The 144,179-nt window shown below is 41.2% G+C and overlaps 1 protein-coding gene across 1 annotated transcript; it reads right to left on the bottom strand.

Moving 5' to 3' along the window:
• Positions 1-24,094: 24,094 nt before the first annotated feature.
• On the bottom strand, positions 24,095-113,238 carry LOC122890345 (uncharacterized protein C3orf26 homolog). The gene is made up of 5 exons (XM_044225981.1): positions 113,225-113,238; positions 111,080-111,216; positions 104,774-105,488; positions 26,341-26,455; positions 24,095-24,250 (listed from the first exon to the last, which is right to left on the bottom strand). Exons 1-5 carry the CDS (start codon positions 113,236-113,238, stop codon positions 24,095-24,097), a joined length of 1,137 nt encoding a protein of 378 aa, XP_044081916.1.
• Positions 113,239-144,179: the final 30,941 nt, after the last annotated feature.

Below are 144,179 nucleotides of genomic sequence, written 5' to 3' on the forward strand. Positions count from 1 at the left end.
ATTTAGGACAATGAAGATGATGACCACTTCTTATAGATAGCAGAACACAGCTAGAAAGAGCCTCATCTTTGGTGACTGTGGATTTGCCATGATACCCTCTGACTCTGAAATCTTTGGATTTCTTTTAACTTAAGAAAAAATAAATCTCTATCATAGACATCACCATTTTTCTTTTTTTATTTTAAAGACAAACCACTCTTTTAAGAAAGATTTAATTTATTTGTGAGAGAGAGAATGAGACAGAGAGAGAGAGCACGAAAGGGGCAAGGTCAGAGGGAGAAGCAGACTCCTTGCTGAGCAATGTGAGACTTGATGCCGAGATTCCAGGATCATGACCGCAGCCGAAGGCAGTCACCTGAGTGACTGCGCCACTCAGGTGCCCAAGACATCACCATTTTTCAAGTCTGTGTTAGTCTATGTTGGGCCTAATTTTGAGTTCTTTTATCAAAATATTAACATCTAACCTTCAGTTTTCATAGTTATATGACTTACAGTTTTACAGTTTTAAAATTTTCTAAGTGAAAAATTGAATTGAGTATTGCATAATTAATAGATGCTTAGTGAATATAAAGCACATAACATAGTTCTTGCTATTTTCTCCCACTTAATATTTTCAGGGTGTTACAAGCTTAAGTAGCTGGGTATAAAAACCACACAACAAGAATATTTAGAGCAATCGGGATAAACTCTATAGATAGGTGGCTAAATTACAAATGCAGAATCTCAATTAAGTTTGACAAAGGTAAAGTAATCAATCAGATTCTTAGTTTCTGTTTCACTCTGAGATTTTTAGCTTCTAACCATAGTGTATGCTATAGCTGTTTTTCACAGTTGCACTGTGTACTGAGGAAATATAGGCCTGAATGTTTTATTTAGGTATTATGCTTGATTAAAAACAAAATAAAAGCCTCATTTTGCTATAATTAACTCCCTGATAATTGTATTCTTAATGTTACACCGTCTTTACTTGCTGACATTTCTCTAAATTTCCATGTTTTTTTTTTTTCTTGGCTGATCTACTTCTGCTTACTTGGATAATCCCCTAATTCCAAGCCCTTTGTAATACTTTCTAACTGATTTTCTAGTCAGAGTACCTTTTGGCAAATTTATAGTTTATTCAATTATAATTTTCCTGATTTTCAATTTCTCCACTAACGCTCCAGTCCTATTTCACTGTCTATTAAGGATATTATTCTTTTAAATCCAGACATAGCACACACACACATGTACACACATACACATGCAGTCTTATTTGGTTTTTACAATAACCTTGTTTGGAAGACAAAGTGGAGATTATTGTCCTCATCTGAGACATGAGAAGACATAGCCTAGGAAGAATTAGGGACTCATAAGATACACATGTTGTTCTCAGTAGGGCTGGGACCAGGAACTCCTATCCAGATTCTAGTACAATTTTTTGTTTCATTATGCACCACAGTTCCTTCCCCAAATTTGAAAGCCATTCATGTAGGCTGCCCATCAATCAGACTTCCCATATCTATTATGATTGCTCCTGCCTCCTCCAGACAGAAATTCATTCTGATCCACATATATTTTTGAGGATGAAGGATATGTCACATTTTGTATTTAAATAAGATTTTTATACTTTTCCAAGTGCTTTCTTGTACATTATCATATTTTATATTCATTGTATGTCTGTAAGGTAAGTAAAGCAGACATTTCCTCCCACCCCCCATTCTCCATATGAGGAAATGAGTGTCTGAGTAATCTAAGTGATGGAGTCAAGATCACAGAGAAAATCAGTGACAGAATTGGGGCTGCATCCTCTGATTGATAAATTGTATTTTTAAGGGATGGGTAGGGAGAGTAACCCCTTTTGAATACTTGGATCTAGTTCTATGGTGAATGCCAGGTCAGAAACTATGTAAGTGAGTCAGTGGTTCTCATACTCGTTTTAGAAGCCATGTGAGAGAAGATAGTTCCTCCATCTCCTTGTCCCCTTTCCTCTTTTTAGGTCAATCAATCAGCAACCTATTGAAACACTAGCACTCTTTGGTGTGATATAGGGACATGAATCAGTTGGGAAGGCCAAATGATTGTCAATAAAAATCTGTCGCTGTCCAATGCTAAGACTTCAGATAATTAGTACTGCAGATAATTAAAGGCTTTAGAGAATTAGTACCACAGATTCTCAGGGGAGTGAGTATCAGTAAGACTCCACTAGTCTTCAGGGAAGGCTTCCTGGAGGGTTCAGGCTGGTCTGGTTGTCTGTCCCTGGGAGTCAATGCAGGGTCACAGAGTGAGTCCTGGAGTGTGCATCAGTACACACGGGTTTGAGTCTCAGCCCAATACTAACCTCTTCAATGGCCTTGAGTAAGTCAATTGACCTCCTTAGACCTCAGTTTTTCATCTTTACCTGACAAAGGTTAGGCTAGTTTTGAAGCACTTGTATTACTTTATTAGGGCTGCCATAATAAGGTACCACAGACTGGGTGGCTTAAACAACAGACTTATTTTCTCACAGTTCTGGAGCCTGGATGTCCAAGATCAAGGGTCAGCAGACTAGTTTCTTCTGAGGCCTGCCTACTTGTCTTGTAGAGGGCTATTTCTTTTTCCTCTGCCTTCACATGATCTTCCCTCTTGAGTTTTTCTGTGTCCTAATCTCCTCTTCTTATAAGAATCAGTCATATTGGGTTAGGGCCTACCAATATGACATTATTTTAAATGTAATTAAAAATAAGTGTAATTATCTCCTTAAAGACACTATCTCTAAATATAGTCACATTCTGAGGTCTTGGTTGTTAAGACTTCAACATATGAATTTTAAAGGGACACAGTTTACCCATAACAATATCCAAATTGGGTAGTTTGGGAGAATTAGCCAGGAAGCTTTAAAAAATTAAAATTTCTGAACCCCAACCTTCTCTCTAAGAACCATGAGAGATAGAGCCCAAGGATTTGCCTATTTTTAAGAGCCCTTAGGTGATGGGCATGACCATGTGTAGAACCCTCTGGAGTAGAGAACCTCCAGAAGACCTTTATCTCAAATGCTCTTTGTACTTAAGAATCAGGAAGCCAGGAGGGGGAAAGCATTCTGGTATTATAGTTGTCTTGAAGAGGCATGAGGATATAGGTTGGGAAGGGATGTTTAAGGGGTTCCAACTACTTTTGGTGTGCAGAGAAACTGAGGCAGGGAATGTGGGTTGTCAGATGGGAGAGAGAGGCATTCCTCTCTGACAGTTACTCCATGGTCACTGTGGCCTACATTTGGTATCTTTCTTCATGATGTAGTTGACGCCCTTAAATATGATGTTGGTAAGAAATTTTGAGGTTGAGACTCAAACAAGGAATCCCAGAAAGGGCAGGAAGAGACACTAGAGTGAAATAACCAGAGATTCTTATTCACACCATTCAGATTTGCTGATGGAAGCAAAGGCATGGTGGGTGAAGTGTCATGTACTGAAAAGAGCATGGCTGCTTTGACAAACTGATTTGGGCCAGATCTCATTTTTTGTCACTCACCAGCTGTGTGATGCAGGACGGTTCGCTTGGTGTTTCCGAGGCTTGGTTTCTTCTCCAGTACATTGGGGAAAATAATCTCAGGGGAGCCGAGTACTAGCTCAATTAGATCATGCTTGTAAGACTCTCTCCAGTGTCTAGTAGTTTGTGGGCCTGGATAATCAATCACTGTGTGCTGTTCCAAAACCAGGTTTCCTCTTCTTTTTCTAGTCTGTATTTTTCAGTTGATCACACACTAAAGGGTGGTGGCAGAGGGCTGGTGGAGAAAGGAGGAGAGAGGGAGAAGAAGGAGGGGAAGGAGCTAAGGAAAGTGCACATTACAGCCTTACATTTCCAGGCCTGTGAAAGCCAATGCTGTTTAAGAGAGAGGAATAAGTCTGGTCTGCTGGGGGTCCACAGTCATTTTCTGGTTGTTAAGCCAAAAGATTCTCCCCCAAAGAGTAAACTTAACGCAATATTAAGCACAAATACCAGAATTGCCCAGTAGTCCAATTTCTACTTTACTTTTAACATCACCTTTGATCCATCCATGATAATGGCTAATATTTACATTTTCTAAATCACTTTTTAAAACAAATGAATGAATTATTTATAGTGTTAACTTGCAAAGTTAAGAGCTAGGTTTATTTGTCATTTCCATCTTTTACATCAATCCTGATTTCCCATGGGAAACCTCAGGATTTGCCACAGGCCCCGCAAATGGGGGGATCTCAGTGAGAATCCAAGGAAGTTGGCAAGAAGAGGGAAGGGATGAAGTGGGTTGTAGAGTTCTGTGGAAAGTGCACAGAATGTGTCTAAGGCTTGATCTCTGGTTGTTCCCCATGCAAGCCTTTTCTCTGCAACTGGGTCATAGGTTTCTTGAGGGTAGGCACCCTGCCAGGGACATCTCCATGCCCAATGGCACTTTGGTGCCATCACACAGAGCAAATGGCAGTGTGTAGACCTTGCTGGGGTAAGCGGGAGGGAGGCAGCCAGGGGAGGAAGTAAGAGCTACCCTCATCGAGGAGGCTAGGTCTGGGGTCCCTGTGTCTGCAAGATGCTGCTGTCCTTGCTGATCCTGTAACTTGGTCTTCGCATGGCTCATACGGAAGGGAAGCAACTCGATGGAAGGAGCCTAGTGTGCTTCCTTCCCCAAAGTCTCCTCCCTGCCGTGTGAGCACTTATGAGGAGCTCAAGGGAGCTAGTTGCAGTTGAATTTTATTTCTTTTAATTTTATGAGCAAGAACCCCTGGGTTGATCAACATGAGAGAAGATGGTAATTTGCAAAGTTTCGTTTCATCCCTGTGCTCTCTTCTCCGTTGTTTACCCGAGGAGGTGTCTTCTTTTTTAGGCTCATTTTTTCACTCAGCACATATACTTCTGTTATTAATTTTGCTTTATTCATTTATTAACTTCTCTCCTTTAGGGTTTTGTGCTTTGAGATTGTTCTCTTCCTTATCTCTCTATGGATTTAATCTCACTCTTGATCATTGATTTTAGGCTATGGCTTCTTAAGCATAGTGACTGTGTCTGTCTGGTCAGTAGTGTCTTACATTTGTACCAGTTCCTGCTGGAGCCACAAGCCCTAACTTTAAGTGTCTCAAATGTTTTAGACAGTTGTCTGTACATTTTTCCTCTCCATCTCAAGCTTTGCAGCTTCCTCAATGCCTTGCTGTGATGTTCTGGGGGACAGTGCCCCCTGACGTCTTATAGGGGACCTCAGATGGGCTCCTCACCATCTCCTTAGAAACAGTGCTTCCCTTCCCTTTAGTCCTTCCCACCGACAGCAATGGAAGGAACAAAGGAAAGGGCATTAGCATCAGGAAGCCCTAAGACCTAATTCTGGCTCCCACACAAAACTTGTTAGCAAAATCACCTTCCAATCCAGCCTCGGTGCTTTCCATTACAAAGTGGGGAAGTGCCTTGTTGCAGGTGAATTGTGGAGAAAGCGCAAGGGAACACAGGAGCGTCTTCTGGTAGGTGGTGTAGGAGTCTCCAAATGTTGCTTTGCTGCTCCCAGGCTTAGCAATCTCATCCTTGTGTCTTCCTTCCTCTTTTGCAGCTTTTGGTCAGGTAAGTCTTCTCCTTTTCTCATTTCACTTGTGACTCAAAATGTGGACCAAATCATAGAAAAGGGCACACACCTGGGATGCAACATTAAGAACGGGACAACATGACATTTTGGGGGAACCTTGTCACCAACTCAGTATTTGGAGCATCTGAAGCTGTGACTGAAAGATGCCTTTAGAGCTCCACAAACCTTCGCACCACCTCCTTCTTTTCTAATTAAGCCCACTTTTCTTCAAGCACTGGCATTTGAGATGAATCAGAAACACGGCTGCTTATTCTGTGGTATTATTTTTTTTTTCTGGTTTAATTACTAGTATTGCAACAGTATTTTTCCTGCCGTTTTTCTTCACAAATATATGTTATTTCCATTACATTATGGTTTAAATAGGCTTTTGAGTGGGAGCCAGGGAACCTAACTGTGATTTTCAATATGGTTTCTATGGGAAAATGCAACACTCATTTCTAAACAACCCTGTGAAACATGAGCATGTGGAACAGAGCCTGTTTATGAAGTGAAGGGGGTCTCTTTGGTTTTTATTTTTGTAAACAGTTTTGTATTATTTACTGTGTTCTTTTGAGGTAGTATATTAGGCGGGTAGGGTAGATCCCACGGCCCAGAGAGGTTAGGTGAGCTGAAGTAGGTCACAAAGCAGCGCAGGGTCTGAGTCTCCAGTCTCTTGACTTTTAAGCCACTACTCCTCCCTTGACCAGGAGGCTTTCTAGACTCATGTCCACTTGGGAGGACTGGGCACTGTGCATGCATGTACCTGCCTAGATTCAGCAGGAGATGACCAGCTGTGCATGACTTCTCAGGCCCGTCCACCCCCAACCATCTACTTCTCTCTTCCATCTACAACATTTCCCCTTAGGGGGAAAGCATGCCTTTTGGTAATGCCAAGAGGAGACCCCAGGCACTGTGTGGCCGTGTATGATGGATAGAGGTGATTAATACTTCCTCGTCCACCAGGACCACATTACTGGATACTGCAAATGCCAAGTTGTGTTTGCTCATTTATTCAACAAATATTTGCCAGACACCTGCTACATTCCTGTGCTAGGGACTGAATGACACAACCGTAAGCAAACATAAAGGAGGTCCCTGCTCTCACAGAGTTTACAGTCCAATAAGAAGACATTTGAACAAAACAGCCACAGAAAAAAAATGTAATAGGTGCTTTCACAGGGAAAGGGCATGGCTGGTAGAAGCCTGCTAAGCATGCTTATGGTATAGCTTAAGGTAGGGGCCATCAGAATCTCTGCTTCTGCTTAAATGGAATGGCTCTTCTACTAAAAAATGTCATTCAGACAGACAGCATGTGCCTGGCACTGTGCTAGACACTGTTCTCAGTGAAGAAGACATTATCCTGACTTTCAAAGTGCTCACAGTTGAGTAAAAGTGCTGTGCAGCAAACAACCCCCCAAACAACAAACCTTTGTTCTTTCTCACACTTCTCCAGTGCAGCTAGGTGATTCTCTTGGTATGGGTTTGTTTGGCTGATTTCTGGTCAGTTAGCAGCTTGGCTGGGACTGGACTGCCCAGGCAGGCAGGCTGGTCTATGGAGCCTCAGCCAGGCAGCTTGTGTCTGATCCCTCTGGTCTCATCCTCCAGTAGACTGGACTCTCCCTGTGGTCTTCTTAGGTTCTGCAGAACAGGAGACACTACAAACTCCAATGCATGCACGCATCTTAAGATTCTGCTTATATAACATCTGTGATTGACATATTTGCCAAATCCACCCCATGGCCAGGCCCAGAATCAGAAAGGGTGTTGGACCCCACAATAGTGTGGGTACTGGGAGTTGTGAACATATTGTGGGCCATAGTCTACCACAGATGTATGAATAAAAGCATTAGTGTATTGTGATAAATATAAAGAGAGAAATAAGCAGAGCCCATTGGTACCAAAGAAGTGGGAGCAACTAACATAGGGGAAATCAGAGACGCTTCTGAGCAAAAGCACCATTCTGTCTGTAGATGGGAAAGAGTTCGGCAAGGAGAGAATAAGAGGGTACTGAGTGTATTGATGACGTATCTCAGGGGAGGGGGTGAGTGATTTGCTGCAGACAGTTTGGGGAAGCTTAATTCTTGTTTTGTCTTCACTAGGCATTTAGCAGGAAAGTACTTCATACTCTCCTTGTTTTCATAGCAATCACGCTTTTTGAAACAACCAGTTAGCCGCTCTCTAGGTCTTACATTTCCAGCGTTTGGAAAGCAATGCCGTGAAAAACCCGTATAATCAGTTTGAGCTATCTGACCTTATCAGGACACACAAGTAATTTCTTTTTCAATCACTACTCTAAGAATGTTTGGTGAGGGGTGCCCAGGTGGCTTAGCTGGTTAAGTGTCCGACTCTTGATTTCGGCTCAGTTCATGTCCCATGTTGGGTTCTGCATGTAGCAGAGAGTCTGCTCGAGATTCTCTCTCTCTCCTTATGTCTTCTCACCAAAAAATATAATTAAATAAATCTAAAAAAAAAAAAGTTTGGTGAAACTCTTTTTTTCTTAATAACATGTTTGAAAAATTCAGAAGATTTCCAGCCATCTTTAATTTTAAAAGATTACTCCATACAGGAATATAAGGATAAAGTCCTATTAAGCAATTTATTACCATAATAGCATTGACATGGTCCTGACATCATATTTCAAATCCCTGTGTTTATTTTCTCATTGATAAACTTCTTGATTCAAATATGAACCCTTTGAGGGCAGTAGCCAGTTTTACATGTTTACTCTTGAATTTCTAGGGTTTAGAAGAGTGCTTTGCATAAAGTATGTACTTAATATCTAGTTGTTGAATGGAATAATGAATATAACTCACAATATTTATAGATACAAATGAAAAAAAGGCATTTAGGATAGAATCCAAACTTTATTCCTGGTAAAAGTGTTAAAATAGTAAAATAGATTCTTCCTCAATTTGATATCTATTCTCTATCCTTAAGCCAGGGTTATGCGTAATAGTAACACTTTAAAACAGTAATGTTATAGTCAGAAACAAGGTAAAAATGTCTACAGTTGGAGATACTTGCCAGTAAAATTACATAAGAGAAAGAAATAAGTGGGATAGCTATTGGAAATGAGAAGGTAAAACTATTAGTAATTACAGTTTGTATGAATGTATACCCAGAAGAGCAGAGTGAATCAATTTAGAACAAACTATAAGAACTATAATAGAATTTGGTAAGGAGGTTGGAAGAAAACAATATTTGGATATCAGAAACCTTGATTTATATAAGTAACTTTGGGAATAAAGACATTGATTATAATAAATAAAAACCACATGATAATCTACAAATAAAAATACTGCAAAGCTGCAATTATATGAAGCATGCGTACTGACATATGACATAGAAAGATCAATGGACCAGAGTAGAACATCCAGCACTAGCACCAAATACATAGGGGGAAATACACAAAACAATAATTATAACATAGCTGACACATAGAATATGTAGTATATGTCTGATGTGACATTTGAACCCCTGTGGTTAGGCTCTGGTGTTCATGTTTTTAACTCATGGGCTATACTGCCTCTATTTTTTGCTATTGGTGCATTTAAAATAAAATGCATAAAGTAAATTCTCCAATAAATAATGTTGGAACAGCTATGTCGTCATCCAGAAAACAGTAAAGTCTGTTTTCAAATCACCCCTTACCCCAAAATAAATTCCAATGACCAAAGTTGTACCAAAGAAGATATCAGAAGAATTCATGAGAATTTTCTGTTGTTAATCTTGGCATAAGAAAAGCCTTTTAGAATTTGACACAAAACTAAGTATTCCTAAAAAGAAAACACTGAAAAATTAAATTATACAAATATAATATTCTTCATCAAAAATACAATAAATAAAAAAGTTGTAATGCAACTTGAATATGTATGCTTAAACATCACTAAGAAAAAGAAAGCCTAATAGTCCAAATCAAGCACAAGGAAGAGTTCATGCAAAAGGAAACACAAATAATTCCTAAGTAAGAAAATATATTGTATCTTACTTTGGAGAGAATCCGAATTAAAGTTATAAGGAAATATCTATGAGAATGACAAAAGTGAAAACATTTGATGACATGATGTATTGGGCAGGTTTTCAGTCAAGGAAATTCCTAATCATTACTGGTGGAAGTGCAATTCTCATAATCTCTACCAAAATTACATGTGTTTTTGACTTTTGGATTCCACCTGTAGGAATGCATCCTGCAACTGCATTTATTTTTTAATTTTTTAAAAAAGGATTTTATTTATTTATTTATTTGACAGACAGAGATCACAAGTAGACAGAGAGGCAGACAGAGAGAGAGGAAGGGAAGTAGGCTCCCTGCTGAGCAGAGAGCCTGAGGTGGGGCTTGATCCCAGGATTATGACCTGAGCCAAAGGCAGAGGCTTCAACCCACTGAGCCACCAAGGCACTCCTGCAACTGCATTCACACATGTGCATAATGCTATAATTTGATGTATCATTGCATGTATTAAGGAAAAATTTTGCATAACCCGAATGTTCATGAATAGGGTGATAGTTAAATGGTTAAATGACCATCATATGTGGAATGATCTGTATCTGTTCAGTGGGATGTGGAGACTCTTAAGTGTTGATAGGGGGTTATCTCCATGAAATATTGAAACATGTTTGTATCCATTTGTGGGGGAAAATAAAGAATTTCTTTCTATCTATCTATCTATCTATCTATCATCTATCTGTCATCACCTAAAATCTATCCTTTTACTTGTAAATCCTTAGAATATCTCTAGAAAGACAGAAAAAACAGTTAACAATAGTTGGAGAAGAAAAAGTGAAGAATTGTGGTAGGAGGGTCGCTCACTTTCACATATTCTACCTTTGGATTTTTAAAACCTGATATAAAATTGGATTTATTTCTATATCTGCGTGTTTGGCAGGGTCTGCATTCTAAGTCCTCATGAGTTAGTCAGGTGCTTACTTGTGTTGATAATGAATAAGTCTAGATTTAAGAATCGATCAGAGTGAATTCTGTATAGGAGGAAAAGGAAAATGAAAGACCAGAGAGATGTATAAGTAGATACTAAAATGATTACCAGTATTAGGATAAGAATTAACATGGGGGTGTAGATAATCTCTTTGAGATTCTGATTTTTAGTTCTTTTGGCTATCTTCCCAGAAGTAGGATTGCTGGATCATAGGACAGTTCTTTTCTTTTTCTGCACCCCCATGTTCATTATAACATTATTCACAATAGTCAAAACTTGAAAATCACCGAAATATCCATCAGCAGTTGACAGGACCAAAAAAACATGGTGTAAAAATACAGTGGAATATTACTCAGTCTTAACAAAGAAGGAAATCCTGCCATTTGTGACAACACGGATGAAGTCAGAGGCTATCATGTGAAATAAAATAAGCCAGTCCTAAGAGAACAAATACTGCATGAATTCAGTTACAGCAGGTACCTAAAATAGTCAGACTCAGAGAAGCAGAGAAGAGAATGGTGATTGCCTGGGGCTGGTACATAGAGGAAATGGGAGACTATCTTTCAATAGACATAAAGTTTCTGTTATTCAAAACAAAGAAGTTCTAGGAATCCTCCGTACAATATTATAGGTACAGTTAATGACCCTGTATTGCACACTTTAAAATATGTCAAGGATAGATCTCATTAACCGTTTTTACAAAAAACACACAAAAGAACAGAAGGAAATTTTTGCAGGTGATAGATTTATTTAGTGCTTTGGTTGTGGTGATGGTGTTATGGGTTTATGCATATGTCCAAACTCATCAAGATGTATATGCTAATGTGCCTATTTTTTGGCATATTAATTATACCCCAATAAAACTAAAGAAAGAAAATGTCTCTAGTAAAATGTTAAAAATTTAAAAAAAGAATTAGGGGCACCTGTGTGGTTCAGTCAGTTAAGTGTCCGACTCTTGCTTTCTGCTCAGGTCATAATGTCAGGGTCATGAAATCAAGCCCCCATTTTTGGGCTCCACACTCAGCTAGGAGTCTGCTTAAGATTCTCTTTCTCCATCTGCACCCCACCCACAATGTTCACATGTGTGTGCTCTCTTTCTATCTCTTAAAAAAAAAAAGATGAACAGATCAGAATATTTGAAGAGGATGAGAAAAAGCACAAAATGAGCTTGAATAAAATAGAAACAAGAGTCAAAAAAACAAACCAAAACAAAAAAACTATAGATCATTCCCGGGAAAAATAAGTGAAGTGTATGTGCACATTGACACAGAGAGAGAGAGAGACAGAGAAAGAGAAATATTTCTTTCTTTTCTTATACGAATTTAATGTCATCATGGGGGCCCTGTCTTCATGACTTCATGTAATCCTAATCACCTCCCAGAGGCCCCACCTTCAAATACCTTCAGGTTGGGAATTAGAGCTTCGGCACATGAGTTTTGAGGGGACACGAATAGTCAGTCCTCAGCGACATGTGCTCCTCACCATAAATGTATGAGATAGCTACTATTTTCTCAAATTTACAGATGAGGAAAATGAGGCAGGAAGGTCAGGTAACTTGGTCAAGGGTGTACAGCTGGTACGGCAGCAGAACTGGGTTTTCACGTGAGTGGGCTAGTCCCTAGGGTGTCGTGGGAAGCCACTGTGGGATGTTGGCTCAACAGCAGGTGCTCTGTGGTCACAGCAGATCCCTCCCAGTGCTCCCCTTGGCTCCTGGCCCCTCACGGGAGAGAAGAAGAATGAACTTCACACCTCACTAAACGGATAATGTAGAGGCGGTTGAGCTTCCTGCCATGAGCTCTGGATAGGGGCAGGGTTTGGCTCCAACTACTGGAAGCTCTCCTTGGAGTATGGCATTCTTGGTGCCAGCTTGGGGGTCTGGCTGTTAATTCTGGGGCACCAGGAGAGGCACCTTCCTAGACCCTGTTACATCTTTGTGGGAAAGAGAGCCAGGGCTGGAAGGTAAACTCCAAGAACTGACCCTACTTGGGGTTACGAAGACAAAGGAGCAAGTCAACTTGACAAGGTCCAGCAAATTCAGTTACATGCCATTATTCTGCTCAAAGATCCTAAAATATTCCTTTATCCGACTTTTAGTCCAGCCTCACCGTGTTTTTCAAAACACTTTTCTCTTCAGCCCAGAGGAAAGCTCTCAGTCCAGCTCAGCAGCTCCACTCAGCGACTTCGAAATCACTGTTTTCTGTCCCTTCTTTAAAGCTGTAAACTTCAAATGAGCTAATGGACATGAAATGCTTCATAAGACACATATAGCTACACCAACAACAAAACCACTAACCCAGGTAAAGCATGGTTCAGCTTACAAGGAATTTTAAATTCCTCCTCAAGGCATCCCTCTGGATTAGGAATTATTGGTCCCATTTTACAACTAAGGATGCTGAGCCTCACATAGTTTCTTGGCCTCACCTGGCCAGCAAAGTGCTGGGCTGTTGTCACACCCAGGGCTTTGGACTCCAGATCCTGTGCTTTTTCTATTCATCTTTGGAGCAGGAGTAAGAAAGGCAGTAGCAAATAATGATTGGCTCTGTGAATACCATGTTGGAGACTCTTGGCTCCTTGGATCTCTGGGTCAGGAGATGTTTATTTCTACTGCAGCTGAGAAGGAGGGAGGGTTGGATCTCTTAGGTTCACAACACAGGGAAGATAAAAGCTTGTCAGACACCTAATCACTGTCTGTAAACTGTTGCCAAACACCTATGCCATTAGCTTATGTTTCCTGGGGCCTAGCAAGAACAATGAGAGCAACAGCAAACATTTGCTGGGCTAATCACTTTACATGGATTATCTCAATTAATCCTCACAACAGCTCTGTGCGGTAGGTGTTTCTGTTAGCCACACTTTACCAAAAGAGAAAAGCCCTGTTCATTTATCCGTGTCACCACCCTTTAACGGCTCAGGGTCTGCCTTGGTGGAAAGAAGGCTGGCTGTGTGCACCTGCTTGCAGTCAGTTGTGTTGTTTTATGTGGGGAGATGAGAGTGGTGGGTCAGGTAATGACCCACTTCTACTTAGAAGAATCTTAGAAATCTTAGAAGAATCTACTTAGAAAAATACTTCTACTTAGCTTTGGAAGGTTGTCCTTGGTCTTGCACTTAAAGATAGCTGTATGAAATGTGTGGAGACTTCCCAGCACCGCTAGTGGAAACCAAGTGATGAAGCTACCTTGGAATGCACCAGCCTTTTGCCCGTGGATTTCCCCTGCTGAAGATGGTCTGCATCACTTCTCAGTCCCAGCTTCCCTCTCATCCCCTCCTCTGCTTTTCCTCCTTCTTATTTTCACTATTATTAATGTGGACAACTTGACCTTAAATAAAAGACTCCTCTGGGGGCATGTGTTGGCTCAGTCAGTTAAGCCTTTGACTCTTGATTTCAGCTCAGGTCATGATCTCAGGACTGTGAGATCAAGCCCCATGCCAGCTATACCTTGGGCATGGAGCCTGCTTATGATTCTCTTTCTCCCTCTCCCCACCTTGTGTGTGTGTTCTTTCTCTCTCTCTCTAAAAATATATATGTATATAATAATAATAATAATAATAATAATAATAAATAAAACTTTTCTGTGCCAGGTTTTGCTGCATGTGTATGAGACCTCAGTGACCTAGCTTTATGACCATGCTCTAAGGCACTGGGGGTGTATGGACTGTTATGTGCTCAGAAATCCAGGGAGCTGGTTGTTAAACAGAACTGTTGCTAAAAATAAAATGATATACACTTACAATTAAGTAAATTACATAAAAACAAAGGTAATAAACACAATAAAGTGATTAAATATTTACCAGCACACCACTGGAAGCACTCTTACCCTTGATAATAGTACCTAAGATGACTGAGGTTTTGGAGGAAGTGGCAAAGCCAAAAGGCAGAGATAGATCAATCGATCTCAAAGACGGCCCAAGTTGAGCTACTTTTTCCTGAGGATGGGGCTATATTTTGCTGATATATCTATATCTATATCTATATCTATATCTATATCTATCCAGATCATGAGTTTGGGGTGGGAGTGTTGAGGGTGTTGAGAGACATGGTTCATAGGAATGACCGTCCGGTAGGAAATGCCACCACTGCAACGAAAGGGCATATGGCAGTCAGGGTCTACCTTCTAGACCTGATGCATCAAACATGTGCCCAAAGTCAGGGTCATCAACGGCTGTATTAACAGAGTCTATGGACTTCTCTCCTATTCAGAATAAGCATCCACTTATTTCCACAGGTGCCTCCACCTCCCACTGGATAATGAGATCCCAGAAAACTTTGGAGTCACAGAGCCCCATTCTGGGAGAGTAAACTCACCCATGAGGATGAAGGGGCCACACTCCAGATCTTCTTTAAAGACAAATGAGTGATGATTATCTCCAGAGGCCATGGAAATGTTAAGAGAAGGGAAAGAGGAGGTACTTGGCGCTTCGTCACAGAAAAGCTCCAGATCCATAAATATATCCACTGGAATGCAGGACAAAACATAATGTATAAAAGATTGAATAGAAGATATATTATGCCATTGCATAGCAATCCTGTCTGCAGGAATTTATAGCTTCGATATATTCCCCATTAAAAGTGGTTCAGCTAGCTGGTAGAGAGGCTCAATTCATCTTGTATCTGTTGCAAACCATCAATATTATGGTTTACCCATTTAAACTGGAAATGGGACCAAATATTTGGGCTATTTATAATAAAAAATATGAAAATCTTTGTATTGGTGTTCATCTCCTAACTTCTCCAGTTTAATCAGAAGTCTGTTTACATAGAGCTCAGAGAGAATTTCTCACCTGTGCAATCACTAGGATCCGAGAGACAGGAATGGGGAGGAATGTGACCTCATGGTGCTTTCTCAAAGAGCTAGGCAGGTGCCCCTATGTGCTGACAGTCACTGTGGTGATGACCCTAAGTCCACAGGAAAGGCAAGAGAGCTGTTTTCATCTGCAAGGTCCTGTGCATTGAAGGGAAAGCAAGAAGGAGAAGGCTTGGTAGTTGGAAACAGGCGGGAGTATGAAAAACCAGTGAGTATGAAGATAAAACTAGCTGTTAGCAGCTTCCTCATATGCTGGTTTTTGTTCACAGGACATGCTAGCCCCCGGGCTTGCCCCTGGACTTGCTTCATCAGTGCTGACCTCACTGTGGTGGCGTGTGATGACTGTGTCCCCAGAATGCCCATGGATTAGACTGTTGTTGTTCAGTGGAGGCATTATCTCTCTAGGAATAATTTACATATTGATGTAGCGGGTTTGGTAATCAAAATATGGGGCCCCAAACTGCATTGCTTGTGACAGTCAGGCACAACAACCCCCTGTGTGCCTTAGCTATTTTCCCAGAGCATCTCTCCCTCCTTGCTTACAACACCTGTGGCTTTCCATCCTCCTCTGCCTGGCTCTTCCACCCCAAGTTTTACCTGGGTTTCTAATATCTCCCTTGGACCCATCTCCTTGATTTTGAATCCTTTTGATTTATCCCGCCTGGCCCCTATTCTCAGCCTGAGAGTCTTGACCCAGGATGCAGACAATCTGAAGCTCCCAGGGAGGGTCCTCTGTCAGCTTGGGTTGTCTGAGAGCTGGGGGGGCCCATGAGCTACCTGCCAAGGGAGAAGATGGGAATAAAGGCTAATGTCTACTCTGGTGTGCCTTGGTCATTTCCTTGGTTGGCTGCTTTCACTATGTCCTTCCTGTTCTTTCACTGTGTCCCCAAGCTCTTTATCCTCATGTCAGAGTGTTCCCTTCACATGTCTTGGCCACTAGCAGTATTCAGTCCTTTTTGTGTATTCATCCAGGGCGGCCCCTACTTAGGAAGCACCCTCCTTCCAATGACCTCTTGTTGCATGAATGTTGGCAGTGGGCCCCCTGTGACCGTGTGCTTCACACGGAGGCCCAGAGCTCCTGAAACTCTGAGCTCAGGGGTTGGCAAATGGTCACCCTGGCTCAGGCGTTTGTCTTCCCTGCATGTCCCTCTCTGAGACAATCAGAGTGTCATTCTGCCCTTTCCGTGTGTGCCCAGAGCTTTCCGTGCTATTTTTAAAAGTCTATAACATTTACTATTGGTACCACTCATTTGGGTGGTTAATCATGACAGCCTAAAAGTGTCACCTCCTGACAGTGTGGCTGCAAAAAAGGTGTTAAAGTCAAGTGAAGAGACAAGGCAGCCAGAGGGCCTGAATGGGGGACTTGGGGCAGTTAGAACTGCCCAGAGCAGAACGTAGACCCAGTGCCATGATCCAGGATGTGCAGTGGGGAGTAGCTAGGGAGCAGGGTGTCTGAGCCAGACAGCTGGGTTTCACCATCGGTTCTGCCAGCATAAGGCCTTCAACAGGTCCCTTGACTTTTCTGAGTCTACTCTTCACACTTTCAACACAGAATAGCCATGATTTTAGGACAGATGCTGGTTGCCAGCTCTCATGTTTTCCCAGAAGGGAACAAAGTTAGGAAGGGAACTTTGATTTTTCTGTTTACAACAGCTATTCTCTGGCTGGTGAGATTTGGATAAAGTTTCCTGCTGATGTGTGTCCAACCTTCCTATTCTGAGTTCAGCTTTCTCAGACGAGAAGCTCATTTTCATTTTTTAAAAATATTTTTATTTATTTATTTGAGAGAGGCCAGCAGAACATGAATGGGGGGAGGTGCAGAAGGTGAGAGAGAGAGAGAGAGAGAGAGAGAGACAAGCAGGCCCCCTGCTGAGTGTGAAGCCCAACCAGGTCAGGGGCCCATTCCAGGATTCCAGGATCATGACCTAAGCTGAAGTTGTACGCTTAAGTGACTGAGCCACCCAGGCACCACTCATTTTCATTTTTGTCTCCAACTTACATGACATGAGCTGCTTGATCTGGCCTTGATCTCTCTGAAGTTCTTCCTTCTGTTCTAACTAGTGTTGTTGAGAACCATGGCACTCCAGGGATATGGCTTAGGAAGTTCTGTTCTGAAGACCTACTTCTTCAGGGTAGGGGGAACAAGTGGGAGGTCCTGTTTTGGTCAAAGGTCCAAGTCCAATGCAGCCTGATCATCCATAAAGTTGTATTTTGACCTGCTCTGGCACTTCTCTTTGGCCAGTTCATAGCCAAGGAGGTGAGAGTCAATATCCTGGAGAGCTCAATGCATATCAACCCCCAGAGGGAAGTTGGAGAGAGTAAAGAGAGTGTCCAGAACAATTCCTTCATAAGTGGTGGCCATTATTTAAACATACAAACTGAGTGGTCTACTATAGATCCTACTTTCCAAAGATAGGAGACCTCAGGAGCACTCTGAGCATGTTCTAAGTTTAAATAATTATCATTTTTCTCCCAAAGCTGTTTTCATTGCAAGATATACATTTTATTATTTTATATGTAAAAGCATTTATTGAACAATCAGCACATGCCAGGCATTTTCCAGATGACAAAACTAAAGCACAGAGCGGGTATTCAATTTCATAAGACAACCAATCTAGAAAGGGGCAAGCTCATCCCCAAACCCTGGCAGGTGGGCTTCAGCATTGTGCCCTCAATTATGATGCTGTCCTGCTTTCCATATCCTAAGACTCTGAGGTTCACAGAGGTTCTGGAAGATGCCCAAGATCTGCAAAGTAACAAGAAATGAGATAGGATTTCAACTCCAAATCTTGCCAGTGCCTAGCTTCACCTTCCCCCTCCACCTTGGGCTGTGTCCATCCTGGCCCACAAGGGAGCCTCTCAATACTGTGCTCTGATTCTCCACTTCCCTAGCATCTATCCTGGGGTCGGCCAGGGTCCCCCACCCTTCTCGTAGGAGGCTCTATGGCTCTGCCATTCTGCATAACAAGACAAAAGAAAGAGGCATGGGTTTTCATTTTTAAAACCAACATCTCCTACCCTCCAGCAGTCCCCACAATCCCCTCCCACGCAGATGGAAATGAACTAGAAACTCAGTTCCCAGAGACTACAAGCTGCACATTTTCTCCCCATAAACTGGTTATCAGCACTTTCAGCCAGTCAGAGATTAAGTATTTACTGGCTTTCTCTTCTGCAACTTCCCTCGAGAAAGCTTGCACTGTCGTCCAATTCCCTAGCTTGGCCCATCCAGGGGTAGTGAAGCAGCTGATGGAGGTACAGATGCAGGAAACAAAGATGAATGGGCTCTCCCACTGCAGAAGGGGGCCTGAGCCATCAAGGAAGAGTGGGTGCCAAGTGCTCCCATGGCAGCTTACAGGGATCTTCAGGGTTGGGTTATCAGCTTTAATAGATTGCAGTGTGTGCAATAAGCATGTGTGTGGGCATACGCTCATGGGCATCTATGTGCTGCTGATGGAGATCAGCTTGCCCCTTCACATGATCATATGTATAAATCCATGGGCATATTGAGTGTGGGCCCAGACCTGTGGAGCTGCAAACATGCCAACAGGAGGCCCGTGACTGGGTGCACAAGAACTTGGCCTCTTTACCTGCCTTTGCTGCTACAAGATCTCTGCACAGTGAACCTCCCGCTACCTTGTATGGAGCTGGGGCATGGGCAGAATGTCTGAGATAGAACCCCTTTGGGGGTGAGTGGTATTTCGAGAGCAGCTGGGCTCCAGTGCTCCCTTCATTCTAGTTGTTTATATCTTTTCAGTTCTACTCCCTTGTGGATTGCAAGACTCAAAAGGTGTTTAAGAGGATGCTCCTACCATCATTCAGAAACATGTAGTGATTCCACCCAACCCTTGGTCATTCCTTGATCACCCACCACAGTGAGGCACAGCTATGTTCGGACCCCAGGCATACATGCTCACTCATGCTTCCTGCCCGCTCCTGCTATTTCTCCTGCCCAGAACAATTTTCCCATCCATGTCTCCAATGACTGAACTGTGGTCACCTCATCTTGAAAGTGGACCCCACTTGTTCTAGACCTCTTTTCCTCCTTGAATCTACCAGCCTCCTATTGCTACTTTACATCTCTAACTGTATCAACTTACACTGTTTGATTTTTTTTGTTTCATCTGGGTGAGTCTACTGCAGGTGGGGATTATTTTAGAGAGGATATTTTTATAATAGCTAATGAGAAAGGGGGTGGGGGAGAAACCTGACCCTACTCAGGTGATCAGGTCAACATCACAAGTGACAAGTCAAGCTGGTGGCAAGTAAACTCCATGTGATGTGACAGGAAGGGTGCTTTCCCTCTGTGGTCTTCCTACTGAAGCCCCCTTACCCTGGTTCAGTTATGAGAAGAGCATCAGGCAAATCCCAATGGAGGGACATTCTACCAAATACTGACGGGTATGCCTCAAAACAGTCAAGGTCATCAAAACAAGGGAAATCTGAGAAATTGTTGCACTCGGGGGAGTATGAGGGGACCAAATGGAACATGGTGTCCCAGATGAGATCCTTGAACAGCATCATTAGGCCAGCAGGTTAAAAACTAGGGAAATCTGAATAAGGTGTGGACCTTTGCTCATAGTCATGAAGGAATATTGGCTCCTTAGTGATGACAAATGTAGCATTTTAATAAAAGGCAAATGGGTGTGGGGAAGTGGGAATGTGGTACTGCCTCTGAGACTTCCCCGTAATCTAAAACTGCTCTAAAATGAGATGTTTGTTTAAAACAACAGGGGCACCTGGCTGGCTCAGTTGGTTAACTGTCTGCCTTTGGCTCAGGTCATGATCTCAGGGTCCTGGGATCGAGTCTCATGTTGGGCTCCCTACTCAGCGGGAGCCTGCTTCTCCCTCTCACTGCTTGTGCTCTCTTGCTCTCTATCAAATAAGTAAATAAAATATTAAAAAAATAAAAAATAAAATGATTGGGGCATTTAGCCCATTAACATTCAGGGTAACTATTGAGAGATATGATTTTAGTGCCATTGTATTGCCTGTAAGGTGACTGTTACTGTATATTGTCTCTGTTCCTTTCTGATCTACCACTTGTAGGCTCTCTCTTTGCTTAGAGGACCCCTTTCAGTATTTCCTGTAGAGCTGGTTTGGTGTTTGCAAATTCTTTCATATGATCTCCCTGATATGAGGGAGTGGTGATGCAACATGGGGGCTTAAGTGGGTAGGAGAAGAATAAATGAAACAAGATGGGATAGGGAGGGAGACAAACCATAAGTGACTCTTAATCTCACGAAACAAACTGTGGGTTGTTGGGGGGAGGAGGGTTGGGAGAAGGGGGGAAGGTTATGGACATTGGGGAGGGTATGTGCTTTTGGGTAAATTGGAAGGGGAGATGAACCATGAGAGACTATGGACTCTGAAAAACAGTCTGAGGGGTTTGAAGTGGTGGGGGGGTGGGAGGTTGGGGTACCAGGTGGTGGATATTATAGAGGGCACAACTTGCATGGAGCACTGGGTGTGGTGAAAAAATAATGAATACTGTTTTTCTGAAAATAAATAAATTGGAAAAAAAAATAGAGGGAAAAAAATAAAATGAATTTTAAAAAAACAGCAAAGGGCTACTAAGGAACAAAATATTTTTCACCATAGACTAAATGTCCCACCAAGTGAAAGAAAAGCTTTTGGGAAAGAAAAAAAGGCCAGCTAATGTTTTTGGAACATCTGTTGTGTGTAAGGTACTGTGTCAGGTACATAACACACCTTAGTTCCTCCAAGCATGTACCAGATTTTCTTTTCTTTTCTTTTTTTTCCTATTTTTTTTATACATGGGGCAAACCAAGGTTCAGAGAAACTGTGACTTGAATGCTCACACTTTAAGTGGCAAGGCCAGGATTCTGGCTCAGGCCTCTCTGATTCTTAAACCCTGTGCTTTCCCACATGGGCAAGTCATGCCTGGATGAATCTTGATGGCTGTGCATTTGCTGACAGCCAATACCCAGCCTTGGACTCTTCCTGATCTGTTCATTCTTCCACATTATTTGATACTTCATATGTGCTTAGTGAATGTTGCTGGCTGAGTGAGATGAAATGCACAAGACCACCTAGTATAATATAGGGGCTCAGAAAAAAAAATTGTATCTTGTTTTAAGAAATGGAAATGAGCTAGGGAGTCTTCGTTTCACATTGAAGCAGTCAGTGTCAGGTCAGCATCTTATCTGATCTCTCCAGCTGAGAACTTTATTTGATTCCATATGGTTTCCATATTGCTTTGTGAGTATACACCAGCACTCCCAGACTAGCCTGGGCTTCCTGAGAGCAGAACCCAGGGTTTGCCTCTTCCCCAGTCCCTTTAAGGTCCTCATGTGGCTCTGTGCACACAGAGTGCTCTTCATAGGGACTAGTCTGTTGGTGAGACCTTGGTGGTCGACAGTTGTAGGACGGTGATGGAACCGACAATATCTGAAAACCAGTACAGCATGGTCACCAACCAGCTAGAACTGACACAGGTCTAAATGATGGGTGGAGACATTCTAGTCACTGCTGGCCGAATGCCAGCTTTAGGTGAGCAGAGGCCATCTGAGCGCAAGGCCTGAGTCAAGCCTGGAGCTGTGCCCGCCTTCACTTTGTAAACAAGGAGCCAATGGCAAGGCAAGATGGCGATAGGAAAATCACACAGACTTTGAAGTCAGGCAGACATCGTTGGAGTTCCCCTTGTGAAATACTAGATGGCTCCTGAAGATTGTAGTGCTCACTTGTCATCAGTTGCAACACAGACCGCTGATTAAATAACATTTAGTTTCTTCACTAGGTGGTGGAATGGGGAGGAAAAATATTAGAAAGTGAAAATAGGATGCCTTAGAATCAAAATGGTATGTACCTTACTTGAATTAAACATGTCTCAGTTTCCTTGCCTGTGAAATGGGGCAATAACATCTGCAAGGGCTGCAGAGAGAATTAACTGAGAAACTGTAAATAATTTGCTTCCACAGAGAAGGCAAGAAAAAAGCCTATCGCAGAGTTGGTGCTGGGTTCTGCCATGATCAGGCAGGGTCTTCAGCCGCCTCTCACTGTTTCAGGAGCTGGGACAGCCCTGTGCTTTCCATGCAACTAATTCCTGCTTTCCCTGTTTCCTAGCTCCACGACAGTTAAGAGCAGGCTGCTTGAAGAAAAGGCAATGGTGACCTATTAGCTGAGAAAGGTGGTTGCTGGGGAGTGTAGACACCACTTGTAACTCTTAAAACTTGATGTTCTGACTAGGAAGGGTCCTCTTGGCCTTCATCCCTTACCCTCTCCCAGAGAGTGTCTGCAAGAACAGTAGGATGGTGAGTTCTAGAAGAGACAAGCCGGCTCAGCCTCTCATTTAATGGAAGATGACATAGAGGCCCAGGAGGAGAAGCATCCTGCCCATGGTCAGAAAGTGATAACCAGAGCTCCAACCCTCTCACCTACCATCCAGCTCCTTCACCACTAATATGGACCTCTTTCCTCTTCCTGTGTTAGACTTGGATTAAATTGATTGTAATACAATTTCAAGTGGGATTCTACCATTGTCCCAGAATCATGGCCAAGGCCCGGAGCTGAGCACAAAAGCATTATGTCCTCACCTTTTAAGTACAGGGAATCCCTGCAGTTGGACCAGAAGAATCCCTGCAAGGCTGCATGTGGGGTGTTGAAACTGCCACAACCCCCCCCTCCTGTAAATATAAAGGGACGACCCACCATAAAAGAAGTTGACTTTGGAGAAGAAGAAAAGAATGGTTTTTATCCTTAAAGTTGGGAGAGGGAGACTCTAAGAAAATCAGTCATAAAGCCTGGGGTCTCTGCCAGAGGGGGAGATGAGCATTTACTTTCCAGTTGGTTCTCTGCCTATCCAACAGGCTGGCTTATCTTCCCCTGTGTAGTCCAAAGAGGGAAAAGGAGAATGGGAGAGAGATGGTGAACGTCCCCCATTTGAGAAGGATGAGGGATTCTCTATAGTTCCCCATCCTAGAAAACTGTGGTTGGGATGGGAATCCCTTTGGCAGGAGCTGAGAGGGTGTAGAAGAAGTTTAGCCAGAGTTAGATCTCCCATGTAAGGGAACTGGGTGGTGGGGCATGTCCTAAAGCACCACACATGTACTCCCTGAGAGCCAGCATTGAGATGTCCACGACACAGAGGCAGCAAAGCAGGTCAGTGATAACCAGAGAAGCTATGGCAACCACCAGAGAGGTCTGCCTTATGGGCAGGTGTCTGGATAAGGATGTGCCTTCATTATAGCTATGCCTTCTCTCTGGCCGAACCCTGGAACAGTGGTGCTGAGAAAAGGTGTGCCGGCTAACCGAACCATGCACTCCGGAGTGGCCAGATAAAATACAGGACTCCTAATTCAATTAGAATTTCAGATACATGATGAATATTTTTCAGGATAAGCATGTCCCAAATATTGCATGAGAAATACTTATCCTAAAAAAAAGTATTTGGATATTTTCATTCCCAACACACAATCGCACACACATACCTCTCTCTCCCTCTCTCTGTCTCTCTTTTTCTCTCTCTCTGTCTCACACACACACACACACACACACACACACACACACACACACCAGGCTATGATAGCCACAGGAGGGAGTTATGTGATCTGAGCTTAAGAGTGAAGTTTTAAAATGAACAGGAGTGAGTCTTAAGGACTAGTGTGGAACTGTTCTAATAAATGAAAGTGGTTGGCAGGTTATGGAATTGAGCCAATATGTCATTAAGAATGTTGCTGCCCAGTGAAGACACCAGGGCTCTGACAGAGCTCAATTGGGGGTCATTTATTGGAAAAATAAAACTGTTTTCCAAGTTACATCCCCAAGTGTGAACTGGCCGCCCTCACAGTGATCAGATGTTGCTTTTCTCAGCACTCTGGCTTCGCTTTGAGGTGCTGTCCTCTTTTCAGATCTGGGGACTTGTCTCTTATAGTCCCTGTTCCCATAGCTGATGAAGGGCAATTCTCCCTCCATTGCAAGACTGTAGTCTTTACAGGTGGAGATGGCTGGGGCAGGATCTCTTCCTGAGGCCAAATGAAAAAGGAGGCAAAGTTGCCACTTGTAGAAATTCCTACCTGGGAACAGCCACAGCCCTGGTAGTTTGAGGTGAGGACAGTGGCAGGAGAAGCAATGGGCAGTGCCTAGGGGTTCTCTTGGTGAGAGCCACAGTGGGATTGCACTGTTGTGAGCATGTCTGGTGCCCAGGGCTGGATCCCTGAATTCCTTGTGTTCCCCTTGCCTGGCTGATATGACCCACGGTGCTGTAGACACATGTGGCTGACTTGACTGACCATCTTGTTCAGGATTAACCTTATTCGAGGCTTACATGATAAAAATATGAAACTCACTCATATTTAGTCCTCTGACTATGGACCAAAGAATGGAGGCCAAGCTTCCTCTATACCCCTCCTCCTTCTCTTCTTCGCCTGTTAGCATCAACCTTAGTCGAACACCTGGCCAACACCCTCACCAGCCACCGACTACCACGATAGTTGCTATCCCTGTTCTCTTATCTTTTATAAACTCCTATGCCATCATGCTGGCTCCATCTTGTAGACATGTGTCCACTGTTTATAGGCATCTGAGGAGCTACATTCTCTGTTGGCATTCCAGTCTGATCCTCTAGGGGACTTCTCCCCATTTTGACACACAGGTGCATTTTTGTGTCTGCTGGGCTCCACTGATGTTCTGCCAAGGGAGAGAGGCCTGTGGAGTTGAGGTTTGCTGATGTCACTTTCACACACCTCACCCTTGGAAAGAAGAGAAGAGGTGGCGGGGGCAGGGCTGAGAGGGACAGTGCTGAGAGAAGTACTGGAAATCTATAGGAAGTGTGGAAGTCTATGTGACAGAGGAAGACAAGAGCTTGAGAATAATAAATGTTTATGAGTGGTGGTGTGTGCATGTGGGGGAGAGAGGGGAAGATAGTACAGAGAAGAGAGGTGAAGAGGGAGAGGAAGAGAAATTTAAGCTGCAAGGTACACATTTTCAGAAAGCAGGGGAATTTAGTCAGGCAGGGTATTTTGAAGGAAGAACATTCAGGAAATGGCCCCAGATTATGTGTAGGACACACGTGGTGCCATCCTATCAAACCTGCACACATGACTGACTTCCATATTCAGAAACATAGCAGGGGGCAGAGTGCTGCCCTTCCTGGCTCTCCCACCCCCAAACCCAACCAGAAGGCAACATATGGCCTACCCAATGTTCGCATCTGAGGAAGCACAGAGAATCAACGTTTACACAGCCTCCTCTCTCATCTTCCCGGGGAGGTCCTAGAGCTGGGGCGAAATGTCTGGATATGGCTTCCCTCTGCCTAGTGTTGAATATGGGCTGGGCAAAGAACACAGCCAGAGGCAGCCTGGGCCTCAGAATCAGTCGGGTGGGCTGAGCAATGGAGGGGTGCAAAAGGCAGATAGGAAGCATGTTGGGGGGAGAATCTGTGTGCATATGGGTGTGTGTGTGTGTGTGTGTGTGTGTGTGTGTGAGGGGGCACTGTGGATGCTGGGAGTGGCTAGCATGATTAATGTGATGATATTATCCACCTGCTAATTACCTCCTTTTTCCATAGTACTATTGAGCCCACAAAGTTCAAGACACCAAGGAATTACCCAGTTTCCCATATTCCAGGGTTGTTTCTGCTCCCACTGTTGGAGCTTCTGGAGAACGTGGGTCTATGTTCTCCATACCTGGCAGCTCAACCAACAGTCTTCAAGTGCCAGGGACTGAAAACCTATCGGGAGTCTGCCCCTTCTCTAGGTGTCTGTTTTGACATCAGATGTCTGTGTTGATGATATCATATGTAGTTATGAAAATGATGTGATGAGAATGATGATGAGCTCCCATTTCTTGAGACCTTAGCCCATGCTAACTGCTTTATGAGTAGGCACTCAGATAGTCTTCATATGCTCCTGGGAGGTTAGTACTATTACCTACACTACCTACACTTGTATATATTATATACTGAACGCACAAACACACACGGTGTGAGATTGAATTACTTGCCCAAGACTACATAGCTAGAGAGTGGGAGGCTATGATAAAGAATGTGGGTCATATCCACATGTGGGAAGCTTCAGTCAGCAGGATCCCCTTCACCTTTTGTGATTATGCTCACCTTCAGCATGACTGCTGTCGTGGGAACACCAAGGTTCAGATAGCCCAGTGCCATATTACTGGACCCAGAGAGCGGCATATCCTCGCGCCAGCTGGAGTTCTGGCTTACAATCTCACTGCCAGGGAGAAAAAGGACTTAGAACTAAATTAGGATTTGAGCCCAAGGCTGGCAGGATGAAAGGGCAAAAGGTCAATGGCTGGTGGAGAGCTCAGGCAGGTAAACACCAATTAGTAGCAGATCCTGGTGACAACCCAAATCTTGTGGTTCAAGAATGAAGGGGGCTCATTCCTTTTTAGCCCTTCTTGCTGGTTGGCTCCTTCTTCCATCCTTCCCATTCAGTGATAGAATTCAAGATAGGAGCCCTGCTGGATCCAGGTGCAAATGACAGGTTTTGAAGAGTTTTAGCAAATGTGTATGAAGCATCCCCAGCCTGAGAATGGTGAAAGGGTTGGAGAGAGCCTCTGGGAAAGATTACATAATTTTTTTAAAAAGATTTTATTTATTTATTTTGAGAGAGAGACAGTGAAAGAGAACGTGAGAGGCAAGAAGGTCAGAGGGAGAAGCAGACTCCCCATGGAGCTGGGAGCTGCGGGACTCGATCCTGGGACTCCAGGACTGTGACCTGAGCCGAAGGCAGTTGCTCAACCAACTGAGCCAGCCAGGCACCCCAAAGATTACATATTTTAAAAAAATTATTTATTTTTTAAATTTCTTTTCAGTGTTCCAGAATTCATTGTTTATGCACCACACCCAGTGCTCCATGCAATACATGCCCTCCATAATACCCACCACTAGGCTCACCCAATCTCCCACTCCTCTCCCCTCCAAAACCCTCAGTTAGTTCCATATTTTTAAAAAAAGATGGCAAGAATGAGTGGCTCTATTTATCCTCTGTAAGTGACACCTGGAGACATGGCAGCTGTAACCCTACAGGAAGGCAGCCTAAAGAAAACATCCTGAACATCCTAGATGTGGCAGAGCACCAAAGACAAACACAAAGACATCCTGAGTCTGAGAAGCCAATTGACCCACCAGTCATTGGATTTCTTGTTAGGTAACATTGTAATATTTCTGATCCTTTCAGTGAGTTGAGGTGCATGATTGTGTTTTGTTGTTTGCAATGAGCTGATCTATTGCTGGTTGCTCTATCACTTTCCAACAGTCCTTGTGCAAGCCCTGGAAATCCTCAGAACTCTCTCAAGACCTTATTCTGGAGGGAATGTGTGTGGGGTGAGGAAGACAGGCCCACCTGTATGGGGTCCTGCTACACAGTGTTTACATGCAGAAGCTCTCCTCCCACACATGAGTCCAGAGGCTCCCATCGCTCAAAGCAACAGCTTGAAGACCATTGCAATGAATCATGTTGCCTCCTCCTGGGAAGATAAAAACAACATAATCTGTGATTTTCTAAATGCAGGTGCCTGAACTTTCTTGAAAGGGAATGGAAAACATGTTTTCTTATGGGAGGATGCACAGAAGATCTGTCTGTACTCTCAGACCACAGAGAACTAGCCCCAGATAGAATGATCCCCAATTTCCTCTGTGCTTTGTCTCATTGTCCTCCTCCTAAGGCCACTCTGGGTTTTACCTTCTCCTGCAGCCCCACCCCCAAGCCTTGAGCTGGAAGATGGAGTAAGCCTCCTTGGTGTGTTGAGGCCCTACCTCTCACCTAGTACTGAATGATCATGTTGCTAGCTCTCTAGTACATTCCAGCACATCTCAGGTGAGACCATTGGGCAGCTCAGGAGAGCCGAGCCAGGTTGCCCCATGGGGAGAACTGTGGTTCAAGACAAATGTACAGGGCGTCCTCCCCTATCTGAAGTGGCTTTCCAAAGTCTTGTGCATTATGCTGAGAGCAAGAGAAGGCAGTGGAATGTTTTCTGATGTCATTTAGTTCAACTCCCTATCCTTGAATGAGTATGCTGAGGACCAGGGGGAAGCATTTTGCCAACTTCCAGAGTAGCCACCAACGTACTCCCAAACTGGACTCCTGGACTCTTGTTCTTCCACACGCCATCCTCATCACCTTCCTCTTCATCTCTTCTCAGTTCCTTCCTCATTTGGGGAAAGGGTGTTTTGGTGTTTCCTTTTTTTTTTTTTTTTTTTTACATTTATTTTTTTTTAATTAACATATAAGGTATCATTTGCTTTAGGGGTACAGGTCTGTGAATCATCAGTCTCACACAGCTCACAGCACACACCATAGCACATACTCTCCCCACTGTCCATCACCCAGCCCCTCATCCCTCCCATCCCATCTTCCCTCTAGCAACCCTCAGTTTGTTTCCTGAGATTGAATCTCTTATGATTTGTCTCCCTCCCTGGTCCTATCTTGTTTCATTTTCCCCTCCCTTCTCCCCATGACCCTTGCCCTGCCTCTCAAATTCCTTATACCAGAGAGATCATATGATAATTGTCTTTCTTTGATTGACTTATTTTGCTTAAAATAATACCCTCTAGGTCCATCCATGTTGTTGCAAATGGCAAGATTTCATTTTTTGATGGCTACATAGTTCCATTGTGTGTGTGTGTGTGTGTGTGTGTGTCTCGCATCTTCTTTATCTATTCATTTGTTGATGGACATCTAGGCTCTTTCCATAGTTTGACTATTGTGGACATTGTTGTTATAAACATTTGGGTGCATGTGCCCTTTCAGATAACTACATTTGTATCATTAGGGTAAATACCCAGTAGTGCAACTCCTGGGTCATAGGGTAGCTCTATTTTCAACTTTTTGAGGAACCTCCATACTGTGTTCCAGAGTGGCTGCACCAGCTTGCATTCCCACCAACAATACAGGAGGGTTCTCCTTTCTCCACATCCTCATCAACATTTGTTGTTTCCAGACTGGTTAATTCTAGCCATTCTGACTGGTGTGAGGTGGTATCTAAGTGTGGTTTTGATTTGTATTTCCCTGATGGCAAGTGATGTTGAGCACTTTTTCATGTGTCTGTTGGCCATCTGGATTTCTTCTTTGCAGAAATGTCTGTTCCTGCCTTCTGCCCATTTCTTGATCAGATTATTTATTCTTTGGGTGTTGAGTTTGATAAGTTCTTTCTAGATTTTAGGTACTAACCCTTTATCTGATATGCCATTTGCATATATCTTCTCCCATTCTGTAGGTTGTCTTTTGGTCTTATTGATTGTTTTTTTTGCTGTGCAAAAGCTTTTTGTTTGATGAAGTTCCAATAGTTCATTTTTGCTCTTGCTTCCCTTGGCTTTGGCTATGTTTCTAGGGAGAAGTTGCTGCAGCTAAGGTTGTTGTGGTTGCTGCCTGTGCTCTCCTCAAGGATTTTGATGGTTGGTGTTTTCTTTGTAAACTTGCTGTGAACACCAAGTGAGACATAGTCCTGGTCTGACTCCTGAGCAGAGCCTGGTACTCACAGGCTGTGAGTTCATACTTGGTGTTTTGCTTTCTTCCTCGGAGAAGTCCTGTGCGGTGGCTGAAGACTTTAGGAGCAACCATTTGTCACTCTCCTGACCGTCTGGATCACAGCTTTCTCAGGGCAAAGCCTGAGCCAATGGATCCCCATTTAAACGGCCACCTTCCTGGGCCAGACAGCACTTTAGACTGTGGCAGTCTCACAATTTAATAACAATAAAATCTATATGAACAGATTTAATAGAGAAAAGGAGGTGATAATAGAATTTTTGCTATTTTAAGAGACTGGGAAGAGAGGGAACTCCAGGAAGAAAGAAGCTTGGGGCAAGGAAGGCAAATTTCACAACTCTGGATCCAGCAGAGTTTGTCCCTCAGCAAGATAATTGAGCACCCACTGCATTCACCACTGCTGTCAATGAGCCACTATTAAGTGACTGCTGTGTATCAAGGCAGTGCTATGGGAACTTTCCAGCAACAGAAAGAAGCAAAGGCACACAGGCATGAGAGGAGATGGATAGATAATATTCAGGGTTTGGGGGCCAGAACTGGAGGTGAGACAAGTCAGTTACAATGGGAGCAGACAGAGGGGGCTGCTGAAAGTCCTGAGGCAAATTGCACCCACTCCCATGGCCTTGAGCTGTGTGCCTGACCACCATGTTGTCAGTCTTTCTCAGCCTGACCTCTCTCCTGTGACCCACCTCATTTTTAGCTTTCGCCTCTTATGTTGCTTATGACCATCTCAGACTCAGTCTGTCTGAAAGTGAATGTGTCATCTTCCCTGCAAATGTGCTCCTCATTCTGGATGTTTCTATTTATCAAATGTTACTATCGTCCCCCCAGTCACCAGAATGAGTAGTCTAGAACCTCCATCTTTCTTTTTTCTTCTGTTCTCTCCTTCCTTTCTCTTACCCTTATTGTCAAATCAGTTTCCAAGATCTGCCATTGTACCTTCTAGCTATTATCTTTCCACAGCATGATTGCTACAATGGCCTCTTCATGGATTTCCCTCTAATCTTCAGTGCTACACAATCTCATACCACAACCCCACTGCAACAGGATCCACCTTTTTAAAACACAAAAACACAAGGTAATTCTCTCTAATCTCATGGATTTCCATGTGACTCAAAAGAATGGTACAGCTGGGGAAGAATCAAGAGGTGACTGAAGAGGGAAGGGAATCTTGTACCTCATGCTAAGGAGTTGAGATGCTCTCCCAGAGAGGTGGGGAAGCTCCTGAATGTATTAGGCAAGGGCCTGATAGGATAAGATTTAAGTCTCCTGACCCATGTAAATTTTGTTCCCCCTTCCCAAATTCCTACTTAATATTCAAAAGTCCAGTCAGGCACCAGTTCCAGTGGTGAGCCCTCCTCATCTTTCCCAGCAGAGTCTGACACCCCTGTGGTTTTCATCATCAGGGTACTTTTAGCATGGATTTCACCATCCTTGGCCCATTGATCCGCTTCCCCATCAGGCTGTTTCATTTCTCTCTCCACCCTGGGCCTTACACTGTGCCTGGAACCAGGAAGCACTTAGCCAAATGCAGAACACAGGGATTCGCTGGGCACAGTTTCATTTTGATTGCTTCATTTGTCCTTGGAAAGCAGGTTAGGGAGGAAGATTTCCAGGTGTCATCCCGGGGGCGGGTCCTAAGTCCAGGCACACATGCCTCTCCCTCTTCTCTATGTGCTACTGCCCTTGGGGAGAAGGCGTGGGGAAGCATAGGCTGACTTCATTGGTCAGTTAAATTGGGGCACATGCCTTTATCCAGACTCTGCTTGGGCAAAAGGATTGGATTCTTGTCCCCTCCACTGCAGCAGAGGAGAGAGAAAGCAGGTTATAAAACTCCACAAAGAAATAAGGTTGGTTTGCTGCTTCCAGACAAGAATTAATAGGTGCAACCCATAATCCTGTCTTGAGGGAGATGAAGGGAAAAAGGAGTGAGAGAGAATATAATGGCCAAATCCCCCCTGTCTTGCTGCCCGAGTGCCTCTCTGGTGTTTGAAGTTCAATTCATAGAAAATGAGCAGGAAGATGCTCTTAGGAGTCAGCACTTTGGGGAAGTCAGGTCTGTTCTGGCCTGCCTGCCTGTGGGAGGCCTCCAGGGGAGCACAAGCTCAGCCTGACCAGCCCACAGAGGCCCAGCAGATAAACAGAGGCAGCCCTCAGCCTCTCCCTAATTACACCCACTGGGCAGGCAGCCATTTCGGGTATTTTGCATGTTCTGATACATCTGACCAGAAGAAGCAGAAAGACAGCATTTTGGAACTGCAGGAAAATGTTGGAATGTTATAATGCAATCCTTTTTTTTTCTTTATAGATTCTACAGATGAGGAACCAGAGGCCAAGAAAGTATATTAGCGAGGGCAGGCTGGACACACAACAGAAACACAATTCTCCAGCTCTGTTTCCACAGCTTGACCGTGGCCTCCTCCCCACCCAACACTCCCATGCCAGTGAGTTTGCCTCTCACCCTGGGGAGTGGAGCCTAGATCTTTGCTCAGCCTGGCACAGAGTAAGCATCTGGAGCAACTGAGGCAGGTTGGGCTGTGCTTCTCATCAGTCAGAGGCTGATTTTGTGGGCCTTTTCAGCCAGGCCCTTCCTTCTTTGCCAGCTAGTCCCAGCTGCCAACCCTCTCACCCCAGGCATGGGCTGGTCCCAGGGTGTAGATTACTTGGTTGCTGTTGATAATAATAGCCATTGTCACCATATATTGATTATACCACGAACCTTGTACTTTGCATACATTATCTCATTTCTTCTTTCCAGCAAGTCGCAACAGGCTCTGGCTCTTGTATCATAGGGATTATAAAAGTACCCACCCAACAGAGTTAGGGTCAGGACTGGAGGAGTTAATACATGCAAGGTGCTCACACTGTGCCTGATACCTAGCAAGAGTTTAATAAATATCATTTGTTTATTTGCTCATCAACTCAAACTTATTATATACTACCATGTGCCAGACACTATTCCATGCTTTGGGGATATATCAGTAAATACCACAAGCCAAAAGTGATATCATCATGGAGGCCAATTCAAATGAGGGGAGACAGACAATGGGCAAATACATTTTTTAAAAAGATGTGTTAGAAAAAAAAAGATGTGTTAGATGGCAATCAAGACAATCAAGACCATGAAAAATAGAAAACCGGGAAGGCAAAAAGAGCACTCCAGGAGTGAGGTTCAGGAAAGGTCTGCCGAGTAAGTGACAATTTAAAAAATTCGTGAAGCAGATGGAGTCTGTTTTCCCCATGTGTCTACCTGGAGGAAAAGCTTTCCAGGCACCTGGCACAGCAAGTGCAAAGGTGTTGAGGCTGGAGAGGGCCTCATAACTTCTAGGAATGGCAAAAAAGTTGGTGTGAATAGAGTAGTAAGCACCAGAGAGGAAACAGTAGCAGATCAGGTCTGAATGGGGGCTGGAGGCAGCAGAGATTATGGGGCCTTGTAGGCCATTGCAAAGGTTTTGATTTTTACTCTCAGTGAGATGCAGACTCTTTGCAGGATCTGAGCGACATAAACTTACATTTTGATAGGCTCACTCCCCTACCTTCTGGTAGCAGTATTTTGGGGAGCTTGGGGGCCAGTAGGGCACTAATGCAGGAGAGGTGACAGTGGCTTGGAGCAAGGTGGTGGAGATTCGGGTGGGGAGAAGTGAGATTTCCTGGATATTCTGAAGGTACACCTGTGGGATTGGGTGATGGGGTGTGAAAGTCAATTCTAAGATTCCTGGCGTGACCAAGTGGGAAGATGGAGTTGATACTCACTGAGATGAGGAGACACCAAGAGGAACTGGTTTGAGGTGGAAAACCGAAAGTTTAGCTTTTGAACTTCTAAGCTTGAGATTCTATTAGACATACAAGTAGAGAAGCTAAGTACACTTGATATACCATGTACCATGCAGAGGGGAAGTCTGTGCTGGAGTTTTGAGTTTGAAAGTCATCAAGTCAACTTTTTGGTAAACAAAAGCAAGAGTCAGAGCAGATAAGTAACTAGCAGTTAAGTAAGTGGCAGGGCTGATGAATCTGTTGTCTTTATCTACTCTGCTCTATTTCCCAGCCTGAGTTGTCCTCCTAAGGTGAGAGAGGAGAGAATAAATGCAACTCCCATAGACTATTGATGCAGGATAAAAGCTGAGGAGGGGGGACCTAGAACTTAATAGACAAAGGATAATGCACTGCCCTAAGAAACCTTCAGCAATGGGAACTGAGCTTGATGATTTAAGTTTGAACTGGGCCAAGGGGTCCATCCAGCAGTGGAATAGGATAGTATTTTTCAATATCACTCGAGTGCCATTTCCTGAGCACATATATGATCTATCCAATGTAGCCCCTGGCTCAGGGGAAGATCCAAATTGGTCTGTGTGCCTAGCTTTGCCCTGAAACATTATCATTTTAATAAAACACCTGTTCCATGTAATTCTGACACCTGAGGTCTCTGGGGAAGGGAGAACTTCTGAACATACCAGGTGCTTCCTCTGGTGGGCCCAGAATGGATGGGTCTACCCTTCTAGGTATGTTGGTTAAGGATCCCACTTCTAGGAGCCTAAATCTCTAAGAGATGTCCAGTGGAGTCACCCCAGTGACTGAAGCTGTGTTCTCTGGGCTATGTCCAGTTCCCCCAGCCATTTCTGTACCAGCCTGCTGTCGAGGCCTCCCATGCTACCTTCACAGCTATATCCCGGACTGTACACTCTGTCGCACATTAACATTCCGCTCTCACTCAGGTCCACCACATGATATGCTCTTGGTAGTCATTACTGCCTTGCCTTCAGGATATTAGTTTCTGTGGCTGAAGACAGGCACTGTGAGGAGAGGAGTAGAGATGTTCCAGAGCAAGGGCAGTGGGGAAAGTTACCCTAAATCAAAGGCTTAGGGCTTTCAGGAAGTATGGGTGGGTTGGGCTTGGCCGGGTGCTGAGGGACATTGGAGACTGGCACACATGATTTGCCATACGCTCCAGGGAAGGAGGATCACAGAGGTTGCTGTTGATCATGTTTGCACAATCCTGTCAGGACTCACCCCTTTGTGAATGCGTGGCATTGTTGTGTGTTCACGTGTGTGAGATAGTGTGAGTGAGTGTATGGGCGGGTGTGAATGTGTGTGAGTGTATGGTTCTGTGTGCATGAGTGTGGGTGTGAATACGTGATGTGAATACGCAAGCATGAGTGTGTGTGTGTGTGAGTGTGGGTGTTAGTGGGAGGGAGTGTGCACCTGAGTGTAGGACTATGAACGTGCAAGTGAGCGTGTGCATAGGTGTGAATGTGGGCATGGAAATGAAAGTGTGAGATGAGAGTGCATGACTGTGTAAGCATATGAGTGAGTGAATGATTGTGTTCATGAGTGTGTATTATGGATGGTATAGGGCAGTGTGACTATGTGGTTGTGTATGCATGTGTTTGGGGAACGGCAGATGGGAGCAGACCCATCTGCCTGCCGACCCTACAGCAGTGGGCTCCTGATGATGCCCTCTGGGTATGGGAGGGAGGGGTCACTGGCATCTGATTATATCATTTGAAGACTGGCTGCCTCACCTGCCTGCCTCAACACTTCACACCCTGGCAGAAGACTCCTCTCCCCCCAACAATGAAATAAAGAAACTGCAAGAGGCAAAAGCCTGTTCAGAGAGATCAAAGCCTGCCCTCCTAGCCCAGACCCCTCTCCTCCCGCCTCTCCTCCTGCCTGCTCCTCCCTCCTGCCTCTCTCTCTTTATTCTGATCACTCGCCTTTTCTTCAAAGGCCTCCTTTCTGGAAGAGGCATTGCACACACTTTGTCTCAAACATGCTGTATTTTTTGTTAACAGCAGCTCTGCACCAAAAGAGATCAAAAGAGGGGCAGGAAGAAAAGGAAAAAGAATCCACCCCCAAAATGAATAATTGCACCCTCCCAACCTCAAGAAGAGGGTCCTGTGAAGAGGAAAGACCATGGAACACCCATGCTGGCCTCCCTGGGTATCCCTGGCCAGGATGAGCCAGTGGGGCTCTCTTGGCAATGTGAAGCTCAGCTTTGTCCCACTGTTACTTTGCTGATACTTTCTTGTTTACTCTGTCATCTGATTCTTGCCTGAGTGTTATTTGTCTCTTTGCAGGCTTGTTTGGAGGTGATGGGCAGTGATTAAGGAGGGAAAACACATCCCAAACAACCAGGCTGCCAGGCCTGAGTCCCCAGCCTCCAGACCCTGAGGTCTTCACATTTTCTGATCCAGTTGGAATTGCATTTTGTTTTTGAAACTAACCTGTCAGATCTGGTTATATTGCTGGGTGTGTATTCTTCCCCTGCTCTCTTCTGAATCCTCTTGAGTCTTGACAGCTGTAGGTGGGGAGTATCTGGGAAACATACATAATAAGTTCAACAGAAAGAGTGATTTCCAGCTCCTATAAAGATATAGTCTGTGATTTCAGGGCTCATGGTATTTGAGATGGGACCTGGGAAGAGGTCTTTGGAATCATAGTAGAGGGCAGGCTTGAAGGTACCTGAACCCAACTAGCCAGGCCTCTTCTGATCAGGTGTGAGACTCTTCTCTATATGGTCTAGATCATACCATACCCCGGAAGCTGCTGGATAAGCAGATGATCAATGAGGGCAGTAGGATCAGGTCATCAACCTTCTCTTTCTTTGATCACCTCCTGCCTCTAAGGCACTGTGGGCCTCAGAGATGGGTAGGACAGGTCTACACTCTCAGGGTACTTATATTCTAGCTGGGCAGGTGTGACTGGCAGCAGGAACAAGCCAGGAAGGGGCTACGGATCCAGAGGAGGGAGGGATCCTGGGGATGTGGGCAGGGACAGCCCTCTGGGTAGAGGTGGTATGAATGTATCCGGTGTTGTAAGCTTGGCAGGATTTGAAGTGTGTAGGTGGGAGAGGGGATGTTTGAGGTAAACAGAAAATGCCAGGAAAGGCACAGGATGGGGAAGAGACAAGGTGTGGTAAGAAGCAATGAACAGAGAGGTCTGTCCGCACTGGAGTCCATGAAGAGGAGTCAAGGACCCAAAAGGCTGATTATGGCACAGACACAGTGGTCACACAAATGAGCACTGCTCTGGTCATGAGGTCATCTGGTACTTTGGAATAAAGCATGCATGTACTTAGCATGACAGTCAAAAGTAGACTGTATGTATGTGGGAAATAGTGGGTCTCCTGTGTACTCCATCTCCTGGGGGCCCAGATATCCTCTCTGATCATAACCTCTTTTACATCTTTTGCTTGCCTTAAAAACTCCATGCATATATAAGAACTTATGAACAAATATTTTTTTTCACTTATGACAATTTTTTTGTAGCTTTTGTACATTAAACATCTTGCTCTGTACCTTATTTTTATTTATTTATTTGTTTATTTATTTTTTAAAGAGTATTTATTTATTTATTTATCTGACAGAGAGATAGAGAGTACAAGTAGGCAGAGCAGCAGGCAGAGGGAGAGGGAGACACAGGCTCTCTGCTGAGCAGGAAGCCTGATGTGGGAATTGATCCCAGGAGCCTGGGATCATGACCCGAGCCAAAGGCAGCCACTTGACTGACTCAGGTGCCACTGCACCTTGCTTTTTAAGACTAATGTTGTACGTTAAGATTTTCTTTCTTTTTTTTTTTTTTATATGAGTACATGCAAAGTTGCCTTCTCCTTTTTAATGACTGTATACCAATTCATTGTAAGTACATATCATAATTTATTTAACCACTACCCTTCTGATGGACTTTGAGTTTTTTTCCAATCCTTTCCTATTGCCAAAAATGCCATAATGAAAAAATCTCTATATATACATTGATTTCACATGAGTAAGTTAATCTGCAAAAGGTCTCAGCAAAACATTAGTTCAAGGAATATGTGCATTTTAACTTTGATAGATATTATAAAATTGCTTTTCAAAATGTAGTACCAAGTTACACAATGACTTAAAATGAGTGAAAATAGCTGGTTTCTTGTAATCTTGGAAAATAGTGTTATTAAATGTTTTATTTGTTGGCAATATGATATGTAAAAGAGGGTATATGATTGAGATTCTGTTGTACCTCTCTTTCAGGAGTGAGGCTGAACATCTTTTTAAATGTTCAGAAGTTATTTGTAAATTTTTTCTGTGAATTGATTGTTCATGACCTTTGCCCATTTTTAAACTGAGTTTTTGATCTTTTTCTTACTGACTTGCAAGAGTTTTTTATTATTTGTTAGGATAAATCTTGACAATGTTTTGCATTTGTCATTTTTATTTGGATTTTTATGGTACTTTTGTCACTGAGAAAAAATAGACATTTATACAGCAAAATCTATCTTGAGAAATTATAATTGGAGTCAAATCTTTTCCAATGGATTCTGAAAATTAAGGATACTGAAAAAAAGAAACTCATTCATTTTTATCCCACTGCATTGGTGCTTCAGTGTTTTATACTTAAGGAATTGATTAATCTATAGGGTGTAAGGTGGGCATTCAAACTTTATTTTTTATAGGATGGTTATCCTGCCCATACATTTGTCGAATATCTCATCTTTTCCCCCATTACTATGCAAAACCACATTTATCACAGACTACATTTTTATGTAGGACTCAGTTGTATTTCTGGGTTTCCCACTCTGTTTCTTCGGTGTGCTTATGCTTGTCTCAGTACTATGCTCTGTTAATTACTAGAGCCCTTGCGATGTATTTTAATATCTGATAGGGTCAGTCTCCTCATATTATTTTGTGGAGTTTTTTTTTCCCAATTTATTTATTTTCAGAAAACAGTATTCATTATTTTTTCACCACACCCAGTGCTCCATGCAAGCCGTGCCCTCTATAATACCCACCACCTGGTACCCCAACCTCCCACCCCCCCCGCCACTTCAAACCCCTCAGACTGTTTTTCAGAGTCCATAGTCTCTCATGGTTCACCTCCCCTTCCAATTTACCCAAATTCCCTACTCCTCTCTAACGCCCCTTGTCCTCCATGCTATTGGTTATGCTCCACAAATGAGTGAAACCATATGATAATTGACTCTCTCTGCTTGACTGATTTCACTTATTTTGTGGAGTTTTGAGGAGACTTTTTCTTTTTTTGTGAATTTATTAACTATCTTGTTTGTAAGTGTTAACTTTTCTAAAATTTGGTGTGTTTGGTGTGGAAACTTTAAAGTTACAGAATAATTTAGAGAAAGTTGATATCTTCATCAGACTGAGCCTTACCAGGAGAGAGAGGTTTGTCTTTCTGTTTGTTCTTGTCACCTTTTGGTTTACACCTAACTGTTTAAAATATTTTTCCCCTTCTTTATATATTTGTTAATTTATATATATATATATTTATGTGTATATATATATTTATGTATATATATATAGATATTTGTTAAATTTTTTACTAGGTGCTTTATCTTTTGAGTAGCTATTATATGTAAGATTTCTTTATGGGAAGACTATAGATTTTTTTGTACTTTCCATCAGATACTTCATAAAAATTTTTTATCATTTATGACAGATTTTTCAGTTGATTTTTTAGAACTTCCAGTTATTCAATAATATTATCTATTAATGAAAAATTTAGGTTTTTTTCTATCTATACTCTTATTCTTATTTTATGTTGAATAGTACCTTAAAACATATTAAGTGGCCATGGCATCAATAAACATCACTTAGTCCTGACATTAATAGGAATGCAACAAATGTGATTTTCCATTAAGCATGAAGCTTTTGATTTGAGATATTAAGTTTTATCATAATGGGGAAGTATGTGTATAAAATTCTTTTTTAAATCAAGAGAGGATGATGAATTTTATCTGAAGCCTTTCAACAGTTATGGAGATCATCCTTTGGTCTAATAATATGGCCCATTATAGTAACAGAGTCAAACTTTCCTTGCATTCTTGGATAAATATCACTTAGTCACAGTCAATGGTTTTTTTCATCTTTTGCCTGTTTCTTTATATAACATTTCATTCAGGATGTATGCATTGACATTTATCAAGTGAAATTGATCTGCATGTTTATCTTGTGCTTTGTCATTTTAGTATCAGTGCTGTTCTAAATTGATAAAAATAATTTGGAAGTGATCTTTTTTGTGTGTGTTTTGGAACAGTTTAAAATAGCACTGGAGACATATGTTACTTATACTTTAGACAGAATTATTCTGTGCAACTCTTTGGCTTCATTTTTCTCCTTATAGGAATGAATATATATATATAATATATATATATTTAAAAGATATTATCTGTATATATTTAAGTCACATTTCTCCTTGGCTAATTTATCTCTTCAAATTGTCTATCTTCATTGTGGGAGATTTTGGTAATTCATATTTTCCTGGAAAATTAGCCATTTTTTTCAGATTTTCAAATACATATAATTGAGTAAAATTACATGATTATTTGTACCAGTTTTTCATAAAAATAAGCTCATAAATGCTTTTAATATGATTAATTAGGAGCTGTTTTGTGGAAATGAAAGTTAAGTTAAAATGTGGGGTATTGAGAATGGCAAACCCTATGATTATTAACTGTGGACATGGAGTAGATCACTATCTCTACCTTGGGCAGATTTTTTGGGATCCCCATCAGTTTAAGGATTAAGAGTTCGGAATGGGCAGTGGTTTGCTCTGCCACTTCAGGAAAATCTTACCCTACTTGTTGGTTTTCTCATTCCCATTCTGTGGATGGTCAGGAAACAAGCTAGGGATTCCTGCCTAATTTTTCCTATTCAGACTCTCTTTCTTTGAGGGCACCTTAGTCCAAGCCCAGTCTAGGTTCTCCCCCAGTCCTGTATGGTCTTTGTTAGTCTCATCCTGTCCTTAAGCCAACCTCCACATATGAATATGGGAGATCCTTTTCATGTGGTACTTTTTCTCTCCCCATTATTGCCTAGTGGATCCAAGATGACTACATATATCTGTATCAGAAACCTTTCATTCAGTTTCTTCCCAGGGAAGGGAAATGTGAAATATCAGAGAATTATCTGGTTCTTAGGATATACTCGGACTTTCTAGCAAACACAGCTGGATCTTGCTCTTGATTCACTGAGTGGGGAAGCATTTCCTTCCCTGGAAGATTCATCTTCTCACTGCATCAGGGAAAATACACAGAATGTTGTCTTGAATTCAAGATGCATTTTGCCTGTGAGTTCCCAGAGAGAGAGGGATAGACTTTTTATCTCTGTGGCTTGGCATAGTGAATTAAACATACTTATATATGTCAGGGCAGTCTTATATGTAAATATTATAATGTATGTATGTGTGTGTGGAAAGTACTTACAGAAAACTGAAGGTGACAGTTTCCAGGGAAATGCACTCCTCATACCTATAGATTGTGAGCACATGATTATAATAAATAGTTTTAACCAAAAGCAATTGAGCTCCTGTTACATGCCAGACATTATACTAGATAGTAGATATCTTTGACCTGAAAAGGTATGAAGGGTATTAAGAAACCACTCACTTAGGAAGAGATGAGAATTAGAAATCAGAAGACTTTCAGGAGACTGGGGTGGTTCCAAGACTGAAGCACTCTGAGGAGGAGTGTGGCATGCCAAAAGGCATCATCTGTAGGCTAGGCTCTGCATCTGTTCAGGGTCCTCAGTTTGCAACATCCTCATTGACTAAACCAAAATAATGTTTCCAAAGCCCTCAAGGGACCTGGGGTAGAATCTGAACAGCCTACAAATGACATTACAAAGATAAGTGTGAGATTTCTGCAGACTCAGTTTGTGGCAGTGAGAATAAAGTAAGGTGCCACCACACCTAATATAGAGAGAGCTATGTACTAAAAATACATAGAGGATGCTGTAGTCTGCTCATCTGCCACAAGCCAGGGTTTCTTCTCTGATTTATTTTTTCTTTTATTTTAAGATTCATTTATTTATTATATTAGAGAGAGAGAGAAAACATGAGTGGGAGGGGCAGATAAAGAGGGAGAGAGAATCTCAAGGATACTCCACGCTGAGCAGAAAGCCTGATGTGAGGTTCTGTTTCTCAACCCTGAGATCATGAACTGAGCCAAAACCAAGAACTCCCCAAGAACCACCCAGGCGCCCCTTCCTCCCAGATTCCATAATGGCTCCCCAGACTCCATCCTTTCAGACTGTTCAACTGGAGCCTTCTTTGATGTCTCATCCTTTCTCTCCTTAGATTGAGAGGGTTAGTCCTTTCATATATTTCTACAGCACTTACCCAATAACCTCAATTATATTACCTATCACAGGGTGTGGTAATTACTTCTCTGCAGGACTTTCTCTTCCTCTACTGGATGGTAAATATCCTGTGCTTAACCTAATTCTTGGCACAGAGCAGACCCTCCATACATGCTTGCTTTGGGATGAATTAAACAATTTTATTATTAATCCTACATTTAAATCCAACTATACCCTTAGTGCTGTCTGAGTGGTTAAGGCCAAGTCTTAAACATTGAGCCCATTCACAGAATATGGTAACTATGTCTGGGGCTAGCCTTACCTTTGCCTCTCCTGTTTTCATGAGATGTGCTGGAGATTTGTGATGAAAACAGGTGTATCAGGGCAGCTTTACCTCATGCTTTATTAGGGAATCTGTTATGTGAATCAGCTTGCAGATCAGGGAGTTTATGCCTGTCCAGAAGCTCTAGTGAGTTGCTTGGAATCCTTAATCAGGCTGCAGAGGGAGGGATGCAGTGAGCCCCACACACCCTGAGCAGGTGACTCCAATTTGTAAATTAGATGAGCAACAGTGGATTTAATTGTTCCAACATTCTCTGTCAGACTTTTCCCTTTTCTCCAAGCTCTGGACACACCTACCTGGCTTTTTACTGCTGATTAAAAATGTTCTTTTAAATGAGAAGTCACACAAAAAAGACAAGAGCTAAGATACCACAGACATCAGAATTTATGATCTCCCTATCAGGCACTGGACTCATAGAAATCACCAAATAAATTTTTACAAATTCTGTTAGATTACTCTGATGATGCTCTGTGTTGTTGGGGGGAGATGTCATCATGGGGTCTCTGTGGCTTCCTGAGGCTCCTCACATAGATCCCAAGAGCTCTGGCCTTCTGGACGCCCTGACTCAGATTTCCTTTTTGCTAGAGGAGTGGAGGAAGGCATCTTTGTTATGGCATTCTCCAGCACAGCACCAACCAGTGACAAATACCCACTAGGAAGATGGATGGACTGGAGGCAAGTGGGCTCTGGAATACATTGAGTTGCTCAGACAGAGGCTTCGAGGGGCAGGGTGGCCGCTGCCATCAGTGCAGAGAGCTAGACTGATGGCGACATTTAAGGAGCAGCGGGTGCATCTGGGTGAGCAGGAAAACAACATGCTGAGCAGCAGTGCACATGCATATGTTTGGGGTACAAATAATTTCTAATTAGTAACTTAATTTTGGAAGAAGTTTTTCAAGATGGGAATGTAAGAATAGTTATTACTTATTATGCATGGAGGCTTGGAGGGAGCTGGAAGCTGGGAAAACATAGACCGTCTCTGCTTCACGAATCTGAGATCCCTAGAAAAGGATCCCAGAATCTTAGAAATCTGAAAAGGAATGTTAATAGGTCTCTGTGTCCAGTCTTCTGTCTCCAAGCAGTTGATTGACAAAGGGCTGAAGCCCAACAGAAATCGATACAGAAAAGTTTCAGAAGTGGGTACTAATGACTCAGCTGCCAAAGCCATTATTCATACTGGTAAAAGGAGTGGGTAACCCATTCCAGGAAGTTCTGTCCACTTGAAAGCTGGCCTTAACTCTGTTTTTACTTTCTCTCTATGCTTTTCTGCCTCTCAAGGTCAGAATGCCCCCCAAGAAATGGCCTGGGTAAATCCTTACAATGTCAGGTCCCAAACCAAAGGTCCAGATGTGGAAAGCATAGACATCAGACCCTCCCAAACCCATAAACTCCCCACAGTGAAAATCCTACTAGTCACTACTAGGCAAATGACTGCTTGTTCTCTGGGGCTATATCCCTTGATTGTTTTGAAATAAATTTTTATTTAGTAGGTTCATCTCTCCATCTAATCAACCATTCATTCTTTCATTTATATATATGCATGTATCTATACATAGTTACATGCATATGTATAGTAGAATATATGTAAATTTAGTAGAATATATGAAATACAAAAGTGAATATTTTTACAAATATATATTATATAATACATATATTTTATACACACATATACATATGTATATTACACAAATGTAGCTATAAGACTGATTTGTTTTCCTAGCATGCTTAAAGTCATACCCAAGGATTAATGGCTTGATGTCTGGATAAGGCATATCACAAGGGAAATCACAAGGTCCTCTGGTCTCAAGAGTGAGAACTACAGAGATCTGAGAAGAGAGGGTCCCTGGTGCCTGGGTGATTTGGGTGGACATCACAGAAGGCAATGTGAATTAGGCTTTGAAGAATGGCAGAATCTATTTAGAGGGCAGGAGGAGGCACTCATTGGAGGGTCCCATCTTTTGGGGAATCTCACTCTGTTCAAGAGTATTGGTCTTCCCTCCTTTCTCTAGTGGCACTGTCTCTGAAATGGGCATCCTTGGTTTCTTCCTTCCTGGGAAAGAGGACATTTACACAGATGGGGCCCTGGGCTCTGGGGATCCTGTCTCTTCTCATTCCTTCTCACATGGAAGCAGCTCATCTGTGATTGTGTTGGGGTACAGAGAGAGCCTCCTTCATTCAGCTGAAGGGTCAGGAGGAACAGGATTAAATATGAGGGGCCTTAGTTGGGGTACCATATATCTGGCTTGCCTAGATGGTAACCCCCAATTTTGTGCCTGTTAGCCTGGCATTCTGTCCAAAGTAGCACTTTCTTTTCTTATCAAAAGAATCCCCATTTATATGGCAAATTATATGGTGCCCCCCTCACCCCCAGCAGAGAGCAGGAGGAAAAGGAAGATGAGTGATAGAGGTCTTTGACAGAACCTCTCTTGGAAAAGGATTTGGCCTCGGAGTCTAACTGTGTTGGTCAATATGACTTTGGGTTAATATGTAAGGAAGCCACAACTTCTTCATAAAGGCCAAGGTGATTTAATCAGAACCCAGGTGACTGCCAGAGGCCACCAAACCCATCCTCCTGTTCATGGATCAATACACTCATCCCAGAGGTTGCTGGCATGGGTCTGGAGAGTGCTGGCTCTGCTCTGGCTGGAGACACACTGGGCATGTAGTGTGCCAACAGAATTCACCAGCAGGTTCGACCAGGCGAGGCAGACCCCACAGGTGTCCTAATCTAGCCACAAACAGCAGTAATGGCAAATTCTAACCTTGCACCTATGTTTCCCTTCATCTCCTGGTGGGACACTTCAGGAAGCAGATGGAAGGCAAAAATGAGACTAGGCCGACTTCTACTCCTCTTTGGCCACTTGTTATTAGGGGAGGTCACTTGTTTCCTCTGGACTTCAGTTTACCCCTTGTAAATAAAATGGAATAATGCTACCAACCCAGGCTACTTTTTCTAATTGTTTGCAATGTCTGTTAATTGTTTTCATCAGTCAAAACCCTTCAGGGGCAAGGGCTTATCTTGCTGGGTATCTCCTCCAAAGCTTGGCAAATGCTGCTCTGGCCTTTGGCCTTTGGCAGGTTCCTAGTCCTCTTTCTCCAGTCTCAGGTCTGCCCCACAGCCCCCACAGAGCAAGAAGGAAGACATTCCCAGGGCCTGAGGTGGTCCTCTCCTTAGAAGTCAGGCTGACAACAGGCAGATCAGTAACAGCCTGAGGCCAACCTTCAGGTACTAATCTTAAAGCAGATTTGAGCAGCATTACATTTTAAGTGACTTTACTTGCTTTTTTCTTTGTTTTATGCTTTCAGCTAATATTTATTGTACAGGTCTACATGCCAGACACTATACAAAATCCTTGGCATGCATGATCTCGTTTCTTCTTCCTGGCACCCCATCAGGAAAGGTGCTGTGATTGTCCGTAGTTTACAGATGAAGGGCCACACCCCTAATGAATGGAGAAATCAAGGTTCCAACCCAACCCCATCTCTGCAGCAAATTGGCCTGCCAATAGGGCCAAAAGCATTGTTGGGGGCATTTCTGGAGCACTGGGCTTCCTCCCTGGTTCTCCTGTGAACTTGCTGCTCTCTCAAGCCCCGTGTCTCATTATCATGGGAAATTTTTCCCTGAACGTTTCATGTGCAAGGCACACAGGGGGCCATCAGCAACACAAAGAAGTGGATGATTCAGTCACTGGTCCCAGAATCCACATCCAGCTCAGAAGACCAGGACTGTAAATAGTCCAAGGCAGCGTTCACTGCCATGTGTGGGCCATTACTGTTCTGTGACCCTATTTGTCCCCCAACTACGCCTCAAATCTTGGTATCCTTCAGATGTGAGTGACCAAATGGCCTCCTCTCCATGAGGCCAGTCTAAGATGTGTCCCCATCTCTATCAGCATGGTGAATTTTCTTTTGTGTCATGGTCACTTGTGTTCCATTTTAGACTGAAAACCCTTGTTAGGACAGAGCTATGTTTTACTCGTCTTTATACAATGTCTTATAATTTTAGTTATTTTGAATGTTTCTTCTGTGCTAGGCAGTGGGCTGAGCGCTTTGCATGTCCTACCTCATCTGATTCTCACAGTCACACTCAAATCTGCTTCCCCATGATGAGGAAGTGGAGGCACAGAAGTGAACACATGTGGCTAGAGGTCACAGGGCTGAAACCATCTGTGTGGCTTCATAGCTCGCTACTGCACACAGTGAGGCTAATGCAGATTGAACTGCTGGGACAGCTGCCAGCACTTGAGGTGGAAGAGCGAGAGCCCACTGCCACCACCACTACCCCCACTGTCTTCCTCACAGGCCCTCCAAATGTCTAGAGAGTCGCCAGCCACCTTCAGGTGGCTTTCTCAGAGGTGGTCTCATTGATTACCCCAGCTCTTGGAAAAAGGTCTCCTCAGTGAGGTGGCCCAAGACCAAAGAGCAGGGGCTATTCTGAGATTGTCAGGTGTCCTAGGAGAAGAGGAACCTTGTGTTTGTGGTATAGTGGTGAGAATAGCGGCCTTCCAAACAGGAACCTGGAAGTAGTCCTAGCTGGTTCTAGTGCTACTTTCCCTGTGAACATTCAGTTATCAGAAGAGATTGAATCCTGACCTGTCACAACCTCTCACACTGCAATTCTGCCCTTGCAGCCACGCGAAATTCAAAATTCTTGGCGTGTCTTCTGGCATTTGCAGTTGCTGTTCTTCCTCCCTCTTCACATCACAACATCTGAGCTATTCTTCAGGGGCTTCATCACACCCCTTCCTCTGTACCTGTGCTATTAGGGTGTTAAGAGTTACTCCTCTTGGCAGCAGTTTGGGTAGTGATATACAGGGCAGGGAACTCTGCTGGGGTTTGAAGGGCTGGGGGGCACTGAGGTAGTCTCATCCGATGAGCCTCCCTGTGCTGAACCCCAGTTCCTTCAGAGGCCAGTCACATGGGTAACACTCATCCTGGCCCTCTTCCTCTGTCTCTTGTCCTGCAGGTGAGGACACAAGGCAGGTTCTGAGCACCCATGACTTTGCTGTGCAGTCACCCAAGTTCAGTCCTTTAGACAACTGTCGAGTCACAGACTAGTTTTTCTCTAGCCACACTCCCTCCCTTGGGACTCATTCTCAGCCCTACTGGAACTCTTGCCTCTACTCCACATTCAACCCTCCAGTCCTTCTATCCAAACTGCCTTTTATTTAAACGTTTTCTCTCTTGCTCTCTCCATGTCCTCTAAGCTTTAATTCCCATTTTTCTTATGGGTGAGAAAAGGTTAAAGAAGGAGTGGGGCATGAATAAGGGGTGTTCCCTCACTTGGAAGCCTACTTCTCCCCTCTATTCCCACATCCAGACCAGCATTATGCCTCCCTGTGCCTCCAGTGCTGTCTGGTCACCTGGAGCCCGTGCATTTCCTGCTGCAGCTTGATTAGATGGCATGATGCGGCCCTGTACTGTTGAGCCACTTCTTAAATCAGATGTTCACTTAGCACAATCACCTCATTATGAGAAGTTTAGTGCTATTGTAGCATTACATACACTTTTCCAATTGATTTTGGACAGAGAAGGATTCAATTGTTGTGGGGTTCTACATGTTGAACTTGCATGCACATTACATTTTTAGAAAATCAATGGCTAGCTATGGGGGCACTTTTTAGGCTGGAGCTCTTATTAGAAATCCATAGCTAGTTCAGCAAGGTGGAAGGTTATCTAGGAAGAAGTTGGAAGAGGGAGCAAGTTGCAGAAAATTCTAGAAGGGGATATCCCCTCTGTTCCTAACCTAGAAGCCTAATACAGGGTCCCTAAGTTTGAAAGAGAATTTTGGAGGTCTTCACATGTCCCCATTCTACAGATAAAGTGAAAGACACTCAAACCAGAGGTGCTCAGTCCAGCCAGTGCTATTTCCTCAATATGCACTGAAGTTGACTCTTCCCGGATGGGTCTTTTTGATTAATATTGCTAGGAATTCTCTGGCAGGGATCTGCCTGGTTACAGGCATATTTGCAGGTCACAACTGAAATTTTTAGGACTGAGAACCAAGCCATACTTATTAATGTCTTCCCTCTCAGTATTCATCCAGGCAGATGAGAGAGAGCACAGGCTCATGTTTTTCTGCCTGCTTTCCTCCTGGTCATCACCAATGGGCCAGCCCATACCCTGTTGTAGCAGCTGCCATTGATCTTCCTTCATTCTACTTCCTCAATATTAGCTCCTGAGAAGTGTTGTTCACTGACTTTTACCTATGTCTTCTATTTTTTTCTTCAAAAGATTCATCCTTCCTCCTGCCCCAACCTACCTTTCTAAGGCCTCTTCCAATTCCTTCCTTTCCCCCTTTTTCCTTACTATTTACCTATTGCCCACTTCTGGGAAGTTAGGCATAAGTACTACCTTAAATTTTACATGAATGGGGACTTGGGCCATTTTCTAAATTAGGTGGGCAGGAGGTTCCTGGGAGACCAAGAACCTGCTCAAAACAGCACACTGTCCTGCTGGAACCCAAGTTGCCTTCTCTTGCAGGATCTTATAGTTCAACCAAGCAGAACCTCCTTCCTAGCCTCAGATGGAACCTGTCACTCTGGGCATCATTCTACTAATGCAGGTCATGGGAGCCTACAAGGGGCTCTAGGAAGGAGGAGATCAATAGAACAATAGAAAGCACCCATGCTGCTATAGGAAAACAGCTCCAATGCATGTGTCAGAATAGCAGCAAAAATCCCGTGAGTACAATTTGATGGATGAAGTGGTAGAATATATGGGGTTCTGGGATTATATAAGTGTGATCTCTTTTGGCCCCATTCTTTCAGAGATTAGAAGGGGGCAATGTGCATAATGAAGGTAAATCATGTTGAGTTGGAAGGCATCAAAAAGTTCATCTCGAGGGATAGGTTATTGTTATGAGTTGCTCCCCGCAAAAGTTATATTGGAATCCCAACTTTTAGACCACAGAAAGTGACCTGATTTGGAAATGGAGTCCTTTCATCTGTAATTAGTTAAGGTCACAATGGAGTAGAATGTGCCCATAATTCAATGTGATTGGTGTTCATATAAGAAGAGGAGGGAGACACAGTGAAAATGCCATGTGAGGATGATACAGAGATTGCAGTGATGCCTCTACAAGCCAAAGAGTGCCAGCAAATCACCAGATGACAGGTGGAGGGCAACAGGGCAGATTTTCCCTCTGAGCCCCCAGAAAGGATCAACCCTGTTCACACCTCAGTTTCAGGCTTCTCACTTCCAGAACTGAGAGAATAAATTTCTGTTGCTTTTAAACCACCACGTTTGTGGTGGGCAACTTGTTATGGCAGCCCTAGGAAACTAATGTAGTTATCAAAGGGAAATTATACCTTGTAAATCAGTTGTATGTGTTTTTCCACATTAAGGGAGCCAGAAAAATGAGGCGATGCATGAGAAACTGAAGACAGTAGCCAACAAAAATGCTGATTCTCATTCTGGTTCCAGTCCATAATGACAGTTCACAGTGTCTGGTGACTTTAAAATAAGCATCATCATCATCATAACAACAACAACAATAGGGACTACATAAGGAGGTTTTTTTGAAGCCTAATGAAAGTACCAGAATAAGTCAGACTTTTGGACTGTTTTTCCTTTTGTACTAATAAAAACCTATCTTTAATAAACTTCTATCAAGAAAGTGGAGCATATCTTATAATTTATAATCAAATTGTACCCTAAACATTTCCTGGATTTTCAAAAATACTTTTATTTACTTATTTTGGGGGGACCAGAAGGACAAGCAGACTCCCTGCTGAATAGGGAGCCCAACTCTGGGCCAGATTCCAGGACCCCAAGATCATGACATGACCAAAAGTGAGATACTTAACTGACTGAGCCACACAGGTGCCTCTACACTTCCTGTTTTTAAAAGATGATATCTGTATTTTTAGAATATTCATTGAAGATTGCTAGTAATGCTTTCCTGAAAGGACCATCATTCATTCTGAAGTAGTCTCTCTTAATTTACTTTTAATTTTACATTTTTCTTGGTCTTTGATGTTCACAGCCTAGGAATTGCTATATAAGCTTTTAGCTGGGCATCTGTCCTCTATTTGAAATCTCTGGAATCCCCAGACTGGGGGTTCTCAAACTGGAGTGACTGAACCCCTCAGGGGACATTTGGCAATACAGTAACCACTTGGGGAGAAGGGTGCTACAGGCCTCAGTGAGGAGAGGTCAGGGATGCTGCTCAATATCCTACAATGTACAAGAGAGTTATCCCCAAAATAAAGAATTATCCAGCCCCAAATGTCAGTAGTACTACATTTGAGAGACGTTGCTCTAGACTGATCCAACTTTTCTCCCTTACAGTATTAGCATATTCTGTGTGCTCTGATTCTGGATATGGATTTATCAAGTTTTGTATTCTTTTCTAATTGTTTCCATGTTTGAATGGATGTGAGTTTCAATCCCAGCTCTTTTCTATTTATCCAGCTGTATAATTTTGGCTGTGTCACTCAACTTTTCTATGATTTGACATTCTTATCTGTAAAATGAGATAATAATAATATTTAACTTGAGGGTTGTTTTAATGATTTAAGTCAACTCACATCAATAATGCACTAACTAATATTTGCTTAGTGCCCGCCATGGACCAAGGACTGCGCTAAATACTTTAAGTGTGTTCTCTGTCTTTAAAACAACTATGTATAGTTAGTATAATGACCACCCTTTCATTTGTGTACATTTGGTATGTCTGGTAAACTGTAGCCATTTCCGCGATCATTATTTCTTCCAGGTGGGTGCTCAGAGACTAAGGGTGGAAGGAGGATTGTTCTCTCGACTCTTGGCCGTGGGCACCTGATTGAGACAGGCAACAGGGTCTCCATTTAGTTGGCAGGGGATAGGTTCAGCACCATACCCATGTTTCCTTCTTCTCCTCAAACCAGAATGCTGGTCCAGGCATGTCTTTCTCATGGAGTAAGAGAACAAGTTTCACTGGGCAAGTCCATTTAAAGACTTTGCTTATTTCTGGCCTGCTAACATCCCATTAACCAAAGCAAGAGGGAGCCCCCTGCAAAATGATATGGCAAAGGGTATGGATCAGGGAAGCGTAAAACATTAGGGTCATCAATGCAATCTACCACAGGTTTGCAACTCAGATCCATTCCATCAGTCCCGCTGTTGCTGCGCATAAGGAAGCTGGGAGTCTTTTGTTCGGCCAGAGGAATAATTGCTGGCTTTGGAAGAAGTTCCCCTTCCCTTCTTCTCTCGATGAACTGGGCAGGATGCATTCTGGGATGTAAGATATTGAAGGGTCCTGGTCAGGGCCCAGCGCTGTCCTGCAATGGGTTTCTGGCTGCAGCAGGCTCATCCAGTATTTTCCAAGGAGCTGGAGAAAGGCAGGGCAGAGTCTCCCTCACCCTCAGCTAATCAAGGATTTTTAGACAGAGGGAGAGATATTAAGCCAGGAGTGTGTGTGGGGGGAAGGGCCACTTTGAAAAGCCTTTAGAAAGCCTTCTTTCCCATCTGTTCAGCTCGTGGGAAGACTCTGTTTTCCGTACTTAAAGGATTTGTAAATTCATTACCAACAAGTAAAATGTACAAAGCACACACAGAGACATAGAGGTCTGATTCACCATCTGCCGGGGAGTTGCCTCCATGCAAACAGAGAGGAGCCGTTGTTCCTGTCAGTGACTGGGGTGGACGCCGGCCCACTGGGGCCCAAGAGATGCTGCAGGGCAGGGTTCTTCCATCATATTTTACTGCACATGGAGAAGGAGCTGTGCTTAAGGGCCCTGAAACCTGCCTCATTCCCTCCTTCTCCCACTGAAAGCTCTTGAGCTGGAGAACGCCTACTGTTTGCCATAAAACACGGGAGAACATCATCTTAGCTTCTGCAGACTCTGAACAAAACTGGGTCAGATTGCATTTTAAGCTGCTGGAATTCCAGAATGCCCAGCCTCAACCGTTTTAGCTTGGCTGAATATCGGTGGGAAGGGCCACTGACATGGCTCTCTCTCGTGCTAAAGAGATCTGTTTCCAAAGCACTATTCTAACCTCTGTTCTTGCTGCTTTCAGAAAATTACATTTAGGGCTAGAAAAGAGTCCTAGAAAAGGTCCTAGAAAATAGTGTGAATGAGGAAAGTTTCTGTTTGACTCCCTGTGGTATCAGCCTCCTGGCACCCCGCTCCCTTGTGCTGCCTCTTAGCAACCACAGCTGTGGCCACTTTACTAGGCTCCCTGACATTTGAGACCAACACCACACTTTACCCCTGGGGAGGAGGGAGAAGCTCCGTGCCAAAGGAGTGGCGCCATTGCTCCCTACGCCTACATTTATGCCCCAACTCAAACACCCTAAGGTCTGCCCTGTCCATGGTTCCACCAGCTGTACTCCACACAGACGGAGGCTTCTGAATTGCTCCCGTGGGGTGTGAGCACATTCCTCCAAGACGAGGCCTGCCTCACTCTTGCCAGTCCTTCCAGAGAAGGACTGGTACTCAAATCCAGACTAGCAGCTGGTGCCCAGATACCACACCTGACATTGCCTGCCTCTCCCAATTTCCCTAACTGCCATGCTTCTCCCCTGCCAATAAGAATGTCCTATTAGGCTGGATGACCTTTCTGATGGCCCACCTAGATTCCTCATAACATCTGTCTCCTCCTTAAGGCTCTTTGCTCGGCTTAATCATTTGGGCTCCTATACATTGCCTGGGGACTGACTGGGCACAGATGGGTGTTCTACCCTGGTGACAGTGCCATAGATCTCCTCAGGGCCCACTGTCCTGCTGTCTACTGGCTGCCTAGGCTTCCTTGTTGTTACACGTTTCCCAGGTATGTCTCCTCATCTTTGTCACCTTCCTCCTATTGGAACGCTCTGTGTCCTGGCACATATAAAAGATAGAGTCCAGGACTCCCGATAATGGCCCAGTCCAGCCACTTGCTAGCTGAGAGACAATTCATTCATTCCATAAGTTGTTGAGTACAGCACAAGGTATATTTTTAAGTGTTGGATAAGCAAACTAGGCAGGGTACCTGCCATCAGGCAATGCACTCTGCGATTGAGGAGAGACAGATGACAAAATCTTAGTAAGAAAATGGATAGTTACATAACAAAAATAACCCTGGATGACTGAAAAGTATGTCATTGAGATGGAAATGGTGTTGAAGGAGGTCTTGAAATAGAGAAGCTAGCTAAGTTCTCTGGGCAGGTGCTTCTTGGCAGAGACCTATATTATGAGAAGGAGTCAGCACCTCAGTGAACTGGGAAAAGAGAGTTCTAGGCAAGGGACTGGCGAGTGCAAATGTCCTGTGGAGGGTGGGGGGGATTATCTTGAAGTGTTCCAGGGACGAAAGAGGGCCAGGATAGGTGTAGCCCAGTGAATAGCACAGAGAGTGATGCCCTAAGGATGGAAAGACAGGCAGCGGCTGGACCACCCGGACTTAGGTTATGGGAAGCACTTCGGTCTTCATATCAAATGCAATGGTAAATGTGTATAACATTTTAGGCAAGAGAGAAATATAAGCTGGTTTACATTTTAAAGAAACATGCTAGCTGCTGCAGGGAAATCAGGGAAGTGATGCTGGTGACTTGGACTCCAGTGATAGCAGTGCAGATGGTGAGAGATAAGCTGCCTGGGGATGCATTTCCAAGAAGAGACAAGAGAACTCACTAATATATTGGAAGTGAGCTAGAGAAAGGAAGCATCAAGGACAACCACAAAAATTTCCCCTAACCGCCATGAACTCTGGTGTCCTCACTACAACATAATTGTATATTTGATGGGCATTAAACAATTTAGAGCCAAATAATTGAATGAGTGCCTGGCCCTGATGATTGCGCTTATTTGAGCAACAAAACAAGCAAGAGAAAAATGTACCTGTAGTGCCCTGGCCTGCCCAGGCACAACTTGGTATAGAGTGTTAGACTCGCCATGTACTCTTCCTTCCCTATGCCTCTGCACGTGCAGACCTGGAACACGAGCCTCCCTGCACCCATCTTCACTTGGAACATCCTGACTTGCCTTTCAGGTCCTAGCTAGACTTGAATTCTCAAGCACTTCCTAAGACATGACTGGGTTCCTCTTCTCTGATCCTGCTACTGAAATTGCAGGGTTGCTTGCCTACTTTTCTTCTTAGTTGATAACTCTAAGGACTGGATCTAAACCCCCCAGTGCCTAGTGATTTCTAGCTCATGTTAGAAACCCCAGGTTGTTGAATAGCTTAAGAACAGCCCCACCACCACCAAACACACACATCCCCCCCTCTTAGCTACCTTGCTCTTCTTCCTTGAAACTGAACTGTTGTAGTTTTCTGCACTCCCCCGCCCTTCCCACCGCCCCAGTCCTCTCTGTCTGCCTAAATCCCAATCAAACTTCAAAGCCAGTTCAAGAGCCCTCTGATCTATTGAGCTCCCAGGTCATGCTAGAACTACTCACTTTTCCTTACTACTCTGTGCAAAGAGTTGACAGAGCAGGCCTGATGCTGTTATCCTTAGAAATCCTGCTTATAAGGTTAGTCCTTGCCTGGCATCTGGAAACATGTCTGGTTAACAGGTCCTTGTTCTCCTATAATACTTTCCCTAAGTGGTAAGAGTGACTCACACTGCCTTGAACACATACTTTCCCTCTAGGAAGCTGGAGTTTTGGTATATGCTAGGTACATGCATAGCTATGTGCCTATGTGACCAGCCCCAATAATAATCTTGGGCACAGAGTCTTTAATGCACTTCCTTGGGCAGAAGCATTGCACTTACACTGCTACAGTTTTGTTGCTGGGTTCTTTCTGCAAGCTCAGTCTTGGGAAGGGGAAAACATGGGGAAATCTGCACATAGATTCCTTCAGATCCCACCTGTGCCTTTTCCCTTTCTGCTCCAGCTGTGTGTCCTTATAACATCATTGAAATAAACATTAGCCATGAGTACAAGTATATATGGAGACCTCTGAGTCCTTCTAATGAATATCCAAACATGGTCTTGAAGGCCACAGCACAAGCTCGTTTGGAACCTTAGCATTATTGTACCATTATGTAACTTGTTTTTACTGTTATGTAACTGATTTTTATGTGTAAGCTTTTGTATTCTTTCCCACAAGATCCTGGAAGACAGAAATATGCCTATATGTACTTATATCCCATGCAACTCATTGCACAGAATACCCAGCAGGAGCCCAAGAAATACCTGTTGAGAGAATGAATGAATAAATGAAAGAAACATCAAGGCTACTGGCAGTTGGAGCAGTGGCCTTATGGCAAACTGTGGGCAGATAGCTGAGATGCTTTAATGCTATTAGTGGTGTCCTAACTCCTGGGGCAAAAGGAAGCTGAATTGATTAGGTTTTAGTAGGGTTTCCAAGTAATTCCTGGCATCATAAGGCAGCCAAGGAAGGCTCTGCTAAAACACCCAAGAGATAGATACTGCTGTGCACAAATGCAAGAAGAAACAGCTATGACAGACACAGAGCTGTTTGCAAACTATGTGTCCTGATCCCATGGGCTTGCGGCCTCAGCACTGTATCCTGTACCAGAGGGCTCTTTGTTTGCATATTTATACCACTAGGAGTGTCGGGGGGTGATCATGTGTGTACACACTTCTCTACACTTACTTGCAAAATTATATGAGTGAGGATATGCCTATATGTGTATGAGCACACATGTTTCACATATGTCTGCATATGTGTGCACTCTTCTGAGTTTGCATAGGCTTGCAAGCACAATTATGTGAGTTCATGCATTTGGAGTATGCAGGTGTGTGTATTTGTTGTGCTCATTCACACCACAGTGAGCCTATGGACATATGTGCACATGCATACTGATCTTTTCTTATCACCTCTGTACTAAGCACAGACAGCTGCTTTAATAACATCTACAGCTGAGCAAGTACACTAACTGCTGTGGCCCCGTCGTGCTATCAGGATTGCTTCAGCCCTTTCAGGATTACCAGTGCTCAGTGCAGTTTAAATATATCTTTACTCCTAATCCCTAAACAAAGATGCAATGATTTCTACTAAATATGTTGGATTATTTATTAAGATAAAGTCAAGGATACAAGAAGCCACGTCTGGTGGAACACTGATTGCCATTCAAATTGGGAGATCATGAAAACAGATGCACCTCCACTCCAGGGGGCGGGAGGAGGTTAAAGGAAAAGGAAAGCCAGCAAATGATTAAAACAGCCTGATTCCTAGAGGCAGAGCAGTCACAGTCATGGGTGACAGCAGCTTATGCAAATACACCAAGGCAGGTGAAAGGGCAACCACAGGAGGCCCTCCCCAGTGCTGGGATGACACTGGGCTATTCTGCAAGGATCATGAACCAAGAGCCAGGCCTTGGGTAAGAATCCTCTGTAAAAGTGCTAGGACAGTTAAGCAACTCATACTTTTGAGGAATTCCCAGTGCAGTGATAGGCTAGGAGAATGAGAAGAGTCACCGCTAGCCCAGAGGAAATTTAGGGGAAAATTTGGAGGATGCTCTCCATTCTCCAAGTGCATGCAGCCATGTCCCAGGGAGCTTAGCTTGGTAAGTAGATTTATGAGAATTTTAAACCACAAGTACCTGTGTTGAGTGAGCCTGCATGAGCAGATGCCACACTCCGAGCACAGAGGAAGAAGCCTGGAGGGTTGAATGCGGGTGAAGTACCACCTGCCCCAAGGAGGAAGCAGGCCAAATGCAAGAAGTCAAAGAGACTGCTTCTCCCCTTGGGCCCACCACCACTGGTGCTACGGTGTTTCTCTCTCCTCTATCCTGGTTCTCCAAGCCCTCATGCTGCTCTCAACAGGGAGTTTTTGGGTACATGGAAACTGCTCAGACTTGGAACCTGGAGAGAGTTATACTCATAAACAGCTACAATTTTCTGTGTACGTTTGAGTGAGTAACTTGACTTCACGCTTCATTCTCTTCAGTGAAAAGGGAATGATGATTTTTGGTTGTGAAGTCCAAATGAGATAGCGATTACATAGCAAGCCCATGCACGTAACCTGTGCTAGATGCCATGCAAAAAATGAGAAGTTACAGCTCTGAATTGTATGAATGTATCCTTCATGAACTCATTGATATGGCTGGATTTACGTTTGTCATCATTTCCTTTTTTTTAATTTACCACATCTGTTCTTTTTATATTTTCTTTAGTGTTTACTAATTTTTATTACACCATCTTATCTCCTTTGTTGACTTATTAGCTATAATTCTTTGTTGTATCATTTAATGGTTGCCTTAGGGTTTATGAGGTACTTTAACTTATCATAGTCCACCTCCAAAGGTTATTGTACCACTCAATGGAGAGTATAAGAACCTTATAATATTATATGTCCATTTCTCCCTTGTTCTAATGTTGTCACATATTTTTTTCTACACACGTTATATATGCCACATTACATTATTAATATGTCTGCTTTAAACAATGAATTATCTTTAAAGGTGATTTAAATAAAAAGAAAAAAATTGTGTACGCATGTATGTATATAGTTGCCATTTTCAGTAATCTTCACTGCGTGATATTAACATGTATTTCTCTTTAGCGTATTTTTGTTTTTAGATTTCTTATAGTGGCAGTCTGCTGGTACTGAATTCTTTTAGATTTTGCATATGTGAAGAAGTCTTTTGCTTGGTATAGAATGCTAGGTTGATAGTTTTGTTTTTTCAGTACTTAAAAGCTGTTCCTGCAATGTCTTCTTGATTACCTTGTTTCTGAAGGAAAATTTGATATTATCCTTCTCTTTATTCCTCTATACTTAACATGTCTTTTTTTCTGACTATTTTTAGATAATATCTTTATCATTCATTTTGGGAAATTATGGTAATGCTTTATTTGATAAAAATCCAACATGTATTCCTGATAAAATCTTTCAATAAACAAGAATAAGAGGGCAATTCTTCCACTGATAACTGGAATCTACAAAATACTGCATTTTGCACTGTACTTAGTGCTTTTCTCCAAAGCTTAGGAAAGTCTACTCTCACCACTTCTATTTGACATTGTAACAGAAGCGCTAGCCAGTGCAATAAGACAAGAAAAAATTGGAAAGTGGGAAAGGAAGAAGTAAAACTGTCTTTATATGCAGACAACATGAGTCTTTATGTCAATATGAATGTCAATGTAGAAAATTCTATGGAATTATATATATATATATATAAAATTCTAGAATGTGTGTATATATGAGATATATATAAATATATATGGCATATATATAGTGTGTGTATATATGATATATTTTATAAGGCATATATATTTATATATATATATAAAATATATATATACATGCCATATATACTTATATATATATACTTATATATACTTATATATATATATATATAAGTATATATATATATATACTTATATATATATATATATAAGTATATATGGCATGTATATATATATTTTATATATATATCATATATACACACACACTAGAATTTGATTTAGCTTATTGCAGGATATAAGACCCAAGTACACAAGTCAATTGTATTTTTAAATATTAGGAAGTAAAGATTAGAAATTGAAATATAAAAAAATAACACTTACTCCATCAAGGACATAAAATATTTGACAGAATATTTCATGTACATTGGAAACTGAAAAACATTGTTGAGAAAAGTTAAATAAGTTCTAAATAAATGAGACATATGATGTTCACAAGTTGACAGGTCGATATTGTTAAGATGCCACCTTTCCCCCAGGTTTTAGGTAGAAATTAGAAAACCAATTCTAAAATTCATGTAAAAATACAAAGAACCTAGAATAGCCAAAACTACTTTGAAGAAGTTGAGGAAATAACACTATAACTTCAAGACTTACTATAAATTTATAGTAATTGACATAGTCTGGTTTAGTTGTAAAGATAGACAAACTGTTCTATTGCATAGAATAGAGAACCCAGAAATAGACCCATGCCAATACGGACTGCTGATCTTTCATAAAAGTGCAAAGGAAATTTTGTATAAAAAGGATAGTCTTTTCAATGAATTGTACTAGAATGGTTCAACATCTATATGCAATCCAGTAATTGCACTACTGGGTTTTTACCAAAAGAAAACAAAAACACTAATTCAAAAAGACTTATGCACCCATATGTTTATTGCAGGATTATTTACAATACCAAGATACAGAAGCAATATAGATGCCCATTAGTAGATGAATGGATGAAGAAGATATGGTATACATAAACAATAGAGTACTCAGCCTTAAGAAAGAATGAGGTCTTGCTATTTATGACAACATGGGTGGACCTAGAGGATATTATGTGTAAAGTAAATCAGACAGAGAAAAACAAATGCCACATGGTTTCACTTGTATGTGGAACTAACAAAACGAAACAGAACAAAACAAAACAAAACAAATGAACAAAGAAAAGCAGAAACAGGCCATAAATAAAGAGTACACACTGATGGTTGTCAGAGGAGAAGTGGTGGGGAATGGGAAAAATGGGTGAAGGGGAGTAAGAGGTACAAGCTTCCATTTGTGGAATGAGTAAGTCATGGGAATGAAAGATATACCATAGGGAATATAGTCAGTGATATTGTAATAGCATTATGTGTTTAAAAAAAAAAAGAAGAAACTTTGATCCATGTCTCTCACTACATGAATAAATTAACTCAAAATTGATTATAGATCTAAATGTAAAACTTAGAACTGTTAAACTTCTGGAAGAGAACCTAGGGAAAATCTTTGTAACTTAGGGCTAAGCAAAGACATCTTAGGTATGATACTAAAAACTTGTTCCATAAAAGAGCAAATTGATAAATTGTACTTCATCAAAGTGAAATTTTCTGTTCTTTGCAAGATTCTGTTAAAACAAAGAAAATATAAGCTGCACACTAGAAGAGTATATTTGCAAAGTATATATTTGGTAAAGGATTCATACTAGAAATATATGAAGTAGTCTCCAAACTCACTAGTAAAAGAACAGCCAAGTTAAAAAACAAAATGGACAAGGATTTGAACAGGCACCTTACTAGAAATATACAAATGGCAAACAAAATACCTGAAAATTTTCTGAACAATAGTAATCATTAGGGAAATGCAAATTAAAAGCACAGTAATAAGGTACCACATACTTATTCAAATGACTAAAAAATAATAATCTTACTTAGTATTGAAGAGGTTATAGAGAAACTAGAGCTCTCATAAATTTCTTTTGAGAATATAAAATGGTACAACTGCTTTGGAAAATAGTTGATCAGCATTTTTAAAAAAATTATATGTGCTGCCAAAGCAAGCACTTAAAAAAAATTAAAAAAAGAAAAAACCAATGATGAACTTTATGTTGGCTAATTGAACATAATAAAAAACATGTAGATGGAAGATATTATGAACCATTAAATGTGAATTTATTATTACAAAAAATTAAAAATACACATGCCATATGATTTAGCCATTTCATTTGTAGGTATTTATCCATAAGAAAATAAAGCACAATTCCATACAAGACTTATGCATATATGTTTATAGCAACTTTATTTGTAATACCCCAAAATTAACAAATATCTAAATGCCCATCAACTATTGAAGAGATAATTCAATTGTGGTGCACTCCATACAGTGGGATACTACTGGGGTATAAAAAAGAGTGAATTTTTGATACAAACATCAACATGGATGAATCTGAAAATAATTATATTGAGTGAAAAAAACAGAGAGACTATATATTATATGATCCCATCTGTATAAAATCATAGAATATACAATGTATATATGTATATATACATATATATACATGATGGATCATGGGCTCCTTGGGAGTAGTGGGGGTAGAGGTGGTAATGTGAGGAAAGCAGGAAGGAGGAAAATTTGGGGAGGGGAGGAGCAGTATCTGTGTCCATTATTTTGATTATGGTGATGGTTTCATGAATGCAGTATGTCAAAACTTATCAAATGGTTCACTTAAATATGTGTAGCTTACTGTATGGCTATTATACCTCAAAAAGGGTTTTCAAGAAACTAAAAAATAAAGTAATAGAAACAAATAATAAAGTAATAGGTTGTGATTAATTAATTAATTAGGGGAGGTTAATTATCTGGACATCTAGATAGGTACTCTATTCAGGGAAGCCCATACTTGTAGATTCATACCATATGATGTTTATATAATCTGATTCTAAAAATTTCATTGATCTATCCCTAGAGTGGATACACTCCTTGTCCATAAATTAGATAGCCTGTTGGGGTAAAAACCAACCAGACAGTCTTAAATGTGAGATTCCAGGATAATAGGAGACACAGATGATCATTATCAATCTAAGGTACTTTTGGCAAGTTGAAAAGACTTGAGAAGCATGTTGAATATTACTCTTCAAAAAAATCATCAAATATCTGTTGTAAATACTCCTCTGCATTGAATGTGGGCTGAACCCTGTCTCGTTCTGTCTGAGTGACCCATTCTCTGCAGAGTAGACCCAGGAAAGCATGTGTAATGAAAGGGCTATGTAGCTGCCCTGAAAGAGCATCATTACACTTACAGGGAGTGCAGACTCTTCCTTTTCTCAGGGAAAACCACATAACTAGGAAAACATGACTGAGGGGTAAGGCTCTGTCCGTAGAGATCAGCACCGTAAAATGGCACAAGGCAGTTAATTCTGGCAGAAGACTTCCATAGTCCTCCATCCTTGGACATCAGAAGGTAGTTGCCAGCCATTGATTACTGTTTCTTTTTTAGCAAACTTTATAATGGGAAGAGCTGCACTGCCCAGTAAAGAAGAGACCATATTCCAGTGCTGTGGGTTTAGATGTGTTTTCAAATCAAGCAAAGGGAATTCCAGCTATGGGAGTTATCCTGTATTCCCCACTTGGTGGGTTTTATCACACCATTTGCCCACTTCCCTGGTCCTTCCAGAGCCTCCAAGATTGTCTCTGGTCACCACTGCATCTCACGTCTCAGTTTCTAATAAAACCAGCCCTATCATGGGTAATTCCTCTTTATGTGGTCCATCCTGTACAATTTGGGGGATTTTTTTTTCAATTTATTTATTTTCAGAAAAACATTATTCATTGTTTTTTCACCACACCCAGTGCTCCATGCAAGCCGTGCCCTCTATAATACCCACCACCTGGTACCCCAACCTCCACCCTCCCACCACTTCAAACCCCTCAGATTGTTTGGGGGATTTTAAGAAGCAACTTCATTTAGAGATGCACAGAAAAATAAAATAAACCAAAGATAGGAAAAATGCAACACAAAGAAATGATAAAATAATAGATGAGGGAGTTTTATCTTATTGTAATCAGGCCATTCTGGTAACCATAGTGTTATGGGCACCCAGGGTTCAATTCTTTTCATTCATTTGCACTGGACCCCAAGACCAGACCTGACTTCTCAAACCCCGCATCCAAAGCCCAAATTCAGCTGATACTGATCCTGAGCCTGGAGTGACCTCTTGGAATGTGAGCCCAGGTGGCAGATGCTTCCCTGTGAGCTGCTTCCCTACCTGAAGGGTCTCCTTGAAACCCAAACACATTCCTATTCCAGCCCAGCTTTACAATGTAGAGGTCATGCTTGTCTTGTTCCATCCCTAGTGCATGGCACAGCACTCAGCATGTTGTAAGTGAGTATTTGTTAAATGAAAGTGTGCTTTCTGGGCTTCAGCTACCTTCACTAACTCAGTCAGTGTCCCCGCTCACTACCCTTGTGGTTATTAACAACTGTTGCAAATGTGCTCCTGACCTGTTTTTTTCAGGGGTGGGGGTTGTTTTGTTTTGTTTTGTTTCTGAAACCTGGCTTCAAAAATTTGTCAGAAATCTGATTTGGATTCTATCTTTACCATGTACTTGAGGATGACAGGGATCATGTCACCTATCATTTTGAATCTCATTTTTCTCATTGGTGAAGTATGGAAATCCTAAAAGAGATCACATAGAGGGTTGTTATAAAGACCATTTCTGAATATACTGTGGTGTTTAATAATCTATAAAGGACAAAATAATGTTACATGTTGGGGGACAGGATGTTTAATCCCCAACTTGTTCCATTCCAGGTAGAGGCTCTTCCATTAGAAAAGCTCCCGAGGCCTCTGTCTCCATACTCTGACTGCTCTGTTGGGTGAGTTTGGGAGAAGGATTAGAGCCTGTGTTGTTTGTCCTTCTCCTGCCTCCTTTGTCTCTAGCCAGACTGCTTATCAGAAGCACCTATTTTTATGTGCTCCTCTTAGTGTGTCTCACAGAGGTGGACTGATTTCCAGAGCCATCTGAAGCTGAGTGAATTATCGGTGTAAAGAGTAGAGTGGTGTAAGTCCGCTAGTTCAGCCTGATTAAAATTCAGCCTAGTCTTTATTGGTAATAATGATATTGTTTTTGATATGTCTTCATCTGTCTATTCCTGAAACTGTTTCTCATTTGTCTCCGAATTCCAGTAGAATGAAGGATATTATTAGCTGAGTTTCCTCAATCCCAACATTTGTCACTTTTGACTATTATTAAGAGTTATCCCAGAATTCTTTAGTTTCTGAATTTCTGAGGATGGTGCTACATAGTTCCCACTCCTGGGCAAGAGGACTTGAGTTAAGGCTTCTAGAAACTAAAGACCGAGAGTGAACAACTGTAGGGTACAAGGGGGTGGGGCCTGGTTTGGCCCAGCTCTCTATTGTTTCTTCCCCCATATACAAAGTCATCCCCTTCTCTCATCTGTATCTACCTATATATCTCATCTTGGGCCCAGCCACTATCTCATCTCTCATGCCTCCTTTCTCCTGTTCTCATTAGCCCCTAGGCCTTGATTCTAAATCTTCCCCCAAGGAACCTTCCCTTTCTCTTGGCAAGCAGTGATTGACTCTCTGGGTAAAGTGAGCAGTGCTGATGTGTATGAAGGGAGCTCTGGAGAAATATATTGTGTAGAGAATGAATGAAGGCTTGAGGAAGAAATGCTGTCTCTGGCAAAAGACACAAGAACCCTGGAGGACGTGCCACTCCTCTGTGAATGATGGACCTGTTCAGTCTGAGTTACTGCCACATGCCAGATTATCATTTTGAATAGTTCAATATAACTGCAGTAGGAGCCAGCAGGAGTTTACAGCAGACATTTTAATAATCATGGGGTTCAATTCCGACATGGGGTGCTGGCTGACATATAGATGCCAGGAGACAATTCTTTTGACCTGTGTGCCAGAAATCCCAAAGATTAGTAAAATCAATCATGTCTTAAGCATGTTTGAAACCTATCAATGAGAATGCCATGTCTGCAAGAGTTTCCTTTAGTTCTCCAGACCTGGTAACTACTGTGTGTAAAAAGTAGGTGGATACTAGAGTTACAAGATGAATTCTAGATTAACTTTGCTATTGAAAAGACATATTCAGAGGTGGGGCAGTATGGTAGCAAGATCACTTAACCAGGAGTCAGAAGACTGACTTGAAATCTGGATTAGCCCTGACCAGCTGGGTGAACCAAAGTAAATCTCCAGACTTCACTGAGCCTAGATTCCCCCATCTATTAAATGTAGAAAAATTAAACTGGCTTTTCCTAATCCATAGTGGATTTGTGAAGATCAAAAGAGAGGATACATTTGAAATGACTTCAGAAGATGTGAACCATTTTTTAGATGTAAGACATTAACAGTCTTTGTGGTAATTTCTTATCTCCCCTTCCTCATTCTCCTTTGTCCCTTTAGCTGTCACTCCTTAGGGCCTTGGTGCTGCCTTCCCAAATTTCTCCCAGGGTTCCTTGTAGAAGAGTTCTCTATAGTCTTGCTCATATGCTCTGTGCTCAAATTCAAACATTTCTGTTCTATTTCTCTAGGAGCAGTGGAGTCTTCAGTCATCCAGTGTAAAGATTGTTTCAGGTTATGGCATAATTGTTACTCTTGGGGCAGTGCTACTTCATAGTATATAATATTATGAAGGAAGGGATCTCTAAGCATGGAAATTTCAGGCAGTGTGCCTAAGTTCATTGCTCCTCAAGCCCTCCAAACCTGCAGGTGAGGTTAGATGGGAGGGAACAAAAAGGTGAAGAATCCACAAAGTTCACTTCCACTGGAGCCCATCTCCTAGCACATACCCACTATGGGGAGCCCAAAGATCTGCCATGTACATTAAGCATTTGGGTTCAGGAGGACAATCTTAGAGCATCCCTCTAAATATTGCATTCAGGTTTGGTCTGCCTTTGAACTTGCTATTTTTTTCTCGTACCTTGAATGTCAAACTGAAGGCTCAGAGCACAGTGTTGAAGCCCAACCTGCGGCTGTTCTTACATGCCCTGAACGGAAGTGTCTACAACAAAAAAACTAGCCAAATCCTAGATTTAACTGGTGCATCCTTCATGATTAAGTAAGTGTTATGGATTGATCAGAACAGACGGGCTCTGGGGAAGCTCAGCCTGAACAAGAAGGAATGGCTTGGAATGCAAGAGAATACCTCTAACACAGGCAAGAATCCCATCTTTTATTAATATCTTTGTTCATTGATTGATTGAATCATTCATTCCCTCACCAAAACGCAGTGTGGTTTTCTATGTTCTATGCACATTTTAGCTGGGGTGAGAAGTAGGATGATCTGTTTGAAGTGAGTCTGAAAAGAAAGGTAATGTCTGATAAAGAAAGAGATGGAGGGAGAATGGTTGCACATATTGTAGCTACAGGAACACTACTAGTGAAGGCTGAGGAAATAGATTAAACAGTACAAATATAGGGAAGAATGAGAGATGAGGCCCACACTGGATGGAGTCAGAATTCAGAGAGCCTGATACAGCATGCCATGGAATCTAGGCATTTTGCTGCAGGCAATGAGGACCCACATGGATTTTTTTTAAGCAAAAAAATGGCATAATAATACTTGTAGTATTCGAAAGCCAACCTTAGCACTGGCATCAAGGAAGTAATAAGGGAAGTAATGGTAAGGATAAATACAGGGAAAACAGTTAAAATACAAAGAGGTAACATGGGACCAAGGTAGGTAATGACAGTGGGAGTGAAAAAGATGGGATGGAATCAAGAGATGTTTTGTAGGTGGAATTACCATAACTAATCTGGCAACCACATGGGACTTAAGGGGAAAAGGGATAACTTAGGTAACTAAATATAGTGGTGAGAAAATGTACAGAAGAGCAGGAACAGGTGTTGAGGAAGAAGATTTTCTTTGGCCATCGTGAGCTTGATGTTTAATCCCCTGAGACATTTAAGGGGAGCTACTGAAGTAGGCAGTCATATAAGCAAATCTGGTGCCCAAGGTAGACAACCAGGACTCAGAACTAGTGACTGCATCTCCACAGGTACTGTGTGATGATGCTGGAGTCTCCTGTCAATCACTGGAAACTCCATGGCATGGAGAAAAAGTTGAGGAAAGAAAGACTTATTCTTCACTTTTCTTTCTTCTCCTTTATCTATTTGGCTTTTTTCTTCTTCTCTGAAGTGACTCTTTGTTCTGATCACCCTTGACCATGACCACCCAACCCACGTATTACCCGATCTTGGTGGAGTAAAAGATAGAAAGGAGCGGGCTGATACAGGAGCCATGAGGTGAGTAGAAGCCCTAAGGGAAGGGGAGAAGAAATAAAGAGGATGACCTTCAACAGAAAACTTCTGTGGGATGTGGGTAACTCTATCGATTAGTACATATTTCCAAATACTTACTTCATGGTACTACATAGAATTAAGTGCATTAGATCTTGTGTTGTTGGTTATTTTTTTTTTTTTCTCCCTTGCTCTACCCAGTTCAACACTTGTCTCTTCCTCCTGCCAATCATGTAGTTCCTACTCCTGGGTCCAGAGCCTGACATGTCCCTGTCTACCTCTGCACTTCACTAATCACATTTCTCTCACAGAAACACCCTTCCTTCTTTACTCCTCATTAAGTAAATCTTACCTTCTTTTGGAGTCCAGCACAAGTTCCAACTTCTGCAGGTCACTTTATCTAATTATTCCAGTCCACTCAATCCATCACCCTCTTCACTGAGTAGATAGCATACACAGTTGAGGGTTTAATTATGGATTTCCTGTATTGTTTATTAATGATTTCAATAAATTGCAATCTCCTTGGGGGACAAGATAGTCCTAACTAAATTTAGGGCTGGAACAGCTGGTTCTTTCTACTGGGTGTTTACAGTTGTCTGCTTCCTCTTACTACCAGGCCTGCCCTTCTGTTGTATTGATCTATGTAATTGGTAGAAAGAATGGCAGATCCTGGAAAGTTAAAGAAGTTTTCATTAAGAAAGGCAAAGTGTTAATTGAGAAAGAAAAAGAGAGAGAAAGAGAGAGAAAGAGAAAGAGGAAGGAAATAAATAACTCTGGAAAAGAGGAATTAGAGAAATGGAAATAGCCTGTCTAATTTGGTCAGATGTTTTGAGAATTGCAGGTCACTATCCTGTGGTGTCTGAAGGACTGGGGTAGAAAATGGATGGGAGTCACTTGGATATTTCAGTGTGTCATGAAATACAAAGCTTTGGGGACATCTTAAACTATTTAAACTGTTTTTATCTCTTGTTTTTATAAAGGGAGTCAGTTGTATTCATATTGCAACAATAACATATAAAAGAAATTCCATGTGGCTTTGTACTGAGAATATATTGAAGTCTTATTGTCAGTGAAACTGAATATTCCCTGAAAAGTTTTAGAAAAAAACATATCAATAAAAATTTTAATGAACATGGGTTATATGTCTTATTTATGCTAGGTACTATGGCCAATTAAAAATTAATAAAATATTATTGGTTAAAAATTAGGGGTATTTACATCCTTTCCAACATTTGTTGGTTTTTGCTTTGTTAATTTTTGCCATTATAACTGTTGTAAGGTGGTATCTCAATGTGGTTTAGATTTGAATTTCCCTGTTGGCTAATGATAATGAACATTTTTCATGTGTCTGCTAGCCGTTTGTATGTCTTCACTGGGGAAGTGTCTGTTCATGTCTTCTGCTCATTTTTTGACTTGATTATCTACTTTTTGGGTGTTGAGTTTGAGAAGTTCTTTAGAAAGGGGAACCCTCTTACACTGTTGGTGGGAATGCAAGTTACATTCACAAGGTACAGCCACTTTGGAAAACAGTGTGGAGATTCCTTAGGAAATTAAAAATAGAGCTTCCCTATGACCCAGCAACTGCACTACTGGATATTTAACCCAAAGATACAGATGGAGGAAAAAGAAGGGCCATCTGTACCCCAATGTTCATAGCAGCAATGTCCACAATAGCTAATCTGAAGAAAGAGCTGAGATGCTCTTCAACAGATGAATGGATAAAGAAGATGTGGTCTGTATATACAAGGGAATATTATTCAGTCATCAAAAAGGATGAATGCCCAACTTTTGCATCAACATGGATGGGACTGGAGGAGATTATGCTGAGTGAAATAAGTCAAGCAAAGTCAATTCTCATATGGTTTCACTTACTTGTGGAACGTAAGGAATAACATGGAGGACATTAGGAGATGGAAAGGAAAAGTGGAGGAGGGGAATCAGAGGGAGAGATAAACCACTAGAGACTGTGGACTCCTCTGAGAAACAAACTGGGGGTTTTAGAGGGGAGGAGGGTGGGGAATGGGTGAGACTGGTGGTGGGTATTAAGGAGGGTATGTATTGCATGGAGCACTGGATATTATACATAAACAATGAATCTTGGAACAGTACATAAAAAACTAACAGTATATTTTATGGTGATTAACATAAACAAAAAAAATTAGGGACATGTAAAAATACACAAAGTTACAAGGAAGAAGGTAACAATAATCCACAGTGCCACTACCTAAAACATAATGTATTTGGTTATGTATCATTTCTTAAGAAAAATCATTCTTTCTGTAAAAACTATAATTTAAGTTTCCAAATAATATAGGGAAGTGCAAAAATGACAGTTAAAAAATCATTCCCAAGTCATATAGCTCAGAAGCAGTCATCAGTATAACTAGATGAAGCTCATTCTGGATATCTTTCTCTGCAAATATATAGGTAGAAGGGGAAGGACCAGAAGTGGGGTATACTTTTAGGGAAATAGAGTGACATAATACAGCCTATTTTAAAATAGATTTAATTAATTTAATTTTACTTGAGTTTAACAGAAGAAAAATAACCTGATGTTAAATTTTAGGAATCTCTGAATTTCAAATAATTGTGTTGTCACCACAAGGGAGAGATTTTCCTAAAAGAGTCCTTTAAGTTTAAAAAGAGAGATTTAAAAACATTAAGAGATGAGAGTTATGATTTTTAAGTGACATTTGTCCATTTAATCTGTCTCTCTTTTAAAATTTAGTGGGGTTTTTTTTTTTTGTCTTTTATATTCACAGTGGTTATCTAAGCTACTTTTCTATGGAAGTAATTTGGTTTTCAAAGGTATGTTTTGTGTTCCCTGATTTTCAAATGTACTTATTGGTTACAAATGATATTTTGGTCCCCAGTTTATTTCTTTTCCTAAGGGCTTCAATCTCATTTTCAATGTCATTTTGTTGTTTTATTATCTAATCCACAAATTCTCTTTTTGCTGACAATTTCTTTTTACATTATTCTCTAACAGGGGTTGACAAACTTTTTCTGTAACTGGCCAAATAATAAATATTTTTAGGCTTTGTGGGCTATAGTTGTAACTACTCAACTCTACCATTGTAGTATAAAAGCAGCCTCGGAGAACACATCAATGAATGGGTGTGGATGTGTTCCAATAAAACTTTATTTACTCAAAAGGGTGGTGGGCTAGAAATGTGTCTTTCCCTTGTTGGTGTCTACTAATAATTCTTGTTGGGAGACGGTATTTTACTTTTGAAAAGTCATTGTGTTGGATAGTAGGGAGGTAAATTCTTAGATGTACTCTGTAGTGATCATTTTACTCTAGAAATACTATATTTTTCACTTCCTTTGGGATATCAATCTTGTGGTTTTTCTGGATATGACATGGTGCTGAGACCGGCCGAAGGCAGATCAGCCTTACTTGAGTTTTCTGTTGATAGGAAAACTTATGCCCAGAGAAGTCAAGAAACTAGCTCAAAGACACATGGAAAACTAGTTTAACAGATGGTGCATGAACACAGATCTTTTTTTAAAGATTTATTTTTTTAGATTTATTTTTTTAAAGATTTATTTTATTTATTTATTTGACAGACAGAGATCAGAAATTGGCGAGAGGCAGGCAGAGAGAGAGGAGGAAGCAGGCTTCCCACAGAGCAGAGAGCCCGATACGGGGCTTGATCCCAGGACCCTGGGATCACGACCCGAGCCGAAGGCAGCGGCTTAATCCACTGAGCCACCCAGGTGCCCCTGAACACAGATCTTTAAAAAAAATGTTTTTATTGAGGTGAACTTCAGAAAAATAAAATCAAACATTTTAAAGTGAACAATGCAGCCATCAAAAAAACCCCAGAATCTTGCCATTTGCAATGATATGGATGGAGCTAAAGAATATTATGCTAAGCGAAAGAAATCAAACAGAGAAAGACAATTATCATATGATCTCTCTGATATGAGGGATTTGAGAGGCAGGGCAGGGGGTCCTGGGGGCAAGGAAGGGAAAAACGAAACAAGATGGGACTGGGGAGGGAGACAAACCATAAGAGACCCTTAATCTCAGGAAACAAATTGAAGGTTGCTGGATTGGTGGACGGAGAGGGTGGCAGGTTATGCACATTGGAGAAGGTACGTGCTACGGTGAATGCCGTGAATTGTGTAAGACTGATGAATGACAGACCTGTGCCCCTGGGGCAAATAATACCATGTATGTTAATACAAAATAAATAAAATAAAGGGAACAATTCAGTGGCATTTAGCACATTCACAATGTTATGCAACCACCACAATTAAATATTCTAAATATTTTCATTACCCCCAAAGGAAGCTACATACCCATCAAGCATTCACTCCTCATTCTCCTCTTTCCCCCACCTCTGGCAGCCAGCCATTTGTTTTCTGTACCTATGGATTATCTATCTAGATATTTTATATAAATGGAACCATACAGCACATAACCTTTTGTGTCTGGCTTCCTTTACTTAGCATGATGGTTTTGATGTTTATCCTCTTTGCAGCATGTATCAGTACTTCATTCTTTTTTATGGCTGAAAAATATTTCACTGTGTGTTTACAGCACAGTACCTGTGCATCTGTTGATGGACATTTGGGCTCTTTCTACCTTTAAACTATTGTGCATACTGCTGCTGTGAACATACAGATGTATTTATCTAAGTCCCTATTTTGTGTGGAATTGTTGAATCACATAAGTTTTGTTCAACTCTTGAAGAACTGCCAAACTGTTCTCTGGTGGTCCCTCTTTTACATCTTACCAACATATGAAGATTCCAATGCTTTCATATCTTGCTAAAATTTGTTATGTGCCATTTTTTTTTTTTTTTTTGGTTAACACATATTGTTGACTTTCAGTGCTTTTATCTTAGGGGGTCACAGGATTTGTCTTAAATAATTAGCTTGCTTGACTTTTGTAATTATAGTACCTAACATAATCAGGGTACATAATCTGTATCATTAAATACCTTAAGAATATATTTTATTATAAAATTCTGAATTCCCAGCCAGTGTTCAATGATCTCAATGAGAATAAACTTTCAAAATATTGTTTCAACAAAGTTAATTGTAGCTTATTTTAAAGTTTAGGGAATATAATAGATACAACAGCTGAGTCCTTTTATAATCCTCATTCTAGAAGGATAAAGAAGACCTGAGTGGCCTTCTTGGGTGGCCATGGAGGTGTTTACTTCATTGGGTAGGATATCGGACAAGAATGGTTGCTAACGTCCTTTCCAACTACATTTTTAAAATTAAAATTTGAATATTTACAGAGGACTTTCTTGGAATGTACAAAACCCTGAGAATGTTGTAATGCATAATTTAAAAAATGGATTTTTGCTCTTTTGCCACGTTAGAGGAGAATGGGAGCTGATGTTCAAAAACCCAACCGAGATGAAATAAAACAAGTCAGAATGTTCACTGCTCAGTAGAGAGTAGGAAGAAAGAGAGTAAGTGACCCTCTCAGCCTGACTCCTCAGATCTGTAGAGCCTTCCAGAGCACCCCCGGCTCTGGCTACAGTTAGCTGGCCCATCTCCTTGGAATCTGTAATCTCATAAATCTGCCAGGAAAACTGGCCTGGCACCTGTTGCCCAATCCAGACATTCCCCCCGGCAAGGAGAGGCATAAATCCCTTTGCATCTGGACCTTCAGCTCTGCTGCACTTGGACTGATCCTAAAAGTCACCCTTGGCTCTTTGAAGGAAAATATCCTTTCTCCAGGGCCTTCTCCATCTTTGATAGACAGATTGATCCCATGCTGCCAGCAGGACATTTTAGAATGGAAACTTCTTCTTGAAGGTTGACATTACCCCAGGAAATGCACCCTCCTTTCCATGGAGACATGACCGCAGAAAAGCCCCTACATAAAATGGGACAGACACCTACTTCTCCTGATGAACAGTGCTGCAAATCAAGGAGGCCTTTTGCAGTATATACATATGGAATGAGGTTTATTTATGAGTGGGAAGAAACCTATAAAGAAGAGTTATTAAGTCCAGGAGGAACTAATTTATGTCATAGTAAAATTCAGACTATAGTTCAGCCAGAGGAATGACAGTCTCTGACAGGTGTCCATGAATAAATTCCCCTTCTTCTAAAGCATTCTCTTCCCTTTGCTCGCCACTGGCTAAATTCTTCAGCTGTCTTGAGGAATTTTTCCTTCTTGCTCTTCTCTTCATTTTCCTCCCTTTCATGAACTTTACTGTTCCAAGAGATGAAAGGAAGGAGGGCCACACCACCAGCCAGCTTTGAGAAAGCCTTGGATTCTCATTGCCCTATGCAGATTTTCAGAGCCTGGAAACTGAGCTGTTGCCCTTCAGGGTTCTGGGTACTGGCTAGGAGATCTGAGAATGCCAGAGTAGGCGTCACACAGATACCTAGTTGCTGTCAATAAACACATGGGATCACAGCATCCCCCGAAGTTGGAGGCCACAGAGTCCTGCATTTTAAAACTCTGTGGGTAGGAACTATTTAATGAGATCCTGTCTTCCGGTGGCCATTGCCTCTAAGAAGCTCAGCATACTCAGATCTTTGGCCAAGAGCTCTGCACCTGAGGATGCAGCAGTGACGGTCTGTCCTCCATAGACACAGGTAAAGGGCCTCCTCTGGACTCCAGATCTCATCTGCATTCAGGTGGGACACAATGTCCTTCCGGCATCCACTGCAGCAGTTTGTGTCTGCATGTGTAATTGCTCAGGAAGCACAGACTGGCTTCTATTAAATGAGGCTGGAATGCTGAATGCATAAATAAGGCTAGGAGTCATCTATATTCTGTCTATCTATCATCTATCTATCTATCTATCTATCTATCATATATCCACCTATATTTATATGAATATCTTTCTTTGTCTAATTCTGTATTTGTTTATTAACATACATAGAAATAGAATCCATGACCAAAATCTCATTACAAAACCTGATCGAATGGAAACTTTATGATGAAGTACATTCTTTCCTTTCTTTAAACAACTTCGTATAGAAGTGTTCATGGATAAAAGCAGGGATGAATATTATACATATAGATACCCCTTAAGGAACTTCAGTTTAATGTGATATCAACCATGTAAAACCTTCCATCAGACTTTGTAAAGTAAAGAATTAAAAGCACTTTCCCCTATTATCCACTTGTGCCTCCAAGGCTTTTGTGGGCAAAGGTAAGACGTGGCCTCCATGGCACAGAGTTTCTGATCTCAGTGCTCTCAATCATCAGTCTAATAATCAAGGCCATCTTTCTTTTCTATCCTGCTTTCTGATGTATGGGACGAAAAGTGCTAATCCCAGGTCCTTGTCCTGGTCACAGCAGGGCATCTCCAAGATTCAGCCATTCTGCAGTCTCCTCTTCTCAGTTCCTGGGAGCCAGCAAATCCCTGCAAATTCTGTTTCTGGCATCACCCAGAGCTGGAGAAAGAGGAGTCTTATTCTGTTGTCAGCTATAAGCTTAGCACTGGAGCAGAAAATGTTTATGGTTTCAGTGTGAGAAGTTCTTCCCTAGGGATCAAGTAAGGGAGAACCAGATCCCCTGCATTAAGCACAATAGATAAAACTTCAGAATTCCAGGTCAAAAATCTAATTTCAAGTATATAGCTCCTTGGTGTCCTCTTTCCCATATATGAAGTGGAGTGATAACAAACAAAATATGTGTGATCTCATAAGAACATTCTAGATGTCTCTTTGCCTTCCCAAATCTTACCAATATTTAATGGGTCAACTTCAGTGATCCATCTCTCATAAATTCCTGATCACCTAGGCAAAACTGAACATTTCTCTTCTTAAGCATCTATCTCATTCATTAACTGTTCTCAAACATATCGCATGTATTTTTGTGTTTTTCTCTTAAAGTTCTCTTAAAGTTCATGTGTTTAAGTCTTAATTTCCCAGTAAAGTTGAGAGCAGAGTGCTTGTCATATATGAATATCCTGGAGTCCCTCAGGGATCCTTCCTCAGTACTGGGGATGGAATGAATGAGAACTCTAGAAACATGTTGATGGGTGTTGATCCTGTCACTATTCTCAGAGTTTTAGATGCCTGAATTTATCAGCTAGGACCCATCATTCTACAAAGACCCTGATACTCTGATATGACTGCTTCTTGCCTAAAAGCCAGCATGGATAATGGCAAGTAGCCCAGATGTGTTTGTCCTGAGACAGACTCAGCACAGCAAAGGTCCTTTCCCCGCCCCCCACCTCACATCAGAGTCTTTTGCAAGTGGAGTATCTCTTCTTGGCAGTTACCAAGCAAGGACTCTGTATGGAAAGCCTATAGCATCGTGTCTGCTGTGGTCCCTGAAACAGACTCTTGATCTAGTGATATCAGAGAGGCAGAGAATGTGGAGTGCAGTGAGTGAGACCGTCACCAGGAACCAGGCCATGGAGGGCTTGGGATTGGTTCTAAGAGGTTGAAAGTCATGGGAGAATTTTGAGCAGAGCAGTGACATAATTCAACTTAGACTTTGAAAAGGATTCAGGTCCCATTTTACTTGAGTCCTCTGCCCTGCCTAGCTCTGACTGCTCACACAGAACCGGAGCCCCTTCACCACACAGCCCCTGCTCTCTCTTCTGACTCTGCAGGGATCCATCAGGTACAAACGTGATACTTGGTGCATAAAGTCAGTCCCAGAGAGAACATGGCTCTTATTTGATGTGTTTCTATCTTATTTTTGTTTGTTTGTTTGTTTGTTTAGATTTTGGGGATCATCATTTACCCACCCCATCAGAGGTATAGTGTCTTTGAGCTGGATGACTTCCTTTAGAAAAGCAAGATTTGACATGTTCATCCATAGTGTGTTACCAGAGAAAACAAATAAAACGTACTAGGTAGGTGGAGAGAGGATGGAGTATCTGGATTTAATGGAGGAAACCTGCGGGAAGGCAGAGAGGAACACAAAGAAATTTATCTCGGAAGAAGAAACTCAGACACCAGCAGCCATATGGGCTTTATTTTTGCTCGAGTCACACTACGAGGGTGTCGGAGGATGTGCACGGGACCTCTTCAGCTCCAGGGACTGGACTGTGAGCAAACCTCCCCACCCACCCCGGCAGAAGTGCTCCTGCACCCAATGCCACCACTCCTCACACATGTCACTTGATAACCCAGTGGCCTGGCAATCTCTCCCCTTCAGCACCGGCAGGAACAACATTCTTTAGAGGTGAAAGTACAGTTTAATTTCTAGGCTCACCCAGGCGTGGACTGGGCTGCATAGGAGGCCGATAATGAAATATTGGTGGTGCATATTTGATAATGTGCTGAGCGTGCCTGGCACACAGCTTGGGCCAAATGAATGCATTCCTGTGGAGGTCTGCACCCCTGTCTGCCCAGAGCAGGGATGGGGTGGTGTGGGGCGCAGGGGCTCAGAAAAGCCAGGACTTTGTTTCCTTGTGTTTTTCATATCCATTGACAGCCTCACTTCGAAACAAGGGACCTGTCGCCTCCCCTGAGCAAATGCCCAGGGAGGGGAAGGAGAGAAGAGAAGAGAAAAAAAGCAGTACTTTCCTGACTTGCTCAGCTCTAAACTGAGATCTTACAGAGAATGGTATTTCTCTCACTGTGGTTTCCCAGTGACAATGGGGTCAAAGAAAGCATTTTTCAAAAAGAGCTTCTTTTCTCAATTTATGGCAGAGCATCCAGTAGCAAGCAGCAAAATGAAATAGGTCTCTGTTATCTCTCCCCCCAAAAGAAACAGCCCATACAGGGGAAGGAGATAATTCCCATCTGGCTTTTATATGCCTCATAAAACGCATTGTGCAGGCATGTAAAATATATGGGATTGAGCAGACATATGAGGTGGGGAAAGGTACAGCTCCTAGCTTCTCATGCTTTTTGGGCTGGAGGACAGCAGAACATAGAGCTTTCTTTTCTTTCTTTCTTTTTTTTTTTTTTTTTTTCCTGAGAATAAGGATAATATGTAAGCAGTCATTCAATTGTAGCCTCTATATTGACCTTCAATGGCAGATGGCAGCACAGAGGTGAAAATAATAATAATGATCATGATTAATAGAAATAATGATACTATAAAGCCTGCTTTTTCCACTTTGCCATCTGTGACTCAGTTTTCTACCTGCTGGGACACAGTTTACAACTTGTTGACTTCTTGGGTGGTGGGGTAATCAGCCTTTCCCTTAGCGTCCTTCAGGGTTCAGTCAGTCCAACCCTATGTCTGCTCATGATATTTAGCTCAGTCAGAAATGACAAATTATACATGCACATCCTAGTCCGTGTCCCCTCCTAGGATCTTACAGAGATACTCTTGCTGGAAGGTGATCTCATGAACATATTACCAGGCCCAGAGCCATGTTTCAGGAATAAAACTTTAGGGACATGCTGCAGATGCCTGGCCTCAGGTTTGTTCTTAGCTGTTTGGTCAAAGGATATTAAAGAAAGTTAAATGGTGACACATACCAAATTATTCCTGAGAATTAGCAGAAAAGCAGCTAATGGAATGAGAGTTAGAGGAGGAAGAGCATCTGTTCTCAGAAGACAAGACAAATTGGATTTGGAACTGGAATATAGTCAATTTCTAAAGTTAAAGCTCAGAGATGAGGACATATGGGTTCCTGGGGCACTGGAATAGTGGAGATGGGTGAGATAAAGGATGAATATTCCTGCTTCCTTCTCTTTCTGCTTCTTTCCTTCCTTTCAGCTTTCTTCTATTCTTTCCACAGCTATCAGAGAAATTCATATGCACAGAACACTGTGCGGAAGGAAGCTTCAAGAGAGCATAGTCAGAATGTCCCAAGAATCTATGTTCCCTAATTCTCTAGACCAGTGGCTCCCAAAAGTAGGGTCCTTTTAGCAGTGTGAATTTGCAGTCCTAATCCCAGGCTAATAGAATCAGAATATCAAAGGAGCAGAGTCTACTACTTTGTGCCATTGAAATTTGCACAGGGATTCTCAGAGGCAGGCAGATAGGAAATACTGCTCTTCTCTACTCTGTGTTCCTAGGAAGGAATCAACTGGCTCAACCTGATATAATGAAAGGGCACAGATTTGAGGTCAGGCAGGGCTTGGCTCCACTAGATCACTGTAATTTCCTGGTGTAGACCTTCCCAAACTTCAGGTTCTTCGCATCTTAAATGGAGATTACGATAGCACCCAATTTGCAGAGCTTGAGTGCTACCAAATGTGATAATGTAGGCAAACATGCTTCCTGAGCTATAAAGGGTTGTACAGTGGGACCCCTTTCCTCACCTTCTCTGAGTCCTTTTCCATGTTCCTTCAGCATGGAGGAGCTGTCCTGCTTCCTCTGCTCCATCTGTTACACTCCTACCACAGAGCTGGGTGGGTAGAGCCCCGCTTCCCTTTATTCTCCACATCTCCACCAACCCTTTCCCTGTCTGTATGCATGGTTAAACCACTTCATCCTTAAAATATTTTTCCTCAGAACCACTGCTCTCTTAAAACACCATTTTACTTCATTCTTCATTCAGCATCAGTCTTTTGAAAATATAGGACATCCTCTCACCTACCACTTTCTCTCTACCACTGATCCTACTCAGTGATTGAAACCTGATGTATACACCCAGCATTACCCTGTGAAAACCACTCCCCAAAAGATAACCAATGGCCACCAACCATTGGTTGAAGAGGTTCAACCCCCTCTTCAACCCGCATGCTGTATTAAGCAGCATTGTTCTCTTTCAGCGGAATTCAGTGCAATGTGTTGGCTGTATCACCTTTTTGCCACCTGTGGTTTCAAACATCACCTCTCTATAGATGTTCTCAGGTCTATTCTATCTTGAGCACCAGTTCTTCATTAATAGTTTCTACTGTGTGTACCTATTCCTAACTATAAAAAAGAAAAACTAAAAATCAACATGCCCAGCTGAGCTCATCACACTTTTTTTTTTCTTTTGTGTATTTTTTAGGATGGCTTTGACTGCAGATAATATGAGCTGAACTAAAAATGGCTTTAAAAATGACATTTTGTTATTTTACACACTGATTAGTGTGTGGACAAAGTAGTGTTCTGGGTTTGGTTAATTCACTGGCATCAAAAGACCAGAGTCTTCCTATTTGTGCTTTTTTTTCTTCATTCTCAGTATTTTTTTGGACCTGTCCCCTTTAGGTCCCAAGATAACCACAGCAGTTCCAGATGATGTCTGAATATGTAATATCAAAAGGCAGGAAAAGACACTGTTCCTCTTAGAACATCTCTTTAAAAAGCCATAAAAATCCATTCCAGTAAGCGTCCAGGAGAATTCATGTCTCATTGGATAGGATCACATTATGTGCCCTGTCCAAACCACTCATTGGCAAGGGGAATGGGAAACTGATTCCCTTAGCCTTGCCTAAATCACATGGTAGCTCTATAATTTTAGTGAAGAAGAAATGGAGAAGAGAGATGACTGTTGGATTGTCAACCAATAGGGCTGCCATAATTATCACACCTTTAAACAACTCCTAATTACCCATCCCACTACTGGCACTCCATACAATCCCAGTCCAGCCATGACTGCCTGCCATATTCTCCCTCTCTATTCTAACTACACCAAGCTAATTTCATTACCAAATCTCAACATACAGTATAATGCCTCTGGGCTTCTTGTAACATTGTTCTCTAAGTCTGGAGTTTGGTATTTTTTTTGTTATCTGCTGACATTTTATTGGAGACCTGACTTATGTGGTCGGGGGAAATACGATAGCTTGTTCATCCTTCTTTGTGTCTCCACTGTACTCTGGACATCCTTCCAACATGGGCCCATTGTTCTTTTTACAGTTCTTTTAATGCAATGCCTTTTGTTTCTGATTTTATTTATTTTTTGAGGCCAGGGAAGCTGTTAACTTCTTAAAAAAAAAAGGTTTTTGGTTTTTTTTTATTTATTTACTTGAGTAGGGAGGGGGCAGAGGGATAGAGAGAGAGAATCTCAAGCAGACTCCACACTGAGCTCAAAGCCTGACTCACGGCTTCATCTCAGGATCCTGAGATCATGACCCAAGCCAAAACCAAGAGTTGGAAGCCCAACAGATTGTACCACCCACGCTTCCTGAAACTGCTAACTTCTACATGCCTAGTACTTAGCACAGTGCCAGCACATCATAGATTTCAATAAGTTGGATCAGAGAATGTTTAATATAGACAGCTATACCTGGTTAGGCAATGCCTCCACTGCTGCAGTCAGTTTTCCCCTCATTCCCAGCATGTACACAAAAATCTCCACTGATGCTTCAAGTGCCATTCAGATGAGTGGGTGTAAGGAAGATGCCCAGTTTTTCCAAAGCCTGCCTCAGGAACAAGATACTATTTGGAAGGAAACTTATAAATGAAAGTTAGGCCAGAAGATGGCCCAGCAAAGCTATTTTTTTCCAAAATAAAGTTCACATGCATTGATATTCTCTGAGGTGAGAATCCTTGAGAAAACTCTATACCAATTTCTATAGTCATAAGCCATGGAATAGTCTAGCAATAAGGGAACTTGGGAGAATAAGTGGTTTGTTTTGTTTGTTTGTTTGTTTTTGTTTTTGTTTTTTGTTTTTTTCCTAAGCAGCATTAATGATACAATTTTGGTACTCAAGATGAAGTGCTACCTTGATGTAGGGTTGTATTCTACCCAAGTATCTAAGAAAGGTTCTGCCAGGGGGCTGAGTCCCTAACAGGAGTTTGGGCATTTGTACTCCTGGGCAAGAACACACTGGAATGTGAGGTAACAATGGAGGTCACTCAGTAGTCCAGTAGGTACCTTGGGGCTTGGCCCGCCTTTATGCATTCACACAATATCATCAGAGTTCCTGCAGGGTCAGCTAAATGCACTAGAGTCCCCCCCAACCCTGCCTTTTTTTTTTTTTTTTCCTTTTTAAAGATTTTATTTATTTGATAGGAAAAGAGAGAGAGAGAGAGAAAACACAAGCAGGGGGAGTGAGAGAGGGAAAAGCAGGTTTCCTGCTGAGCAGCAACCCCTATGAGGGGCTCAGTCCCCCTGGGATCATGACTTGAGCTACAGGCAGATGCTTATTGACTAAGCCACCCAGACACTCCACTCCCTGGCCAACTTTTGTGTGTCTATCTTCCATTTGCACACTGTGCCCAGGCTGGCCAGCCATGGCTGCTGTGACAGGGCTGTTTGTATTAATAAAGCACACTGCAAAGGTCATTACAGCATATATAGAAAGGAACAGTTGGGACAACTTTTCCTTTAAAGTTAGTTGTGCCTGTGGTGGGCACTGGAGGGTTTACAGCACACACTCCCTCCCCCAGTTCCTGCCTTGTGCCTGGTTAATGTGCTTTGGAAAATCTGAGAACCAGTCAGGCTAGAACAAAGCAGTCTATAGGCAGGAAATTTTGTCTTCAGATGCCCTTCCCATACCTGCCACTCCCGTACTCTCTCCTGAGATGCTGTCTCTCTTCATCACCCACATCACCAGTACAGTGCTCTAGGAAAGGATTTGATCTTCGTCATTTACACCTGAGCACGAATTTAAGACCTTTATTACATCTCCTAGGAGCACTTGCCAATTAAATCTGTTACTACTTGTAGAATGAGAGATGTTTTCCCTGTTAAAGCTTCAAGCATCAGTGAGTAGAACTGGTATACAAGCACACACATGCACATATCTGGGACATTTATACTCCGATATTTTATAGACTTTGATCCTCACAACAACCTACAGGAGATAGGGGAGATAGTCTTAGCATATTCATTTTACAGAAGAAGAAACTGTAGCTTTGCGACTTTGAGTGGGTATGACACCACCGGGAAGAGATTCCCCCATGGCCATCGGGGGGAAATGTCCCCAGAGCTCTATCCTGATGCCAGGATCATCTGGCTGACAAACCTTCATGGGACTTTATCCTTCTCTGTGTGAGGGTCTGGCATCCAAAGTACCAAGCTGCCCTATAGCATCATGTAGCCTGGCAGGATACCCACATGTCTGGGATGCTATAAAAGATACTAGGAAGGGGCACCCATGTAGCTCAGTTGGTTAAGCGTCTGCCTTCAGCTGAAGTCATGATCTCGGGATCCTGGGATCCTGCTCCACATCTGGCTTCTTGTTCAGCAGGGAGTTTGCTTCTCCTTCTCCGTCTACCCCTTACCCCACTCACCCTCACTCTTTCACGCTCTCTCTCTATCAAATAAATGAAATCTTAAGAAAAATTGATTTATATTAAAAAATAGATAAAAGATACTAGGAATACTATTAGTTGTAGTTGTCAGACTACTCCAAAGGAGTTTCCCCCCTAAACCAGAATCTCTTACCAACCTTTTAGGACAAAGAAGTTTTTCATGCCCCTCTATATTCTTTGGTTGCTTAACATCAAAATTTGACATTCCCACTTGCTCCCAGTTTAAAAAAAAAAAAAAAAAAAGCCCTTCCCATCTTTGTTCTTTTTGTGTGGCCTCCTCAGAGACTAGGAGACTAGGAGAGAGCGCTGTGGACTGGGGCATCTCTCATCATCACTGGGCATGAGTAATTTGTGTTTTCAAATTGCCGGAGACGAACTGGGGAAGGCAAAGAAAAAGTCCTTCTGGAGGCAGAGACGACCGGAGAAATATTGCGCTCTGTGAAATAGATAAGCAGAAGAGCTGTTTATTCCCTTGGTGGCATGAGGCCCGGCTTTGAGGCAGATAAATCTTTGCTGGTAATACAGTACTTAAACCAGAACTGACACCTTTTTATATCAACTGCAGAGAATTGCTTTCGTGAGGCTCTGATACAAAGGCTGCTGTGGCTCTTTCTTGCATATCAATTCTCTGGCAGCCTGTTGCTGGTTGCAGACCTGCCCTTTGGGCAGCTGCCCCTGTTCTTAATGTGGTATCAAGGCCTGAGAAGGACTTTCAGGAAGAATGGCCCCCAAATATAAGGGACGACATGTGGGAGCAGGCGAGCATTGGATAGGCGTGGGGTGTTTGGCTGTTTTGAGGATACTCTGCTCTGTTCCTTCCCACACCAGATTTCTACACAGGAGCTGCTGGAACCAACCAGCCTGGCACAGCAGATGGGGAAAGTGCAGTCACTGTACACATAGCCTTTGCCAGGCGCAGGAGCCCAGAGGCAAAAGGGCTCAAATTATTTTTAACTTTGTTCTTTAGTAGACCACTAAAATGTACTTGCTACAGATATATGGGATAATACTGATAAGCAAAACGAAGAAATATTTATAATGTTTCTTCATATATTTCATTGTCTATCTTTGCAAGGGTAAATATACATATGAATATAAATATATATGAATATAAAATATGAAATATATATGAATATATATAAATATTTCCAAGGGTAAATGTATATATGAATATATATATATGTGAATATGTCTATCTTTCCAAGGGCAAATATATATATATATGAATATATATAAATATATATAATGTGTCATACATATACATTTTTTTCATAAAAATAAAACCACAGGAATTTAAGAAACAAAACAGATGAACATAGGGGAAGGGAAGGAAAAATAAAATAAGATAAACACAGAGAGGGAGGCAAAGCATAAAAGACTCTTGGTTATAGGGAAGAAACTGAGGGTTGCTGGAGAGGAGGTGGGTGGGAGGATGGGATAACTGGGTGATGGGCATTAAGGAGGGCACGTGATGTGATGAGCACTGGGTGTTACATGCAACTGATGAATCACTAAATTTCTACCCCTGAAACAAATACGATACTATATAACATATACTATGTTAACTAAATTAAATTTAAATAAAATATTTTAAAAACCATGCTGCTATGGACTGAATATTTGTGCCTCCTTCCTCCATTCATATGTTGAAATTCTAATGGCCAATGTGACTATATTTGGAGATGGGCCTTTATGGAGCTAATTAGGTTAAAAATGTCCTAAGGGCAGACCCTAATGCTATAGTATTTGTGACCTTGTAAGAAGGGACATGTGAGAACTCCCCCTTACCTTAGCAAGGAGCAGGAAGGTGACCAGGACCACCATCTACAAGCCAGGAAGAGAGGTCTCGCCAAGAACCAAAAAAGCTGGCGCCTTCCTCTGGGACTTCCAGCCTCCAGGACTGTGAGAAAATAGATGTCTGTTATTTAAGTCAGTCTGTAATATTCTGTTATGGAGGCCGAGGTGACTAACCCATGCACATCTATGGGGTTTTGCTACTCCTGCCCCCACTTTAAGCCATGGTATGTCATGCACATCTCTCCAGCACCCATGCTCCTGTGGTGTCACGGAAGGGACTGCCTTGGTCACATGACGCTTGCACTCAGGAATCCGGGCTATCTGATGTCTGTTCTCTTTCTCTTCCTCTGCTTGCTTATGGCCTTCTTTAATCTCTCCATCCCACCTAATTCGACTTCCCACCATGGGTAGCCTGCAGATGTGTTTCGGGGTCCCGGGGTCCTGGGGTCCCTGGCTGGCTGAGGCTCTAGTCTTGTCCATTTCCCATCTGGTGCTGGGTTTGTGTGCACTTTCTTTGATCTCTCAGTCTTGTTTCCTCTTCGCTTCTGCTGCTTTCTCCACTTCAAGGCCATCTAATAGAGAAGACTGTGCCCTTTTGGATTTTTTTTTTTTTTACCGTTCCCTAAACAAATTCAGAAGCTTTAGGGTAGCTGGGAATGGGTAGTGTCTCACACTGGAGAAGTTACTTTGTTCACAAAATCCTGGGTCTGGGCTTGGCTAGGCCAAGATAACTTCCCCAAAAGATCTTTCCGGCTATTGTCCTGGGAATTGGTGTTATTCTTTCTCATCCTCGCTCATGTCACACTTTCCCAGACCTTCAAAGCTCCAGCTTCTTCCTGGGCCAACACATCACTTGTGGCACAGAACCTGTGGCTGTGTGCACTTGGCTGAGCTGGAAACCCACGTCCCCTGCCAATCTATAGCTTCCTTCCCAAGCAGCTGCCACCACACAATGGAATTAACATAAAACACAACTCGGCAGAGGCACATTTAATTTACGGTGATTATACTATCTATTATACAACACAGTTTTAAGTACTACAAGCTCCCTGGAGAACAGGGGGGAAAAAAACACATGTACAAAGAACCCAACCCTCTCCAAAATCACATAATGGCAGAAGAATCTCAGTAACAAAATACAATTCATGGCATAATAAATAGTGTATTTTAAAGTACTTAACATTTCTCAATTCTTTATTTCATTCCCATCAGGAACTCAGTTTATTTCTAGTGGAGAAAAAAAGTATATCAACAATTTCAAATTCTGAGAGACAATTAGAGCTGAATGTGGATTCTCATAGGAGAATGTTCCAGGGTGAATATTGGGTGGGTTTCTGATACACTTCGTCCCGTGTGGGGCCAGGAACCACATCCCTGCTCTGGGAGAGCTCTGAGCCTTCCATGCAGGGGATCCACAGGGATGGCACAAAGAGCAGGAACTCTGGTATCCTCCCCTCCTGATTACACTATTTCTAGCCATGTGACCATTCTGATCCTCAGCTATCTCATCTGTAGAATGGGGATAACAATAGTCCCCTCAGATTTGTTATGATATTTTAATGAGCTTTCATAAAATAGTTGTACACCCAGCATATATCAGAGTTCAACAATTCTTGGCTCCCTTCTTGCTACTTCTCTGCTTTCTACTTCCTTCTCCTCTGGAGTAAATGGAGAGACAAGGTTTTTTTCTAAAGGAAAGGGTCATGATAAATGGACTGTCAGATAGCTGTGGGAAGATGTTGAAAACAAGAGGATCTTCAGCAATCTTCAAATAACCCCAGAGCCTTGAGGTACACATGTGCCTGGAGGTGTGTGCAGGGATGAGCCCTGTCTGGAAAGAGCGGACTGGACTGGTGGGCCCTGGGATGTAACAATCCCATCTCCACTCTATAAGCCCCCACAGTCTAAGGAGTGGTGTGTGTAAGCAGTGTGGTGTGATAGCCCCAGACTGAAAGGGGAGTAGTGTGCAATGAAGGCACTGATGAAGGAGTAACCAGCCCTTTTGGTTCCCAGAGGTGGAAATACATATGCTATGAAAAGGAGTTACAGATAGTGATGCCTGAGCTCCCTATGCCTGCTGATATTTGCATGGAATGGTAATTGCTCCAATCCTCAAGGGAAGGAGGGGGAATCCCAACCTGTCCTTATAGCTTGCTTAGAAAGCATTATTACTAAGAAGACTTTTATGTAGTTCAAGGCAACACTTATGACCTGGGTTCCTGTGCTGTACCAACGCCAAGCCAGACATAGAGTTAGTCCAAAGGTGAGCAAGACTCTGTCATCCTGCTTTGTAGACTGTACATTTCAGGTATACACAGGAGACTGAAACCCTGCAGAGTGAAAAGTGTGCCTTCCAAGAGCTAAAACAGACTGAGACATGGACATTCAAAAATGCTATATATTATGCCTGTTGATATAGAGGGAGGGAATTTCAACTAATGGGATAGGTTACATTTGGGATTGCTACAGGCAGTGATGTGCCCTGCCATCATCCTCATGTTATATTTTACACTGCTTTTTTTTTAGGGCCATGCCTTTTTGGGAGAGGGTGTGATGTAACCTTCATATGATTGGCTATTTAAGCCATAATCATTCTCTTTTCTCTGAAATGCAAGAAGCGGATATCCATCCTTTGGCCCACACATATTTACTACACACTTAATAAGTGCCCAGTAGCACTTGAAGAGCTGAGCTCTGTGGGAGATCTAAAATAATAACCAATGTGAATAACACTTAACAGGGTACAAAACACCTTATCGCATATTTTTTGATCCTCACAACAAACCTGTCCACCAAGCAAAATATAGATGTAAGTATGAATATAATTTTATATGTTATTTTTTCCCAGAGCACATTATTTTTATTTTTTGAGCTGATGCTTATTTTTATTTTTTATAATATTTTTATTATGTTATGTAATATGTTATGTTGTGGTGACATTGACACATGAGATCGCGGGACTCACCTTGAACGACTGAAGAGCACTTCGGGCGGTGCGGAACCCGAGAGGCGAGTCCCATGGGATGCAAGTGGGACGTGGAAGATTTCACACGGGAAATCCCCCTGGTTCCTGAGCCTCTGCATGTCTGGGCATCCTCTGTGTTAGGCCGCGCCGCGTTCCTAGTCTTCATACTCAACCGGGCCTCAGGGTGTGCACCACAGGAACTGGAGAGGCTATTCTGGGATAGAGGAAACGGTGTGTTTCCACACTCCTCTCTTTCCGGAGACCCTGCTCCAGGTCAATATTCTGGCGTAAAACTTTTCTCGAGGAAAAACCGTTAGTTTTTGATGTAGTGTTCCATGATTCGTTGTTGGTGTATAACACCCAGAGCTCCATGCAACACATGCACTCTTTAGTAACCATCACTGGGCTCACTCCTCCCCATCCCTCTTCCCTCTAAAACCCTCGGTTTGATTCCCGGAGTCCGTAGTCTCTCATGGTTCATCTCCTTCTCTGATTTTCCCCCCTTCATTTTTCCCTTCCTTTTCCTGATGTCCTCCATGCTATTCCGTATGTCCCACAAGTAAGTGAAAACCTTTTGAAAATTGTCTTTCTCTGTTTGACTTATTTCACTCAACATAATCTCCTCCAGTTCTAGCCACGTTGATGCAAATGTTGGGTATTCATCCTTTCTGATGGCTGAGTAATGCTCCATTGTGTATATGGACCACATCTTCTTTATCCATTCATCTGTTGAAGGGCATCTTGGCTCTTTCCACAGTTTGGCTATTGTGGGCATTACTGCTATGAATGCTGGGGTACATATGGCCCTTCTTTTCATTACATCTGTATCTTTGTGTTAAATACCCAGTAGTGCAATTGTTGGGTCATAGGGAAACTCTATTTTTAACTTTTTGAGAAACCTCCACACTGTTTTCCAAAGTGACTGTACCAACTTTCATTCCCATGAGTAGTGTAAGAGGGTTCCCCTTTCTCCACAACCTCTCCAACATTTGCTGCTTTTTGTCCTGTCATTTTTTTGCCATTCTAACTGCTCTAAGGTGGTATCTCAATGTAGTTTTGATTTGAATTTCCCTGATGGCTCATGATGTTGAACATTTTTTCATGTGTCTGTTAGCCATTTGTATTTCTTCTTTGGAGAAGTGTCTGTTCATGTATTCTGCCAATTTTTTACTTAATTATTTGTTTTTTGGTTGTTGAGTTTGAGAAGTTTTCTTTATAGATCTTGGATACCAGCCCTTTGTTGTAGTATCATTTACAAATATCTTCTCCCATTCCATGGGTGATCTCTTTGTTTGTTGACAGTTTCCTTTGTTGTACAGAAGCTTTTTATGTGTTATTTTAATCTTCATTTAATCTTCATCTTACAGGGAGACTCCCAAGGCCCAGAAACATTATGTGTCTTGCTCAAGGTCACAGAGCGAGTAGGTGGTAATGTCAGGAAGCCAGGTCTTTGGATTCTCAATCCAGTGCTCTTTTTATAGTTGCATTTTGGCTCTTAAAATGTATGCGAGCAGAGGTATGGTGTTTGAAGATTATTGCTGAAATGTCTAGGTCTGTATGTAATATGAATTCCAAAAATCTAACTGACCCTTGGGTTGCATGTATAAATGAAAGGGGAAATAAATCATCCTTCCCGCTAGGAAAGTTCCAAACTCCAAACATTTATTCAACTTAATGAAGTGCCGTCGTCGTCGTAACATAGATTAACCCTTGTATTGGCCAAACTCCGCCCCTCTTTCTCTCTGTTCCTTCTGTTCCTTTGGTACTACCCTTTGCATAAAAGTGAAAATTGGCACCTTCGCTCTTGACTTTTTCTATTTGATCCTTTCTTCCCTGCCAATTGCTGCCCACTGACTCTTTATGAAAGTCTCCTTAAGTCCTTAGGGCATATCTGGGTACAGTTCCAAAGGTGAGACCAGATTATAATCCACATTTTCTCTGTTATTACTGTAGACTGGAATAGATTGGATTTAAGATTATGCCATTTGACTTTGCATAATGACAACTACACTTTTCTAGGTTTTCCTTCCAAGTAAAGAGTAGAGGGGAAACTATCATTTAGCTTACCTGCATTTATCACAAAACAAACAAAGAAGCAAACAAAAAAACAAAACCCTCACCCTATTAGAATCTAGAATTCAGCTCTTTTTTTTTAAAGATTTTATTTATTTATTTGACAGACAGAGATCACAAGTAAGCAGAGAGGCAGGCAGAGAGAGAGAGTAAGGGATGCAGGCTCTCTGCTGAGCAAAGAACCAGATGCAGGGCTTGATCCCAGGACCTGAGCCAAAGGCAGTGGCTTTAACCCACTGAGCCACCTGGGTGCCCCTAGAATTTAGCTCTTGGCTTTGGCCATCTAGGCAATGGTACGATTAGACCTGTGGTCCCCAGAAACCTCTTGATGGAATAGATATAGGCTTAGTTGATGGAAGTGAGGCTGGAGAGGTTATGGATATTAGGAGGATTACTAATAGAAAAAAAATACTGTTTCCTAACCTATGGACAATTTCTATATGGGGAAGTAGGAAGAAGACAAAAAAAGACCTTAACAGGCAAAGCCCACCTAGAATGTCAGAACCACTTACCAAATAACAGAGTGGGGGAATAAGCCTATTAAACAAAGAGATAGTAAGTTCAGAGATAAAGTAGACTTGCTTTATCTGATTTTGTATATTCATACTTAGGTGTGCCTAGCATATTTTAGGGGCTTAGCTGATAGGAAAAAAGGAGGGAAGGAAAGAATAAGGACAAAGGAGGGAAGGAAGGAAGAAAGGAAAGAAGAAAAGAAGGAAGGGTCATCTTATGAAAACCAGGCCATGTAGGGCATCTGCTAAAGTGGCACCAAAAAGCAAGCCAGCCCCACAGAGGACATCATCACCACATTTTTTTCTGCATAAGCATGTAAAGGTAGGTAAGAATAAATAATCAGAGGTCCCTGATTTCCCTGAGGCCTGGTCTTTACATAAGAATTGCAAAGGGGAAGGAGGGAATTGGAGAAGAGAGAACTAAAAGGAAGGGAGAGAAAGAGGAGCTAAAAAGAGAAGATAGAGAAAGAGAAGGAAAGAAGAAGCAGGGGGAAAAGAAAGAGAGAAACAGGGAAATCAGGAAAAATAAGGGGAGGAATTTTAAAAGGTATGTAATTTGGGGAAGAAGAGGGAATAAAAAAAGGAGAAAATGTGGTTCCATTTTCTAAGAACGTTGTCACTGTGGGCGTGTGGGTGTTGTTGGAGAAGAGGAGGGGGTCCAGGCCATTGTGCCACTATTATTATATAATTAAGTCTAATAACAGTAATTCACTGGGAGAGGTCACTGCTTACATTGTGCATGGAATCTGATTTGATGAGACTGACGCCTCTTGTATTCAAGCTGCTTGACGGGGGTCCAGGGTGGTGGGGGAGCCCAGTTAGGGAAAATGAAAGGAACAGAGGATGAGTCGACTTGTTCTCCCTCCAGATTTCCTGAATAGAGGCTGCTCCAGACTCAATCACATTCGATTATTCCCATTTATAATTCTCCCAGTCATAGCCTTGTCTCTCCATTAATTATGGCGATTATTTTGAACTATTGTTGATGTTAATTAGGCTTTGCAAACCGTGTTTGGGCTGCACATTGGTTGTCGTTTAGAAGGGGGAGAGAGGGTAAGGAGGAAGTGGAGGAAGTGCCAGGGTGTAGTCTCTTCAGCCTTGGGCAGGCACAGAGAAGAGTGGCACCAGCTGCATCACAGAAAGAAGGAGGGTCACTGGGCATGATCCAGCTTTCCCTCAGGCTACTCTTTTGTACCTGTTCAACCTTTGCTTGCTGTTCACTCTCATTCCCTTATTTTTCTCTCCCAACAGATATTGTGTACATTTCTGTCTCTTTCATCCTGTGTATTTGTTCATACTCTCCCTTCCCCAGGAAATGCTCTTCTCCTATCTTTCTACCAAATCAAAACCCAAAGATCTTCAGAATCCAGCTGATGACCCCTCCTTTTCCACAAAGCCTTCCAGCTACTATCTCTCTTCTTTGAATCCCGTTGTTATTACAGTAGAGTCGCTTCATCAAGAACATGGGATTTAAGTTAGCAAAACTTGTCTTCCAGTCACAATTCTAGTATTGTTAGCTGTGCATCTTAGACATGGTACTTAACTTTGTAAGCCTGCTTTCTCATCTTATACTTCCAAGTGAAGTTTGTGAGCAAGATTCATATCCAAAGTCTCTTCTATCCAATTTAGCTTATTGCTGAATACATAGATTATGTTTAATAAATCCTTGGAGATTAATGGAAGGACAGAGATTTCTATATCCAAATGTAGGAACATTTGGAGAAATAATTTTGGAGGTTGAGAGAAGATGGGGAGAGAAAATATATAGTTAAACAAGATAGGAGTTACTATTTAAAAGTCCTGGAGTTGTGTTTCTTCCATTAAAGTTATTACCAACTTCCAGCCAAGAGAAAATAGTCTAGTAGTTAGAATAAATTGTGTTGGGACCAGAAAGTGTTATTTAATATTGACCTCTGGCACCCGTGAAGTTGTTGGATTTTTGCTGCTCTTTAGACTCTTTGAGTTCATAGTTGTAGAGATATAAAGAGATTGTAAGAGAAGGAGAAACTTCCCTACAAGTGAGGAGAAAGCTAATCACTTAAAGATATGTAGGAACTATAATTCATAGAACATCTAAGTGTCTAGCATTGTGATAGGCTTTAAGGAGGAAGAGTGAGAAGGACGTGGTGGTTTGATCTCTGTTCTGGATTTGTTTTTGTTGTTTTCTTTTAGTTAATTTGACAAGCACTCAGTAGGTGTTGACCATGTGTCATTTGCTGGGATTGAAAGGTTCAAAACACACAAGAACTCCTTCCTGCTTTCATGGGCTCACAGTAGAGTGAGAGCCAGTGCTCCTATACATCTGCCTAGAAAGGAAACAGGTTCTCAGGCTGCTTGCTGTACTGTTCGAACACATGATTAGGTGACAGCCCTTGAGACCATCAGAAGCCAGTCCCAGTTCAGTGAAGGAGCTGCTGCAGTAGTAACATGGACCCTTGAAATCATCTGATTTGCTCTGAGCTTGCCCCAGAGCTTGAATTTTGCCCTCCTGTTAAATCCCTAATTTGGGTCTCAGGATACACCTGCAGACTTTTGAGTTTTGCCGTTGCCTGGCCTGGATTAATGCTTCTGGTAGATTATGTAACCCTGACCATGCCATAGATTTGCTCTCCCTTCATGGGTTTTGGCATCTATCTCACTGTTGCCTAAGCATCTAATCTCATTAATTCATCCACTAAACACACATTAAATGTCTATAATATGTTAGGCATTGGCAGTGAAATGTACGGGTTAAACCTATAGGTTTTGGAGTCAGACCTAATGGGTCTAAAGCCTGTCTCTGCCACTTACTGTTTGTGTGACTTTGAGCCAATTTATGTAAACACTTTGTACCTTAGCTTCTCATCTTTAGAATCAGGCTAATATAGTACTTACTTCATAGTTGTTGTGGGGACTAATTGAATAACTGCATGTAAAAATCAATGGGCACATATTGCATGGAGCACTGGGTGTGGTGCATAAACAATGAATTTGGGAACACCGAAAAAAAATAAATCAGTGAAAATATTAATATAATGTGAAAAACAACACCTCAGTACTTGGGACATGGTATTTGATAAATATTTACAACTATCACTATTTCTAGAGATACGAAGGAGAAATACATTCTTCCACCTGTAGGAAGAGGAGTAAGGAGTATAGTCAGGAAAGGATTCAATGGAAAGGTAACCATCAGCTGACCCTTGAAAGTGAGAAGGTATTCTCCAGATGGACAAGGAGGGAGTGATGGCTGACAGGAGGCTATGGTCAGCAGTAGGAGAAGCACAGTAAAGGCTCAAATGTATAAAACAGCAAGACAGAGTTGGAGAATTATAAATTGTTTGGCACAACTGGAGTTTAAGATATAGTATTGAGAGAGAATTGGGGGTATCTACAGAAACTGGGGGAGGCTTGGAGCCATGCTGGAGTGTTTCAGTTTCTCTTAATAGTATCAAGACACCACTAAAGTGTTCTAATGAAAGCAACACCAGATCGCATTTGTGTTTTAATTCAATCAGTCTGGAAAATTAGTTAGAAAGTAGGAAGACAGGGTATAAAACTTGTACAACAGTGAAGAGAAAGCTGAGGCCTGACATAGGGCAAGGGTGATGAAGATATAACAGATGGAAGGGAGTGAATGTTGAGAATGGGGATGAGAGGAGAGAATGTGTGTCAGTTGCACTGCACTGGCTGCCGGAGTGCTGCGGATCACTTAGAAAGGGGGAGGGTAGAGTCTGCGGGAGACACTGAGTTATTCCAGAACATATGGGATTTGAAATGCCCTTGGAATCTCAAGATGGCAATGTCAAGTAGAGAACAACATATTGAGTTTGAACACTCAAGTAGTGGTCAGAATTAGAGATAATAATTTGGGAGTCAACAGCTAATGGAAGTTGAAACCATAGAAAGGATTAAACTGTCTAGTAAGAATACATGAAAAGGCCAAGAATGCAGCCTTGGAGAGCAAAGCCATTAAGGGATGGTGACAGAGAGGAAAAGTATGAGGAAATAAGGCTAAGAAAAATTGGTGAGCGAAGTGAAAGAAGCTCCAACAGAGAATAGATTTTCAGAAGCCAGTAGGAAGACCAAGAAGGTTGTCTGTTGGTCTGGCCTGGACCCAGGCCAGGGATTTGCAACCAACTCTGAAAGATTTCCCTCTGCAACAGAGTCAGGTCATTATGGGAAAATAACAGAGTCATTCCTGCTGCTTAACAGCAAATTGGGAAGCACAAAATCATAATGCTTCTTTGATTAAAAAACAAAATGTGAGACCTCAAACCATAAAAATCCTAGAAGAGAATGCAGGCACCAACACCAGTCAAAATGGCTATACTTAACACACAGGAAGCAACAGATGTTGGTGAGAATGTGGAGAAAGGGGCATCCTTTTACACTGTTGGTGGGAATGCAAGTTGGTTCAGCCACTTTGGAAAACAGTGTGGAGGTTCCTCAAAAAGTTATAAATAGAACTACTGGCGCTATTGGTTCTATGATCCAACAATCACACCACTGGGTATATACCCAAAGAATACAAAAATACTAATTTAAAAGAGTACATGCATCTTGATGTTTACAGCGGCATTATCTACAATAGCCAAATTATCAGAACTGCTCAAGAGTCCATTGACTGATGAATGGATAAAGATGATGTAGTGTGTATGACCAATGGAATATTATTCAGCCATAAAAAGAATGTCATTTGTAACAACATGGGTGGAGCTGGAGAGTACTATGCTAAGTTAAATAAATCAGTCAGAAGAAGACAAACACCAGTTTTCACTCATATATGGAATTTAAGACACAAAACAAATGGGCAAAGGGGAAAATGAGAGAGAGAGGCAAATGAAGAAACAGACTCTTAACTATAGAGAACAAACTGATGGCTACAGAGGGGAGGGCGTGGGGAATGGGTTGGGTAGGTGAGGGGGACTAAGGAGTGCACTTGTGATGAGAACTGGGTGATGTATGGAAGTATTGAATCACTATGTTGTACACCTGGAGCTTATATTACAATTGTTAACTAACTGGAATTTAAATAAAAACTTACAAAAAACAAAAGTTATAATGGTCCTTGGTCCTTGCCCTTTTAACTCAAGGAGCACTGACTGCTCTCAACCTCTGACATTTTTCTTTACTTCCTGAAAGTGTCAGAAGAAAGAAAGATAAAAAATATGACTTGCATTGCGTTGAACATAACACTGAGTAATTAGTGTTAAGAAAATTTAGAGTATGAGAGAAGCATGGATATCTTGCTGTGGCTGTTGGTGCTAAACAATAACTAGGGTCTGGACGCAGAAACCCTGACCAATGTATGGGAAAGGGAGCTTTGTCAATAGAAAATCATTCGACTAGTGTTAGCGCTCTTGCTGAAGTGAATGTTGACTGAGCCAAGACAGCCTGCACCACAAAGCCATCCAGTGCACCAAAGACAGCCTAGCCCTCTTTGATTCTCAAGACCTCTTTCAATAATTATATTTCTTCTCCTCTTTGAAATCTGGCTGGACCAAATCAAGGTGCAAAATGATATGCCAGTGCCAGAGACCACACTCCCAGAAGGGGTGAATAGTGCATAGGCATTGGAGAGGGAACAGACAGAGTAAAATGGAAGTATAGTGTCTTACCTGTCTGAAATGAGCCCAGCTACTGAGCAAATCCAATACACCAGTCTGTCTTCATACAACATCTTTCTTATTAATAATGTAAGCATGATGGAGGCTGCTATTGATCTTCGATACCTAAATCTTACTTCTCTATGAATAAAAAATGTAATAAGATCTCAGAAATAAGCTAAAGACCACAGCCTGGGTCTAAATGACAGGAATGAATTATAGTACACTGCAAAAGACTGAAAAGTGTTAATGGATGGCAGTCCCAGTTTGCTTTCTAGCTGGCTTAGAGAAGCTCAGAACTGAAGCTGCTGGGGGGCCAGCAGAGAAGATCACTGACCCCGGCCCCCCTGTGGCCCCCAGGACAGCACCATATCCATCACTGTCAAAGCTGCAATGCACACTCTTTTGGTTTGATATACTTTCATGCTTCCACTTTCACTGAAGGGAGTTAGTGTGGGAGAGGGGATGGTACAGCTTTTCTATTTTCCATGGGATTTAAGATGTTATATAACATTAAGTATGACATAAAATGAGGAGATTACATAGTAAAATATCAAAGGAAAGATGAAATAGACATTGCCAAATACATAATATAAGTTATCTTCTCTGGTTGGTATGAGTTTAGCTTTATGTTTCATTGTTATCTAAAATTTTGAAAAGAAAAAAAATACATATATGTATATATCCTACTGAAAGCTGTTTTCTATATTTGGCCCTGTAATAAGAGCAGTTTTATTAAAATATATAGTTATAACTCTATATTTTGGCCCTGCCGATAAAGTGATCAGAGTGGATTACTTTATCAGCACCTGCCCTCCATCTATCCCACTGTGGCCCAGTCCACCGAGTTCAGGTGCATTGCTTGGCTTTGATGCCAGGAGAGGGGTTTTCAGGTTATATAACACATGCAATGAAGGGATGCAATGAATATAATAAATCACTGTGTCAACTCAGCTCTGGTTGAAAACTTTCAGTGGCATCTCTGCTTTCACAGGTAAAGGCACAAATTTAAAGTATTAAGTGGCCTTTTCCTGATATGGCCTGTTTTCATGTTTCTTTCCTTCCTTCCAGTTCTAGCATGGCTATTGTGTTAGCTTACATTTGACCCCAGAGGAGTGAGATCCTTTGGAGAACTTTTTTTCCCTCTGATCCAGAGTGTACAACATGTTTAGCTGTGCAGATTTTCTCTCCTTTTCTCTCTCATTTTCTCTCTCTCTCTCTCTCATTTTGCCCCTCGTCCCCTTTAGAGATTTACGTCTATTGGATTCACCCCTTTCAACCGCTCTTTGTCCCTGCTTCCTTCCCCTCATTCGTTCATTCTGTCTGCCTCTTCACAGGCTTCACTTCTGCATTTCAGATCTTGTCATAGATAAAAAGAGCAATGAAGTAGAAGTCAGAACTCTGCTGTCTTTCAATGACCTTGGACAAGTTACATGAACATGAAGACTTCAGACTGGATGGTTTCTAAGGCTCTTCTCAGGGCTCTGAATCAGGCTTCCACCAACACCATTTCCCTGAAATTGCTCTTTCAAATGTTACAATTATTTTCTAATTGCAAATCCAATAACTCTCTGTGATCAACCTACTTGACCTTTGGGGCAACATTTAATTATTGATTTAGTTTTCCTTCTTGAAACTCATTGCTTCCTTTCCTTTCACGGCACTCTGTTGTCTTGTTTACTTAAGAATTCTCATCTGACACTCTTCCCATAGCCTCGGTTTTCTCTTCTACATCACTAACTATCAAAAAATCTTAGAATGTCTACAGAATATTAAAACTAAGAACAAAAATCGAGATCTAAGAATTCCATATCCCCAAGAGTGAGCATTTGTATATGTGAATCTGAAAAAGTTATTTCTAGAGATGGTTTGGAAATTTACCAACCAATTTATTTCTTATGAATTAAGATTACTTGAAGAATTGAGGAAATGATGAATAACTATGATGGAACTGAATAAAGTGATTAAAATAATGATAGTTGCTTAAAATAGAATGCTCAACTATCAGTAAAACTAAATAAATATAGAATTATCTATTTCATTCTTATAGTTATAAGGTACACAACATGAATAATAATTTTGTGGGAAAAAAGAGTTAAGAGTTGGTTAAAGTTTATGTACCACAAAGTAGTTAGATGTAGTTTTACTATTAGTAGTGATAACTAGGAAAATATAGTCAATTATTTAAAAAACTGAAATTATATAGCCCAAGTGTAGTAATATATCAGCCAGATCATAGGAGGTGAAACAAAGAAGGAAAAAGAAAAATAAGTCTTAAGAAAGTAAAGACATAAAGAATAAAATAAGATGACAGAAAATAGATAAATATATCAGTCTTCAAAACAAATATCAGCAATATCAAATTTACATGTAAGACATGTAATTTACATATAAGACCATAAAACTATAAGAGTAAGATATAGGAGACAATCTTTAAGACCTAGGACTCAATGAAGAGGTTTCTCAAAAAATTAAGAAATAGAGCTACCCTAATGATCTGACAATTGTACTACTGGGTATTTACCCTGAAGATACAGATGTAGTGAGAAGACGGGCTATATGCACCCCAATGTTCATAGCAGCGATGTTCACAATAGCGAAAACTGTGGAAAGAAATGATATACCCTTCAGGAAACGAATGGATAAAGAAGATGTGGTCCATATATTCAATGGAATATCACTCAGCCATCAGAAATAATGAATACTCAACTTTTGCATCAACATGGAAGGGACTGGAGGAGATTATGCTGAGTGAAATAAGTCAAGCAGAGAAAGTCAATTATCATATGGTTTCACTTACTTGTGGAACATAAGGAATAGCATGGAGGACACTAGAAGAGGGAAGGGAAAATGAAGGGGGAGAAATCAGAGGGGGAAAAAGGACCATGAGAGACTGTGGACTCAGAAACAAACTGAGGTTTTTAGAGGGAAGGGGGCAGGGGGATGGATTGGCCTGGTGATGGGTATTAAGGAGGGAAGGTATTACAACATTGGGTGTTATATGTAAATAATGAATGTTGGGACACTATATAAAAAACTAATGATGTACTGTATGATGACTAATGTAACATAATAAAAGAGAATTCTTAAAAATTACACAAAAAATGATCGATAAAAACTGACAAATTTGACTTTTTCCAATTAAAAACTTTTCCTCCATGAAATGCCTTGTAAAAGTATAAAAGTACAAACTACACACTAGGAGAAAATATTACCAAACCAATCATCTGGCAATAGACTTATATCTAGATTATATATAAAGAACTCTCAAAACTCAATAGTAAAAATCCACCAGTTGAACAATAATACTAAAGAAGAAATATGTATGGCAAATAAGCATATGAAAAATGCTCAATAACATTAGCCATTGGAGAAATACAAATGAAAACCACAAGGATATATCATTCTACATCCATTAGAATGGCTAAATGTTTTTAAAGATAAGATCAAATGTTGAAAAGGATGAAGTAAAGGCAGATCTGGTAGAAACTGCTAATGGAAATGTAAAATAGTTAGACTACTCTGGTTATATAGTCTGGTAGTTGCTTATAAAATTACATAAACATGTATAATATGACCCGAGCAATTGCACTCGAACATTTATCCCAGAGAAATGAAAACTCATGCTCACAAAAACCTGTACATGAATGTGCATATCAGTTTTTTTCTTTTTTTTTTTGTAATAGCTCCAAACTAGAAACAATCCTGTTTCTTTTAGTGGGTGAATATCTAAACAAACTTTTGGTCCATCTATGCTATGGAATTCTACTCAGCAACAAACAGGAACAAACTAATGATATACACAACAACTTGGATAGATCTTAAAAGTATTGTGGTTAGTGAAAAAGGCCAATCTCAAAAGGTTACATGGTGTGATTCTAAATATAGCATCCTCAAAGTGACAAAACCATAGAAATGGAAATAGATCAGTGGTTGCCAGGAGTTGGGGTATGGGTGTGACTATAATGAGATAGCATGTGGGAGTTGCTTTGAGTGGTGGAACAGGTCTATATTCGGATTGTGGCGATGGCTCCACAAATCTACATACGGAATCAAATACATAGAATTGTATATACAAACACAAGCACACAAATGAGTACATAAAAGCACCAGTAAAATCTGAATATAGTTTGTAATCTAGTTAATAGTATTGTACCAAATGTCAATTTTCTGGGTAAGCTTATACTTACAGGTATAAAAGTTGACAGTTACCAAATTTGAAGAAGGCTGGGTGAAGATTCAAGGGATCCTATATACTATTTTTGCAATTTTCTATGAATCTGTAATCATTCAGAATTTTAAAGAAGTTAAAAATAAATAAATGACACATATTTCATTGCTTGGCAGCTCAGTGTTCAGAAACAATGACAGCCCAGGATCAATAGCATACTCAGTGCCCAGATCATGGAATCTAGTTCCATTGTCCAGAAAAAAGAACCAGAGCTCCTTGAGAAATGATTGATTTTAGGACTGAGGAAGGAAATATACAAGATGAATTAGGGACATCTTCTTCTTTTTTTTTCTTTTTTCTTTTCTTTTTTTTTTTTTTAAGGAAGACTTAGAAATTTAATTTCTCTTAAAAGATTGAACATTGACTACAAAACTAATCAAGTCTATTTTAATAATTTGCATGATAATTGTGTATTTATATGGCTGGCTCATATAAACAATTCAGTCACATAAAATAAAAAATGAAAAAATAGAGTAAATGTCTATTAACATTCTTACATTACAATTTTAAATGTATTTTAAATAGTACAATGGCTTATTTATTTCTTTATTTGCTCTAGACTTGTCCTTTACTTTCTTAGAGCTACAGTAATTCTTATTTTGACCTACCAGTACTCTTATCAGACTGAAATAAAATACAATATTGTCATGAACAAATAGATTTAAATGTTTAGATTTTCAACAAATCACTTTTTGATCAGGGCATCTTAATTAGTTGCATTTTATAAAGAGACTCATACTTGAGATGCTGATTACCAGGCTAATTTCCTAATTTTGGGAATAGGTATTTATTATGTGTATGGATTTTTTAAGTCCACATTTTCTATATAAAAGCCAGATGAGTGAATGGAAGAATTTCAGGAGAAATCAGGGGGACAGAACAATATGAAGGGTTTCTGGAAGATGAATAATATGATTTGATTTCTTGTTTTAAGAGCATCTTCTAGTGCCAGAAGTAAGGAAGTGCTAGACTAGCAAACAAGAAAATGATAAGAGCATGTCAAAGGGACACAGGGGCCAACTATGAAAACTCTAAATAGACTAAGCCGCAAAAATGGCAACAACAAAGTAAATAGAATAATATTAGTTTTAACTTGAATTATAAAATAAATAATCCATGAGTCTGTATTGAAACAGAGAAATGATTTTTTAAAAATAAATGCAGAAGAATAGACAAATCGTTTTGCGCAGAAGAATTCCAAATAATTTATGTTGATAGTCTAACTTCAAGAAGGTGAAGCATACCTCTTCATTCGTTAAGTATGGGCAGCACACTGTAGCTTATTTACAAACAGTACAGTATGAGAAAGGGGATTAGCTCTATAGCGGAAAAAGCTGACGAACACTACCTCAGTCACTATCAATCAATGATAAGTCACACTGAGAGTATGAACACTTGATACAGTGTGATGAGAATGACATTTTACTTCCATGGTCCTTCTTCCTAGAACCCACAGTCTAACTTTAAGAAAAACATTTGAAAAAATGACCAATTGAGGGGCATTCTACAATATATCTGGTCAGTACTCCTCAAACTGTTAATGCCACCCAAAATAAGTTAAGTCTGAGACACTACCACAGCCAAGAAAAGCCTAAGGAGACATGATCACTTAATGTAACCCTGGATGAGATCTGAAGTAGAAAAAAGTTATTAGGTAAAACTAAGGAAATCTAAGAAAAATATGGACTTTAGTTAACCATAATGCATCAATACTGGTTTATCACTTATGACAAATGTACTATACTAATGTAAGATGTTAATAATAGGGGAAGTGGGACTCTGTACTATCTCTACAGCATTCCTATAAATCTAAAACTATTTTAAAATAAAATAATTAGTTTTTAAAGAAATGTGACAAGGTTAAATGCCCACATTAAAATGCAAGAATTCTTAGATTGTGTTAAAACATCACAAAACACAAAACCATAGAGCCCAACTTCATAGTTAATTGGATATAACTATGACAAAATTACATATAAAATTTGAAGTAAATTGTGTCATGATATACCAACTAAATACAAATAAAGAAAAGATGTTATTAATAAAGAACAAATGAGAATCAAGACAAGAACAGTTAGTAGGTTAATAAGGTCATTCTTCATAGAAGGATATAATGGCTACTAATATTTATGTTTTAAATAGAGTAAATAGAGGTGTATTATTATAAGTAGAGGTGTATTATTATATAGCAAGTGAGCCTAATTTTATAGGTGTATATCAAAGTGTGTAACTTAAGAGAATTTTTTTTCAAGCAACAATAATATCTTGTGAAAATTATCATACCCTGGGCTATAAAGAAAACTACAATGAGTTCCTAAAAATAGGCAATTTATGGCCATATCGTCTACTAATTGCCAAATAATAAAGGTAAATTCGTATCTCATTGATTTTATTAAATAAGGAAGTATAAAAATTTAAAAAAGAATTTGATAATTAAAAAATTAGAAAAAAATCAATACAAAAACAATAAGGAATTTGAAACAATAATGATAGTACAGAAATTAATTAACTAGAAAATATAAAAGTAATATAAATTGGAAGTAAATATCCAAGAGCCTTTTAAAAATATCTGGTAAGTGTCTGAACAGTATAATAAATAAGAAAAAGTGAGATTAAACACAACATACTTAAGATAGAGCATCAAGTCATATTCCTTGAAACTTAAAAAAATAGTATTCAGTAGTATTCAAATCTGTGTTATTTAGTTAAAAATCTTACTGAAATGGATGACTTTCTAGTAAAATGCACAGATCAAAATGAACTCAAAGAAAAGTCAACCTTTGTATTCTGATTACAACAAATTAGTGAAAGTTAAAATACTTGAAGAAATATCTTATTGTCTCATTGTTCCAAATTTTCTTTGATTTTTTTTCTTACTCACTTTGATTCAGACAGGGTGGGTCCATTCTCCAGCAGCTGAAGCCCTGCTACCTTTTGGAATAAGCACAGCTCTGACAGCTTTTTCTAAGTTCAATTATTCTAAAACAAAGTCTTGAATGTGTCACATCTGCCCAAAGTGTTAGAGTCATTAGAACATAAAATTACAATTCCAGAGCATTCAAAAGCACAAGTGGAGAGGAGTCTTGAACTCTATGATATGTCAAACCATGTATGTGTCCAATGGGTGAGTCTGATTCCCAATCTGGAATTTATTCTTCCCAAACATATAAAACTCTTTCTTTCCCTGATGCTTGTAGTTGGGTGCATTGTGCAGGAGCAGACACCAGAAGAAAGAGGCATACAGCGTACAAATATGGAAAATTAGAAAACCATACAAGCAGAATATTGAGTCAATATTGCTTAAGAACAGTCCATGGCACCTTTGTATAACTTATGCCAATTATGTAATTTCATTCTATAATTGAATATTCAAGCCTCAAGCAACTAAGAACAGAAGTTAAAAGATGTGGTCCATATACACTATGGAGTATTATGCCTCCATCAGAAAGGACGAATAACCAACTTTTGTAGCAACATGGACGGGACTGGAAGAGATTATGCTGAGTGAAATAAGTCAAGCAGAGAGAGCCAATTATTATATGGTTTCACTTATTTGTGGAGCATAACAAAAAGCATGGAGGACATGGGGAGTTAGAGAGAAGGGGGGTTGGGGTAAATTGGAAGGGGAGATGAATCATGAGAGACTATGGACTCTGAAAAACAATCTGAGGGGTTTGAAGTGGCGGGGGGTGGTGGGAGGTCGGGGTACCAGGTGGTGGGTATTAGAGAGGGCACGGATTGCATGGAGCACTGGGTGTGGTGAAAAAATAATGATACTGTTATGCTGAAAATAAATAAATGAAAAAAAAAGGTACCTGAATTTAGCAAAAAAGAATCTGAAAAAAATATTAAACATAGAGGCTCAGACCAATGTCAGTCAATAGTAGGTAGGTCACAGGAATATCAGAAGGAATTGAAAGGAGAAAAAGTTTCACAGAAAGAAATTTTCTTTCAGGTACATGTGATAAAAATTTTCAATGATTTCTTAGAGAGAAAATTTTAAAAAATTAAAAGTCTATCAGAACATCTTCAACATCCCCCTGTAGGATACATATAGAATACATATAGTTTATTTTATGAATTTTATTAAATAAATGGGCATGATGTATGCATAGGTCTTATTGCAGAGTATAGTTTTAATCATTTTCTAATCATTACTTTATTAACATTTTAAGATCTAGTGCATAAAATAAAGCCCTCCAGATATTGTCATTATAATCTTGACCAGGTTTATCCCTTCTGAGAATTGCAGTTATAAAATAGACTCATTTCAGCATGGGACGTAAGTCAAGGTTAACTTGTCTGGCAGGGCCACAAACTCAAATACAGCCTAACTGATTCTCTTCCGTTTTAGAGGCTGTGCTACCTCCCTTTCATTTTCTTTTTCTTGCGCAGTCTTTACTGCACTACTCAAAATGCCATGCGGTGAGGTCAGGGCATGTGACTGGTTCTCACTAATGAGCATAAGCCTAAGTGACGTGAGTCACTTCAGGGCCAAAGTATAAAACAACAGGGTCAGTTTTCCATGCACTCTGTTTCCCCCTGCTCTGCTTATCATGGATGCTCTGTATCAAGATGGCAGAGTCATAGAACAGAAACAGCCTGGATCCCTGAGCCATTATTTGAACGGAACTATCCTGAAGAGGTAGAGGCGTCTCCTTTGCATGAGGAAGAATATATATATTTTTTGTCTTCTTAAGACAATGAGATTTCAGGGTTTGTTTGTTATTGCAGCCTTACTGAGATTGCTTTGAGTAAGACATTTTCCTTCCAAACTGGGTGTCATAACAAGATTATTCTTCATTGAAAATATGCAGCTCTACATTTTAAACAACTCATTGTTACTACTGAAATGTAGGCATTTTTATTATTCCACATTTGTCTTTCGGTATGCTCTATACTCCTGTCTAAATCATTATCCCTCACACTAATGCCAATAAGTTACAATTATTTGGGGGTTAGTTCATATTCAATGAAAATATATATGTATCTATATTAAAGTCTTAGTTCTTTCCTGTTTGAAATCTTCTTTCTTCAGATATCTCTTTGGCCAAATTCCTTATCTTCTTTTTCTTCTTCTTTTTTTTTTTTTCATACACAAGCTGATGATACTTTATTATACAGAGAAGTTGGCAAAGGACAGCTTCATTTTTGTCAATGAATCTCCACCAAAAATTTCTAGTGATTCATGGGGTGATCCAGTTAGCATAATAAAACAATAGCTGATATTTACTTAGTCTTTGCAATATTCCAAAGCTATTAAATGAGATGTAAATACCCCCATTAAAAACTGGAATTTTCATTAGGACCCAGACTTAGAAAATGCCAATCTTCAAAGATTCAGACTTGCATAGATTAAGGACTCCCATTTCCAGAAGTTCGAAGACCTCCTTTCTTATCTCGGGATGTCCATCATCCTTCTCAACTTCTCATCTCTCCAGTTCCAGTCAAAAATGAGAAACTTTTTTTTTTTAATTTCTTTTCAGTGTAACAGTACTCATTGTTTTTACACCACACCCAGTGCTCCACGCAATCTGTGCCCTCTCTAAAAGCCATGCCCTCTCTAATACCCACCACCTGGATCCCCCAACCTCCCACCCCCCACCACTTCAAAACCCTCAGATTGTTTTTCAGAGCCCATAGTCTCTCTTGGTTCACCTCCCCTTCCAGTTTCCCTGAACTCCCTTCTCCTCTCCATCTCCCCTGTCTTCCATGTTATTTGTTATGCTCCACAAATAAGTGAAACCATATGGTGATTGACTCTCTCAGCTTGACTTATTTCACTCAGCATAATCTCTTCCAGTCCCATCCATGTTGCTACAAAAGTTGGGTATTCATCCTTTCTGATGGAGGCATAATACTCCATAGTGTATATGGACCACATTTTCCTTATCCATTCAGCCATTGAAGGGCATCTTGGTTCTTTCCACAGTTTGGCGACCGTGGCCATTGCTGCTATAAACATTGGGGTACAGACGGCCCTTCTTTTCACTGCATCTGTGTCTTTGAGGTAAATACCCAGTAGTGCAATTGCAGGATCATAGGGAATCTCTATTTTTAATTTCTTAAGGAATCTCCATACTGTTCAATGAGAAACTTTAAGGGGTTCAAATTAAGGCCACTTAGTATAATGAGTTCTTTAATTCTCCCCGGTGATCCTACACCCAGGTGCACCACATGCTTTTCCAGCAACTTTACCTGCTCTTGTACCTTAATGTGTTTTGCAAATAATTTCAAAATTTTGCTGTCTCCTCTAAATGCTGTCATTGACCTAATGAGCGCCAAGGCCCAGACAGCAGAGCTGCAGATGATCAACACCAGGACTGATTTCTTCTCATTATGGTTTTTCCGAAGTTTTACCCACTTAGGACAGATTTCTTTTAGGTATGATGAGAGACTATGAGTCAAATCATTGGCCTTGAGGAAACAGGAGTTTTGTAGGTGTAGTTCTTCTAATTCAATCTCTGAACGATTGCTACTGTAATAGTCCTTCATCAGTTTCTGTAGGTCTTCAGGGGTCCCTGGTTTTGGCTCTGATTTTGTAAGAACATCTGTAATTTTCTTCTTTCTTCTCTTCCTTGTTTTGGTGGCATCTTCTTCTGTTTCCTTTGGTTGTATCAAGAAACATTCTTTAGGTTGTTTGGTCTTCTTTGACAGGGCAGGTACTGGAGCTGTCTCTGGTTGCATTTCTGGGTCTCCTCCTCCTTCACCATCTGATGCTTCTGGGCTGCTGGCTGCTCCTGCAGGCTGGTTCTCCCACCACTCATCTCCAGGGTTGTCTGCCCTCTCCAGTGGGACTAGTTGTGAGCGGACCAACAAGGGAAAGCAGACAGTGGTGGGTATTCTCCTTGCCTCCAAGCCGAGAGGCCAGTGTTGTCAATCAGCACACGGGCCTCTCCTCAGACCTTCCTTATCTTATTTAACTCATCATTTGTCTCACCTTCTCAGTGAGGTTTACCCTGACTATGCTAGTTAATATCATCAACCCAACCTCTGCGTGTGCATGCAGAACCAAAACCCTCTTGCCCTTCTCTATCATTTATTATAGTCATAGAAATTTCCCTTTTTATATACTAAATAATTTACTTATTTATTGCAATTATCATCTATATTGCATCAATCTCTGCCCTCATTGTAAATACTACTGAGGGTAAGGAATTTTGTTCATTGTTAAAGAATTGCCTAGCACCTAGAAGGAAGGCAATAAATAGTTGCTGAATGACAAAAAAATAATTTAGAGCAAGACATGGTGCTGTATACAGTGAGGGATACAAAGATATGCAAGATGACATTTTGTACTTGGCCTTGATGAGTTTAAAATTTAGCAAGGGAAATCAGTGAAGTACAGACATCACTACAATATTAGGTATAAATTGTATGTGTGCAGGAGATAAGATTGTTTGCACCTTAGTCACAGTCTCTGTGTGTGTGTGTGTGTGTGTGTTGAGATGCTTACACCCTTATAAAACAGTTTCATTCTTAAATTTGTCCTATTGCCTTTTACCTTGTTAGATTTATAGATCCAGGCAACAATTAAATGTTTGGGCTGTTCCATAACCCTCAAGTTTAACAAAATAGGAATGCTCCCAGAGAGCTAAAATTATGTGTAGAATAAACAGTCCCGTGAAACTCATGGTTGAGTCTATGCTAAGAAGTTCCTTGAGGATACTGTTCATTACATTATAACATGTCTGCTCCATGAGGACTTTAAGCAGAAATAAGCAGAAATCTTAAGTATCTGGAATAGTTTAGTGTCTGCTGAACAATTGGTCTACTTCTGTCATAAGGACAGTGCGAATTGCATAATTAATCAGGCTTTCCTTTTTAAAGAGTCCATTTGAAGGCTTGGAGCCAAATTTGTGGTTCATCTATTGCAAAGGCATGGTCTTTATGGCTTGCATTTTAATAATATTTTCCTCATTCCTCAATTCACTTTATGTCTCTTCCCTTGTTTTGATTTTCCCTTGTAACATCCTTTTTAAGCTTGCTTTCTTTAACCTTAAATTTAAATTTATATATATATCCCTATAAACCACACTAAATCCTTTTTGAAAGAAGTTAGGGAAAACGTAAAGTAGTTGTTGTATATCTACTATGAGTACACATTGTTCTAGGTCTACGGAAGTGAAGATAAAAAAGAAAGGAGGCAGGCAACTGGACAAGCAAGGAAGAAGGAAAAGGATGTAGAAAGAAAATAAAAAGATGATATAGCCCCTGCCCTCAAGGAACTTGAGAAGCGATGGTGCAGAGCTCTGGAGCAGCTTCAGTGCTCATTGATTTCTCCCCTCTCTGAACTCTAACAGCACTTATACTCAATAACATTCAATTTAGTTCTTACTGATATACTGCCTGGTATGGTCTGTTTATTGTTTTATGTGGCTAAGTGTTGCCTTTTGGGCAGGGACCTTGTGTTAACTTCTCCTGTCCTCTCATAGTGAGTAGTGCCGTTGCTAAACAGATTGATTGATCGAGAAGCCACTCTTAGCAGGAGGATGGTTGAGCCCCTTCTGATATATAGACTGGTATAGCTGATCCCCTTTGACCCATTAATCCCACAACAGCATTGACTGCCTGATTTATCCTTTCCATGTACAAGGATCTTTGAGGAAATGGACTCCTGAATATAGTTCCTTGTGCCAAGTCTGTGTCTAAATTTGTTGCCATGAGGGGAATTGAAACTGAAATTTGAAAATTGAAATTTAATAATAATTAATTATTGCATTCAACAGAGATGCTGAGTGCTTACTCTGTGTCAGGCACTGTTTTATGTTTTTTGTAACACATCAATATACAAAACAAAACAATATATCAGTAAACAAAACAAGACCCTTGACCTGATAGTGTTTACATGAAAGCAGAATGGAAAGAGAGGGGAAGAAGGCAAACTTTGACATTAGATATAAGAACTAGTAATTATATAGTATGTTACAAAAGCAGACATGAATCTGCTGCCCGATGGTAGGGTGTTGCAATTATAAATAAGGAGGGCCTATTGAGAAGAGACATTGATGCAAAGACTGAAAGGAGTGGAGAGTCAGATATGCCCATATCTAGGCAGAGCCACTGCAAAGTTCCTGCAGGATAAATACCGGGAAGACTCAAGAAGCAGCAAGAAGGTGATGTGATTGGCATAGAGCAATGAGGAAAGAATGGTAAGACGTGAGATAAGAGTGCCAACAGGGATCCAGATCACATATGACTGTAAAATCCTATGGGACTTGGGGTTTATTCCTAATAGAATAGGAAGCTACTGAAGGAAATTGAGGAGAATGACATGGCTTATTTTTATTTTGAGAGATATATTTTGTTGCTTTGTTCAGATTAGATAGAAGGAAGCAATGGTAGAAGCTAGGAGACCAGAGAAGAGACTATGGCAATATCTAGGTGACAGGAGCTGGAGACTCAGACTATGGGCTGTAGCTATGAAAGTGGTAACAAGTGATTCTAGAAATATTTTTTAAAGGTTTAAAATATTTTTTAAAGATTCTAGAAATATTTTTAAAGGTGAAACATACATTATTTCCTGATGGTTTTGGATATAGGACATAATAGAATGGAATCAAGGATGACCCCAGGTTTTTGGTCTGAGTGAATTAAAGCATAGAGTTCCCATTCACTGAGCAGAAAATGACTCCTGGAGGTATATATTTGAGAGGGAGGAGAAGCAGTGTAGTTTTGAACATGATACTTTTAAAATTTCTATTAGATATCCAAGTGGAGCTTGTTAGTGGAAGGCTAATTTACAAGAGAGATCTGGAATGGAAATGTAAACTTGAAAGGCATTGGAATATATATACTATTTAAAGCCATCAGATTACGGGCCACAAGAGATGAGAACAGATAGAGATGATGAGGCCCAAGGAATGAGTCTGTGACCCTCAGTCATTGATAATTAAGAGGAAGGGACCAGCAAAGGACCCTGGGGTGTGGCCAATGAGGTGCACAGAAAATCAGGAGAGACTGGTGTCCTAAAAGCCAAGCACAGAAAATGTACAAATGAGGCAGGAGTTATCAACTGAGTCAGAGCTACTAGAGAGTTCATTCAGATGAGGACAGATCTAGCAATGCAGATCCGTGACCTTGATGAGAGCAGTTTCAGTGGACTGGTGTGGCCAAGGGATTTACTGGATTGAGTTTAAGAAAGAATAGTAAAAGGAGAATTGAAGACAGTGAGTAGAGATAGCTCTTTCAAGGATTTTGTTGCAAAGGGGAGCAAAGGAATAGGTTGGTAATTGGCAAGGAAGGATGACTAGAAGGTGGTTTTGTTTTCTGGTTTTTTTTCCAAGATGAAAGAAATAGCAATATAACAAATTTTTGTATGCTGATGGAACTGTTTCAGTAGAAAATGGAAAAAATCATTGATGCAAGAGAGGGTCGAGGCAAGAATTGCTGAAGTACTGGCCTTGAATATGCAAGAGGGGAGTGGAAGCAAGTGATGAGTACAGACTGGCTGCAGGTGGGGGCACAGATTTAGGTGTAGATAGGACAGCAGAGCATGCAGAAACAGATGCGGCTGATGAGTAGAATGTGATATAATAATAACCACTGTTTATTACACACGTAGGTTGTGCTAAGCACTTAATATTTATAAAGAAATTCACAGAAATCCCAGTGTGGTTGGTACTTTCTTCCATATTTTACAGATCATGAAACTGAGGGTCAGAGAGTAGAATAACTTGCCCAAGGTCACACTGTGGCTGGTGAGCAATAAAGTGGTGATGCCAGGACCTAAGCCCACACCTTTCTGACTCCAAAGCCCATGGTGGTAACCTCTGCTGTTTCTATAGGGGGTGGGTCTATGATCTCTCAGGCATGGATCTTAGGGAGAATAATGAGGCATCTCTCGAAAGATCCATCAAATTCTAGCAGAAACCACAGCAAGATGGGAGTCAGGAAGCTGGAGTCAGCACAGTTTGTCACCTGTTTTCTGTTTTCTTTCTGTCCAGATGCTGAATTCCAAGTAACCACAAAATGGAAGCCCAAGGGAAATCTTCTCCCAAGAATACTATTAGCATTTACTGTTCTTCTCCATGGAAGGAGGAAATAGGAACTTGTCTATAGCCAATTGAGTAGGTCAGAGGAGGAGATGGAAGTGGAGGGAGGTCTAGCCCAGAGCTTCCAACACTAACTTATGCAATTGAATGCCAGATCTGAGTACAATACAAGGGTTGAGTACAGTTTAGTCTATCCTCTTGTATCACCTTCTATGTGTAGTTTGTCCAACCTCTAGAAAACTAGAACTTGACTATGCTTAAGACTAGAGACCACTTGCTCCAACCTCCCACCCAGTGGGGAATGCTCTCATAAATGATCTTGCCAGATCCTCTTAGACAATTCCATTCATGGCAACCTCATTGCCTTATTGGACAGTTGGCTCCATTATTAGACAGCCACAATTATCTTTTTTTTTTTTTTTGCCTTAAATGTTGCTGAAATCTGCTTTCTTCTATGTCTTCCACAACTCTTCCCCCCACTGCAGTGATGTAGTTATACCTGTTCTGGAAGGCAGGTATCTGAGGATCCTTAGTATCTTCTGTAGGGGCAGAGAAGAGGTCATTTATTTCTATAAACTTATAACTTCATGTGGAGGTCACAGGAGCAAATGAGGGCAACAGCCAGGGGCCCTGCTTTACGGAGCACTGGGCAGTGATGCCTTGGCCCTGATGATGCAGAGTAATACTAGATTCGGTGTAGGCTCTGTTGTAGGCTCTGTTGCTCGGTGTAGAGCACATTATGTCTGTGCTCTGTACTTGGACCCTCTGGCTTCCTTCTTCCACAGGTGTCTGCTCTGCCATGATTCTCCTAACAATGCTTGTTTGGCAGAGAGAGAAAGAGCCAAACAATCTCCCCGAACCACTCCCTCCTCAGATTATTCTGATTTATCTGAGCAGTCCTTACTTGTAATGAGCCATCCTTGAGGGAACCCTGACTTTATCACCTATCAAAGCAAGTACATAGCTTGAAAGAGAAGCTGTCAAGTCTGAAATGCCATCTTTCTCACAGAAAGAAGGAAATCTGTGAGGTGCCAGAGGCAATAGTGGGGGATGGGTCAGATGTGGTTTGTGCTATCCCTGCCTGTCACAGAGGAAAGGAAAGCCATTTCATAAAGTTCCCCAGAAGCAGGCTACCACACCAAGGTCCAGGTGTCTCTGGGGGAACACTTTGCTTCATTAAGGTGCAAAAGTAACACTTTTTCTCCTCCTTTTTTCCCTGTAAACTCTAAACTAGCTCTATCTGCTGTAATTTTTTGTCCCTAGCGACAGCTATATGACCAAGCCATGAACTAAGGGGACATTCTGTTCTGGGATGGTGCAGTGTGGGCTTGGAGTCTTGTCTTCAAAGGGGTACAAGGTGGGAAAAAGACACTCAAATGCTCTGCTCACCTCACCTGCCTGTCCTCCTACCTGTTCCTGCAGTCCTACCCCAGACTCTTCAGCAAAGAAACAAGTATAACAGGAAGAGGACCCAAGAAACTGTGTCACTGGGCTTCCAGTGGCTGAAAGATGGTCAATCTGATTCCAGAAACTAGAGGAAAGAATCAGATGGATGGACAACAAGGGTATGGAAAAATCCATCACTTTAAGGCTCACTCTCTGCTATAATCAATTAAAACATTTCCAGACTGATGAACTCTTTTCTTTCTGATTTCTTTTAAGTTCTGATGAACTTTTCTTTCTGAAAAGAGTTGGATACTAATTCATCATCCTTGACCCTGTTACACAACATAGGACAGTTGTTGACAAAGCCTGGAGCTATTTCCCTGGCACTCTCTGCTGGGTGACCAGTCACAAGAAAGAAAACAATACAAAACAAAAATTGTAATGATAAATCCCTGCTATATCCCAGGTATCATGCTAAGCATTTCACATGTGTTAACACACTTAATCCTCCACTCTGTAAGAAGCAAGATGTTATTAAATCTTACAGATAGAAGCACCTATCAGGCTCAGTTGGTTAAGCAACTACCTTCAGCTCAGGTCATGATCCCAGCTGGGGTCCTGGGATGGAGCTCTGCATTGGGCTCCTTGCTGGACAGGGGGTGGGGTGGGGAGCACGCTTCTCTCTCTCCCACTCCCCTGCTTGTGCATACTCTCTCTCTCTTCTCTCTCTCTGGCAAATAAATAAATAAAATCTTTTAAAAAATAAATCTTACGGATAAGGAAACTGAGGTTTAAAAATGTTGAGTAGCTTATTGTACAGGGCTGAGCTTTGGTTAACCTGAGGTTTATTATACAATACCTTAGATTAAATGCATTGTATGCCAATCCCTTCATAAGAAATTCAGAATTATCTTGATTCTTCTTTGGATTTTGATTGAGCCTAACATTGTTTGAAATTAAGTGGGTCTTGAATCATTTTCTGGTTAATTGGTAGCTATAATTTAGGAATTACAGGATGATTTCCATAGAGTGAGTGTCAACATTTGGAGGGTGCATGGAGAGGTTGCCAAAAAAATTCTGGCCTGATAGAGTGGACTTAAATCTTGCTTACAATTCAATTGAATGGGGATATATCAAGCACCTGCTGTAGTTTAGTCCTCTATTAGGCATTATGGGAGAGCAAAGTAAAGGCATTCTTTTTCCTTAAGCAATTTATAAATTGCTTGAAAAGACACAGAGTACAGTTGTATAACTACATGTAATAATGTAGGTAAGTTATAACAAAGGCTCAAATGAGCTGTGGAGACAATAAGAACTCAAGGAGGTCAGAAGCCAGAGGTGAGAAATGGAGAAGCTCAGACAATATTCAGTGTGGAGGAAAGCTTAATCTGGGCTTAAAGAGTGTAGTATTTGCCAGGGAAGAAAGAAATGGAGATCTTTTAAATGGAGAAGGAGGAGGAAATGTGTTCAAAGGAGAATGCTAACAGTGTTTGGGCGATGATGAGGCACCCATGTTAATTGGAACCATATAGGAAATAGCTGAAGATCTGGTAGGAAAGGTAATCAGGTATTGAATGCTAACCTAGAATGTGAACCTCATTCCAATGATCATGGAGATCCTTAGTAGATTCTTGAACAAGAAAAGTTTCCAGAAACTGAATCTAAGAGTGGCATTCCAGGGAAATAGTGGAGCAAAGCTTGTGGGACCAAAGATCATTTGGGGAGATTCTGACGTGATCAAGTAGTGAAGTCATGACCACTCAACCAAGGTGAAGGTGGGAGAGCAAAGCAAGGACTGAGTGGGACCCAATTCAATAGACGTATGAATGGAGGACATAGAGAAGTGGGGAAGGAGTCAAGGATGACTCCACAATTTAAAGTCTTCATAGTGTCAAGTTGTCATTCTCGTTTTGGAACAGGATCCAGATGAAAGTCTTTCCTGTTTGAGAAGAAGCACTGACCCAGAAGTCCAGAAACCTTAGGCTTTATCTCTATATTAGTAGAGGTTTTATCTCTATATTAGTTTTAGCTGACTCACCCCTGCCCTACCCACAGGCTTGAAGACTCCTAAAATACACTTTGAGTTCCCTTCTAGGAACTACATGTAGAACTCTATATGAAGAGGACTGGGGAATGTTTCTCTCTCTGCTTACCTCTTTGCCCCCATGCCTAGCATGGATTTCTCTCCAAAATTTAGACATTCCAGAAGCCCACTTCAAAATGCAAGAACTACTGTACATCATCCTGTGCTATTATGGACTTGCTGAGAATTTGTTCTTACAGAAGCTAACTAATATTCAGAGGGTAGACAGAGCTGGGCGTGTTAAACCTCATTAGCTGTGTGGTTGGGTCATGGTGCCCGCCCATGAGGATGTTAAATGGCAGCATTGTCAGGATAAGACAATGCAGCTGTTCCACTGCATTAACAGCCCATCAATCCCTATAGCCTCACGCACAGCCCCCTCCTCAAGGCTCAGTCTCCTTGCAAAGACAGTGTGTGGAGGCTGAAGCTGACTAAACAGGAGGGACAGTAGCATGTGCTTTTTCAGGCTTCTTATGAACAAAGGACTGGTATAGACAGAAGAATGCTAAAACCTTGGGCTTCACCTCATGATAAGATCTGGAATTACCCATGTTACAAGAATAAATAAACAACAAAAGTGACTCCAAGTGGAACCTAATTTCTTCAGCCCTAGGTAGCCTCTTTTGTCATCTTTTTTTTTTTCCAATTTATTTATTTTCAGAAAAACAGTATTCATTATTTTTTCACCACACCCAGTGCTCCATGCAAGCTGTGCCCTCTATAATACCCACCACCTGGTACCCCAACCTCCCACCCCCCCACCACTTCAAACCCCTCAGATTGTTTTTCAGAGTCCATAGTCTCTCATGGTTCATCTCCCCTTCCAATTTACCCCAAAGCACATACCCTCCCCAATGTCCATAACCCTACCCCCCTTCTCCCAACCCCCCTCCCCCCAGCAACCCACAGTTTGTTTCGTGAGATTAAGAGTCACTTATGGTTTGTCTCCCTCCCTATCCCATAGCCTCTTTTGTCATCTTAAGGGATAGAGTGACTACAGGGAAGCAACAGACAGGGCTGGTCTCAAACACAGATGGAAATGATTGGTTAATAGCTCCTTAGTAAGATTTCAAGGCAACAATAAATATCTGACCTGTTAAAACATAAATCTTCTATATTCTGAAGTATAGCCTAAAATTCTGACTATCACATATCCATTGCTCTGAGAAATTGAATTTTGGTCGCCAAATGACAGGTGACCTCTTTCGAATTTCTCCAAGTGGGTAACACATAAGTCATGTAAAGTATCCTGTATATCTATTTTATTTTCTCCATTATTAGTTAATGATGTCACTTAGAATCTATACCATGCTTTGTAGATACATAATTTTTTTGTTTTATATATATATATATACATATATATTTCTTTTCAGTGTTCCAGAATTCATTGTTTATGCACCACACGCAGTGCTCTATGCAATATGTGCCCTCCATAGTACCCACCACCAGGCTCACTCAACCTCCCACCCCCTGACCCTCCAAAATTCTCAGTTAGTTACTGAGAGTCCACAGTCTCTCATGGTTCATCTCCCCCTCAAATTTCCCCCAACTCCCTTCTCCTCTCCATCTCCCCATGTCCTCCATGTTATTCCTTATGCTTCACAAATAAGTGAAACCATACGATAATTGAATCTCTCTGCTTGACTTATTTCACTCAGCATAATCTCTTCCAGTCCCGTCCATGTTGATACAAAATTTGGGTGTTCATCCTTTCTGATGAAGGCTTAATACTCCTTTGTATATATGGACCATATCTTTTTTTTAAAAAATATTTTATTTATTTATTTGACAGACAGAGATCACAAGTAGGCAGAGAGGCAGGCAGAGAGAGAAGGGGAAGCAGGCTCACCGCAGAGCAGACAGCCCGATGCAGGGCTCGATCCTAGGACCCCGAGATCATGACCTGAGCTGAAGGCAGAGGCTTAACCCACTAAGCCACCCAGGTGCCCCTGGACCATATCTTCTTTATCCACCTGTCCGTTAAAGGGCATCTTGGTTCTTTCCATAGTTTGGCAACTCTGGCCATTGCTGCTATGAACACTGGGGTACAGATGGACCTTCTTTTCACTACATCAGTATCTTTGGGTTAAATACCCAGTAGTGCAATTGCAGGGTGAAAGGGAAGCTCCATTTTTAATTTCTTAAGGAATCTTCACACTATTTTCTAAAGTGGCTACACCAACTTGCATTCCCACCAACAGTGTAGGAAGGTTTCCCTTTCTCCACATCCTCTCCAACACATATTGTTTGCTGTCTTGTCAATTTTGGCCATTCTAACTGGCATAAGGTGGTATCTCAATGTGGTCTTGACTTGAATCTCCCTGATGGCTAGTGATGATAAACATTTTTTCATGTGTCTGTTAACCATTTGTATGTCTTCTTTGGAGAAGTGTCTGTTCATGTCCTCTGTCCATTTTTTGACGCAATTATCTGTTTTATGTGGGTTGAGTTTGAGCAGTTCTTTATAGATCTTAGATATCAGCCCTTTGTCTGTACTGTCATTTGTGAATATCTTCTCCCATTCCGTGGGTTGCCTCTTTGTTTTGTTGACTGTTTCCTTTGCTGTGCAGAAGCTTTTGATCTTGATGAAGTCCCAAAAGTTCATTTTTGCTTTTGTTTCCTTTGCTTTTGGAGACATGTCTTGAAAGAAGTTGCTGTGGCCGATGTTGAAGAGGTTACTGCCTATGTTCTCCTCTAGGATTCTGATGGATTCCTGCCTCACTTTGAGGTCTTTCATCCATTTTGAGTTTATCTTTGTGTATGGTGTAAGAGAAGGGTCGAGTTTCATTCTTCTACACATAGCTGTCCAATTTTCCCAGCACCATTATAATTTTTTAGTTTTAAAAATCCAAGAGATATTAATAATAGTCCCAATTTATGAAAAAGGAAAGATTACATTTGTTAAATACCATATTTTACTTTCTCAATTTGAAAAATACTCTTTGCACATGTTAAAGATTTATAAATCAGATGGCTCTTATAATTGTTATATATGTTTTTATAATATAGTATCCAGTCTTGAAGGAAAATGGTTACTAAATAGGTACCATGTAATATAGTATTATCAAACTAGTCCACTGGCAATGCCTTCATAGTGTGCATTTTGACAAGATATGTTGATGGAATGAAAAAAGGAGAAAAGTTCAGAGTATGGAATTTTATGGAGAAGCAGTATCATCAGACCAGGGACCTGAGGAGGTAATCCAGGCCAGCAGTTCAAGGGCTCTCTATATCTTGAGGGTGGGGATAGAGAATGCAGGAAAGGTCTTGAGTTTGCCAACCATAAACAAATTCATGTTTTTGAGGTTGGGGGCATTTATGTGTATTATTTAGCATTTTGTGAATACATTTTAGCCATCCTCTCTGTGATGCCAAGCCTTCTGTCATCTACATCATAATGTCTTTTACTGATTCCATGACACATTAGCTTATATCAACATTTCTCAAACATATGAGGCCACCATGCACTTATAAAAGTGGACTTCTTTAATGTAACATCAACAAGAGCTCAAGAAAAAATTTGTACATTTTCCTTCAATTTTCCTTCTGTGACAAACCAATAGGTTTGTGAGGCATTAAGCCTCAAAGACTGGGATTGGATCCTGATCCTATGATTCTGGATAAGTAATGTTAACCTCCATGCTTCAGTTCTTCTTATCTCTTGCCCTAACCAAAATTAAGTTGATTTCTACAAATTTGAGATCTTTTTTCTCATACTCCTTGTAGCTGAGAATTGGAAGGTTTGGCAATTATTTTCTTTGCCTTGGTTTCCACTTTCAAACCATTTCTCCCTTCCTGTTGTAAAATCCTTTAAGGCTCAAATCAAATGGCTATCTCACTTTCCCCCCTTTCCCTAGTAGTCATTTAAGGAGCTTCTTTTCATATAGCTATATTTATTAAAATTTAACACTTGATTTGCCATCTTTCACTTTTCAATTCCTGCTTATATCCTAGGCAAAGATAACACCCTACTCTAGACACTGGTCTTGAATTTCTCATGTCCAGTGACTTTCCCCACTTCAGCTGAGCCACTTGCTCCATGATAACATGCTGGACATCATCATCACCAGAAACTTTGCCTCCAAAATCATGAACTCAGACATTCACTTTTATACTAAAACCTGCTATTCTACCTCAGTTGCCACACTTGCATTGCATGGGTATTCTGACCTAAAAACTCTCAACCCATTCAACCCTATTTCTATCCATCCTCCTCCTCCTGTCTTCACTTCTCACTTTATCCAGCTTAGTGTTACTATATTCATTTAATCAACCTATTTGCAAATAACTTTGAATCAATTATTTATTATTTTTTTGCTTCACTTACTTTGAAAAACCTTCAACAGACCACCTTCTCCATGCCCATGCCTGATCAGCTGAACATAGTAGGAGAAAACAATAGAAGTGGATAGATTGACATTATTACTGATATCACACTATCCTAGGTCAAGTTCCCTGGAAATCCGTTCTGAGGATTAGAGATTCATGTTCTCTAAGATTCTGGCTGTTCTCATTTCCCCCCATATATTATATATATGGGTAGAAAACTGCCAAGAATTATATATGTAACTCAATCCTAACCCTGATCTTAATTACATATATATATATATATATATATATATATATATAATTGTCATTGATTTAGGCAGTATAGAAGTATGTTGTGCCCTGATAAATGGCCTCCCATTCTTTTAGGGTATCATAACAAAGCTGGCACACATGTGCCCACAAAAAAAACTATACTATTGCATTATCAGTTGGCAATTTCTGTACAATAATAAGTAATAGGATAAGTAAATGTCATGATGATGTATCTTTGCCTTCCCTCCTTGCTATATGGTGGATCTCCTGCCTAGGTGGGATGTTATGCAGGATCCCATGTTGGTAAGACTTTAGATGGTGTGCCAGATGAGGGCCCCTAGTCATGAAAAGCAAGCCCATACCTAGAATTTATGTTAATGTCATCAAGATAAATCTCTGCTCAAGATGAGTCATTACGAGGAATTTCTGTTTCTTCCAGCTTGGAGTTCAATATAACCTACTTGACACCAAATGTTAGGTCGGTCTCCTCTAGGTATGATGCCATATTGGAGACTCAGCATTTGTCTCTGTTGTGAGCAGGTTAGACATTAAATCAGCCTTGAGCATCTCAGCTTAATCCATGCTGTTGAGCCCATACATTTCATCCATTCCTACCACCATAGTTACCTCATTTGTGAATCCACCGTGCAAGTTGGGGAGCTGCTAACAAAGTCTAACTTAATTATTCATTGACTGGCTTAACTATTCTGGTGCTCTCTGGAGGGCATTAACATATGACAAAAAAATCCTCACACTTTAGGCCACTCCCATAGATCAGTCCATAAGTCCCCTTTCTGGTCCCAACTACTCAATCTGTTTGTTTTTTTTTTTTTTTTTTTCCCTTTCCAACAGATCAAACCATTCATCACTGTCATGAGGTCATATATAGTATCACCTGAGGCCACTTCAACTGCCACGCAAGGTAAACAACCAGGTGTGTCACTTGAAATTCTTGCCTGCTGATAAAATTTAATGTCATTGCTATCTTTCAGGACCACCTCTGAGTGGGGCTAATGTACAGCAAAAGTTCCTTTTCAGTTTCCAGCCACATACCAGACTAACCTATCTATGAGCAAACTCAATCTTTTTCTCCTTTATCAGTGGATTATTTTACTGGCATGAGTTAAAAGAGGGGTGTCGTAGGTGTGAGCTGAATAGGAGATGCTAGCATAACAGTAGTGGTCCATCTGCTACTGCAGCTTATTCGTGGTACCCTCCACCACTGCTTGTACCTGATCTAGAGTTACTTCAATCTCCTAGGGGTTTTTGCTGAACCTGCCTGAACTTATTACTTGGTTAGTCTGATAGAGCTCAGTTCATGAAGGGCAGCTCTGGTGACATGGCCACTTGATGTCCCAGTTTCAAATGTTCAGTCTCTACTAGCATCCTTTAGCATGCCAGTAGCTGTTTTTGAACTACTGTAGATGGCATGGCCTTACTACAGACTCCTAATTGTCTCCATTTAGATTTTTCTAGCAGGTGTTGATTCTATAGTGGGTTCATGAGGACTGCTATAAACTCCACATGGACTCTTCTCCCCACAGATACCTCTAATACCATAGGTTCTACCAGGTCTGTAGCACAAGCTTTAAGGCTGTTTGCATGGCCACCTGACCTTCTGTGGAACTCTTTCCTGCTCTTGGCCCTATTCAGAGCAGGAAGGCTTTAATTTCAGCCATGAAATGAATTGGCACAGTATTATCGAGTGTGGCATATGCTTCCTTCAGCACCAGAAGAGGCCTAATAAGCACTGTGTCCACCACCTTCTTATTGTTGGAATATGGATGAAAAAATAGCCTGCTCTTTCTTTGGAAGGAATGTCCTGGTGTGTCCCAGATACTAGGTCCCTAAAATCTGAACTAATATGACAAAGTCTTTAATCTTTAGAGTTGTCCGCTGGACAGATGTCCACCTGCTTGCCACACTGACCTTGTCAATCATTATGACATTATATCCAGCTTGCCTTGGGTGACTAAATACCACCCCTTGTCCTCTACTATTTCATGGTTCTATCATCCTTGTTGCTATGAGGGAATTCAGTTCCATAACAGACTCTCCTCTCATAAGTCCTAGCCTGTATAGATCAGCCATGCTTGAACTTTTCATGCCTTTGGTACCCTTTTATGTTAGTGAACTCTGGGCTGGCATAACAAAATACCACTGACTAGGTAGCAGAAGTTAGTTTTTCATAGTTCTGGGAGGTAGAAGTCCAAGATCAAGGTTCTGGCCAATTTGTTTTCTGCTCAGAGTTCTTTTTCTGGCTTATAGATCTGGCTTTTTTTCGTCATGTCCTCACATGGTCTTTTCCCAGTGCATGCCTATGATGGGGTTAGGGGGAGAAAGTGAGACAGAGTGCATACTTTCTACTGTCTCTTCTTATAAGGACACTCATTCTTTCATATTAGAGTCTAAAGATCCTATCTCCAAATATAGTTACATCAGGGGTTAGGGTTTTAACATATGAATTTTGAAGGGATGCAATTTAATCCATAACACCCACTCACTTGTGCATTCCTTACTGGTTTGATAAATGAAGTGTCCTTTGGGTCCTCCCATGGAACATAGTCACTTGTTTTTTTCCTGGCTTTACATGGCATATCCATTGTAGCATGGTCACTTCTCTGAGCCTTTCCCTCATCTGCCATGACAATTTTGACATTTCTACTTCACTCGTTGTGGGCCATCACATTTTCCAAGCTTCTGAGCATTTCCAAGAGCATCTTTCTAGCATATTAACATCAGTTCCCACCAAACTTGCTGGGATGTTTAGTCTTGTGTCCTGGAAGGGTATTCCCATATCAATAATCTCTCTCTCATTGAACTTTATATTCTGTTACTCCTGACGCAACACTTTCAGGGGATAGTCACTTACATACCATCTTAGCTTCCACTACCACACATAGAGTAGATACAACCACCCCTTTGACACATAGTCTTCTTCCTCCCTTAGTAGGCCCAGCACTTTCTTAGTTGGCTTATGCTGAGGTGTGACCCTAACTATGGGTCTTTTATAAAACAAGCTAGATGGGGTTATATCCTAAGGATAGTGTGTATTTGGCAAACAAGAGGCCTCTGTTTGTTTGTTTGTTTATTTATGCATTTATGTATTTATTTATGTTAAAGGTTTGGAATTCCAATTAGTTAATATATACTATAATTTTAGTTCCTGGTGTACAATATAGTGATTCAACAGTTGCATATACCACCCAGTGCCTATCACAACAGGTGCACTCCTTAATACCCATCACCTATTTAACCCATCCCCCAATATATCTCCTTTCTGGTAACCATTAGTTTGTTCTTCATAGTTAAGAGGCTGTTTCTTGGTTTGCTTCTCTCTCTTTTATTTTCCCCTTTGCTCACTTGTTTTTTTCTTAAATTCCATATATGAGGGAAATCATATGGTATTTGTCTTTCTCTGATTGTCTTATTCTGCTTAGCTTAGCGTAATACTCTCTAGCTCCATCCAAGTCATTGCAAATGGCAAGATTTCCTTCTTTCCTATAACCTAATAATATTCCATTACATGCGTATATAGCACTTCTTCTGTATCCATTCATCAGTCTATGGACTTGGGTTCTTTCGATAATTTGGCTATTGTAGATAATACTGCTATAAACATCAAAGTGCATGTAACCCTTCACATTAGTATTTTTGTATTCTTTGGGTAAATACCTAGTAGTGTGATTGCTGGATCATATGGTAGTTCTATTTTTAACTTCTTGAGGAACTTACTGTTTTCCAGAGATACTGCACTAGTTTGCATTCCCAACAGAGCAAAAAGATTCGCCCTTCTCCACATCCTTGCAACATTCATTGTCTCTTGTGTTGTTGATTTGAGCCATTCTGATGGGTGTAAGTTTTGATTTGCATTTCCCTGGTGATAATTGATGCCTGGCATCTTTTCATGTGTCTGTCACCTGTATATCTTCTTTGGGAAAATGTCTATTCATTTCTTCTGCCCATTTTTTAATTGAATTATTCATTTCTTGGGTGTTGAGTTGTATACGTTCTTTATATATTCTGGATACTAACCCCTTATCAGATATGTCAGTTGCAAATATTTTCTCTCCTAGGTTGTCTTTTAGTTTTGTTGGCTGTGCAGAAGATTTTTATTCTGATGTAGTCCCAATAGTTCACTTTTGCTTCTGTTTCCCTTGCCTCAGAAGAAATATTTAGAAAGAACTTGCTATGACTGATGTCAAAGAAGTTACTACCTGTGTTCTCATCTAGGATTTTTATGGTTTCAGATCTCACATTTAGGTCTTTGATCCATTTTGAATTTACTTTTGTGAATGGTGTAAGAATGTGGTCCAGTTTCATTCTTTTGCATGTTGCTTTCCAGTTTTCCCAATACCATTTGTTGAAGAGACCTTTTTTCCATTGGATATTCTTTTCTGCTTTGTCAAAGATCAATTGGCCATATAGTTGTGAGTTCCTTTCTCGGTTTTCTATTCTGTTCTATTAATCTACGTGTCTATTTTTATGCCAGTACCATACTGTTTTGATTACTATAGCTTTGTAATATAACTTGAAGCCCAGAGTTGTGATACCTCCACTTTGCTTTTCTTTTTCAAGATTGCTTTGGCTATTTGGGGTCTTTTGTGGTTTCATGGTTTTGTTGTAATTATAAATGGGATTAATTCCTTAATTTCTATTTCTGATGCTTAATTATTGGGGTGTAGAAATGCAACATATTTCTATATGTTGATTTTGTATCCTGTGACTTTGCTAAACTCGTTTGTCAGGTCTAGCAATTTTTTGGTGGGAGTCTTTAGTATTTTATAAAGCATATCATATAATCTGCTAATAGTGAAAGTTTTGCTTTTTCCTTGCAGATCTGGATGTTTTCTATTTCTTTTTGTTGTCTAATTGCTGTGGCTAGGACTTCCAATACTTAAATAACAGTGGTGAGGAAAAAAAAATTAAAAGTTGTGAGAGTGGACATCCCTGTCTTGTTCCTGACTATAGAGGAAAAGCTCTCAGTTTTTCACCAGTAAAGATGCTATTAGCTGTGGGTTTTTCATGCACGACCTTTGTTATGTTAAAGTATGTTCCTTCTAAACCTACTTTGTTGAGAGTTTTTATCACAGCTGGCTGCTGTATCTTGTCAAATGCTTTTTCTGAATCTACTGAAATGATCATGTGGTTCTTATCCTTTCTTTTTTAATGTGATGTATACACTGAATGACCCTTGCAACCTAAGAATAAAGCCTACTTGATGTGGTAAATGATTTTTTTCATGTATGTTAGATTCAGTTTGTTAGTATTTTACTGAGAATTTTGCATCTATGTTCATCAAGGATATTGGCCTATAGTTCGCTTTTTTAGAGGTGCCTTTATCTGGTTTTGGTATCAACGTAATACTGGTTTCATAGAGTGAATTTTGAAGTTGTTCTTCCTTTTCTATTTTTTGGAATAGTTTGAGAAGAATAGGTATTAACTCTTCCTTAAATGTTGGGTAGAATTTGCTTGTGAAGCCATCCGGTCCTGGACATTTATTTGTTGAGAGTTTTTTGATTACTGATTCAATTTCTTTGTTGGTTATTGGTCTGTTCAAGTTTTTGTTTCCATGTATTTTTTTTTAATTTTTCTTTAATTTCCTGGTTGACTCATTCATTGTTTAATAGCATGTTATTCACTTTCATATATTTGTGGACTTTCCAGATTTTTTCTTGTGGTTCACTTTTAAGCAAGAAGTTGGGGAACAACAGTTTATAATAGGGAGAAGTGGACCAGTCCTGTAGACTTCAGGGGAATGTGGGCTTTCAGCGTTCTTGAGCTTTTCAACACAGATGTTCCCATCCTAATATACAGATTCCAGTGACATCCTTGATCTTGGAAAGGCAGGCTTGCTGAGGTTGAGAATTCAAAGTTCTCTGTCTTGCTACCCTTATAATTAAGATTTTGATGAGATTCTCAGCTTTTTCTGCCTCCTACTGAAAGAAAAGGGGAGCCTTTTTATATGCTGCTAAGGTAGATTTTCCTTGGATTTTCCTATATACTGTTTCTGATTTTCATATTTTGCTTTAAATTGGTGGTTAGTCACCTCAGCCTTTGTTACTTTTCTCTAATACATCAGTAGCACTCAGCAATAGCCACTCAAGTCTATAGGCTTGCAACTTACTATTTTCTGATACTTCTCAAATGCCTGAGATATTTCATCTCTAGTGCTTCTTGTTCCTCTGGTATCACATCCCAGTTCACCACCAGTAAAAAATTTAATAACTCTCTCACTACAGCATGCCAGAAGCTATCAGAACTCCAGATGGCAGACCTCACTTACAGCTAAATTTATAGAGTGATACAACTCTAAAATCCCATTTTAAAGTCTGCTACTTGATACCAATTGTCTTAGGTCAAGTTCCCAGGAAGCAGACTTCAAGATGGAAATTTGCATGCAGAAGGTTTATTGGAAGTGTTCTCCGTAATCACACCTGTAAGTGAAAGGGACATGCAGGGCTGGGCAGAGGGAGAAGTTGAACCCTGATGCGGTTGCAGCAAAAGCCTCAGCCAGACCCAAAGGAAGCCTGCAGCTGGCATGACCTTTCAGAGTTGTCCCAAATTAACTTTGATGTAGTAATATCCATCAGTTTTTCATCTTTTGGTTCAGGTGCCTTCAGAATTACAGTTAAGAAATCATTCCAAATCCAAGGTAACAGATTTACTCTCCAACACATTATTCTATGTGTTTGTATATTTGTTTTTGCATCTCCTGATAGGTAGCTCATTGTTAATAAATTATGACAAAAGTCTGATTGAAAATGCCCCAATCAAAAGACACAGGGTATCAGAATGGATAAAAAAACAAAACCCATCTATATGTTGCCTCCAAGAAACTCATTTTAAACCCGAAGACACCTCCAGACTTAAAGTGACGGGGTGGAAAAGAATTTACCATGCTAATGGACATCAGAAAAAAGCAGGAGTGGCAATCCTTATATCAGATCAATTAGATTTTAAGCCAAAGACTATAATAAGAGATGAGGAAGGACACTATATCATACTCAAAGGGTCTGTCCAACAAGAAGATCTAACAATTTTAAATATCTATGCCCCGAACGTGGGCGCAGCAAACTATATAAACCAATTAATAACAAAATCAAAGAAACACATCAACAATAATACAATAATAGTAGGGGACTTTAACACTCCCCTCACTGAAATGGACAGATCATCCAAGCAAAAGATCAACAGGGAAATAAAGGCCTTAAATGATACACTGGATGAGATGGACATCACAGATATATTCAGAACATTTCATCCCAAAGCAACAGAATACACATTCTTCTCTAGTGCGCATGGAACATTCTCCAGAATAGATCACATCCTCGGTCCTAAATCAGGACTCAACCGGTATCAAAAGATTGGGATCATTCCCTGCATATTTTCAGACCACAATGCTCTGAAGCTAGAACTCAACCACAAGAGGAAGTTTGGAAAGAACACAAATACATGGAGACTAAACAGCATCCTTCTAAAGAATGAATGGGTCAACCGGGAAATTAAAGAAGAATTGAAAAAAATCATGGAAACAAATGATAATGAAAATACAACGGTTCAAAATCTGTGGGACACAACAAAGGCAGTCCTGAGAGGAAAATATATAGCCGTACAAGCTTTTCTCAAGAAACAAGAAAGGTCTCAGGTACACAACCTAACCCTACACCTAAAGGAGCTGGAGAAAGAACAAGAAAGAAACCCTAAGCCCAGCAGGAGAAGAGAAATCATAAAGATCAGAGCAGAAATCAATGAAATAGAAACCAAAAAAACAATAGAACAAATCAACCAAACTAGGAGCTGGTTCTTTGAAAGAATTAATAAAATTGATAAACCCTTGGCCAGACTTATCAAAAAGAAAAGAGAAAGGACCCAAATAAATAAAATCATGAATGAAAGAGGAGAGATCACAACTAACACCAAAGAAATACAAACTATTATAAGAACATACTATGAGCAACTCTACACCAACAAATTTGACAATCTGGAAGAAATGGATGCATTCCTAGAAACATATAAACTACCAAAATTGAACCAGGAAGAAATAGAAAGCCTGAACAGACCCATAGCCAGTAAGGAGATTGAAACAGTCATTAAAAATCTCCAAACAAACAAAAGCCCAGGGCCAGATGGCTTCCCGGGGGAATTCTACCAAACATTTAAAGAAGAACTAATTCCTATTCTCCTGAAACTGTTCCAAAAAATAGAAATGGAAGGAAAACTCCCAAACTCATTTTATGAGGCCAGCATCACCTTGATCCCAAAACCAGACAAGGATCCCATCAAAAAAGAGAGCTATAGACCAATATCCTTGATGAACACAGATGCAAAAATTCTCACCAAAATACTAGCCAATAGGATTCAACAGTACATTAAAAGGATTATTCACCACGACCAAGTGGGATTTATCTCAGGGCTGCAAGGTTGGTTCAACATCCGCAAATCAGTCAATGTGATACAACACATCAATAAAAGAAAGAACAAGAACCATATGATACTCTCAATAGATGCTGAAAAAGCATTTGACAAAGTACAGCATCCCTTCCTGATCAAAACCCTTCAAAGTGTAGGGATAGAGGGCACATACCTCAATATCATCAAAGCCATCTATGAAAAACCCACTGCAAATATCATTCTCAATGGAGAAAAACTGAAAGCTTTTCCACTAAGGTCAGGAACACGGCAGGGATGTCCATTATCACCACTGCTATTCAACATAGTACTAGAAGTCCTAACCTCAGCAATCAGACAACAAAAGGAAATTAAAGGCATCCAAATCGGCAAAGAAGAAGTCAAATTATCACTCTTCGCAGATGATATGATACTCTATGTGGAAAACCCAAAAGACTCCACTCCAAAACTGCTAGAACTTATACAGGAATTCAGTAAAGTGTCAGGATATAAGATCAATGCACAGAAATCAGTTGCATTTCTCTACACCAACAACAAGACAGAAGAAAGAGAAATTAAGGAGTCAATCCCATTTACAATTGCACCCCAAACCATAAGATACCTAGGAATAAACCTAACCAAAGAGGCTAAGAATCTATACTCAGAAAACTATAAAGTACTCATGAAAGAAATTGAGGAAGACACAAAGAAATGGAAAAATGTTCCATGCTCCTGGATTGGAAGAATAAATATTGTGAAAATGTCTATGCTACCTAAAGCAATCTACACATTTAATGCAATTCCTATCAAAGTACCATCCATCTTTTTCAAAGAAATGGAACAAATAATTTTAAAATTTATATGGAACCAGAAAAGACCTCGAATAGCCAAAGGGATATTGAAAAAGAAAGCCAAAGTTGGTGGCATCACAATTCCGGACTTCAAGCTTTATTACAAAGCTGTCATCATCAAGACAGCATGGTACTGGCACAAAAACAGACACATAGACCAATGGAACAGAATAGAGAGCCCAGAAATAGACCCTCAACTCTATGGTCAACTAATCTTCGACAAAGCAGGAAAGAATGTCCAATGGAAAAAAGACAGCCTCTTCAATAAATGGTGTTGGGAAAATTGGACAGCCACGTGCAGAAAAATGAAATTGGACCATTTCCTTACACCACACACAAAAATAGATTCAAAATGGATTAAGGACCTCAATGTGAGAAAGGAATCCATCAAAATCCTTGAGGAGAACACAGGCAGCAACCTCTTCGACCTCAGCCGCAGCAACATCTTCCTAGGAACATCGCCAAAGGCAAGGGAAGCAAGGGCAAAAATGAACTTTTGGGATTTCATCAAAATCAAAAGCTTTTGCACAGCAAAGGAAACAGTTAACAAAACCAAAAGACAACTGACAGAATGGGAGAAGATATTTGCAAACGACATATCAGATAAAGGACTAGTGTCCAAAATCTATAAAGAACTTAACAAACTCAACACCCAAAGAACAAATAATCCAATCAAGAAATGGGCAGAGGACATGAACAGACGTTTCTGCAAAGAAGACATCCAGATGGCCAACAGACACATGAAAAAGTGCTCCATATCACTCGGCATCAGGGAAATACAAATCAAAACCACAATGAGATATCACCTCACACCAGTCAGAATGGCTAAAATCAACAAGTCAGGAAATGACAGATGCTGGCGAGGATGCGGAGAAAGGGGAACCCTCCTACACTGTTGGTGGGAATGCAAGCTGGTGCAACCACTCTGGAAAACAGCATGGAGATTCCTCAAAATGTTGAAAATAGAACTGCCCTATGACCCAGCAATTGCACTACTGGGAATTTACCCTAAAGATACAAACGTAGTGATCCAAAGGGGCACGTGCACCCGAATGTTTATAGCAGCAATGTCCACAATAGCCAAACTATGGAAAGAACCTAGATGTCCATCAACAGATGAATGGATCAAGAAGATGTGGTATATATACACAATGGAATACTATGCAGCCATCAAAAGAAACGAAATCTTGCCATTTGCGACAACATGGATGGAACTAGAGCGTATCATGCTTAGCGAAATAAGTCAAGCGGAGAAAGACAACTATCATATGATCTCCCTGATATGAGGGAGTGGTGATGCAACATGGGGGCTTAAGTGGGTAGGAGAAGAATCCATGAAACAAGATGGGATAGGGAGGGAGACAAACCATAAGTGACTCTTAATCTCACGAAACAAACTGTGGGTTGCTGCAGGGAGGGGGTTGGGAGAAGGGGGGAAGGTTATGGACATTGGGGAGGGTATGTGCTTTTGGGTAAATTGGAAGGGGAGATGAACCATGAGAGACTATGGACTCTGAAAAACAGTCTGAGGGGTTTGAAGTGGCGGGGGGGTGGGAGGTTCGGGTACCAGGTGGTGGGTATTATAGAGGGCACGGCTTGCATGGAGCACTGGGTGTGGTGAAAAAATAATCAATACTGTTTTTCTGAAAATAAATAAATTGGGTAAATTTGAAAAAAAAAAGTCTGATTGATATAAACATATTTAAGCCTCTTGGACTCAGCAACTTACACTTTACAATAGTTTAAATCACATTCCTTATATTACTGTAATCTTTGAGGAGTCTTGTAGAACAGAAAGTTTTCAGGAGACCAGACGACCAGTGTCAGGGCAATTTCTAAAATGGAAATAAGATACACAATAAAATTTCAAAATAAATTACAAAAAAATATATATTTTTTGGTTCTGTTTGTTTGTTTTTGTTTTGTTTGAGAATATCCAGAAAAGGGAACAGAGAATCCCAAGATCCAGCATGAGTTCTCTAAGAGCATGTCTTGTCAGATTTATTTCTTTACTTTCTTTCTTTTTTAAGTAAAGATTTTAGATTAGAAGATCAGAAAAAAATGTGTTTCTGGATTTCATTAAGATTTTCTAACAAAAGTTATCAGACCATATCATATATCATATCAAGATGTCTTAAGAAAAGATTAAGGGATTTTAGTCAGATAATAATTAGTGAAGGATCCAAAGGTTTGTATCAGTGATAAACTGAAGAGAGCTTTCTAGTTACTTTCACCAGGGCTCTGGCCTCACCTCAGTGCTAGTCAAAATGTTAACCAATGATTTCTATGAAGACAAAAGCTATAGTCCTTAAATGTGTAGATGACATGAATTTGGGATTGTTAGTGAATATGCTGGATAATAAAATCAATTTTCCAAAAGATCTTGACAAGTTGAAAGAACGGAATTAATCTAAAATGATGAAAATTAACCAAGAAGGGCACCTGGGTGGCTCAGTGGTTTAAAGCCTCTGCCTTCGGCTCAGGTCATGATCTCAAGGTCCTGGGATCGAGAGGCCCACATTGGGCTTTCTGCTCAGTAGGGAGCCTGCTTCCCCCTCTCTCTCTCTATCTGCCTCTCTGCCTACTTGTGATTTCTGTCTGTCAAATAAATAAATAAAATCTTAAAAAAAATTAACCAAGAAGACTGTAGCATGCTATATTGTGTTTAGAAAAATGCCACTGTCATAGGATGAAGTAATTGTCATGTAGTAGTTGTGAAGGAAAATAAATAATACTTGGGATTTAGTTGAGAGTAAGTTCCTTGTGGTCACCTAGAAGCAAATGCACTTGCCTACATGAACAAAACTGCAGTGTTTAAAATGACAGAGGTAACCATTTTGTTACATACCATGTAAGTGAGATGTCTTACAGAGGGACGTGTTCTAGATACCATACCTTGCTAGAACAAGTTCTGAGGAGGAATAAGAAATGTGAAGATCCATGAAAGTTTACATGTAGGCAATTATCTTGGTAACTGATTATATCTAGCCTGAAGAAGATAAACTGAGAGAAATTTGTAGTTCATGGCTGCAAGTATTTGAAAGAAAGCCATGAGGGAAAAGGATTTGTCTTTTCTTTTCCTTCCAAGCTGAAAGCTACAGAGAAATAGGTTTAGGTTTAATAGAAGGAAGAAATTCCATTCAGAGTTAATTTTTGAGTGTTTTGCCATGGCATGAGTTGTTAAGCATAGATTTGGTGGTGACATAGTGTGGATGTTTTAGGAAAAATTCAAACATCATGTTGAAGCTTGGACTGGATGAGAATGAAGATTCTTTTAAACCCTCAAATTCTATTCTCCTGAGTGAAGGCAAGAATTTCTCTTGATTTTAAGGAGGTCATTATTAGAATATTGTCTTCTGCTCAGGACATGGGAAAGTTGGGCTGAGGAAGGCTGGTCTTTTAAGGGAAACCTCTTTTGAAGGAACTTAAACAGCTCATATGCTGTGCCTCTGTGTCTGTAAATATTTATGAAATGGAAGCAACAGAGCAGAACCCTCCACCCATCCTTCCTTTGTCCTCTCTAAGCTGTCAAATTCTTTTCATGTCTTTTCCTCAAATGCAAGCATACAAGAATAAAAACAATTCAAATTCTTGTCCCCCCCAAGGAATAAGGTTGTTCAGGGGTTAATAATGACTCCATTTGTTAAATACTTACTGTATGTCAAGCACCACACTAAACACCTGATTGTATTATTTATTTAGTCTTTATAATAACTCTTATAATAACCCTGTAAGTATGTGCTGTCATTATATTAATTTCCAGATGGGGAAACCAACCCTCCAAAGTCAATAGTCAGAGTCAGTAAGTGGCAAAGCTGAAACTCAAACCCAAGTTGTCAATCTAGGAATACTAAAACAAAACAAAACAAAACAAAAAAAAAATCAACCCAGGTAACTTCTATACAAATGTTGCCTCTCCAAGGCAAAGAGAGGACTCTAGTTCTACATAGGAATTCTTTTTTTTTTTTTTTTTTAAGGATTTTATTTATTTATTTGACAGAGAGAGATTACAAGAAGGTGGAGAGACAGGCAGAGGGAGAGGAGGAAACAGGATCCCCGTGGAGCAGAGAGCCCGATGTGGGGCTCCATTCCAGGACTCCAGAATCATAATCTGAGCCGAAGGCAGAGGCTTTAAATCATTTTTTAATTTATTTTCAGCATAATAGTATTCATTGTTTTTTGCACCACACCCAGTGCTCCATGCAATCCGTGCCCTCTCTAATAGCCACCACCTGGTTCTCCCAACCTCCCACCCCCCCCACTACAAATCCCTCAGAATGTTTTTCAGAGTCCATAGTCTCTCATGGTTCACCTCCCCTTCCAGTTTCCCTCAACTACCTTCTTCTAACTCCCCATGTCCTCCATGCTATTTGTTATGCTCCACAAATAAGTGAAACCATATGATAATTGACTCTCTCTTCTTGTCTTATTTCACTCGGCATAATCTCTTCCAGTCCCGTCCATGTTGCTACAAAAGTTGGATATTCATCCTTTCTGATGGAGGCATAATACTCCATAGTGTATATGGACCACATCTTCCTTATCCATTCAGCCATTGAAGGGCATCTTGGTTCTTTCCACAGTTTGGCAACCATGGCCATTGCTGCTATAAACATTGGGGTACAGATGGCCCTTCTTTTCACGACATTTGTATCTTTGGGGTAAATACCCAGTAGTGCAATTGCAGAGTCATAGGGAAGTTCTATTTTTAATTTCTTGAGGAATCTCCACACTGTTCTCCAAAGAGACTGCACCAACTTACATTCCCACCAACAGTGTAAGAGGGTTCCCCTTTCTCCACATCCCCTCCAACACATGTTGTTTCCTGTCTTGCTAATTTTGGCCATTCTAACTGGTGTAAGGTGATATCTCAATGTGGTTTTAATTTGAATCTCCCTGATGGCTAGTGATGATGAACATTTTTTCATGTGTCTGATGGCCATTTTTATGTCTTCATTGGAGAAGTGTCTGTTCATATCTTCTGCCCATTTTTTTAAATCATTTTTTTAAATTTATTTTCAGCATAACAGTATTTAAGGCAGAGGCTTTAAACCGCTGAGCCACTCAGGCACCCTCTACGTAGAATTCTGATAGCTACACTGTCTGTCATGCCTTCAGGAGTGCCTGAGCAGAGATGCTAGTGTAGAGTGAGCAGGACTGGAGAAGACAGTGTCTTTTAGATGAATGAAGTAACCATTACTTGGTGTTGACACCTTTTCTTTTTTTTTTAGAATACCAATGGCCACAGTCTGCTCACATAAATGGAGTCTTATTTCAGTTGGCTCATTTGCTGAGAATAACAAGTGCACATGCCTATGTGGATAAAAACAGAAAGACCACAGGAGACAGAAGTCATGAAAAGACATTTTACTGGTATCTCAAAGGAAAAAAGAACCCACACATTTATTACATTTTTCTTATTATAAAGTAATATTTCCTCATCATAAAACCAATTAGGAAATAGAGAAAAGCACAAAGAAGATATCATTTGCAATCATTATGCTGCCCAGATGCCTAGCTGACCACTGTGAACATTTAGGTGCAAGGAATTTCAGTCATGTACATACAAATTCACACAAATTTTTTTTACAAAAATGTGAGCCCTTTGTACACACTGTTTTGCAGTTTTTCTTTCTTTCTTTTTTTTTTTTTTTTTACTAAATATATTGTTGTGAACATTTTCCACCTCATTACATTTTCTTCTACCCCATCATTTGAAATGGCTACATAGCATTCTGCTCTACGGATGTGCCATAATTGGAAGCTCATTTTTTATAAATAAACAAACAAACAAACAAACAAACCATGGGGAAGCTCTCCTGCAGGTCAGATGTAAATGGTTTGCTAGAACCAGGAAGTGGGGGAAAGAAGGAGCAGCAGAAATAAGGACATTGGTTGCTTGGGGCTTTGATTTGGAGATCTGCCCAGGGCTTTAAGAAATGGGAGTAGTAACAGAGATTGAACGCTAGTGATAGACACTTGAAAGGATACACTTTCCCCAGAGGAAATAAGAGGAAAGGAGGTTGGAGGCTAGCAATGTTTGCTGAGATGGGAGATGAGAAGAATTTCAGGTACTCTTCCAGGGAGAGAAACACTTTGCGAGAAGAGGAGGAAGAGTTCTGGCCCAGGTGAAGAACCGATTTAGGGTTTGGTGGGGGTACTTACCACAAAGGAGAGGCTGTAAGACACTACTCTCAGTCTAATCTGCCATGTAAAACTCAAAGCCCGTGGTGTCCCCAAGGCAGCATTACCTTTCCCCTCAGAAAGCCTAGACTTCGTGTGTGATCCTGATGCACTATTTAAGAGAACAGCTACAGAGGTTGTGGTCAGATGAGAGCCTACAGTTATATCTCCATGAGACATTTGTCAGGGGTGTGGTTCAGTCATGATCGAGGATTGCCTGAGGAAGGGAGAAGAGTAGATATTTGCTTCTCTGACCCCAGCAAAGTCCTAGAAGCCACTTGCTATCCCCTCCTTTTCCTGATACTCCTTCTACCATGGATTAGGATCATTTTGTATACTGTTCTCCACATGTGGGCTACAGAGTTATTGGTGATGGTGAGTGTGGAAGGGGTGTTATCTCAGAGTTCATCAAGGGCAACAAAATTGCCAAGGGTCTAAGTAGTGAACCTCAGTTTCCAGAAAAAAGCCGGAGGCCACAGCAACTAGGCTGTGGAACAGCCGGTAGCAAGGGTATTTTAAAAGCATCCTTTTATGACCTCTGTCTTTACAAAGAACATCTGACTAATGACATTCCCCATCCTGGTCACCACTTTTGAATAGGATTGTAGGGATCATTTACATGGGTTTTTCAAAAAGACTGGTAGGGGTCTTTGGAAATCATCTGTGGCTCTCTATAGCATGTGAAGACCTGTCTATACTAGGGGAGATTTGGGGTTGTATAAAGTCAAAGCAACACATGGTATGTGACCTTGAGCCTTTCTGAGCTTTGTTCCTCATCGATAAATAGGACAGGTAATGATAAATCTTCTGTCATACATGTGGGGATTAAATGACTGATTGCTGCTTTTCTGAAAGAAGAGGTTAATTTAACATATCTTTCCCTGGGAGGGTGGTTTGTGCAAGCTGCCATTTTCCTTGGCAGATCCCTCCTTTCTGGGCCCTGACCCTCTTCAGCCCTACACTGTCTACTGAACCCACTGCAACTGATTTACACTAACAGAAGTCCCACGAACTTTTGTAAATGTGGTTCCACAAAAGGGACTGGTTAATGTTTTCTGGCCTCCTTAGCCCATTCTTTCTCTGCAAGCAAGCTCTATAGAGAAATAGATCTATCTATCTATCTATCTGTATCTATCTATCTGTCTGTCTCAAAAAGATGTTTGAGGATCATGGAATCAGAAACAGAGAAAATAGTTCTTTGACTCAAATTTTTATTGGTTTGGACAACGTGCCTCATCTGTCTCTGTAGCAGGTCTTTGCCTGTAGGCTGGGTGGACACTCATACTAGGCTGACAGGATAGCCTTTGAAGAGGTCCATTTCCTTAGAAGGCACAATACAATTGATTAGGTTTCTTCTTACCAAATTATGATCTCACTCCAATTTCATCTCCCTGAGATTGCTCCCAGATCACCTTGACTGGAGTTTTGGGTGTTTCCAAACACTTCAGTCACATAATTACAGATAATCTTGGCATTCACTTCACACTTGCCTAATCATTTCCATTGTGTGTGGATTTTATTAGACTCTCAGTCTAATAAAATCCTCTCAGAGGACAAGTATGTTCCTTCATCATCAAGTTCCGGGGCTCTTGGTTTCTCACTGTCACCCCCTCATAGATGGCAAATGTGGATGGAAAAACTGTCAGAACTACCACCAACCTGCTGTTGATAAGGAACCAGACCTCAGATCTCAGTTTCCAGACTGGAGCCTTCCTCACCGCAAACATCAATCTCCCTGGGGCTCAGGGGCAGCAAGCTATTCAGGGAAGTGTGGGGTCATTGACTTGATCATCAGTGCCCAACGTCCTGTCCAGATATTGTCTGGTCTCATGGAGGCTCCTTCCATAGCCCATCTCTGGACACCTGGTAACTGCTAGCCGCTTCCGCACCATTACAGCTGGTTTATTTCAGCAGATTCCTCCTTAGACGGTGCCGAGGGGTCAGCCAGCAGGGTCGTACAGACATTTATTTGATGCCAACTAATCCACTAGGTAAACAGAGAAGATCACAGACCTGAGGCCATGGTCTTTGAGGGGAAAATCCTAGAGTGTTTGGTCAGCAGACACCCAGTGACATTGGGCATGAGATCTTTTAGGGGGTCTGTAGGAAGAGGGCTCTTTGGTTATTAGGAGTCTGCCTTTATCTCTCTGCTCAGTAGGTCTCTTATTTCTGAGAAGAGATTATCACCAGCAAAACCCCCAAAAGCAAACACAGTAAGATGATTCCCATGGACAGTAGTGGCTGAGGCCGGGCACTGATGGCAAGGCTCCCAAAGTGAACTTACACTGCTGCTGGCCCAGAGAGCTGTCCTCTGGCTTGCCACACCATTGCCTATCTCCCGGTTGGAGCTGTCTGTGGCTTCCAGGAGATGGTATGGTAGCTCTTCCTTTCCAAATCCCCACAAGAGACTCTAGCCCTGTCCCCAGTCCTTCTCATGCTTGGACCTCCACTCTCACCGCCTGTGTTCCATTGACTCAGCATTTGCCCTGTACTCGCGGGCTCCACCAGCACAGTCGGACTGGACGGTACCCTTCCATCTGGTGCCAGATCCTCCCCTGCTACTTCCCGCTTTGTGTTTTGCTTGGAGACTTAACAAAAATGGGGAATCATTTTCCTCTGAGCAGTGTCCAGGCATAGGACGCGTAGAGAGAGCTCTGTGTTGTTTCCCTCACACACATTAAAATCAATGGTGTTTGCTCATCTGGTGGAATAACAACTCATTCCTCTGGACAGGCTGGCTTCACAATTGTTCGTTGGAGGGGAAATCTGATAAGAGACAATAGTCTGGTCTTTGGGAGCATTAAACCGTTGTATTCTAATTTAAACTTCAGGCCCACTCACTGTCTGGTCTGTCTTTTCGTTTGGTATTTTTGTTTGTGTGTGTGTGTGTGTGTATGTGTATTTTGCAATATTGATGTTTGATTCTTTCTTTTTATACTGCTATTGTAGAAAGAAAGAGATCCTCAATACCAACAGGGCAGATTAGAAAATTCGGTGACGTAGGTCTTCCCAGACCATCTGGAAGGGTAAGGTCTGACGCATTCAGTTTAAGCAATATTCAGAATCAGGTAAATAAAGAGTTGTCACACATTTCCCGAGGCACCATGAGGAAGGAAGAGAGGAGAGTATGGACCCACATGTACCTTGTCTCAGGACTGCTGTGGGCAGACATGGGCAAGGGCAGTGGCTGCGGGATGGAGGCTGGATCTCTTCTGAGGATGAGCTGCCAGGACGCGCCACTCCAGAAGACTGTTTTGAGTAGTAATAGTAACATTAAACCTTATCGTTATGTTGGTTGAAAAGCGACAGTTTCCCATGTTCTTTTAGTGCATTACCTTATTTAGAATCACAGAATTATAGATTATTGTGCTGCAAAGAATGGTAGAGAGTATCTAGTTCAGACTATGCTTTTTCCACACAAGGAAATTGCAGCTGAGTACGTGAAGTGGCTTGTTGAAAGACTTGCTCTCACTCCCCATCACAGCCCGCTGAAGGGGACAAGATGAGCGCGGAGATTTTGTGTATTTTCTGCACTTACTCTGTGTCATTCACTGGGTGAGGCTCTGAAGGTAGGATGCAGAACACAGCAGATATGTTCTTGGCCCTCATGGGGCTTAGAGTTTGGCGGTTAAGATGGGCAGGGACGCTTCATGCTGGTTTGATGACTGGCCGGTTGCTGTGTGACCTCTTCAGGAAGGCACCTGATCTGGACTGGGCATGAGCAGGGCAGCTTCCTGGAGGAGGTGCATGTGTGGTAGGACCAGGATACAAGAGCATCAGTTAGCCTGCTGAAGGAGGGGGCTTGGACAGGGGATGAGGGCGTGGTGAGCGCAGCTGGGAAAATTAAAGTAGGCAGCTGACTTTTTTCCCCAGGACTTAGCTTTGGAGGGACAGAGAAGAATCTAGTTCTGAATGCCTCTCTTAGCACAGGGACCACAAGAGGCAAGAACCATGTGGCTCACTGTGGCATTTTTTAAGATCACTGTCATAACACCTGTGGGAGGGACTTACAGCAATTGTCATCAAGAGGAAACTGAGGCACAGAGAGACCTAGGGAACATGCTCAGAGTCAGATAGCTAAATGACAACAAGGTTAAGAAGAGAGCTTGCTCTTTGTTTAGGGAGGCCTGAACAGACAAAGACAGGCACAAACGAGGTCTGAAATCTGGTTTGGGAGAAAAATGTCAGGCAGGTGAAAGGTGGAATTCTGGTTTGGGCCTCTGTGCCACTTGCAAAGTTCACAAGAGGAGAGTAGGGAACTGATAAGATATAGAATTTTATTTAGAGTTGGAAAGAACAACCTTTATGATGACCTACAAGGAGTTGTATGTGTGCTCAATACAGGATTCTGAGTCCGTTTTGGAACACATATGGGTTTGCAGTTATCCTAAGAGGCATGGTGAAACCTTTAAAATAAAAGAAAATTTAAATAGAATCAATTTAAATCAATTTTACTTTAAAAATTCATGCACGGTACTTTCAAGAAATGGTAAGAATGCAGAAAGGAGCCATCTGTAGCTTCACACAGAGGCCATGCATCTCAGTCATTCCCACAGGGCAAGGGATCTGGGACCATTTGCAGCCTAACAAGTAAGAGGGGACTTCTGGTCTGTGGAGGCTGTGAGCGTGTCTGTCTGCTGGTCATCCCCCCTCCACACAAGTGCAAGACAGGAGAGGGTTTTCTCCCTCTGTGCCCTCAGGGTATCATTTCTTTCTTTCTTTCTTTTTTTTAAGATTTTATTTATTTATTTGACAGAGATCACAAGTAGGCAGAGAGGCAGGCAGAAACGGGCGGAGGGAAGCAGGCTCCCCACTGAGAAGGGAGCCCTATGCAGGCCTCCATCCTAGGACACTGAGATCATGACCTGAGCTGAAGGCAGGGGCTCAACCCACTGAGCCACCCAGGCGCCCTCAGGGTGTCATTTCTGTCTGGGGATGTAGGAGGAGGAGAACTTAGGAAAATGGCACAGGTCACTTGGCCCAAATCCAAATGCTGGGCTCCTTGCAATGATGAGATTCTTGGTTTGTATATCATCCCCTTATTTTAAAGGATTTTTAAAAGAAAGTTTAAAGCATGTTAGGATATATTCTCTTATTTGATATCACAGTGTAGCGGAAGGAGATGAGGTCTCCCTCCCGACTCTACACTGACTTTGTGGTGAGGAGCTGACTTAATCACCAGGTTTCCCTGTAGTGATGAAGTAGGGAAAACGCCTACTTCATTTTATGCTGCAAAATTTGAATGCGTTAAGGGAAGCAAAATGCCTAATAAAATGCCTAAAATGGTGTGTGGTGCATATTAGGTGTGTGGTACATGACAAGTATTATTTTTACTCATTCGCTTACTAATCTTGTGATTTAACAGGGGAAGTTGGATGATTGCCAATCCATAGTTGAAAAGACTGTAACTCAGAGAGGTGGGATGCTCCATGAGTTGTCATACCGTTAATAGTGACCTGAGCTGTGACTTAAGAGTAAGCTCTTCCAATACTCAGGATGGTGGCCTTTCAACTCCACATGTTAACAGTAACATACACCATTTGCTTCTCTAGAAATTCTTCTTGATTTCCCCTGGAAGCCATCATGTAGGCTTTTATTGGCATTCAGCTTTTCTAAATTTTGGCTCCAAAATTGTAATTTAAGATAACATCGAGCGCTATTTCTGGACACCTGGGAGAGAGGTCATTTTCCTGGTAATCTCTCCAAGCAAACACAACCACAGCAAAGCCATAGTGGCAAGCTGTGTGTGTGTGCAGACTAGTGGGCTCAAGGGGCATTTGCTGGTGAGAATGAGGAACCAGAACATCGAGTCTTAGCTCAGGGCCCAGACTGTCTTGCCATGCCTGGGGGCTGAGTTACTAGGCCTGGGAAGGACAGCACGGCCAGGCAGGAGACCATTCTAAGCATGAATTATCAACTTCACCCTTATCTAGGATCAGGAGACTGGGCTCCTTCAGAGGCCCCCATAATGGACTGTTAGGAGAAGCAGCAGAAACACCTGCAGGGCCCAGGTCACCTATTGCAGACAGGATGAGCTAGTGGACATTGAACTCCTCCTGGTCAGGAAAACTGGAGTTCTATCATTTACAAATGGGCAAACACCTTAACCTGTTTATGCTTTCATTTAGTTCTGTGAAAAACATGCTTAATAATACATGTAATACATGCCTTCTCTGCCAACCACAGAATGTCACTGTAGGCAGGAAGCAGCAGATAAAAGTTCTTTGACAAACTGTGAATATGGTGTAAAGCCCTGTGAGATATGATGGTGGAGATAGGGGACAGATTGTTCCTGAAAAAGAAAGAGATTAAAGAATCAAGAAGTTGAAGAAAGAAACATAGCCTAGATCTTTAGAGTTTTAAAAATTAGTTATTAATTCATTAATAAATTAGACAAGTATTTATTTAAAGTCTATTTCTTGCATCACAGCATGTGCTAGGCATTATAGGTCTAGAAATGAAGGACATATGGCTTTGTTCAGAAAGGTGCTGATGGACTGGGCAGAGAAGATGAAAAAGATCCATTTTAGTGCAATAAGGTAAGGGCTATTGTATTTGTTATCTAATGCTGAGTAATAAAATGCCCCCAAACTTATGGCTTAAAACACCAATGAATATTTAACATTTTTCAGGATATGTGGATCAAGAATGGGAGTGGCTTAACTGGATGGTTCTGGCTTAGGGTTTTTCATGAGATTGGGGTCAAGACGTCAGGAGGGGGGGTCAAATCAACAGAGGGTTTGGCTGGGGCTGAAGGAGTCACTTGAAAGATTGACTCACTAGCATGGTTGGCAGGAGACCTCTGTTCTTGCCTTTTGGGGCCCTTACAGGCTGCTTTGCAGATCTCATGACGTGACTGCTAGTTTCCCAAGGTGAGCAGTCAAAGGGAGGGCAAGGGGAAGTTGTGGTGTCTTCTACAAGCTGGTCCGGGAAGTCATATTGTCACATTGCATCCTCTTGGCTACACAGGTTGGTGGATGGGATTGTACCAGGGCACGAACACCAGGTGGTGAGGATGACTGAACTGCTTGGAAGGTGGCTACCTCTGCCAGGATAGAAGTATGAATGATGTGCTTCAGAACAGCAGGCTTTGACCTTCTCACACATAGGCTTTGAACTAGGATCTGAATATAAACAAGAGTTTGTGGCTTGATAAAGATGGGTGATGACACTTCTAGTTGAGAGGCATGTGCACTTACAGGGATAGAATTTTGAAATGAGTTCCCATGTCTAATAAATTGTGAGAAGTTGATCATGGCATAAAGAGTTCATGGTGGCAGAGGGCATGAAGAAGGTATGTTGGGGCCAGATTATAAAAGATCCTAAATGTATCTGAAGCTAACAGTGTCAATTTTATCCTAGAGGCGATGGGAACAAGGATGACATAATTAGCAGGATTTTAAGAAAGATAACACAGAAGCATCAGGGTGGGCTCAATAGAGAAGAGGCTAGAGGCCATTGAAAAGCAAGGTGAAGTTGACAAGGGTCATCTTTAAAGTGGCAGTGAGGATAGAGAGGAGAGGACTTGAGAACAATTTGCTGTAGGGTCAATTAGATTTCAGAATTCTAGAAATTCCTGAGTTTGATTCTTTTCTTACTATAGATGGGAACATTGAGGCAGAGAAACATGGTTCATATAAAGCTAATGCCATTTTTCATTAAATTTTTAGATTGCTAGTTGCTGGCAATAGGGATATATAGAAAAAAGTATGTGGCTAAGAAAGGCTAAGAAAGAAATAATGAGACTTTCGGAGGCAGTGAATTTCCTTTAACTTGAGATAATTACTAACAAACTGCAGGAAAACTTTTCTAATGTCCTCAGCTTCTTGGTTGAGTTAGGGTCTTCCTCTGGTAGCCCCTTTATTCCTGTTTTAAACTTGTCGTGTTGCACTATACTTAGTATGTCTCTGCCTCCTTCATTAGATGTGAGGTCGTTTCAGGCGAGTCCATTCCTCTTCATTCTGCCTCCCCAGCATCTGGCCTAGACATACATGAGGAGCTTGGGGAAGGCTGAACAGATAACTGAAGGCACATTCAAGCCATAGCTCAATATTTGGGCTACATGACCTCTAAGCTTCATCTCAAAGAGTCAATGATTCTGAACACCTATGTGGAAGGCAGCTTGGCCAAGCTGGTATGGGGAATATAAAGTAAATTTAAGAAGATGAAGGCTGTGGTCAGGGAAAGGGCACTCAGGATAGGACCTCAGAGTCCATTTTTAGTACTTTTAATTGTATTCTTACCCTGACTTCTCATTAAGGGAGAAATTATAGTTCTAGAAATATCAATCAATATTAAGTTGTCAGAGGGAAGAAAGGGCAACCTGAGGGGATGAGAAACACAGGGGAGAATACTGAGCCATTGCTGGCCAGACTTGGGTCCACCTGCATATGTCAGTGTGGGGTGGGAGTGAGGACCAGGCACAGCTACTCAGCTCTATGCTGCAGCCCCTCAGCACTCTCCTGGTGGGATGAGAGTGAAGCAGTGGAAACTGGGGTGCCCAGTGGTCCTGCGACCAGACTGAGGCTGAAAGAGCCAGTGACAGCTATGGGACAAGGCAGGAGGCAGCTAATATGTATGTTAAACGTATGGAAATGAGAGCAAATAGTGGAGCTGGGAGACAAATATTGAACAGGGTCTGGGCCTGAGACTAAACCAACATGGGGAAATGAGAGGCTATGGAAAGCAAATGAGCTGCCAGAGATGAAGCAGAGAGGCAGAGTGGGAGAGAGGCTGAGGACTGAGTCTCCAGGAACACCCTACTGACTTTGGCAGCAAGCTGACCATTCCTGTGGGATTGTGCCACAGGCAACATGCCAAGGTGCATTGGAGGTGAGCTTTGAACAGCTAAGTTTATCATCTCTGCTGAGGTTTCCATTTCTTTGTACATTTCACTCTTTCTTAGCACTTTCTCCCAATTTCTGGCCATGCTGCACGTCCTCCACTCCAATCCCTACTTAGCCATGAGTTTGTCTCAGATTGGAAATCTCCACCTGACTCCCTCTCATGGGTCAGAGCCCTTGAGATGGTCAGCTCCAGAATGATGGATATACAGATGACAGAGGCTTAGGAGAATGCTTTGAAGGATGGGCACCAGGTGAATATGGGACTTGAAGCTCAGTTTACATAGCAAACACATCCCCCTTTTACCTAGAGGTTATTATTCAGGATGCTCTTCTCAGAGAAAAGGTGAGTAGAATTCATAACCAAATTTATTCTCTTCTAGCAGAGGCATAAGAGAGATGGTAGTTGAATGGCAGATTTGTCCAAACCATCGGAGACTAACCAGGGAGGGAAACCAACAGGTCTGCTGAGAACTTCAGGCTCTAACCCAGGCTCTAACCCAGCTCCTTGTTGAGACACGGGGACAGATCAGTCCGTGTCACACTCAAGGAAGGGCAAAGCCCTGAAGTGGACAAGTGGGGGGTTGGGTGGGGCTGGAGGAGGTCTGATCTTCTTCCAATCCAGCAGTTACTATGACCCCTTGGGAAGATCTTGGAGGTGAGGGATATTCACAGGAGGGTGCTAAGTTCCCTCCAAGGCTTTTGTACATTCCCATAAGCAAGGGTATCACAAAAAGATAGTAGAGGCCACTAGCCTCATTTGTCAGATTTAGTTCTGTGTAAAATCAAGTTCTCAGAAGATTGCCACTCAGGATCGGTAGGTTTTCAATAGGTTTTTAGGACCAGAGCAGATGACAATTTTCAGAACTTGGAGTACTGTTCAGGAAGCCTTTTAAGAAGAGGTACTTGGGGATCAGGGTGTGACATGGGGGCCCTAGAGTCAGGAACATGAGCCTACAAAGAGGGATGCGACATCTGTCTTTGACAGCACTTTATTATTTATCTAATGTTAGCTTGAGATACAGCATCCTTGGTCCTTGCCCCATAATAGGGCCAGTGGATTTTACAGAGGCTCTCATCTCATTTAGGAAGCTGAGAACATTCTAGGCCCTGGCCCTCCATTCCAAATTGTTCTCTTCTTCCACCTCCAAGGCTCTGTTACATGTCAGGGGACATGGAAACCAATCCCAACTCAATTAACCGTGGTTTCACAAACATGAATTGTATCTTTGGCTGGGTTCCATTCTTAGAGCAGAGGGCAGAATTAAGAGGTTAAATAAGGCACTATTTGCTCTGCCCATGGGATCAGGTTAATGTTTGGGAGCATATTCTGGCTAACAGCATTAGGGATGCCCCAATGAAAAACATATGATTTAAGCAAATCCTTAAGTATTGGGAGAGAGTTCCAAGTAGAGAAAGGGAAGGGCTGATATGAACAGAGTGGTGAAGAGGGAGAAGGCAGTGTATACTCACTCCTGGAACTTAATGGGATCTAGGGATGAAAAGACAATCCAAACCAGATCATGGTAGTCTTTGGGTAGCAGGGTGAGGGAATCAGGTATATGCTTAAAGCACAGTACATTTCCCATGATTTCTGAATCTCAGAGTGGAAATACTCCTGCTTTACCATCACATTTGTCTTCATGGAATAGAATCAACTTTGCCAGGACTATTCATTGCCTCAAGGACATAAGGTCTGTAATTGTGCAGTTATTACATGATAGGCCCAGGTGCCAATTTCTGGCCTTTTACAGGCATGGAAATTTAGGGGGACTGAAATGAAGCCCACAGTCCATTAAGACAAGCTAATTTATCTAAGTCACTTAGCACAGTGCCTGGAACATAGTAAGTGCTTAGTTGAGTACTATTGTTAGTAGTAGTAGTAAATATTTATGAAAATTGTATGAAATAGGTTTTCATAAATACATAAATAATACATAAATTATAGTACCTAAATTAATATACTGAAACTCAGATTATGTAATTACTCCAAAGTTTTATGCCTAGTTGGTAGAAAGCCATTATTGGAATCCCACTCTGAAACTAAAGTCTATTTTCTTCTTGGCATGTTTGTTGCAAGAACAGCTCAGTTGCCAGGTGAAGACAAGTGTTCTTGGATCTTGCCCAAGTGGCATTGGAATGGTTAAGTTGCCAGGGTTAGAGAGGATGGCAAGGA

Source organism: Neovison vison, chromosome 11, assembly GCF_020171115.1.
Source record: "Neovison vison isolate M4711 chromosome 11, ASM_NN_V1, whole genome shotgun sequence".
NCBI classification, from domain to species: Eukaryota; Metazoa; Chordata; class Mammalia; order Carnivora; family Mustelidae; genus Neogale; species Neogale vison.

What these genes read in the sequence shown, in the direction of transcription:
- LOC122890345 (XM_044225981.1), bottom strand. An exon ending in ACAGGTAGGAGGACAGGCAG is followed by an intron (nt 105,489 to 111,079) that starts GTGAGGTGAGCA and finishes GCTCACAACTAG; the next exon opens with TCCCACTGGAGAGGGCAGAC. An exon ending in CGACAGCAGTCATGCTGAAG is followed by an intron (nt 24,251 to 26,340) that starts GTGAGCATAATC and finishes ATTTGGCCTCAG; the next exon opens with GAAGAGATCCTGCCCCAGCC.